Source organism: Glycine max, chromosome 6, assembly GCF_000004515.6.
Source record: "Glycine max cultivar Williams 82 chromosome 6, Glycine_max_v4.0, whole genome shotgun sequence".
In the NCBI taxonomy this organism is placed as follows: domain Eukaryota; kingdom Viridiplantae; phylum Streptophyta; class Magnoliopsida; order Fabales; family Fabaceae; genus Glycine; species Glycine max.
In genome coordinates, this window is record NC_038242.2 from 11842489 (window position 1) to 11983055 (window position 140567).

General features: G+C 32.8%; 18 protein-coding genes, 1 non-coding gene and 1 pseudogene across 33 annotated transcripts in view; 8 read left to right on the forward strand and 12 right to left on the reverse strand.

The window, feature by feature from the left end:
* Positions 1-8660, reverse strand: part of LOC100791330 (protein ACTIVITY OF BC1 COMPLEX KINASE 8, chloroplastic) — a 13956-nt gene extending 5296 nt beyond the window's left edge. The window contains exons 1-9 of the mRNA XM_003526775.5: positions 8012-8660; positions 7805-7940; positions 6488-6654; positions 5681-5801; positions 5433-5533; positions 5241-5339; positions 488-598; positions 308-387; positions 105-174 (exon numbers count right to left, since the gene is read on the reverse strand). Of these exons, the coding sequence (XP_003526823.2) occupies positions 105-174; positions 308-387; positions 488-598; positions 5241-5339; positions 5433-5533; positions 5681-5801; positions 6488-6654; positions 7805-7940; positions 8012-8641 (1515 nt within the window). The 5' untranslated portion in view covers positions 8642-8660. The remainder of the gene's footprint in view (positions 1-104; positions 175-307; positions 388-487; positions 599-5240; positions 5340-5432; positions 5534-5680; positions 5802-6487; positions 6655-7804; positions 7941-8011) is intronic.
* A 309-nt stretch (positions 8661-8969) lies between these two features.
* On the forward strand, positions 8970-12408 carry LOC100791857 (protein CPR-5). 2 transcript variants are annotated; one of them, XM_006581670.4, is made up of 5 exons: positions 8970-9596; positions 9891-9947; positions 10408-10443; positions 10588-11418; positions 11660-12408. In XM_006581670.4, exons 1-5 carry the CDS (start codon positions 9336-9338, stop codon positions 12188-12190), a joined length of 1716 nt encoding a protein of 571 aa, XP_006581733.1. In that variant the 5' UTR covers positions 8970-9335; the 3' UTR covers positions 12191-12408. The 2 variants fall into 2 exon arrangements, with proteins under 2 accessions (XP_006581733.1, XP_006581734.1); XM_006581671.4 differs by lacking the exon at positions 8970-9596 and adding an exon at positions 10070-10307 and having other exon boundaries at positions 9885-9947.
* An 11012-nt stretch (positions 12409-23420) lies between these two features.
* On the forward strand, positions 23421-35387 carry LOC100792381 (E3 ubiquitin-protein ligase RKP). Of its 2 annotated transcripts, XM_014776444.3 has the most exons (12): positions 23421-23632; positions 23839-23940; positions 24467-26047; positions 26630-27445; positions 28672-28832; positions 29835-29973; positions 30329-30412; positions 31222-31503; positions 31599-31730; positions 32009-32208; positions 32327-32531; positions 34629-35387. In XM_014776444.3, exons 3-12 carry the CDS (start codon positions 24545-24547, stop codon positions 34914-34916), a joined length of 3810 nt encoding a protein of 1269 aa, XP_014631930.1. In that variant the 5' UTR covers positions 23421-23632; positions 23839-23940; positions 24467-24544; the 3' UTR covers positions 34917-35387. The 2 variants fall into 2 exon arrangements, with proteins under 2 accessions (XP_014631930.1, XP_025984677.1); XM_026128892.2 differs by lacking the exons at positions 23421-23632; positions 23839-23940 and adding an exon at positions 23989-24140.
* An 815-nt stretch (positions 35388-36202) lies between these two features.
* LOC100792910 (uncharacterized) lies at positions 36203-38168 on the forward strand. Of its 2 annotated transcripts, none has more exons than XM_006581673.4 (5): positions 36203-36500; positions 36598-36648; positions 36732-36865; positions 37508-37599; positions 37711-38168. In XM_006581673.4, the coding sequence occupies exons 1-5, from the start codon at positions 36252-36254 to the stop codon at positions 37734-37736; spliced, it is 552 nt and encodes a 183-aa protein (XP_006581736.1). In that variant the 5' UTR covers positions 36203-36251; the 3' UTR covers positions 37737-38168. The 2 variants fall into 2 exon arrangements, with proteins under 2 accessions (XP_006581736.1, XP_003526826.1); XM_003526778.5 differs by having other exon boundaries at positions 36204-36500; positions 37700-38168.
* A 4044-nt stretch (positions 38169-42212) lies between these two features.
* LOC100793430 (uncharacterized) lies at positions 42213-44631 on the reverse strand. Its single transcript, XM_006581674.4, has 2 exons — positions 44184-44631; positions 42213-42584 (listed from the first exon to the last, which is right to left on the reverse strand). The coding sequence occupies exons 1-2, from the start codon at positions 44463-44465 to the stop codon at positions 42360-42362; spliced, it is 507 nt and encodes a 168-aa protein (XP_006581737.1). The 5' UTR covers positions 44466-44631; the 3' UTR covers positions 42213-42359.
* Positions 44632-44705: 74 nt separating this feature from the next.
* On the forward strand, positions 44706-48741 carry LOC100792025 (toll/interleukin-1 receptor-like protein; annotated as a pseudogene). 7 transcript variants are annotated; one of them, XR_005891996.1, is made up of 6 exons: positions 45695-46383; positions 46527-46723; positions 46872-47483; positions 47567-47777; positions 47877-48347; positions 48465-48741. The product of XR_005891996.1 is annotated as a toll/interleukin-1 receptor-like protein, transcript variant X4 (transcript). The 7 variants fall into 7 exon arrangements; XR_003267368.2 differs by having other exon boundaries at positions 45695-46363; XR_003267370.2 differs by having other exon boundaries at positions 45695-46357.
* A 5115-nt stretch (positions 48742-53856) lies between these two features.
* Positions 53857-55034, reverse strand: LOC100792553 (protein MIZU-KUSSEI 1). Its single transcript, XM_006581675.4, has one exon. It carries the CDS (start codon positions 54993-54995, stop codon positions 54084-54086), a length of 912 nt encoding a protein of 303 aa, XP_006581738.1. The 5' UTR covers positions 54996-55034; the 3' UTR covers positions 53857-54083.
* A 1114-nt stretch (positions 55035-56148) lies between these two features.
* LOC100795007 (4-alpha-glucanotransferase, chloroplastic/amyloplastic) lies at positions 56149-61419 on the forward strand. Of its 2 annotated transcripts, none has more exons than XR_414701.4 (15): positions 56149-56910; positions 56988-57076; positions 57156-57216; positions 57410-57488; positions 58165-58301; positions 58413-58571; positions 58675-58751; positions 59230-59369; positions 59457-59488; positions 59563-59637; positions 59776-59848; positions 59948-60036; positions 60114-60242; positions 60598-60642; positions 60735-60828. XR_414701.4 is itself a non-coding variant. In XM_003526782.5 (15 exons), the coding sequence occupies exons 1-15, from the start codon at positions 56518-56520 to the stop codon at positions 61169-61171; spliced, it is 1707 nt and encodes a 568-aa protein (XP_003526830.1). In that variant the 5' UTR covers positions 56197-56517; the 3' UTR covers positions 61172-61419. The 2 variants fall into 2 exon arrangements, 1 of the variants encoding a protein (XP_003526830.1); XM_003526782.5 differs by lacking the exon at positions 60114-60242 and adding an exon at positions 61067-61419 and having other exon boundaries at positions 56197-56910; positions 60735-60887.
* A 1674-nt stretch (positions 61420-63093) lies between these two features.
* On the forward strand, positions 63094-64756 carry LOC100795539 (F-box/kelch-repeat protein SKIP6). Its single transcript, XM_006581676.4, has 2 exons — positions 63094-64419; positions 64525-64756. The coding sequence occupies exon 1, from the start codon at positions 63318-63320 to the stop codon at positions 64404-64406; it is 1089 nt and encodes a 362-aa protein (XP_006581739.1). The 5' UTR covers positions 63094-63317; the 3' UTR covers positions 64407-64419; positions 64525-64756.
* Positions 64757-65919: 1163 nt separating this feature from the next.
* On the reverse strand, positions 65920-67430 carry LOC100793082 (shikimate kinase 1, chloroplastic). 2 transcript variants are annotated; one of them, XR_005891999.1, is made up of 6 exons: positions 67307-67430; positions 67123-67177; positions 66947-67019; positions 66583-66661; positions 66087-66399; positions 65920-65931 (listed from the first exon to the last, which is right to left on the reverse strand). XR_005891999.1 is itself a non-coding variant. In XM_041016495.1 (6 exons), the coding sequence occupies exons 1-6, from the start codon at positions 67319-67321 to the stop codon at positions 66170-66172; spliced, it is 336 nt and encodes a 111-aa protein (XP_040872429.1). In that variant the 5' UTR covers positions 67322-67430; the 3' UTR covers positions 65944-66169. The 2 variants fall into 2 exon arrangements, 1 of the variants encoding a protein (XP_040872429.1); XM_041016495.1 differs by lacking the exon at positions 65920-65931 and having other exon boundaries at positions 65944-66200; positions 66317-66399.
* A 2883-nt stretch (positions 67431-70313) lies between these two features.
* Positions 70314-71288, reverse strand: LOC102667853 (shikimate kinase 1, chloroplastic-like). 2 transcript variants are annotated; one of them, XM_014776447.3, is made up of 4 exons: positions 71164-71288; positions 70923-71001; positions 70579-70643; positions 70314-70444 (listed from the first exon to the last, which is right to left on the reverse strand). In XM_014776447.3, the coding sequence occupies exons 1-4, from the start codon at positions 71284-71286 to the stop codon at positions 70397-70399; spliced, it is 315 nt and encodes a 104-aa protein (XP_014631933.1). In that variant the 5' UTR covers positions 71287-71288; the 3' UTR covers positions 70314-70396. The 2 variants fall into 2 exon arrangements, with proteins under 2 accessions (XP_014631933.1, XP_006581740.1); XM_006581677.4 differs by having other exon boundaries at positions 70314-70643.
* A 298-nt stretch (positions 71289-71586) lies between these two features.
* On the forward strand, positions 71587-78613 carry LOC100796064 (developmentally-regulated G-protein 3). Its single transcript, XM_003526784.5, has 10 exons — positions 71587-71854; positions 72132-72185; positions 72936-73109; positions 73712-73783; positions 74959-75018; positions 75564-75673; positions 76485-76784; positions 77368-77559; positions 77967-78018; positions 78147-78613. Exons 1-10 carry the CDS (start codon positions 71813-71815, stop codon positions 78195-78197), a joined length of 1107 nt encoding a protein of 368 aa, XP_003526832.1. The 5' UTR covers positions 71587-71812; the 3' UTR covers positions 78198-78613.
* A 932-nt stretch (positions 78614-79545) lies between these two features.
* On the reverse strand, positions 79546-82582 carry LOC100796591 (AvrRpt-cleavage domain-containing protein). The gene is made up of 3 exons (NM_001255654.3): positions 82418-82582; positions 81248-81490; positions 79546-79964 (listed from the first exon to the last, which is right to left on the reverse strand). Exons 1-3 carry the CDS (start codon positions 82433-82435, stop codon positions 79917-79919), a joined length of 309 nt encoding a protein of 102 aa, NP_001242583.2. The 5' UTR covers positions 82436-82582; the 3' UTR covers positions 79546-79916.
* A 6263-nt stretch (positions 82583-88845) lies between these two features.
* LOC100797121 (ABC transporter F family member 5) lies at positions 88846-93790 on the forward strand. Of its 2 annotated transcripts, XM_003526786.5 has the most exons (9): positions 88846-89880; positions 90633-90974; positions 91427-91567; positions 91670-91849; positions 91979-92134; positions 92721-92822; positions 92908-93036; positions 93332-93436; positions 93561-93790. In XM_003526786.5, the coding sequence occupies exons 1-9, from the start codon at positions 89056-89058 to the stop codon at positions 93654-93656; spliced, it is 2076 nt and encodes a 691-aa protein (XP_003526834.1). In that variant the 5' UTR covers positions 88846-89055; the 3' UTR covers positions 93657-93790. The 2 variants fall into 2 exon arrangements, with proteins under 2 accessions (XP_003526834.1, XP_040872430.1); XM_041016496.1 differs by lacking the exons at positions 92908-93036; positions 93332-93436; positions 93561-93790 and having other exon boundaries at positions 88875-89880; positions 92387-92754.
* Positions 93791-94746: 956 nt separating this feature from the next.
* Positions 94747-98119, reverse strand: LOC100793608 (programmed cell death protein 2-like). The gene is made up of 5 exons (XM_014776448.3): positions 97317-98119; positions 96290-96897; positions 95938-96181; positions 95633-95834; positions 94747-95205 (listed from the first exon to the last, which is right to left on the reverse strand). The coding sequence occupies exons 2-5, from the start codon at positions 96528-96530 to the stop codon at positions 95053-95055; spliced, it is 840 nt and encodes a 279-aa protein (XP_014631934.1). The 5' UTR covers positions 96531-96897; positions 97317-98119; the 3' UTR covers positions 94747-95052.
* Positions 98120-100013: 1894 nt separating this feature from the next.
* On the reverse strand, positions 100014-103425 carry WRKY61 (WRKY transcription factor 51). Its single transcript, NM_001361404.1, has 3 exons — positions 103117-103425; positions 102796-102945; positions 100014-100616 (listed from the first exon to the last, which is right to left on the reverse strand). The coding sequence occupies exons 1-3, from the start codon at positions 103359-103361 to the stop codon at positions 100421-100423; spliced, it is 591 nt and encodes a 196-aa protein (NP_001348333.1). The 5' UTR covers positions 103362-103425; the 3' UTR covers positions 100014-100420.
* Positions 103426-113838: 10413 nt separating this feature from the next.
* LOC102668558 (uncharacterized) lies at positions 113839-114606 on the reverse strand. Its single transcript, XM_006581678.4, has one exon. It carries the CDS (start codon positions 114604-114606, stop codon positions 113839-113841), a length of 768 nt encoding a protein of 255 aa, XP_006581741.2.
* Positions 114607-117048: 2442 nt separating this feature from the next.
* Positions 117049-117164, reverse strand: MIR4341 (microRNA MIR4341). The gene has a single exon (NR_048661.1). It is a non-coding gene; the product is annotated as a microRNA MIR4341 (primary transcript).
* A 600-nt stretch (positions 117165-117764) lies between these two features.
* Positions 117765-120666, reverse strand: LOC100794658 (glucan endo-1,3-beta-glucosidase 8). Its single transcript, XM_003527980.5, has 2 exons — positions 119523-120666; positions 117765-119017 (listed from the first exon to the last, which is right to left on the reverse strand). The coding sequence occupies exons 1-2, from the start codon at positions 119885-119887 to the stop codon at positions 117913-117915; spliced, it is 1470 nt and encodes a 489-aa protein (XP_003528028.1). The 5' UTR covers positions 119888-120666; the 3' UTR covers positions 117765-117912.
* Positions 120667-121369: 703 nt separating this feature from the next.
* Positions 121370-125371, reverse strand: LOC100798720 (protein SLOW GREEN 1, chloroplastic). Its single transcript, XM_003526789.5, has 4 exons — positions 124342-125371; positions 123047-123193; positions 122809-122889; positions 121370-121807 (listed from the first exon to the last, which is right to left on the reverse strand). The coding sequence occupies exons 1-4, from the start codon at positions 124996-124998 to the stop codon at positions 121622-121624; spliced, it is 1071 nt and encodes a 356-aa protein (XP_003526837.1). The 5' UTR covers positions 124999-125371; the 3' UTR covers positions 121370-121621.
* Positions 125372-140567: the final 15196 nt, after the last annotated feature.

Sequence of the window (140567 nt, forward strand, 5' to 3'; positions counted from 1 at the left end):
ACATTTTGGCTTTACTATACAATTTACCGGATAGCTAATCCATATATAATGTAACATAATATATAAAGAGATTTCTGATATTGATTCTAAAAATGCAAACTCACAGGGTCAGCATGGAAGAAACCATGTGATAAAATTTGTTCCAAGTATGACTCAACCGCATATCTCCCTAACCTGTAGAACATAACAAATAATAATTTGAATCAAGTTAGATGCCATCCTCAACAGAGATACACAAAAGTAAAAGGTAAGAATCTAACATGTTCATTGTGATTTTGCCCAGAAAATAAATAGAGATTCTACTAACCTTTTGCGGTCAACACCCAGTTGATCTAAAGCTTGTATTTTGTTTATTTTAATCCCTGGAACATACTCCATTGTCAGAATCTGCATTGGAAACATAGATAATAGATAAATAAGTTCAGACATAAAATGGAAAATATGTGCATTACTACATTTGGCATAATAAGAGCCATGAAGGTTAAACCTGTGGTGTGGTATAATCCCAGTAGATTGTAGGAACTTTCACATAATCCATGTTCTTAAAGTTACTTGCAAACAATTCTGCATTAGCAGCCTCCTTGGTGTAATCAATCTCCTGAAAATTATTAATCCATGTTGCAGTAACAGGATCGGAGAATGTTATTTGCTGAGAACACGTGCATACATCATACCAAAACAACAGATTCACAACTCAAGCAGGAACTGAAACAGGAATGACCACTCTTATGTGTGATGATCTTAAGCCCATATTTGTATTGTGTAGATGGTTTTCTTACATCAAGTTTTCCTATACATAAACAATTTATGATAATGCAAAACTGTGATCTAGCTGCTGGTTATGCATGCAAGCATTAAATTCCCTCAAACTTCTTTCTGTCTTCCCCAATCATAGCAACATTGCCATAAGAAAAAGAAACTCTTCAGTTATATATCTACTAGACTCTACCACAGTAAACTTGCAAAAATAATATTGTCGTTTGCAGTTTAAAAAACATTGTTAAAAAGTTTGTGTAGTTTTATATATTGTAGCTGTTGTAGTTCAGCTTTATTGAGGGGACAGCTGTATTGTGTCAATGTAAACAGCTGTCTCCCTCCCTTGTGTACCCTATATATATGTTTAATAGAGAGCAATGAAAAGTGTGGTGAAAGTGTGACATTTCACACAAAATTCAAACTTCAAGTTAGTATCAAAGCGGGTAACCGTTCTGATTGCCATCCGCCGCCGCCATCTCTGGCCACCATATTCTCCGGCGAAGCCAAGGTTGGGTGCGCTTCGAGGAGTGCGACTCACCCCTGCAAGTCACGTGGTTAGAAGATCAGCCACGCGCCGCCACCAACCCACACCAATTCCAGTGCGTGAAGCCCACTCGTCGCCTTCCCGTCACCGGAATCTCACTGGACCAGCTCCAACTGCTTCGTCGGCCTCTTCTAGGTGCATTTCAGCCTGTTTTTCGGTGTTGACAGTTGGAACGTGTCAGCCTCACGTTTCCTCCTTCTACTTTGTTAGGGTTTCGTCTTTTTGATCAGAAATGGCCTCTTCCGGCCCTGTATTCTCCTTCTCTGGAACCCCTACCATCACAACTGCAAAACTTAACTGGAAGAACTACCTGTCTTGATCTGCTTCAGTGGAGTTGTGGTTTCTTGGCCAAGGATATCATGACCACTTGGAAAAAGGAGTTGGTGCTGTCCCAAATGACAAGAAATCTGAGTGGGAAAAACTTGATTTTAGGAAGCTGGACAAGTTTTACATAGTTCTTATTTTGAGAAGCCTACATTCAGATTTTGATCATGTGCGTGATCAAGTTCTTGTTGGTGACCAAGTTCCGTCAATGGACTCTCTAATTACTAGACTTCTTCGTGTGTCCCATGTGTTGAAAGATGAAAACTTAGTTGAAGTCGTGAAAACATCAGCCATGGTTGCACCTCGTGGAAAAGGAGGAGGTCGTAACAATAGAGGAGGCCGCGGTGGAAGGAGTGGACGTCCTCAATGCACCTATTGCAAGAGGATGGGTTATACTCAAGAAAATTGTTACTCCTTACATGGCTTTCCTGACAAAGTAACACATGTATCTAAATCAAAAAAATTAGAGTCTAAGTTCTCTGATGAGAAGTACCAAGAATATTTGAAGCTCAAATCTGAAAAATCCAACAACCAAACACAATCCTCCTCCGTACCATGTGTTTCAACAGCATGTATCTCTCAATCCAGCAACCAAACACATGTTCTCATACACCACAACAAAATGACATAGCAGAAAGGAAGAATTGTCATCTCCTTGAAACTGCACGCTCCCTAATGTTAAACTCCAATGTTCCTACACACCATTGGGGAGATGCAGTTCTTACTGCTTGTTTCTTAATAAACATGATGCCTTCTTCTTCTCTTGAAAACCAAATCCCTTACTCAATTATTTTTCCTCATGATCCATTATTTCATGTCTCTCCTAGAGTGTTTGGTTGTACTTGTTTTGTCCATGATCTTTCTCTTGGTTTAGACAAACTCTCTGCTAAGGCCATTAAATGTGTCTTTTTGGGTTATTCTCGTCTTCAAAAGGGTTACAAGTGTTACTCTCCAACTACAAGACGATACTATATGTCTGCTGATGTAGCTTTTTTTGAGGACACACCTTTCTTCTCACCCTCCATGGACTATCCTTCTTCCCTCTAGCAAGTCCTTCCAGTCCCATCTCCTGGTCCACTTGGTAATTCCAACCAAAGTGTTAGTGGAATCCCATCTCCTCCACCAAGTTCAACAAAAGTTGCTCCTCCACCTCTTATTACATATCAACGTAGGACACGACAAGTTGGTTCTACAGTGCCTGAGTCTTCTCCTCGTGATTCCCATCCTCCTCCAATAGATCCTCAAACCATGGATCCTTCCTCTTCCACTTCTTCTCATCACTCTGATTCAGATTGGCCTATTGCCTTTAGGAAAGGTACTCGATCTACTCGTAATCCTCATCCTATTTATAATTTCTTGAGTTATCATCGTTTGTCTCCTCTTACTGTTCCTACCAATATTTATGAGACACTTGATCATCCTAAATGGCGACAAGCCATGATTGATGAAATGCAGGCTCTTGAAAACAATGGTACTTGGGAACTTGTTCCTTTTCCTCCTGGCAAGAAAAATGTTGGTTGTAGATGGGTCTATACTATTAAGGTCGGGACCAATGGTGAGGTTGATCAGCTTAAGGCTCGATTAGTAGCTAAAGGATACACTCAGATCTATGGCTTTTATTATTGTGATACTTTTTCTCCTGTAGCTAAAATCATCACTGTTCGACCGTTTCTTGTTATGGCTACCATGCGCCATTGGCCCCTCCATCAACTTGACATTAAAAATGTCTTCCTTCATGGTGATCTTGAGGAGGAAATTTATATGGAGCAACCCCCTGGATTTGTTGCTCAGGGGGAGTATGGCCTGGTATGCAAGCTACATCGATCTCTCTATGGGTTGAAGCAATCTCCTCGAGCTTGGTTTGGTAAATTTAGTCATATTGTACAACTTTTTGGGTTGAAACGAAGTGAAGTAGATCATTCTGTTTTTTATTGTCATACATCCCTTGAAAAATGTGTTTAACTAATGGTCTATGTTGATGATATAGTGATTACAGGAAATGATGTTACTAAGATCGTCCAGCTAAAAGAGCACTTATTCAGCCATTTCCAGACCAAAGACTTGGGATATTTGAAGTACTTCCTTGGTATTGAAGTGACTCAATCAGGAAATGGTGTTGTGATCTCACAAAGGAAGTATGCTCTTGATATACTGGAGGAAACAAGCATGCAAAATCGTAGGCCTGTTGATAGTCCTATGGACCCAAATCTGAAGCTCATGGCAGATCAAAGTGAAGTTTATCCTGATCCCGAGAGATATAGGAGACTTGTGGAAAAACTCATTTATCTCACCATTACAAGACCTAATATTTCCTTCGTTGTTGGGGTGGTTAGCCAATTTATGCAAAATCCTCATGTTGATCATTGGAATGCCGTCATGCGTATTCTCAGATATGAAAAGAAAGCTCCAGGACAAGGATTGTTGTATGAAGACAAGGGTAACACTCAAGTATCTGGATATTGTGATGCGGATTGGGCTGGTTGTCCCATGGACAGGAGATCTACCTCAGGATATTGTGTTTTTATTGGGGGAAATATTATCTCTTGGAAAAGCAAGAAACAAACTATTGTTGCTTGATCTAGTGCAGAGGCTGAATATCGATCTATGGCTATGGTTACATGCGAACTTATGTGAATTAAACAATTTCTCCAAGAGTTGAGATTTTGTGAAGTGGTGCAAATGAAGTTATACTGTGATAATCAGGCAGCTCTTCACATTGCCTCAAATCCAGTCTTCCATGAGAGGACTAAACACATAGAGATTGATTGTCATTTCATTCGAGAGAAACTATTGTCCAAAGAGATTATCACTGAGTTCATCAATTCTATTGACCAGCCAGCAGATATTTTAACTAAGTCCTTAAGAGGAACTAGGATTCAGTCTATATGTTCCAAGCTTGGTGCATATGATTTGTATGCTCCAGCTTGAGGGGGAGTGTTAAAAAGTTTGTGTAGTTTTGTATATTGTAGCTATTGTAGTTCAGCTTTATTGAGGGGACAACTGTATTGTGTTAGTGTAAACAGCTGTCTTCCTCCCTTTTGTACCCTATATATATGTTTAATAGAGAGCAATGAAAAGTGTGGTGAAAGTGTGAGATTTCACACAAAATTCAAACTTCAAGTAACATCTAACAACATATGAAATCAGGAACACCCAACAAGCATGTTTGGAAGAATTACAGCTGCAGAACATAAATAATGTTCTGCCAATTTACTCCATTGCCTAGCCAGGTCATAAAGAAGTACCATTGCAAGCCTCCTTATCCCTTCTATCCAAACAACTCAAATATAGTTATCTCCTTTGTCTTTTGAGTAAAAGACCCTCTCAATCAGCCAACACCCTGCAGAATTCTAGGATCTTTGTTATAAAAGTTTCCCATGAACCAGAGGAACTTCTTCAATTTCCTAACATGCAATTCCACAGATACCAATTTAGAAGCCTCTTGCCCACTCCATGCACCCAAACTCCAAAAGGTAGTGTTTTAGTACAATCTTTTTATTTTATTGGACTTCATTTTTAGAAGAACTAAACCAAGATGATGGAGAACTAGACAAATTACTTACTGTTCAGTAATCTCAAGTAACATAACAATGTAGTAACTTCCAGAAATCATCACCTGATATAAGACAGAGGCACATTCATCATAAATAGCAACCCAATCCCTCTTTGCGCCATCTGATTTTGGATCGATTTTTTGAAGATATTCAGCAATAACCTGGGGTTAAAGAAAAGACATTATCAGAAGTTATATCAGATTTGCTCATAGTACCATAAGCATTATAGAAAAGCCTTAATTTATAACACTGACCCTCAGGTTTTTAAGATCAATATCAAAAAGATCCTTGAGACCAGGCCTTTGTACTTTAATAACAACCTCCTGTCCATTTAATCTCGCACGATGAACCTGACCTACATTTGGTAAAATAGAAGAGTTCACTATTCCAGTCTTCTCATCAAATATGATACGTAGAATCATGCTACACTTGATCTTGGCTCCTTCATTAATTTAACATAATTTCTATATTACAAAGATGTGCAAAGTAAAACATCAATTACCAAGACTTGCAGCAGCTATTGGTTCATAGTCAAACTGATCAAAGATATCACCTAAAGGAGCTCCAAGCTCTTCTTCAACAATAGCTACAGAGGTCTCTGAGGGAAATGGAGGAACTTGATCCTGAACCGAAAACAATCAATAACTAAGGCACCAAAGAAATGCAAACTTACTATTTTTTTCTCTTTTAGTTTTATGCTTTTTTTACATGTAGTTTTATGTTGTGATTATCTTGTCATCAGCTTTAGAATTCAAAGGGAAACATTCTCAATAGCTTTTTATCACTTACTGCCTAAGTCGATGAGCAAGATGAAGTCTTAAAACTTGAGAATACAAGGATTACAAATGAATCTATTCAATCTTATATCAAGAAAGTTTGTTTCTCATATAATAATAATAAATTACATCAAAATGCATCTAGAACATTTGTCATTCCGTTTTGAACATAGGTTGAGCAGGTAAAAATTGAGAAGATAAGAAATGAAAATGTATTTTTGCCTAATAAAGAGTAGATGTAACTTTCATCTAGTATTAGTATTGACTAGATTGATAAGATCATTCACAAAATAAAAAAACTTTATAGGGTAATTAAAAGAGATCATAATAGAATATGAAACAGTCAATAGAATGGTAGAATATAATTAGAAAGTCATGTCCCTTAACAAATGGAAAACAAATCTACATGCAAGACTTTTTTTTCTTTTATCTGTTTTTTTTATATGAGACATATGACAAGTAATAGAAACAAGTTCAAAGTATATCAATGCAGGGAAATAATCTTATAAATTATGTTCAAAACTCTAATTTACCTGAAGTTCGGACAACTGGTCAACATATTCTTGAGGAAGAATGTCCACCCTAGTGGAGAACTGCTGGCCAATTTTGATGAATGTTGGACCTAATCTAAGAATGTTTTCCTTCAGCCACTTGGCAAGAACCTTTCGCCTTAAGGTTTGTTTTTCCTCAGTCATTCCTCCTGCAAATAATATCTTCAGATCAAATAAAAACAGAAACTGGCATCCTACAAATCCATCAAATTCAATACAGAAACACTTCATAGATTAAATGGTTTTTTAATTGTAGTTAGGAATAGGCTTTAAAACAGATGATGATCATAAAAGAATATTGTAAAAGACCAATAAGAAAACAAGGCTGTTGGAAAGCCTCCTTAATTGCAGTCACTCCTGGTCAGCCTTATTTGTGGCCTCTTTAAAGCACTTGCATTGTGCAGGGTGAGAGGTGTGTTTATTCCCACATATATTAGAGATATGGCCAATGTAGCTCCTGTAAAGCTTCGACAACCCTCACTTTATAAACCAATTTTATGGGTTGAGTTATGCCCTAAATCCAAACTCTAAAATGGTATCAAAGCCTATTCTAGATCTGTAATTAAGCCACTTGTATTTGTCTATGCTCTATATATCCAGTCCTAGGCATGAGAGGGTGTTGTTATTGGACCACCAACATTTGTCCACACTTTAGATGTCCAATCTTCAACATGAGGAGGTGTGTTGAGATCCCACATCAACTAGAGATATTATGGCTAATGCTAGACCCTAGACCCAAATTCTAAGTTGGTATTAGAGTCTATCGTAGATCCATTATTAGATAGTAGGCACCCATATTGTCATGCTCCAGGATCATAAATGTTGCAACTAGTATCATATTATGCTGGGTGTGACTTGTGAGAGGGGGTGTAAGCTTCCAGCTTTTTAGCTCCCTAACTTATAGCTTATAAGCTACATCTGTGCTTTTAGTTTTTCACATATGACTATAACGTAACATGTTAACATCCCTACAAATTTGGTCTATGGTTGCAATCACTCAAAACCTCACTTGATTAACATAATATTTAAAATTTAACCAGTAAGGAGTCATTCTTGGTGGTATCTGTTTTGAATGGTTCAGTTTCAGTCCATTCGGACAGCAAACACTCCCACACTCCTATTACAGAGACGCATATGAATAAACCACAACCCTTTTTATTGTAATCGAAATTCCTGGACATGACCTCAGCAGATTCGCGAGCACTTCATAGTTCATACACATAATTGTATGAGGAAATTTGTTTTAGAGAAGAACCAATGCTTCTTCAAGCTTACTAAAATCTTCAATGGAGGACGAACCTTTGTAAGAGAACTTCTGGTTGTTCAGCCAAGCCTTAAAGATAAACGTGGCAAAAAATCCCCAAATCTCAAAGGTTCTTTGTATTGTGGAGTAAGTCTTGAACCTGTTCCAACGACCCCCAGGCGCAACCGCCACCTGCGAAAAGCCACACGTTCATACTTCATTCCAGTTACTGAAACGCAATCAAAACAATCAAAACGACGAACCTCAACTTGTTCGTTCCCACTTTGTTTAAACCAGGCGTCTTCTTTCCCAATCTCCTCCAACCTCTTCTTCCTCCCATCCTCGCTCAGCTTATTAGAGGCTTCAACTTCCAACACCTCCGCAGAAACGCCGTTTCCGTTTTCGTAGCCGTACTTCACCAAGCTTCCGTTAGTAGCGCCGTTAACGTATCCACCAACGGAGGCGCCATTTCCGTCAGCAGCAGCGGCGGCGGCGCCGTTTCCGGTCCATTCGACGTCGTTGAGTCGCTCGGCCAACGCGGATTCTTCTCTAGTTGCGCGGATTCGCGAGGTGCGGAGAGAGACGTTGGAGGTGACGTGGCGGGAAACGGAGTAAGGTGAGGAGGGGAGTTTGGAGAAGGAGATACGGCGTTTGGGGGTGGTTTGCGGAGAGAGGAAGTGGAGTTCGGGTAACGGGAGAGGAGAAGACGTAGCCATGAAGAGTGAGAGAGATTGACTAAGGATCACAGTGTGAGCGTGATAGAAAGGAGGGAAAGGGGTGGAGATGAACAGAACACGTGGCTTTAGCCAAGATGAGCCATAAAAATATTCTTTTTTATTTTCATGGATCAAAGTATCTATTATCTTACATGTCCACTCCAGGCCCTCCATCATTGCGCTTCCGTTACCCACTCTTGAATCATTATGTGTATTTCGAATCTTTGATAAATTTGTTATTATTCCATTAGATTAGGATCATATTATATTAAGTTAGAATTCACCAAAAAATATTATATTAACTAAATTAGATTTAACATGAAGAGATTGGAATGTCTAATAATAAATTATTTTAACCTATAAATAGTTAGAGTGATAATCTTTAAACTAGGAATTTGACATGTGATTAATACGTCAAAGTTAATTTAATCATTCATGTATTATTTAAATTTAATTATTTATCTCTTATTCAAAGCATCCACTTAATATCCAATATCAGTTTTGCTGATAGTTGTTCAAACATCCACTCGGTATCAATTTTATAAAATAATAATTCAAAACCAATTTTACAAACATACTTTTTTTTTATAAATATTTTCCATATTGGAAAAAAGAGAAAGAAAAAGTAGGGTTTAAGCAAATACGGGAACTAGGCGGCAAAGTACAATGAAGGTAAGATTAAAATCGAAGACACGCGACGTTTCAGAATATACCAAAAGTGAAAAAAGGAAACACTCTCTCTCCCGCGCGCCCTCGCTTGTCAATGATTGGATCGATTGCAATATTAACGTTGGGCGCTTGAAATTTGAGGGCTTTTCATATTAAATTTCAATTTCAATTTCATGGTCTCTTCACTGAAATTGCGACCCAAATGGCTGAGATTCAGAATTGTTCCTCGGAACCAGAACCAACCGCAATCAACGAATGGGAGGGTCAAGCTTCGATGAAGAGCACAACGCAAAGTTCAGAAGCCTCCGATACGACGTCGTCACGAAAAGAGAATAAAGGTAAAGGTAAGGCTGCGGCGTTCAAACGACGGAACCCTAGAGTTCTTGTTCGCCGCCATAGGGCTAATAATGTGGACACTATTGGCCTTCCTCTTGGCATGTCATTCGCCGCTGTTATGGCTCAGGTATGTGCTGCTATTAAAGTTCGCTTCTAGATGCCGATTTTTGTTTTTCTTGGTTTTAATTTTGCCTTTGATCAATGAATGTTGGTTTTAATTTTGTATTTTTAATTCGATACTGATGTGATATGTCTTATATGAACTGCTATCACGTGTTTCTTTAACGCTAAAACAATCAATTATGTAGTAATAATTTGTGTTTTAATGTTTACAGTTAAATTTATTTTTTCGTTTTCTTTTGTGTTACAATTATTGCTTGATATTGGGCATTACAATTTTCAATTTTTTATTTTATTTAAGGTGATGTATAGAAGAGATGTAGCAGCCGAGAGTATGTCTCCCAGTCATCTTTCGATGGTAATTTTCTTCCCTATTTCTAAAGCAAACTTGAATAATAATATTTGATACCATTGTATCAGTCATTTGTATATTTCGTAAGACAACTCATTGAGTTACTATTTGCTATAATTGTGATGAAGCGCATGTTTGGATTGCCGTTACTGGAATGCCAATCTACATTTCCAGAAGGAAGCATGACCTTCGATGCTTCAGCGTTGAAGTGGCTCTGTGCTTCGTGCTGCCCTAAGTCCACCGCAAAATCAAACATGCGCTAAGGCTTTAAAAAACAGTCAGCAGCCCTGATTTTGGCCACAACGTCAAGGTTTTTGGGGTCTATTGCTGCCACAATTTAAAACCTTGATTGTGATGCTTAGAAAAGTTACGAAATTTAATCAATTACTGATACCATATGCATGCTGATCATTTGACTTGATTTATGTTTGAGCCTTGACCATTCCACTCTTTGCCTTCCTTGCAGATGTGTTCATCGGCTATCAAAGAATCTCTTGCCAGTGTAAGACAGACATCAATTGTCAATTCATCCCTTGATTGCAGTTTTACTACGTTTCTTTAGCAGTTCATGTCAATATTAAGCAAAGTCCATTTTCTGAAGCAATTCTGCGTGCTACTTGTTTGACTTCTTCCTATCCGGCTACAGGTTTTTGGAGACAAGCTAGATGGTTTGACGAGGAACTTTGAACAATCTTTTTGTAGCACCTTGAGTACTCTTCAGTTAATTTATGAATCATCCAAGAGCAATGAAGGAAATAAATTAAATAATACAAAGATGGAAATTATGAGTTCTAAATTGACTCTCAATAAAGAGGAATGCTCAGGTGATATTGTTACAGAGGTCGGTCATTCAAGACATGCTGAAATCCAAGATCAATCAATTAGTCATGATTCTCCTGAAGAGGTCAGGGATAACTTTCATATAGATTCAATTGGTCGCGATTCTCCTGAAGAAGGCAGGGATAACATTCATAATAATTCAGTTAGTCTTGATTCTCCTGAAGAGAGCAGGGATAACTTTCATATGGGTTCAGTTAGTCGCGATCTCACTTTGTATGGGCAATCAAACCAAATGGTTTCCTTTTCTCAAATATCTTTTGGATCTGTAAATAATCCTATGGTTAGTATTTTTGAGAAGTCCATCATGGAGCAGTGTCGTTCTAATGACCTCAAGACACTTGAACTTGGCCTTAAAATGAAGGAATTGAAATTGAAAGAGGATGAATTGGCTCTCAACCTTGATTCGAATAATTTAAACAGATCAAAATTAGTCATGGGAGAATCAAAGCAATCTTTCAAAGAGGAAAAGTTCAAGACCCAGTTAGAAGATACGAGGCATGGTGAACTCAAAAAGAAGTGCATTGACTGTCTTATTACTGGTTTGCTTATCATGTCATCCTCACTTTTGTATGGTGCCTATGTTTATTCCTACGAGCGGATTACTAAAGCTACTGAATCATGTACACCATCAACCCAGGCAAGTATAATCTTTTGTTTAAGATTTCAATGTTTAGTTTTGTTTTTAAAGTCTTTGTCATGATCAAAGATTTCACTTATCATCTTTCCATTATTTGTGCTCTAATTTAAGAATTAAGATAAAACTATGCAAAATAAGATGTAATTATGACAGTACTTTAGTGGTTGTGTCTGCATACTACTCCAGCATTGCCTTTGCTCAATTGGCAGTTGTTAATGATCTGTTTTTTTCTCCATTGTAGGAATCTTCCTCCTGGTGGACTCCCAAGTCAATGGTCTTATTCAATTCAAAGTTGCATATTTTGTGGTGTCAAGTTCAAGTTATGAGCCGAATGGCATTTGGCATCTTGATGATTTTTGCTGTTGCATATTTGCTCTTGCAGCGGTCGACCACAACATCACAGACTATGCCAGTCACTTTCATCCTTTTAATGTTGGGAATTTTTTGTGGCTATTGTGGCAAGCTATGTGTAGAGACATTGGGTGGGAGTGGTATTGTGTGGCTCTTATACTGGGAGATTATGTGCTTGCTGCATTTCTTATCTCTTTGCTGGACATCCGCTTTGTTCCGGATCCTTCATGGACCAGTCACTCCATCACAAACAATGGAGGAGAATACAATTCTTCGGTATTGGATTCGCAGAGTTCTGTTCTATGCTGCTATGCTTGTGTTTCTACCGTTGTTTTGTGGTCTCATGCCATTTGCTAGCCTAGGTCAATGGAAAGAACATTTTACATTGAAGGGGTCAGATTTTAATGGATCCGAATGGTAAAGCACTGCTCGGTCATGGAAGACCTTTATGTATAACAACTCTATGCCATACTATGGGATGCTTAGCTTGTGGTTAGACAACTAGCCAGTAGCCAAGCACCATCGGTTTGTATTTTGCCCACAGCTAGTTCTATTTAGTTCATGTTTTGCTAATTATTTTCTGCTATGATGTGATATTTAAAGTAATGCAATGACTATTGTATTGTATTGTGAGCACCACCTTCCTTTGCATTTGCCGCTGGATTCTTCTTTTATGATTTAAGACTCTGTAGGTGAGTCCTTAAAGAAGGAAATGTAATTTTTAGGGGTATGTATTTAGTTAGAATGATTAGCTGTCTTAATGTATTTTTCATTGGCAGTTAATTATGAATTATATTTTGAAAACTTTATTTTTTTATAATTATTTTTAAAAGTTATACCAACATGGTGTGACATGATTAATAGAGGATCTTGTTCCAGAAGTATACGATCATGAGTTTGATTCCTGACTTGTTTGTATGAAAAAATATCGATTGAGGATATCAACTACTTAAATAGTTTTCAATATCTTGGAAGATCAGTCATCAAATTTCAATTGAGGGATATCATGTTCACCTAAAAAAAATACATAAGATGTTATCTAATAGGTTTGTAGTGTATTAAAATTATTCTCTAAAATATTCCATTTTAAAATTTCATCATGAAGGTCGGATTCAAAATTCTTGGAATTTAGATTGGAAAGTTATCAAAAAGTTAATGAATTCTAATTTGTAAATCTTGTTCAGTATATCTGTCATGTTACTCCATTGAGCATATTATTTCCTTGTTGATTTACTTTTACAAGGATCAATACAATTGATAGATGACTATTTAAGCATGTTGATAGGGGTTTGATTTTCTGGTTGTGCATATGAAAAAGATTTTGTTGGGAGAGATAAAATTCACTTTAGCGATCTATACGCTTCGAGGGTTGACTCTTGGCTAGTTGTCTTTTTTGGAAGCAAGATATTTATACTTTAACGAAAGACTATTTTTTTTAGACTATTTTGGATTTCATTTTCCATGCTTTCATGGAGTCAAGAATGTTCAACCTTTTTCACTCTACCAATTTCATGAGACATTCTAGTGTGGTGAATTTGTGTGATTCATATGAGATATGCACCATTGTCACTAAACCAACAATTACTCAAAGTTTGTTTTTTTTTCATTGTTACAATAATATTGTTATGGAACATCATAACGTGACTTAATTATTAGATAATCTTATTTCCTTAAACATGTAACTAAAGATACAATTTTTTTATCTGTATATATAAAAAAATATTTGTTAAGAAAAATGAGTCTTTTAAATGGATTTGATGCATTCATTCTTAGCTCTCGGCCAAGGGATACTTGGGCTTAAAAAAAATCTAGTTATGAAATTTTTTGGAATATCATATCAATGGTTATGTGAAAGTTGAGAGTTTGGTTTTTATGAAAATAACTCTTTTTTAGGGATGATAGTGACAGCGAAGGGAGTGCCTCGCTTCTTTTGTGTCCCCAATGTTTTTTTTTTGTCATACGCCAGGGAGTGTGATCACCGTCATTATTCCTAAATCTTCTTATGGGGATTTTCCATCATCTTCATTTCCATAGGATAAAAATTTCTAAACACGGGGCTCTAGATGGGACAACTCCTGTAGGAATTTTGAGATGACGAGAAAAATTGTTACGCCTAACTAAATAAGTCTGATACGGTAAAATTTATTTATATTTTGCTGACATGAGCTATAAAAGGAATGCTCCAAGTTGTGGTACTCAGCTTCAAGGGCTTGGGTTCGAGTCTGATTCCTGCGTAAGAAACACGTTACTTTTTTATGCTTGAAGGTATTTTACAATGCTAGACTCTTCAATTAAGTTGGTATGGATGGATTGTTGCATAGGTAGAATATTGACTTGTTTAAATATGTTTTTTAATATAACTTTGATTTTAGTCTTTTAATTTTTCCTGTTTGTTTTAGTGCTCATATATTTCTAATATTATTTATGTAATGGGTTGAAATTGATTGAAAATCATTCATTTTGTTGAGCTTCACTTTTAAAACAAGAGAAAGATCATTAAATAAAAAAGTAAAACTCATCAAAATTGATTATTTGAAATAAATTTTAACCAAGTTGTAAAAAGATAATTTTATTAGCATTTCTCTGTGCAAGAAATGAAGCAAATAATAAGAATTGAAGAACAGCCTGTTCATTAGATCATTAAATAAAGTTCAAAATTATAATTTAGTACTTAGCACTTTTTAACTTTCATTTATTCTCAATTTAATTATCAAACCTCTCTCCAACCAAAACAAACCTCCTAATTTATCGGACCATTAAAATCTCCTTCTTTAACAGCATTTGGTACTGTGGTGACACCATCTGGATTGTTTCTAGCATCATAACCTCCATATCATCACCCACAACCTTTCAGCTCTGGGAAATAGTAGTCTTAAATATATCATTCAAGGAATTCAACAAAATTGTCCTTTCAACAAAAAAATATATTTTTATCCTTCAATGTTATAAGAACAACTAATTTATTTTCATTTAGCTTCTTATTAAAACTCCGCCGTACAACTTAGAATGAACAAAGAATTTGAAAAGTGAAACCAAAACAAGCAAGAGCCACACAAATTGATGCTCCTGAAACTCAGCAATTCTCTACAAATTGGAAATCAGAAAACAGTTCCATATATGCCTCCTATTTTAACATCTTGTTCACTTCTCTGAGATTCCTGAGCTTCATTTTACATGAATGTTCCTTCAGACATCAACACTACTAACGAGGCATCAGGTGTTTGCCTTCTGAACGTCATAGATAACTAAATCCTTAGCTGCAGATGAAGTTGTTATCCTCTTGAATCCAATTATAGAATCTCATGAGCCATTCTGTGATACCTGTTTATGAATGCAGACTGCCAACACAAAGAATGTTGTCATTGTTGTGTACATCAAATGTGCATGAAAAATGGATTGCAAATGTATAAAGTAATCAACTAGATGAAATTAGAGAAACTAGGCTAAAATGAATAGTGTTTTAATTAGAATATATGACAGAAGTAGGGTGGCTAACAATTTTAAGATTTTGCACCTCTGATTTGGACAAGCTAGTTGCATCCGTTACAACAAGTATAATCTTTTACCAATCTCCTTATACTTTGCTTTACCCATCCAAAGATGAAAGAAAAATCAAACATCTCTTTCCATCAGTGTTCTTTAGTTCATACACATGTAAGGGTGTGAACTAAAATTACCTGGCCAATTTTCCTCAACATTCATAAGACTACAGGCTTAAATGGGCAGAAATTGATGCCTTATTTTTGTACCAAGATGTTAGCGTAATTTGAAAACTGAAACTCCTATAATAATTTATAATAATATTATTGTAACAAATAGCAATCGATATTATCTTAAATAGTAATTGATTAGTATTAATTAGTTAATAACAATCATTCTATTTTCTATACTATCATCTTAATTATGTGTTTCCTTATATATTAATTACATATTTTCTTAAATATTACAAAGATTTGTGTCTGTAAAAAAAAAACAAAGATTTGTGGATATTTTATTTATTTGTAGCAACAAAGGTGTTTAACAAAAACTCAACAGAAATAATAGTCATAAATGTATCATTGAAGGAATTCTACAAAATTGTCCTTTCAACAAATATATTTTCGTCCTTGGATGTTAAAAGGACAACTAATTTATTTTCATTTAGCTTTTAATCAAACCTTGCCGTACAACTTAGCAATGGACAAACCAACAAATAATCTGAAAAGTGAAACCAAGACAAGCAAGAGCCACAAATTGAAGCTCCTGAACCTCGGCAATTCTCAACAAATTGGAAATCAGAAACCCGTCCCATATATATGCTAACATCTAATTCACTTCTCTGGGATTTCTGAGCTTCATTTTAAATGGTATGTTCCTTCAGACACCTACACTGCTAACGAGGCACCAAGAGGTTGCCTTCTGAACGTCATAGATAACTAAAAATCCTTAGTGGCAGGTAAAACAAGCCTGCAAACGGAGCTGGTATCGTCTTGAATCCAATGACCGAACCTCATGAGCCTTTCCGTAATACCTGTTTGTGAATGGAGACTGCCAACAACAAAAATGTTGTGTACATTAAATGTACATGAAAAATGTATTGTGGCTATATCTTTCTCATTTTAGACTGTATATGCGTATGGGATTAGTAGTTCTAAACTAGATATCAAGCGTTCATCAAAAAAATAAAAATAGATATCAAGTCTAATTAACAAAGTCTAATACAGACAGTAAATAATTGAATTTTATAAGCATACTATCATGGATTTGGTTCCTGATCATATGAATGAAAAAAAAAATCATTAGAAAGGAAAAACACAACTAGATAATTTTTACGTTAAGAAAAGAATTAATCTCCCTCTATTGGTTAAAAAATATCTTTGATGAACAAAAATTTCAAGCCCGTTTTTCTAATTTCTCTCTTGAATCCTTGGTCCATGACTGAATATGCTGACCATGGCATGAAATTTGATAGTTTTCTTTTTTTTTTTTACAGACATGAAATTTGATAGTTAAGAAGATAAAATCCACGATTAAAAAATCCCATAATTTGGATAACTATCAACCAATTCAATTTCATGCATTTTGAATGTAATAGTCATACATAGGAAACCTTTACTCCATTCCGGAGGGTGTTCTCAGATACTGAAACATTTATAAAATAGTTTTGTGTGATTATTCATTGTATAATTCCTCTCTTTTCTGCTCTCACAATTCCACCAAATTCCTATATTTGACCAATTTACATTCCAGGCTTGATAATATTGTCCAAGCGGTAATTTTTTGGCAAGCAAGATGACGATTTTGACCATGCTTGCCGAGATAATGGTTGTAATTGTATGGATTTTTTGATGCAAATTGAACATCTTGGTGCGGATCAGCACAAACCTTTGGGAACATAACCTTTGATTCTTACATCCTGATATAGTAAGCTGGAGGAAAAGCTTGTGTTTTTACCTCAGAAACTGAAAAAAAAAATGTGACAAACAAAGAAATGGATAAATCATGAATGCTTGTGCGGTTGCAGACTTGCAGGCAATGCTAAGCTGAGTTACAAATTTGTTTAATTAGCTTTTTTTAAGTAAGAATTTTAAGATCATTGAAAAGGAGATTCTAATGGTTTGGACTTTCGACAAATTGTTTTTGGTTCCCGAATGTTGGCAGCAAAGGCAGTTGCTTCCTGCATCCCTCGATTTATTATTTGCACATTTTTCAACCATTTTTTCGACTAAAGTTGAACTTCTTCATCCCCATAATTGTGTACCTCTCACAACAGTGTGCATTCCCCTATGTATCTCCTCCGATGAAGTTATTATTTGAGATACATTTATAGATTTTTTTTCAAATTTGTATATATTTTTGGATTGACAAGTTTAAAATTTTGTGCCCTAACATAATTTTGAATTAACTAATCCAGGATACAACTTGTACTCCAGATTACTTAATCTAAAATTATGTTTGAATAATTCCGGATTAATTATTCCGTAAGAAAGAGTTTGTGTCTATATTCTAGATTGTATATTCAATAGCTCAATTTTGTACTCGGACGATGTCTTTAGCCATGAAGTCGGTGGTGTGTTGTGAGATGGGTGGAACACTGTTCGCTCGCACTTATCTACTATACCACTGCGAATGGTGCCTTTAACGATAAAGAGTAGAACATCGACTATGCTTTTAGTTGTCTTGTTCAGATTTATCATTTTTGTTTTGCTTTGTATGTCTCATTCAGATTTAATTAGCAATCTGGATTAACGTGGTATTGCATTTTTTTTTCTTGTTGCCTTTTTTGTTGTGATATTTTCTTCTTGTTTGTGTGTTTTGAAAAATGTTTCACCTTCAGAAATTGGGTTTTTTCCTATTTGAACCACCATGCCTTATCCCTTCCTTCTCCGAGTTCATTTTTCATCACCAAACGGTCCAAACCTTCTTAGCTAAGCATAAGTTCATTTTTCATAACCACTATGACTGGTTGCGGATGTCTACCCAAAGGGGGCGATGAAGGCTGTGGGTTTTGGAGGAAATAGTTTTATCTTTTCATGGGTTTTGGAGGAGCAATCTCAGAAATGAAGGAGATTAATGTTGTTTCATCTTAATCATTTAATTAATTAATATTAATATTTATTAACTATTTATTAAAAAAACAATACTTTTAAGTGGTCCACTTGTGCTGTAAATAAAAAAAAAAGTAGCCAACTTGTGAGCCACATACTTACTGCCTCACGATAGAATTTGTCGTCTATACATCCTATCTCATTATGCTTTCCTATTGTAATTTCAAATGTTTTGTAAATATTCACGTGTCCTTTTAAATATTATAAATATTCAGCGCACATAAATTATATATTCTCCTTACTCTATGTTTCGAAAGTTTTTTTTTTTTTTTTAGGGAAACTATCTTTCGTAATCGTAAGTTAAATAAACAAAAAGTTGACTTAAAAAAAAAGTTAACGGCTTTTGTGTAGCCGTTGAAAGTGCGCATATGCACTACGAGAGATAAGGAAAGGAGTAAGCCAATCTCAAATGCATTGCTCCATTAGTGATAGAGGATACGGGTCCTAGGATTGTAGGGTACCTCCAATACATGAAGTGTTTCATGTCAAATGTGCTCAAACAGAATTTTTGGCCATTGTAAAGAGCATCTTCCACGAGTGGATCAATCACTTACACTCCAATCCATTCTTCCAAATGCTAGGAAGATTCTTCTTTTTTATACTTTTTCTTTTTTACTCGTATGATTTTTTTTCTTACTCATTAGCTGTTTAAAGTGTAATTAAAATGCATGAATGACTAGTTTTGATTGAATTGACGAGTACATCTAGTTATATACTGAAAGTAGTTGGGTTGAGTCACTAATGTCGAAGAGAGTTATCAGCGAGATAACATTGCTCCCACTAAAATAAAATCATATGATATATTTTACTTGAAAAAGAAGATGTCTATTAGATATGTGGTCATTACAAGGGGATAGACCTCACTTATAAGGAGAAGGTATAACCAATTAAGTTTAATTACTCGAGTTTATGGTTTTCTCATGTGTGACTCCAGCCTAATAGTAAAAATTTTAAATTTCCAATGTTTGGGGAGTTATTTAATTTTTATCTATCTATCTATATATATATATATTATTTTGAAAATTATGGAGTGAAAGAAAATCATTTTATCTCTGTAAAATTATTGACTTTTTATTTATATTGTCATTCTTTGAAAAAGTTGAATAAATATTTTTTAAAATTGATTTAGCTTGTTGTAACAAAATTCTATAGCTACGAACTATGCATACATTTCTTTGTTTCCTTTTTCATTTTTTATTATATGATATAATTCTCACTGAGTTTGTATGCATGGCTCACTCTTTCCTTATTCATTCTTTAAATATTGTATGTTTTTTAGAGTTAAAGTCCTTCCCAATAAAGCATCATCCTGTTAACATGCTTTTCCATTGTTTCGTTTCCTCTGTTTTGCTTTACATTGTACTTTGATGGTCTCCTGTTATTGGAAATTAGTAATATTGTTTTGGGGATATATATATATATATATATTCTGGGCAAACAAATGTATTATATATATAACGTGTGAAAAGGTACCCGTGGTACTGTTTACAAGCCTGGTCTACAATGGCAGTTTTTTTATTTATTAAACTAGATAATTTCATAAAACAATATATGAAACTAGTGTTGTTTTGAAACATATTACGTGTGAGAGATGGGTTTGGTCACTTAAGATTTAAGATTTAGAAGACATCGGTCAAAGTGATATATCTTATTACTTATTTGTATGTTTGTGAAAGATATCACATTAATAGACGAAACATATTCGAGTAGTAAATGAAATATTATTCTACTTGACTTCATCGATAAAATTGACCAATATTTTGCATTAATAATATGATAAAAAAAATTAATAGACAATAATTATTTTGAAACTAATATTATAGGAGTGAATGAGTGATTGTGCCGATATTTTGATAAATCCATAGTGCAACTATTTTTAAAAATACTTTATTAAGAATATATATTGTTCAGAATTAACAAATTAAGTAGTACTAATATATAGGTAGTTAGTTATGTGCTGATCACAACTTGGACTTTATGACACTTGTCTAAGCTGCAATTGCCCCCACACTCACTCAACTTCATGTAACATTGTTCAACATCAGTTCAAGTAGCCGCCAGTAGCTTTCACTTTTTATGGCAATGACAATGATCAGCATATGTTTAGATTTACATCATTTTTTGGGCTGGATGTGTGTTTTTGACTTATCAGTGAATATTTCTAAAATTAATTATGGGTAAAATTAATATTAATTAACATTAATTTGAAATGAACTAAATTTATGTTGAGATTTTAATTTTACGAACAAATTAATAATAAGTTTCAGTATAAAATATTGATATCATAAAAAATTACTTAAAATAACTAAACTCATAATTAATTTTTAAACCTAAAATGAAATGCTTTTAACGAAAATCAACACTTACTACATTTTTATAGCGTTAAATGAGCATACGTCAACGTGTAAGAGTTTCCAAACAAGCACGGTGTTGTTTTACTTTTTTTCTTCTTCTTTCAAGGTTACATTAGATAAATACTAGTAATTAATAACCATAATGAAACTGTCGAAGAGTAGTTGGAAACATGTTGACATTTGTTGATTATTTTTTTCAAACATCACATACATTTTTTGGGTTGCAGTTTGAGTATTTTATTTTTAATCAATCGGATTTATTTTTTTGTATTTTTCAATTGCTTTAAGTTTTTATTTCCAACATTTATTTTTCAATAACTAAAAAAATATGATAAAAGTGTAAAGTATCGTTGATTTGTATATAATAATAAAGAAAAAAATTGTTTAAATAAAATTAGAATATATATATATATATATATATATATATATATATATATATATACATAATATGTAAACTATATATTATTGTTTTGATTTTTAATATTTTATTTTTTCTCTCTCTATCAATCTATATATATCTATTTGTTCTGTTTTTTTTTTATTTTTGTTAATTATTAGAGAGGATCTTAATCTTAAAAATTGGGAAATTATGAAGACTAGATAAAAGTAATAAAAACTAAGACGATAAAACCATACATAAAAAATAAGAGTAAAAATATAATTAAGATTTTTTCAAGTAATTTTATTTTATCCTATTTTAATTTTAACTACTTTTATATTATAAACCTGTAATACATAACTTCGAGAGTGAACTTTCACTTTCTCTATTATTTCAACTAAACATTCTTAATATTTCTTGCATTTTAATTTGGAAGTGTATTTTACACGCTACTTTTGTAATTAGCCCGCAAAAAATTCTTTTCCTACCGTTTTAAACTATTTTTCTTTTATCTTTATTTGCACAACGAGAAAGAGAAACACTTATTGTCTCTTTACTTTTTTTTTTTTTTTAAAAAAGAGAATACAAAATTTTGGCATATAATTTTAAACATGACAATCACAACAAAAAGGTTACGACATGAAGAAAATGAAATCAATTATCACATGCAGTAGTTAACGTTTAAAAATGTTTTCAAAAAGTGAAGGCCAACATTATTTATATTTTATTTTGGCTAAAATACAATTTTAGTTTTCATAATTTAGTCTGCAATTTTAATTTTTTTTATAAAAAATTATAGATATTTAGACATTTAATCCTTTTATTTTTAAAAATGAAGGATTTGGTTCAATCACTAATGCGACACTATACTATTGGTCTTTTTAAATTAAATTATTAGGTGCCTTAAAGAGTTTTTTTGAATAATTAATAATTCTCAATTAAATTCTTATTAAAATAAATATTTTACCAATCAAATCAATAATCAAAAAATTTATTGCCACAGTGTGACGTCAACAGTCTAACTATCAATATTTTATTATTAACGATTTCAATTAACGATTGAACCAGGATTTATTAATTTTAAAAAATAAGAAGAGTGAATGTTTTTGTATTTTTATAAATAGATCAAAATTGTGGATGGATTTAAATATCAGAACCATAATTATTTTTTTATTTTATTTTTTGAATGAGTAATAACTTGTTAACAACTTCATTGAATGCAATTATTTAAAAAATAAAAAGCACTGCAATTCATTTCTAAATTGTTTTTCAGTATTAAATATATATAAATTTAATTAGAATATACCTTTGGATGCGGTGTAAGGTACATTACATGATAGATATATAATTTGAAATTGGAAAATATTTAATATGTTTTTTTAATAATTAAATATTAATTTAAAGTTGTTTTAGGATGATTTACAATAAATTAAAAGAAATTTATAAAATATATCATTTGAAATGGGAAAATATTTAATATGCTTTTTAATAATTAAATATTTCTTTGTCCTGTCTTTTATATAAGAAACACAAAAGTTCATTTTTGGTTCTAACTATAAAAAACATAAATTTAATTTTAGATTATTAATTACTAATTTTATTTCGCATCTTTAATTTATTGTGAAACTTATGAATAAGATACTAACTTGTTTTCCATAAATGTATTACTTTACTTATTAATAATATAAGTCACACTTATTTGTGAAAAAATTAACCTTTGAATTACAACAAATATAACTGCTACTTAAATTACTTAATTTTATTATTATGATTTATTACTTTTTGCTTTCTAATTTTTTTAAAAAATTTATGCTTTTAGTTATTAGTCTAATTTTTGTTTGGTAAAATCATAAACTTTTTGAATTTTTTCTCTATTACCATTTTTAATCCAACTATTGAGTAACAATTTTAAATAATGAAGTAATAATAACCCCATGTATTTTTTTGGTAAGTTATTTTTAAGTTCTCATCTTTTTCAGAATAATTGATAATATTAAACTAGTTGACAATTAATTAAAAACACAAATTTTTAAAAAATATATGCATAATTATCTCATCAAATTTTTTAATGGTATGATAAGTTATTAGACTCTCAACGAAACTGTTATATTATAATAAATTCTTACAAGTATTTCTATGATAAAATTTAAAAAATTTAATGTTAAAAATTAAAATAAACTAATTCAATTAATACTATTGAGAATATTAATTAATAGAAATAAAGGATTTGAATGAGTGGATTAAAATCAAAAGAAAGAAAATGAAATAGGTGGCATCTTTTTTTCTCCAAAACCGAATATGTTGTTCATGAAGCCAAGTGCAGTGAAACGTATAATTGACCCAGCAACAGCACTATAGAGGGAAAACAACGTTGTCCACCACACCACTGCGATTCCTACAACGGGTGGCCCCTATCGTTCCAGTTGCCAGTATCATTACCCGTTAACTCAGCAGCCAAGTCACCAACCCAACCGGTGTTTTCCTTGACACGTGTCAGTTGCAACTCCATTCCTTACAGTTCCAGTCAGCGCGGCACGGGTACGGTACGTGGTTCGTTCGTTCCATTTCAGCTTCTGCTTCCTCACCACTTCGCCTTTACCCCCCAAACTTTTTGGCGATAATAATTATTAGCCAAAAAAACAGAATCATTACTATTATAAATAAATCAACAATTTATTTTATAAAAAAAAGAACGATTTCTCCCTCGGAAAAATTCCACGTTCCCTTTTCTCTCATATCACTATTGCAGTGTGTTACTGTCATCGAATCTCGAAGCAGCAATGGAGCCTGCAAAGCAAAACCCTAGCAACCTTACGCCGCCTTTTTTTTGTCCTCAGCATGAACTTTTTCTGTAAGTTTCCCTTTTTAATTGATTATTTGTTTAATTAATAATACCAAATTTGAAGCCTTTTCATGTTATTGGGGTGGTAACGCTTTTTGGTTCAATTTGAGGGGCGGTGGTATATAATTTTCAACATTTTTTTTAATTCCTCGCTGTCATCAAGTCTTCCACCTGCTGTGCAAAAAAAAATCAAGTCTTCCACCTTCTATGTAAATTTCTCCCCTTCTTTTTTTGGTTTTATTTTATTGGAAAAGTGGTATTTATTTTTGGAATTTTGTGGGCTTGTTGGGATTTGTTGTTATTGTAGGATGTGAACAACAAGTGCAGTTTTTGTTTGTTTGTTTTTGAATTGTTGTTCGTTCATGCTAATTTTGGGGCATATTGCGTTTACTTGTAAGCTACTTTTTAGATTTCTGTTTTGTAATTGTGTTGTGAATTTTGGGGCCAAACTGTTTATAAGAGATGTTGAGGATTTGTTGATTTTGTTTTGGAATGGATCATGAATATTTAGTGAGCTAAATTGAATTTGTGACAGTTGATAGGGATTTGAAATTGGAAAAGCTTTCAGCTGGCTTCGGGCTAGTTGAGGGATAGGGCTTTCTGTGTGTTACAGATGTCTGAAGATAGCCCGCGAGTTGGTGGATTTTCAGCTGGTCTGGCTGTGATATTGAACGGCAAGGATGGTAAGAAAAATTCGCCAAAAACTCGGCTTATTTCTTGCTGTGACGATTTGGGTCAGCAGTCGGTGGAGCGAACCCTGGAGTACGTGTTTGGCCTCCCGAACAGATCACTCAATTCATTGACTGGTCCAGTTGATCGTGATTTCATTCGGTCTGTTATTAGGAATGATTTTTCAAGATATAATGGGAAATCAAATTATTCTTATCGGGAAAGAGACGGGATTTGTGTTAACGGTAAAAATGGCAATGGGCCTGATGTTATAGGCCTAGAAGAATCCAGCATCTGCGGTGATATTAAAGTCATCAAGTCACCTTTTCTTATAGAGAGCATGGCGATGTTCAGTAGTGCCAGGGCTAGTGCTTGTGTTTGGAAAGGAAAATGGATGTATGAAGTTATGTTGGAAACATCTGGCATACAGCAGCTTGGTTGGGCCACTCTTTCTTGCCCTTTCACTGACCATAAAGGTGTTGGCGATGCTGATGATTCATATGCTTATGATGGGAGACGAGTTAGCAAGTGGAACAAGGATGCTGAGACATATGGTCAGTCATGGGTTGTTGGCGATATCATTGGATGCTGTATAGATTTAGATCGAGATGAAATAATATTCTACAGGAATGGTAATTCCCTTGGGGTCGCATTCCAAGGAATTCGAAAATTGGGTCCTGGTTTTGGTTATTATCCAGCAGTTTCTCTCTCCCAGGGTGAAAGATGTGAGTTGAACTTTGGAGCTCGGCCCTTTAAGTATCCAGTTGAAGGCTACCTTCCTCTTCAGGCTCCTCCCTCTAGGAGCTACTTTGTCACCCAATTGCTGCAATGCTGGTCAAGGCTGTTGGACATGCATTCGGTGGAACGAGCTGAGCATTCTTTAGCTCGGAAGTTGAGAAGAGTGAAGAGGTCTGTTTCATTGGAAGAAATTTTCCATCCAGCTTCTTATTCCATATGTGAGGAATTATTCTCTATCCTTGAAGCAGATGTTGGGATCACAGAGTATATGGTCTGGGGTCCAATGTTGTCTTTCATGTTTGAAGTTTTTGGTTTGCATGCACCCCATGATTACTTAAGCTTGGATAAAGTAGTTGAGGTTCTGCTACAATTTCAAGGATCACATGTGCTATTTGAACACATCCTAAATGCCCTTTCCTGTGGTTGTAAAATAGCCTCATTAGTTCTAACTGAGTGTCCTTACTCTGGCTCATATTCTCACCTTGCATTGGCATGTCATCTACTAAGACTAGAGGAACTTATGGTGCTTTGGTGGAAGTCACCAGATTTTGAATTCTTGTTTGAAGGTTTTCTTTCACGAAAGACTCCAAACAAACAGGATCTTGACTCCATGATACCAACTGTTTGGTGGCCTAGTTCATGTGAAGATGCATCTCATGAAGGTAACATGATGTTGACAACCACAGCTTTGTCGGAATCAATCAGCAAGGTAAATTCTTTATCTCCTTGACCTAACTTCATTTTTAGTTATTTTGTCTGAATTGAATGCCTCATCAATTCTATGTGAACTTTGAAGAAGCAAGAAGCAAACTATTAAACTGATAAGTGTCTGTGTGCAATATGTTATATTTCAACAATCAATTCAATTGTTACTTTACCTTTTAAATAAATTTATCTATTGCATTGTTATGATTGATGGAGTAGGATAGTAATAAAAAGGAAGAGGAGAGTTTGTCAGGAGTGACATATGGTTTATTTATGTTGATTATTAAATCATTTTCAATTTGATTTCATAATCTTCTTCTCCATCTTATTTCTATCATACATGGCGTGGGACTAGGGATAAGGGGTTGTGGTTAACTTATGCTATCTGAATTTTCTATAAAATTGAAGAAAAATTTTCATTTACCTACTCATTCTTACCATACAACAGAAAATATAAAGTTGTTTCTATGAATTTTATGGATAATATTTCTTTCTTATTTGAGGGTAAAATTCTGTGAACTATTGTGCTATTGGATACTCCTTTCATAGTTTCCTATATTTCTGATTATACCTCGTTCAAATGTAGATTGAGGAGAAGCATAGGGACCTTTGTCGCTTAGTGATACAATTTATACCACCTACGAATCCTCCCCAGTTACCTGGAGCAGTATTTAGGACATTTTTACAGAGCCTTCTACTGAAGAACAGAGGAGCACAACGAAATATTCCACCCCCTGGAGTTTCTAGCAACTCGGTTCTTGTTTCAATTTACACAGTTGTACTCCATTTTCTATCTGAGGGATTTGCCTTGGGTGACATCTGTGGCTGGTTAAAGACCTGCAAAACAGATGTTGGTTTCCTTCATAGAGGTGGTGAACAAAGTTTTCCTGTACATTTATTTCTGAAAAATGATCCCCATAGAGCTGATATTTCCAGGCTTGGGGGATCCTATAGCCATTTATCAAAGCTACACCCAACAATTGGTCATGAAATGGAAGTGATTCAATGGGATGAAGGTTGCATGGATAGTGAAGAAACCAGGGTCACTCATTCAACCAGGCAGAAGCCATGCTGTTGTTCTAATTATGATTCTGATTTTACAAGGAACTTCAAGGTTCCAGCTAAATACCTGGCCAAAGGTTCTCGTGGTCATTGTAGCTCTATTCCAGAAAGACCTGCTCATGTCGCTGCTGAATGCAGTGATGGGAGTTTGAATGATGAGATAACTGATAAACCAAGCTCCAGTGATCAATCTGAACCTGAGTATGGTTACCGCCAAATGCATCATATGAAATCTGTACCAAAGGATACTAATATGTCTACAGATAGGCTAAGAGAAGAAGAGCTAGTTGATGCTTTGCTATGGTTGTATCATGTTGGTCTTGCTCTGAATTTTAAGCAGGTGAGATAATGTTGGCAAAATTTATTGCAATATTGCAAGTTTTGACAGTGAATGGCTTGATTTCCGCTGAGATGCCTGAGTTTTTTCTAAAGATTGAAAAAGAAAAATGTAAAGTAGTTGTGGGGGCATGCAAGACTCACTGTCCAAAACAAGAATAACTAGTTACACTCAATAATATTCAAAATGGATCTAAAACTAAGTTTCTGACTTGGTATGTGACTGTGTGTCTGTATTATTTTTTTTGAGTTCAAAATAGCTTACAATTAAAATCTTACTGAATGAGCATTTGAAAAAAAAGAAGCAAAATTTCTCCCAAATTAATCAAAACCAAACATGTATTTGAAGTCTTAAACCTAACTTGTGGCTTACCTAAATACCCTCTTCCTTTGTCTTTGATTTTTCTCCTATCTGGAAAGAATTTAAATGCAATACCTGTTTGATGCGAATTCATATTAGAAGTCTGTTAATGATATATCTGAAACAAGAGGAGAGGATAGTGAAAGTCATGAACATGCTGGAATATCTTAATTCTCTTATAACTACCACCTCCATAACTTTATTATGGTAAGTGTGATGAAAAATTATGTTTGGGGCATGTGCTAGAAAAACCATTTTCTTTGAAAAATAAGATGGGAGAGGAAAAGGAAACTAATACTCACACAGTGGAGATCAATTAACACTGGTTTATATTTGACACTCCTACACCATTTAATAATTTTTTATGGATTTTTTTTTATCAATCCAACCATTGAGTCAACTAATCATTGTGTTGATCTTATATATCAGATTTAAAAAAATCAAAATAAGAGTAAGTATTCAATTGGGTTATTGGTATTTTTGTTATTTTTAAACACATTTTCTATGTTATTTTAAGACATATCGCTTGACTAACAATTTTTGGTAAAAGTACAATTTTCAGAGCATGATTTGCATGAAACAAAATTATCATCTAGTATTGAATTTTATGAAAAAAGCATCCTACAGAGTTTTTCGGTAGTATCAATTTGATTTTGCTTTACACTGATGCCACTAAATCCTAACCTAGTAGTAAGATGATCTTCCTATAGTCAGTATAGTGCTCTGCCTGGAATTTGTTATGTTCATCCTCATTTTAGCTGGTTTAATTTTGGAATTTCTAATTGCTTAATTGATTTTGAATATCATTTAAATTTTAGGGAAAAAATGAAGAAGAGATGTGATGAATGTTATTCTTCCTGTTTTTGTAGGCATCATACTACATGACTCATCAGGCACAGTCAATTTCCCTTCTGGAGGAAACTGATAAGCAAATCAGAGAACGAGCTTGCAGTGAGCAATTGAAGCATTTGAAAGAAGCTCGTAATGAATATAGAGAAGAGGTTATTGATTGTGTTAGGCATTGTGCTTGGTAAGATGACCATAAGAAGTAACACTTAAGCTTATTTGTCTCATTTGTCTATTCTTTCCCTCATAGGTTTATGCTTTTCAATTGGCTTTCTACATCTTCCAAATGGTATTAGGTTGAAATTTTCCAGTAGTGTTGACTAGGTTGTATTTCATGTTCACAACTTCTCATTATCTAATTGTTAACCGAATTTGATAACTTCCAATTTGATGACAACAGTGTGATAGTGTTCTTACTTTTTAAAATTTTGGCGGTATTCATTCCTGCTACAGTTAATAAAGAGTGCACTTGTTGATTAAATGTCTGTCCATCCATTCCCTTCCTTACTTTATTTACATTTTTGGTTTATTGGACCCTACTTAGATTACCGAGTTAAACTAATTTCAATTAAGAGAAAGTTGGTGAACATAGTTTGGAAGAGTTGAAGTATAGTTCTTATTTTGTAAACAGTTTGGAAGAATTGAAGTATAGTTCTTATTTTGTAAACAGCAGGAGTACGCTTTAAAAATGTCTGTGTTTCTTTTCTCTGTTTCATATATGCATTCATGTTTCATAAAACACATGCTATGCTGAAGGTTCCAAACTGTGCTTTATGACTTACGATAACTCGCATCAGCCTAAACTGTGCTGTCAGTTTGATGTTTACTTTGTGAAACTCATTATAATATGCATTAAGTTTTAAAATCTGTGTTTTGGGACCTAGATTTTAGGTTTTGTTGTTAATTGTTAATTATTAATTATTAATAAAATTTTGCTTCTGATTGAACTTTTCATGTATCTGTGTTTTATAGATACCTCTTTCATATGAAGTTGAACTGAGAGAAATTTAAAAATTTATATTAGAATATATCATGTTTTGTTTCTGTATAGATTTCTGGATGCTTTTCAAATACTAATATCCTTTTAAAAAAAAAGCCTAGCTTCTAGGTCTTGATAACATTGTGATGCACATCATTGTTTTTTCTCTTATAGCCTTGTTTTTTGGGGTCATTTCTTGCTTTACAGGTACCGCATCTCTCTATTTTCTCGATGGAAGCAGAGAGGAATGTATGCAATGTGCATGTGGGTTGTCCAGTTGCTACTGGTTCTTAGCAATATGGATTCAGTGTTTATCTACATCCCTGAATATTATCTGGAAGCTTTGGTAAATAAGCATTTATCATCAATTTAAATTTAATAGCAGCTTTGATTCATTCAGTTGCAGAATACAAAACATCTTCACTAGTTATCCATTTCAATACTTTTTTTTTTCGGTTTTCCCGTTTCTTATGAGTCAAACATATTAGATTGGGTATCTGACACATTGTGTTAAGACAGAGAGGGAAATGGTCATTTTAGAAAAAAAGCACAAAATTTTATATGAATTTGGGTTGGGGGTCACACATTAACCTTAATTAATTTGCAAAAGTATACGTTAATTCATTTATTAAAATTCATCGTATCATTTCTTATAATTATATAAAAATTCTCTTGGCATTAATATTTTCTCCCCCATACAGGTTGATTGCTTTCATGTGTTGCGGAAAAGTGATCCTCCCTTTGTTCCATCCACAATTTTCATCAAACGAGGACTTTCTTCATTTGTATGCGTCACCCTTTCAATCTCTACTTTTTCGTTTGTCTGATTTGATATTTGACTTGTGCTGGATGTAAATTATACTTGATATTTGTTTCTGGATTCTGAGTGAATGAGATTTGATTTTACAGAGCTCATGGGAATTTTTTTAGAATAAATTTTTTGTCTTATATGCACTCTAGTAACATGGCTAAACAAAAAACATAGGACATCAAGACAGTCATGCATGTATGTGTGTATCAAATAAAGTTAAATATAAGCAACATAAAAAAGATCTAAAATGATAATCAAGATTTGTATATTCACCTTCCTATGATAATGAGTCTTACAAAAACATATTTAAATGCTTGATGCTTGTAAGACTTGCATTTAGTGAGGGACTTAGGGTATTGAGTGACTTGAGAACTTGTGAAGGAAAAAGTGGTAGGAATTTCTGAATGCTCGCTGAAAAAAAATGATGTTAATTTGGGTTGGGAGTCCCACATTAACCTTAATTAATTTGCAAAATTATACATTAATATTTATTTATTAAAATTTCTCTTATCATTTCTTATAATTATATGAAAATTCTCTTATCATTTCTTATAATTATATGAAAATTCTCTTGGCATTAATATTTTCTTCCCCATACAGAAATATAATTAGATTTACAAGAATAAATTGCAACTCCTCAAGTACATGAGATAAAGCACTATGCATGAATCTGAAAAATTCATGAACCTAAGCTTTTAATGCAGCTACTCCCAAATTGATAATTTTCAAACACAGCGTTTCTCCCATTGGTTCTAAATTATGCTTTGATATCTTTTTCACCAGGTCACCTTTGTAGTTACCCATTTCAATGATCCAAGAATATCAAGTGCAGATCTTAGGGATCTTCTTCTTCAGTCTATATCTGTCCTGGTGCAATACAAGGAGTATTTGGCTACCTTTGAGAGCAATGAGGCAGCCACCCAAAGAATGCCGAAAGCTTTATTATCAGCATTTGATAACAGATCTTGGATTCCAGTGATGAACATACTCCTACGATTATGCAAGGGTTCTGGTTTTAGTTTTTCAAAGAATGGAGAATCATCTTCGTCGTCAGTTCTTTTCCAAGTATGTTAACAAACTCTTTTTGTTATAAAGTAGGCTCTGTTGGATCAATTTCTCACCATAAAGGTTTTTCTCCCTTGACTCTTGATTCAATGCAGAGGTTGCTAAGAGAAGCTTGCATAAGTGATGGAGGGTTGTTTTCATCTTTTCTAAACCGTCTGTTCAATACACTCAGCTGGACCATGACTGAATTTTCAGTTTCTGTTCGAGAAATGCAAGAAAAGTACCAGGTATGAATATCTTTTTCCATCCTTGACTAAATTTGAATCTTGCTTTGCTTTCTGTCTTCTTCTGGCTGCTTAAGTTAGAGTTCTGTAGCAGTAGAGTAGATACAATACATGGGTTTTTGGGATTTCAGTTTTTTATGTACCGATCCATTTTCTATTAATTTACTTTATAGGTTCTTTCCAAGACATTGCATGCATAAAATTGAAGTTGTTTCCTATTATTATAATGGTTGCTTGGCTAATTCATCCATTAATTTATCGTCGCAACACTTCTTTCACAGGTAATAGAGTTTCAGCAAAGGAAATGCTGTGTCATATTTGATCTTTCATGTAATCTTACAAGGATTCTAGAGTTCTGCACTCGTGAGATTCCTCAAGCATTCCTCTCTGGACCAGACACAAACCTCCGAAGGTTAACCGAGTTGGTTGTGTTTATCTTAAATCACATTACTTCTGCAGTCGATGCTGAATTCTTTGACTTGTAAGTTCCAAGCCTATGACTTAAAGATAGCCAGAACTGAATGTGCCATCACGGTTAGTTGAAAATAGTTTTATCAGTTGAGTTTTGATAAGAGGCTACCCTTCTAAATCTTTTTCAGGTCCCTTAGACGGCATAGCCAACCTCCAGAAAAAGTAAACCGAGGCATGATATTGGCACCTCTAGTAGGGATCATCCTAAATTTATTGGATGCTACAAGTTCAGCAGAATATCGAGAAAACAATGATCTTTTAGATGTTTTCGCAAGCATGGACTGTCCAGATACTGTTCAGTATGGATTCCAGTATCTTCTGGATTATAACTGGGTTAGTTGTTGTCACCCTTAATCTATGTTCCTGATTAAGTATCTGGAATGCCTTTTGTTTCTAATCCACTTTTTATCTAATTTTTTGAAAATTCCAATTGATTTATCTCATTATTTGTTTATTTCTATAAAATGAGAGAAAATATAGAGGGATAATAGTGGATGCTCTATTATATAGTGTTCATTACAATAAATACTGATAATGAGAGGATATTCAATTTCCTCTAAATCTATAAATCAAATCCTAATAAATCTATATACATTAAATATTTCTGATTCTCAACACTCCCCCTCAAGCTGAAGCTTAAGCTTGAGCTTGTTACAAGAAAATTTATTCCCAACAAAAAACATAGAACTTGAGCTCCACTAAAAAGGACAATAGTTTGAATGAGAACTCAGGGATGTTGGTGAAGTCAGGGATATTGCTAGAAAGAGAGAGCTGGAATATTCATCAGCCTAAGATAAGCAAGTTCCGACTTTCTTAAAACCATCATTTGGAAGCTTCAAACCAATATTTGAAGACGACTCAGGGATCTTGGTGAAATCGGGGAATATTGCTAGGAAGAGAGAGCTGGAATATCCATAAGCTTAAGAAAATTCAAAGCAAGTTCTGATCTTCTTAAAACCAAGATTTGGAAGCTTCAAACAAATAGTGGAGACCCAAAATTATTCAAACTTGAAAAAAAGAGGAAATAGTGGCAGAAACGCACAACCAACAAAGCACATAAGTCATTGAGAAACACACTGGAAAACTACAACGACAAAGAAGCAATCGGAAAGTTTTTCGCTGAAAAATGAGTGGCAAGCTGAAGGCAGTTGATGGAAAACACACTGAAAAAGGACGGCGGCAGGACTGGTGACCAGAAATTTCTCCGCAACAACGTAAAAAACGTAAAAATGTCTTGCACATTGCCCAAAATCACAAACCAAATAATACCTAAGAACAGGCACAAAACAGAACCAAACATGGTGCTAAAGGGTTTTTGCCCAAAACAAGTCCGATGGGGATGAAACTTCAGGGATAGGGTCAAGTTGGGTAGATGACCTTGTCACCGGAATCATGGTCAGAAAGAACACCACACACGCCAGCAAAGGAAGCTGTTTGGCGTATCAAAGCAGTTGCGCATGAGGGTGTGTGGGAGCTCTTATGATGATCTTGTGGACTGATCTGTGTAGATTAGCAAAAGGCATGCCAGAAAAAATGGTGTTCATCTAGAAAAGTTACCGGAATGGTGGCGGTGGCGGCAGCTGGCCGGAAAAAAGTGTCGGAAAATGAAGCAGAGTTTGCCAGAAAAGTGCAGCGAGTAGAAGGGCTCACCAGAAGAAGGGTGGCGGGCAAAAGGGAGCATTCAGGGATAGTGTGTTGCTGGAAAAGTGATTGTGGCTGGCAGTGGCCAGGAAAGGAGAAACGGTCATTGATAAGCAGAATCAGGTCATCGGAATAAGTGCGACGACTAGAAAGGTCCACCAAGGACAGTAGGTCCCCGGGTCTCTGATGGGGGACGATTTTTGTTATTTCCTCAACTTGGTTCTAGATACCATGTAAAATGAGAGAAAATATAGAGGGATAATAGACTGAAATCGTGTGTTAGAGTACAGTGGATGCTCTATTATATAGTGGTGATTACAATAAATACTGATGATGAGAGGATATTTGGTTTCCTCTGAATCAGATATGTTTCCTATAAATCAAATCCTAATAAATCTATACATTAAATATTTCTGATTCTCAACAATTTATGCTAAATTAGTAACAAAGTCAACTTGGAAAGTTCAACTTTCATACTAAAATGCTCGAGGAGATAACAATCTAGAATATAGGGATATACTATTACTGTATGATTCTTAATGATCTATCATTGATACAAATCCCTCACAGTTTTGCAGACGTGCATTATAATATTAAAAATTGATATCTTGTTCCTACAATAATTTCACTCGATCAATTTCAATTTAGCTTTGAACATTTTATGAATAATTTCAAATTAAAAGTGAGCTGTCTAAAAGTTGGCAGTTCTTATACACAACGTCAGATTCCAGTTTTCCCTTGATCTTTGACACTAATGTTTACCATTTTTCTGCTCTTTCCTTTTCCCAGGATGGATCTTTTCGGGGGGAAGCTTATGTGGCAAAATATGAGCAGCTAGAGAATTTTCTGAGTCTCCTTAGTTGTCGCACTGTGTTACAAGATGATAAAGTGGATAGTGTGGGAGATACAGATCTTGATGACAGCTTGTGCTGCATATGTTATGCATGTGAAGCAGATGCTCAAATTGCACCATGTTCACACAGGTCTTGTTATGGCTGCATTACCAGGCACCTTTTGAACTGCCAAAGATGTTTCTTTTGCAACGCAACAGTGACAGATGTTAGCAAAATTGGTTAGAAGACTGGCTAAGGAGGGAGGAGCTTCTGTTTTATGGTTGCTTGGTTCCTGGTTGAAGTCGGCCAGTCAGTAACTGATTATTTGCTTTCAAGAACTCCATATATAAAATGGGACAAGAAACGTAAAGGAAAGCAAAAAAAGGAAAAGATGGGGAGAACAAAAAAAGAGGGGGTGAGGTAATCGGGTCGGAGTTAATACTGTTTGAGATAGTAAAGTGTTTCTTGATATGGGCAGGGGGGTAGTGGCCATCGGCGAATTAAGAATTTTGTAGGCTGTTAGAGGGTATTATGCTGTAAATATGCGATGTAAATGGCAGGCAAAATCGTTGGAGTTTCTTTCTCAGCTTGACAACTTTCATTATTCACTAGATTAGCTTTGAAGGCCGTAATGTCAAAGTCTGTAGTAGAGCAAACTGGATAGACACACGGGGATTAATTTTTAAAAAAGCTGCTAAAGTTAATATGGTGAAAACAAAATTCCTTCACAAAGGTGATATGAGTGAGTGTACATGGATAAATTATAAAAATTAATACCGTATGACATGGCTTTGTTTATAAGAAAAAAATTAATTGTTTAAAATACACTATATTGATACTCACTGTTACTATAAAAACTATATACTGTGTTAAAAAGAAGTACAGATATCGCATACAATCTCCATAACATTGAAATTCAACTAAGAGTTATAAGATCCACTTGGTGATTGAAGGAAAAAAGAAGGAAGAGAAATATTGTGAGTTTGATTCTCAGGTTAACAAAAAAATTAACAATTAACATTTGTTGATAAAAACACATAAGAATTGAATTTTGTCGAGATTATTATATTTGTTATGAAAATACACCTTTTTTTTTTTACATGTTGCGGTTTCTTGTTTTGGAATTTTAAGGGTATAACTTTTATGGCTGTACATAAAAATGATAATGATTGATATATGTGTAAGTTTTTTAAAATATAAGTATAGTATTAATGTGTAAGAATGATGGATAAAGTAAATACGGTAAATGTATGTCTTCAATCGTGAACATACATGGTACATCTTGTACTAGTTGGTTTCTTCTTTCAATATTTGCTTTTTCGCTTGTTAAAAAAAAGTATGGAGGGAGAGGGTGATGGAGGAAGAAGAAAGATCAGAAGAGGATAGGATAATTTTGGAATATTAGAAATTAGAGAGGTGCAAGAAGTAATTTATTAGGTGCGGGAAGTAATTGATATTTCCTCCTTTCCGGGGCCCATGATGTACAGAAACCCAGGCCCAACTCTGTGTTTCCTCAGTTAGATTCAGTGCTTGTGCTGTGCGCCATGATTGTATCGCTCTCTGCGTCTCGCACACAGAAATGCAGAGTGCCCTGCGATTCCATTTCCAAGCTTCAAACCCAGGCATCGTTGTTCCGCACACGAACCACGCTTTCGCCACCAACCTTAACTCACACCGTACCCTCTCCTGCACAAAACGCCGTTCCCTTCCCCTGTGCTCCTTCACCGCACAACCTTCGAACCAAACCTCCGCCGTTGGATCTCCATCGCTTCAACACTGGAACCTCACCAATCGCCACGTCACCGTTCTCAACGTCTTTGCCTGCGCGGTACTACTCTTCACTCAATAAAAAATTAATCTCTTATTAGTATCATTCTTCAATTAATTAATTAAACCCGCGCGCGCGCGTTTGTTGTCTCCTGTAGACGGCGATATGTGCAACGTGGCTGTTTTGCTCCGCGATTCCGACGCTCCTGGTTTGTTTCTGTTCTCGATTTGGTGTTTGATTTTGTGAGGTCTTAGATTCTGATTGTGAGAATATGCGTGCCGTGATGTGAAGGCTTTCAAGAAAGCAGCGGAGTCGATGGAGAAGCTCATGGATGCCACGAGGGAGGAACTTCCCAACACCATGGCCGCAATTCGATTATCCGGCATGGAAATAAGTGACTTAACCACCGAGCTCAGTGATATAGGGTAATTTACTTATTTATTGTTGTTCCATTTTGATTTTTAGCCCCTGTCGAGAACTGTGAGTTTTATGATTTTATCCCTTGCACGTGCAGACACATAAAAGTTAACTTATTCCCTAGATGTATAAAATCGTCACGAAATTTATGACTGGTGTAAAACTACTAGAAAATGAGGACATGAAAAACTTTTTGTAGGAATATTACATTGCCAGAAAGCTTTTTGTAGCGGTTTTGTTAGCCTCATCTTTAACGGTGACTTTTATGCATGTGTATGAACTAAAACTCAGAATATCAATAAACCAGTATTTTAGTCCGTGAGAGTGCAATCTATTAATTACATTAGTTAAAAATTTAAAAAAAGTGATAATATTAACATATGTTTAGGAACCAAAACCAAAATGACAATAAGTGATGAACTTCAAGGACTTAGATAAAACAATTAAAAATTACAGGAACTTATTTGAAATTGTCTTCGTTTCAAAAACTAATGTGACAGAGCAATATATTTTCAGGGACCAAATTTGTGGATTACTATAAAACATAAAATGAAGACTAAGTGAATAGTTTAACCTTTATTTATTTTGTTGCTCTTGTTTTGCGTTGTTTCTATACCGTTGATTTCACGTTCACTTGTGTGGTGGTGTAGCCAAGAGATTACTCAAGGTGTTAGAAGCTCCACTCGTGCAGTTCGCTTGGCAGAGGAGAGGCTTCGCCGCTTGACTACTGTGCCTTCTTCAGGTTATGCACCAATCATGTGTCTAAGTTAGGTTCCTGTGATTTGAGTTTTTAGGTGGGTCAGGCAAAACAATTTTACTTCATGTTCTTCACTTTGTTATAGCTTCGTTGCAGGGGATGACGATCAACCCGAAAGCTGAGTATGATGATGATGAGCCTGCGGTGGCCAGAACAGCGAGGGGCGTGAGAGAGGGTATTGTCAAGGGTCGTGCTACGTTGCAGATGTTTTTCACCCTCACCCGATTTTCAAGGTTTGCTCTAAACTTTATCACTGGTCGTAGAAAATTGTCAAGCTAGCATCTCGGTTTGGAATCCAACATCATTGTTCTCTTCTATGTTGTTTAGAGTCTGTGTTAGGTTTTAGCTGTTGGGTTATGTAATACAAAATATGAACACCACTATTTTCCCGTCTCAACTTTCTACTTGTGCTTTGATCTTCTACTTGTTCATTAATGGTTTGGTTTTGCACTTTTGCTATTTTCTCTTATTACACATTGCAATTTGCAATAGAGACGTTTCCCTGTACATGACCCAACGGGGTCTAATAATGTGACCAACAATGTGTTTACCGATGTCTATTGACTTCATCCTTGCTCTTATTTGTTAGTAATTGTTAAATCACTACTTTCATGAGTTCATGAGTTCTTGTTGGTAACCTAAATAAAAGATATAATTGATGGTAACCTAAAATAAACTAACGACAGATTAGAGTGCATGAGTTCTAAAATAAAACTATTTGTTTTTCTTGTTCCCAACTCCAATACAAGTAATAATGTCTTGAAAAATATTAGATGGAACAATTATTTTGCGAAATTATGATTCAGTAAACAGTTTACCCTCCCCCTACTATCATGTATTTAATCTGGACCTTTCTAGGTTGTGCTTTCGGCTAGTCGTTGATAAAGTGAAGTTGTGTATCTAAGCTCAAGACGATGAAATATACCAAATTATAAAACTATAATCAAGTCAGATGAAAGATGTATTTCCGTTACGTGCTTTGAAATGATCTAGATGCACTACAAACAATTGATACAGGAGGTGTTGTGCTTGTTCTTGTAGACTGTAGAGCACTAAATTGGTTGTGTATTGGACGAACAGAATCCATCGGTGCTGGGGTTTCATCTCTAAACAACATCAATCCCTTTGTGTTGCGTTTAACTTTTTTTAATAATGTATGGAAATGACCTCATCACCTTATTAAGTGATTTACAAAGATAATATACCAAATAAAAGCGACCAGATACAAAGAAGTAAAGAACTAAGACCTTTGTTTGATCTAACGAAACTAAGTGGCAATGTACAAATCAAAGTAAAGAAACCTCAAATGTTGTTTTGTCTCATCTCTCAAACCTTAAACCTGCTCAGCCAAGGTAATACGTACAAGTCGGTTTAACGACAATTCCCGTATTCAATGCAACTGAAAACGACTCCAAAGTGTATTATATGCAAAATTAAAATTAATGTTGTCTAAGGCGTATTCCTTTAATTTCTAAGACGAAAAATGGTTGATTTGGGCACGTCCTGCGCTTAACGGTGGTCTTGGTGGCCTCCTCATTGCTCGTGATGTTGTGGATGTGACTCATCCATCTTTGGCAGAAGTTGGATCAAGACCCAGGCAATTAGAGAAAGCTTTCACAACTTGTTCCATTAAGTGGCATGGTTTGTATGAATTCCATGCTGATACTCTCTCTCTCTCTCTCTTGCTCCATATTTCTGCTCTCGCTTTGATTTCACTAGTTTAGTAGTGTGTAGCTATCTAACATAGTTACATGTCCCTTTGGGTTTCAAATATGTCACAACAAAGACACAAAAGCATGTAAAGCTGTACATTAGTTGATTAGCATCAGGTGTATTCTAGTATCACCTTGAATTTATATTCTATAAACCGACAAGTAACAAAAATTGGGTTTGAAACTTAGACACCTGCGCGAAGAGGCAGTCTCATAGACATGTACACCATGCACAGTGACAGTATAGAGTATAGACAGACGTTGTGATACGTGTACACAGGAACGTTCCAGTGGGGCTTCTCAAATTTTCCTTTAAAAGATTATCTATAGATTATAAGTTTTCGTATATCTAAATTCTAATCTAATGTGATAAGATTAAGAGTGTGTTTGCGAGCGTTCCTCACGTTGCTTTTACCTTTTTGCCTTGGAAAACTCAATTTTTCTATTAAATGCGGATTGAACGTGTTTTCAAACAGACGCTAAATTGTATTATATGTCAAACTATATATGTTGAAATTTGTTTATTTTCAACGCATCCCATAATACTTTCTGAACGCAGCGATATATTATCAGTTTGGGCTGTTTGGCACATGATATATAAAAATCAATTCCACAGTATATTAAGTTTGTATAAATAATATCATATGAATATATTTTGACTTTATTTGTACTTATATCTTTTAATTTTATGCAATTAAATGAAATATATATATATATATATATATATATATATATATATATATATATATATATATATATATATATATATATAACATAGAAATAGGTTATAAAAAATAAAAAATTACTTGTTACTGTAGTAAATTAGTACTTGATGAATTATTCAGCACTTGTTGGGTAGAGAGTAGAGACTAGAGAGGTGCATGATGAGTTGCCATGCCCATGAGTACACCTACAAGAAATGAATATCCCCTGCACTTCAGGGAATCTGTGTCGGGTCAGGGAGATCCACTTATTGCTTCTAATGATTCAAACCACTATAAAAATTTTAATTGGCTTACTTTAATTTATTAACTCATCAAATTAATCCGATGAAAACATATTTTCGGAAAGATATTTCCTTTTAGGGCGGAATCAAAACTTGTGTTATTCAGAATGTTATTTAGAATGTGAGTATGAAGCTTGTACGTCAGATTTCTAAATAGACAATACCTGTTATGGCACTTTTTTTTCCCGATAAAAATTATGAAAACTAAAAGTTAGTTTTGCAAGTTTGTCACGCAACACATTGACATGATTGAGATTAGCTAACAATTAGACGGTGAGATTCTAAAAGTTTTATCAAGCATATTTGATATTTGATAAAGTCTCAAACGTTAGTTGACACAATTGATTAAAGATTTAGAATTTATTCTTATTTTTTTTATGAATGATAAGTTTGATTCTTCTTGATGCCACTAAAATCTTGCTTGATAAATAATCCCGATGAAAATCCTTTGACACCCAAGGATTAATTGAGTAGTCATTGTTGGATAAAACTTTTTGCAACTTAAGTTTGTAAGACAATTTTTTAAGTGAGTGTCTTCTAGTAGCTTGAATATGTCATTGAAGTTTTTTTATTTTATTTTATTTTATTTTTTTACGGATATGTCATTGAAGCCTTGTCTAGTAGTATTTGGGTGTTTTCTCGTTCTAACTTGTTTTTAAAAAAAAAGAAAAAGAAGCATAGTTGTCAAGTTAAACACATTTATTTATTTATTGTGTGAATATTTTAAAATTTAAATTATATATAAATATGTGTAACTGTTTCAAACTAATAACAAAATTATGTAGTTTAACTATTTAAGAAATAATAGAATATAATAACAGATATGGTTATTCTCAAGAATCAAAATTTCTTTTATTGTGTAAGAATAAATCAAAAAAATAAAACTTTTGAAATTAAAGAGTAAATTATATAAATTAACTACAAGTTTACAGATATAAATGCTTTAGTATTTATAATATGATAAGTTGAGATTAACTAAATATAAATAAGGTTTAAATGTTCCCCTACAATTTAACACTTTTTTTTATCTTCATCTTTATAAATTTATTTACTTTTTGTTTTATTCCTTACAAAATATTTTTTTTCGTTCTTAAAATGCTTTAAATAATACTTTGAACATTGAAAAAAATGTTATATAAAGTTTTTTTATGAATGAAAAATAAAATAAATTTATTTTATAATGACTAAATGAAAAAAAAATTACAAGAACCCAAACAAAAAAAATGTTAAATTATAAAAACAAAAAAGTATTTGATCCTATAAATAATTATAATCAAAAAAGGAGAAAATTATATAGCATATTAATGGAGAGTAGGTTGAGAAAAAAAAAACTTATTTTCGTAACTGAGTTCTCAAATTTAATGTATAAGAATTAATAAAATATAAGTATGAATACCGGAGATTTATAATAATTTGCATTTCCATGTTTTATTTTCCTCAGTAAGTGGTAGGGTCCATTGAAGGCCATGTCAGTCCAAACTTCATTAACTTTTTTGGTGCTCCAAACATCATTAATCAAAATAAAAGTCTATACCAATAAATTATGTCAACATCTTATATTTAATTTTTTAAAAATAAGAAGAAACAGCCAGAGTCTAAATCATATTCAATTGAAACCAAATTATACATATTTAGGAATGGAAAAGTTTATTTTGTAAGCATTTTCCTTCACATCAAGAGTAAGGTCTATTGAACGGCTACCACATCCTAAACTTCATAAAAAATCAACATGTTAGAAGGGAACAAAACCAACTCTATCACCAACTTATGCTGAGCATGTGTAAAAAAATAAATAAATAAGATCAAAGTGCGGTGTCTAAATCAGATCGCGCATAAGACAACTTGGTGATTTTGCTTCTCTAATCTCTACCCAATTGCCGTGGGGTTAATTTGTTAAATTAAGCAAGCGTTATTATGCTACAAGAACAGAATTTCTTCTGTCCCACCAAGTTGCGTAGAACATCGGGCTACAAGAGAATTGATAAAGAAACTGTTCATAATGGCTGACAATTACATAATTTTCATAATCAGCTTTCTTTTCTTTTCCTATGTCTTCGTGTTGAAGGGCTATCAGATGTAGAATCCAAGCCGAAACATTTGAGAAATGCTACCGTGGCTAACTGAAAATAATGACAAGGGTGAAAATACAATGATGAAGCTTCCTCCTCCTCCTCCATAATCTCTTCTTCCCTTCTCATGCTTGAACTTGGACCCTTTGCTATTTCGCCTTTTATTAATAGGTTCTGGCCACCCTGCTAACATACTTTAAAGTCAGTGAAAATGCATAGTTAATTCACCCATTTCGAATTATATTGCATAAACTTTTAATATATCAATTACCCTTGTACTAGTACAAACTCGTTGATGACAAGTTTCAATCAAAAAAGAAAAGAGTTGATGAAAAGTCATAGATTTCTTTGGAATTAAGTATTCCTATTTAAGGTATTGATCAACAATATCCTCTTTCGACCATATATCAAAGTAGGAAAGAATAGAACTTGTAAATTAAGATCAATCAATGAAAACAAACAAGAAAATAATACAATATTTTCATATTTTTCGCTTCACACACTGCACTTCAACCATCACCCCACCTTCGAAGCGAGTAAGACAAAGAGAGAGGGAACAAGAAACAATGAATCTTTTCATAAAAGTTATAGAAAAGAATATCTATCCCTCATAATAGACATTCAATAATAAGATTTAATATACAATCTTATCTCACTAAATTTTTAATATGAAATGATTCATTCCATCTTGTTATGTCAAAATTGCGTATCACTTTTTTGATAAATTTTCATAAATTATAATTGAACCCTACTTATATAATGTCCTTCGAGAAAAAGAGTAACACTAACACAAATTTTCAGTGACAAAAATCAAATATGAAGCTATTCGTTCCTCAGCCATAATATCAATATATCAGTCAACCCCCACAAGGCACATGACTTGCTAATTTTAGATTCAATATTTGTCAAACAGAAGCAACCAACATTGATTTTCATTCCCAATATTTGAAACAATAAGTACAACTCACCATAATCTAAATGTAATTCCTTAGATGTCTTTTCATGTTCACACATCAAAATTAGAATTTCATCTCTGCATCCCATTTAATATTAGTGAAAAAAACTAACTATATTCTAGTCTAAAAGTATAGATCAGTGTCGTGTAATATGAAGTGTGTGAGAAAAGATAATTTGAGGAGTTAGTTACTACAAAACAGTTAGCAATTCTCCCACCCTTGTTTCTTCTTCTTATGATTAGAAAAAAATTCTTCCGTACTGGCAACAACTTTGTCTCACAATATACAAGTCCCAAAATCAAACCCACATACCAAAATAAGCAAAACATAAATGCAGGACAGAATGGCCATATCCAATTTTATAATTCTGACGCCACCAACCTAGCTTAGGAAAAGGTAAAATGAGTAAAATCCAATCTAAAAAAAGGTGGAACGAACAAGGATCTAATTTAATCCACTTATATCCACCGTATCACATAAGATGAGCACAAGTTTGTGCAGCAAAGCAATTTTGTCATTTGTTTTTTCTCCCACACGGTCCAATCTAGGGTGAAAAAAACAATTCTACGTTTTACCTTTGGCTACAAGATTCTCAAAAGCGACTGAAATTTTCAGAAAACGAGCAAAAAGATAAGAGTTTGATTTTTAAAATATTCCGTGATGTTTTGAATTGTGTTAAGCAATTTAATCAAGCAGAGATATATACATGATGGAAATTAACAAACGAAGACAAATGCATGGATTTCTTTCTAGGAGTAAAAGTGATAATTAAAATAGTAAAATAGCAAAAAGATTTGATTTTTGTGAGAGAGAAAAAGTGGGTGACCTGCAGGGTGGTTGTTGGATGAGTGGGCGACGAATCGTGATTAGTAAGCGGTGAGTCAATCTGGTGAATTTGAATATCGTCGAAAAAGAAGAGAGTGGAAGAGGTTGTCGTCGTCGGAGGGGGAATGTCGGCGGTGACAAGGTTGTTGTGGTGGTCGTGGTCGGGATCAAAAGGGAGGAGGGTGAAGAAAAAGAGGAGTGCGAAGAGGAGAAAGAGGACTATTAGTTGAGTCAAAATCAGCCATGGGATTCTCGTGAGTTCTTCCTCACCTCTACCCAACATGAGTTCAATATGCAGAGATCATGGGTTATTTGAAGAAATTAAGAATCAACTTAATTTTACCATTGGATTGGATTTCTTTAAGAAAACTATACATTTCTTCTATAGCTGAAACCACTACAGTGATGACACACTACAGTGATGCAATTAATGCTTAGATTTTGTAATACAGTATTATTATTATGATTTAGATAAAATATTTACTCTTAAAAAAAAGATAAAATATTTAAAAATGAATATAATGACAGCGTCATCGCAAATCACGGTGGAAAATTAGAAAGGATAGTACTGTAATAATAAGTAGGGCAAGAGAAAATAGACATGGGAAGCTTCTCGTCGAAAATTCAATCAGATTTAATACTCCATCCATAATCATAGCAGCTTTTGTTCTCAGTTCTCATGGCTTTGAGATCTGGTTTCTCTTCCTTCACCTACGACGTGTTCCTCAGCTTCAGAGGCTCAGACACACGCCATGGTTTCACCGGCAATCTCTACAAAGCTCTTGCCGACAGGGGAATCTACACTTTCATCGACGATGAGGAGCTTCAGAGCGGAAAGGAAATAACACCAACGCTTCTGAAGGCAATTCAAGAGTCCAGGATTGCCATCAACGCGCTCTCTATAAACTACGCTTCTTCCTCTTTTTGTTTAGATGAACTTGCAACCATCCTTGGCTGCGCCGAGAGGAAAACACTCTTGGTTTTGCCGGTTTTTTCTCACGTGCGACACCGGGAAGATAGTTATGGAGAAGCGTTGGTTAAGCACGAAGAAAGGTTCGAGCATAACACGGAGAAGTTGCAGAAATGGAAAATGACTTTGTATCAAGTAGCTCTCTTGTCTGGCTATCATTTCAAATATGGGTACCCACCTTACCGATCTTCCTTACACTGTAATTTTTGTTCGATTAAAGTTTCACTTGTCTAATTGAAAAATTATTAGGTCGTTCTAAACAACAATTTGTTCATGTTTCTTACCAATTCGTTCTAAACAACAACTTCATTAAAACTTTTTTGTTTGAAACAGAGATGGATATGAGTATGAGTTCATTGGGAGGATTGTTGAGCGGGTCTGCATCAAGATTAATCTTACTCATTTACATGTTGCGGGTTATTTGGTTGGACTAGAGTCACAAGTGCCAAGAGCCATGAAGCTTTTGGATGTTGGATCTGATGATGGTGTGCACATGATAGAGATCCACTGTATAGGTGGAATAGGGAAAACAACATTTTAGAATTTGATTGCTAACTGTTTTTGTGGTTCATGTTTTCTTTAAGATGTGAGAGAAAAATCAAACAAACATGGATTACAACATTTCCAGAGCATCCTTCTTTCAGAAATAATTAAACTCATAAGTTTAAAAGAACATATGAGCTGAAAGAATTGAGTAAGGATGATGCTCTTCAATTGCTTACTCAAAAAAAGCTTTTAAAATGAAACAAGTTGATCCAATACATGTGGAGGTCTTAATGGTGTTGAAACATATGCATGAGGCCTTCCATTGACTTTGGAAGTAATAGGTTCCAACTTGTTTTGAAAAAGTAAGAAGAAGGGAATATGCTATCAAACAATATCAAGAAATTCCTAATAATCAAATCCTAGAGATACTTAAAGTAAGCTTTGATGCATTGGAAGAAGAAGAAAAAAGTGTTTTTCTTGACATTGCTTGTTGCTTCAAAGGATATGCATTCATAGAGGTTAAAGATATACTTGTGCTCATCATGGTGATAACATGAAATATCATGTTGGCATGTTAGTTGAGAAATCTCTCATAAAAGTTAAGACTGTTACATTGCATGACTTGACTGAGGACATGGGTAAAAAATTTGTCACTCAAGGATCAGCAAGAGAGCTGGGAAGCAAAGGAAGCTATAATCCAAGTTTTGGAAGACAACAGAGTGAGAGTGAGTGAGACTCATGAATGGTTTGGTTTCTTACCTTTATGTATCTTTTTTTACTATCATATGTTAACATCATAATTGTTTTTTTTATAATATGTAAATTTCTCTAAACATGTGTATTGAAGAAGTTTTACACTGTGGTTGATTTCTGCCTTTGTATTGACAGGGAATTGGTGAACTTGAAATCATATGTCTTGATTTCTCCATATTTACCAAAGAAATAGTAGAATGGAGTAGAGGACATGGGTAAAAAAATTGTCACTCAAGAATCACCAAGAGAGCTGGGGAAGCAAGTAGATTACAGTTAGTGGAAGCTATAATCCAAGTTTTGGAAGACAACACCGCGAGTGAGACTCATGAATGGTTTGGTTTCTTATCTTTATATATCTTTTTTGACTATCATATGTTCACATCATAATTGTTTTTTCTTTATAATATGCAAATTTCTCTAAACATGTGTATTGAAGTCTTACATTGTGGTTGATTTTGATTTCTGGCTTTGTATTGACAGGGAACTAGTGAAATTGAAATCATATGCCTTGATTTCTCCATATTTACCAAAGAAATAATAGAATGGAATAGAAAGGCCTTCAAGAGGATGTAAAACCTCAAACACTTAATATTAGAAATGGCAAATTTTCCAAAGGTCCCAGATACCTTCCAAATAGTTTGAGAATATTGGAATGGTGGAGATATCCTTCGAATTGTTTACCATCTGATTTTAATCCGAAAAAACTTGTCATATGCAAGTCACCCAATAGTTGCTTTACGTCATCTGAGTTGGATGGCTTATCCAAGGCAAGTTTAAAGAGTACATTTTCCTCACCACGGAATATTTTCCTCATGGATCTACTCGACATTCCGTAATGAGTGAGCTTTTGTATCCGTATCGAAGAATCCGGTTATCTACTCGGCAGCTATTGAATCAGCAACCGCTGGTACAGTAAGCGGTGTTCAAATAGCCGTTGTTGGGATCTTCTCCGCTGCTAGCTCTTCTTCTTACTAGGTTTTGCTTAGCAAGCATCTTCAGAAAATTAGAGGGATTCCGCCAAATTTAAGGTTTTTCTTTGCAATAAACTGTAAATCCTTGACTTCCTTGGGTACAAGCATGTTCCTAAATCAGGTTTGTTTTGTTTTTAATGTATTTGATTTAATAATCTATAGTGTGCTTAATGTTGGTACATATTAATTCTTTATGACTAACAGGAACTGCATGAGGCTGCTGGAACCACTGTGTTTCATTTCCCGGAAGCAAGGATTCTAGAGTGGTTTGATCACCAAAGCAGGGCACCTTCAAGTTCTTTCTCTTGTTATTGCACCTGTGGGTAATAACAGTTCTGGATTGTTTAGTCCCAAACCCATGGTGTTCATCAATGTCAAAGCTCATGAATCTGTCATTAGTTGGGGTGATGAAATGGTGAGGATGGAAATGGATCATATACATCTTTTTGATTAATGACTGAGATGTGGTAATCTGTATGAAGTGCCTAAAGAAAATGAATGGAACCATGTGCAGGTTACATATGTGGGTGTGATAAAGACTTCAATCCTTAAAGCAAGCGGAGTCCATGTAATCAAACAGGAAAGAAGCACGGAGGATATTCAATTTGCTGGACTAGAGTGTTCATTTGGGGTGCATGTAGGAGTTCAAATTGTTGTTTCAGTGGTGACAAAAAAAACAAATTTGCTTGTGTTCGAGAAACTGAATGCTATAGGATTGTGAATTAGTAGTAAATTATTTTCACTTCATACTTTGAAATAGCATATTCAGCTTAATAGTAATCCTAATAGGCTGTGAAATTGTTTGAAGAAATGGGAAAATGGGTATTAGTAATATTGGATAGTGAAGACAATCGTTTTGTTTATAAAGTGTTTTGAGAGACAGGAACTTGTTGGTTGTTTGGAAGATTCATAATTTCTTTTCCCTTCTTTAAAATGGGAGAAATGAGAAACTATTATCAGTAGACGTGGCAGCATCTGGAGCAGTGTAAGCATATTTTTCGTGGGCATGTTGCTTTGAAGTTCCATTAGTTATGGGAAAAGCATTTTTAATGTCTCAGTCAATACATATTTACATCATCTGAAACTTTTTTTTCTTTTGCAGGTTCAAGTTTTTCCTTCTAATTGCTAGTATGATCAGACTGCTGGCTATGATAAATAATTTGATCAGGAAGGAGGAAGACTTAAACCAGTTAAACTTTGTAAATATAATGCTTAGGTTTTATCATACTACTACATCAACTGCTTACGACACTTAGGTAGAAAATTATTACATTTGTGTTGTTGTTCTTGCTTTTCTGCCTTTTCTTTTGTAATTTTGTTATTTTCCAAACATAAGATAAAAGACTCAATAAGCAATTGCCCGAACATTATGGTAGGTAGATAACCGTGCTACCCTTTCAAAGTCAGTTTGAATTTTTTTTTTCTTTTTCTGTGTTTTTCATATTGTTTCCTTAGTTCCTTTAAATTTCTAGGCTTTAAGAAAGCATGTTGTTCAATGTCAGGCCTGATTTTTACTAAATGCTCTGTCAGTGCTTTATAATGTGCATTTTGTTTGCTTTTATCTGCATTTGGCCGTAGTGCCAAAGGAAGGCGATGGTTTTGTCGGGTGCAGCGAGGACTAATGATAAATGGTTATTACAGATAAACTGTACTGTTTTTATATCATACATTAGTGAGGTTACTAACAAAAATTGAGAGCAGTGATAAGTGACCCGCTCATAGATAGGAGTTAAGTTCAAACTCTGTAAATAACGAATGAACTTAGAGGGGCCTCTTGATTAAAAAAGTACTCAAAAGTTTAATCTCATAAGTTGAGGGATATATGTGTGTCATTTTGCACTCTTAAAAAAGGACTTAATGGAGTACATGCATTATATTTTAAATTTATATGAAGCATGGTAAAATATTTCACACAAAACAACTGTTCTGATATTTATTTGAATGAAGTTTACAAACACAGAAATTACAAGCTAACAAGAGGTATTTATTACAAATTTGAAATCTCAAGACAATATGCTAACGAGATGACAAGTGCTACCAAGCACTAAACTTTTCATCCCATGTGAATATCTGTTTATGAAGTAGGAAAATGTCCTGTTTGAACCGCTATTTCATTTTTATTTGAATAGGTTAATATGCATGATTCCATGTAATACATGTGAGAAGATATCTTAATAACCAGCATTTTCCCTTTTTTATTCATGCTAGAATCTTCCAATAGAATTGTTTACAAGAACCTTGAGTTTGCCAAATAATGATTTATTGGAGTATTGTAAAGGAGATGCAGTAATTCTACTACAGCCCTGAGAGTTAGTTAAGAGTCAGTTTCTAAGCCAGTTATTTTAGTCTATAAATACAGTGTTGTAATCCTTGATTAGGTGGGTTAATAAAACTGTTTCTTCTCTCATTTTATCCCGTCCATTATCTTTTATATTATGGTATTCAATGTTGTAGTAGAAGTATGAGGTGAAGTCTCACATTAAGTAGAAGTGAAAAAGTTAAACACTATATAAGTGAGCAGAAAATCTATAAATCTGAAACTTAAGATTGAGTTAAAGTGTGGTATTAAGTTGTCTTGTGTGATTGTTCCACCATAAAAATGGGGTGGAAAAATAGAAAGGAGAATTTATATAAATTAGGCAAATGGTACTTGGTAGCTGTAGATGAATAACTTTTTTAAAGTGAAAGCCCAATTAGGTGGTTGGGTAGTGAAGTCAGGAGTGGGTAAATTTCTCATATCGGTTTTACAGACTCTTTTTTTTTTTTTTTTTAATTTAAGTTGTATGTATGCATGTCATGTATTAAAACACGCGACTCGATGATACTAGTTTATATTTTTCCTTTTTGAGTTTTACTTTTTATCGTATGAAAGTGGTCGTGTTACTGTAGGATTACCATATAAAGTTATGCAACTGACTAAGAAGAATGACACATTTCGTTCTCAGAAAAAAGTAAAAGATTTGACATAGAGATAAAACGATTCTGAATAGCCTAGGGAAAGAATCTTCCTCAATTATCATTCATTCAGATCCACGGGTGAAACGACTATTAGCGGGATATACTTATTCAAATCAAAGTGAAAGTTATAAATTGAATCAAATGTGAAAGTTATTTGACCAAACTCAAATTTTAAAAAAGTTAAAAGAACAAAAAGAAATTAACAGTTTTTTTTATGTATATAAGGTGTTATTCCATAAGGATGTATATAATAAAAGGTCTCCTCTAGTGTAATTAATTATGAAAGTCTCCTCCACAATTACACCTACCTAATCGTATTTCATTTATAATATCACTTTCACTTAGAGTGTGTTTGGATGAGATAATTTAAAATTCTAAATAATTTTAAATTCTGAGAATTTCAAATGCTCCAATTTAAATTCCTTTACCTTGTGTTTGGATTAAGAATTTCAAAATTTCAAGGAATTTGAAATGCTTAGAATTTAAATTATTTTGATCTTAATTTCCTTCATTTTTCAAATGTTTTGTTTGGATAAATCAATTCAAATTTCTTCAATTTTAAATTCTTTATTTGGATAGGACAATTCAATTTCTTCCATATGCAAAATTTTAATTTTATATTTTAAATAGATGAAATTTTAATACTAAACTTTATAGAAAACAAACACAATCTAATTTTGAAATATAAATTAAAAAATATTTTTCAATTTTTAATAATTTAAAAATACAAAATATTAATAATTTTAACTAGAGTTGTTTTGTCTGACCACAACTAGTTATGTTTTTAAACCGACATTAACCAAGGCTATTTTTCAGTCGACATCAAATAGGATTTTTTTTGTCAAAGTATGTCGGAAATATTTGTCAGCTGATGTTGGCTAGGTTTTTTTTACCAACGTCGGTTAGGGTTTGTTTGGTCGATATCGGCTAGGGTCTTTTCGAACGACATTGATCAATGTTATTTTTAGCCAACGTCGGCCTAAAAAATCCTAGCAGGCGTTGACAAAAAAATTTATTCAATATCGGCTAAAAAATAGCTTGGTCGATGTCAACCAATAGAACCTACTCGAAAAATCTATAGTCGAAGTTGGCTAAAAAATAGCTCTGACCAATGCCGGACAACAAACCCTACCCATCATTAGCTATAAAATAACCTTAGCTGATGTTGGCTAAAAAATAGTTTTGACCGATGTCGACTGAAAAAACTCTAGTGGATGTCAACCGTAAGAACCTAGTCGATGTCAATTAAAAATAGTCATACCCGATGTCAGTAAAAAATACCTAGTTGGTGTTAACAGAAAAAACCCTAACTAACATCAACAAAAAAAACCTAGCTAATGTGGTTAAAAAATAGCTCTGGCTGATGTCAGCCAGAAAACCCTAGTTGATGTCGGCAAAAAAATCCTAACCGATGTTGACTAAGAAAATTTAGTTAACATAAGCCAAAACACCATAACTAACATCGGCTGAAAAATAACCCTAGCCGATATTGGCTAAAAAATAGCTTTGACTGATGTTGGTTGGAAAAACTTAGTTGACGTCGACTGAAAAACCCTAACAGGTGTCTACTCAAACGTTAGTCATGACCGATGTTAATAGAAAAAATCTAGCCAACGTCGGCCAAAAACATCATTGATCAACATCAATTGAAAAAACCTAGATGACAACGGCCAAAAGAAATATTTGACCGACGTCAGCAAAAAATTTCCATGACTAACGTCAATGAGAAAATAACCTTTACCAACATCATCTAAAAAAAATCTTACTCGATATTGATAAAAAATAACTTTGGTTGACAACATACAAAAATTCTGACCGAAAAAAGCTCAGCCAATGTCATTGAAAAACAACTTATGTTGATGTCAGCTATAAAAACTTTGGTCACCCGTAATTGCGAGTGTTGAGCAAGGAAGAGTCACGAGCAAGAACGTAAGTTAGAGTAAGCACCTCTAAAAAAAAGAATTTCAAATTCTATATATTTTGAGAGAATTTGAAATCTCACTGTTTTAGTCAATCAAAATAATTCATAAAAATATCAAAAATTAAATCTTCTTTCAAATATTTTATCCAAACAAGCTATTTTATCATGAATCATTTTAAATTCCTTAAAAAAATGAATTCTCCTATTGAATTGCTCCATCCAAACACACTATTATTTTTAAAATTGTGTGTTTGGATTCCTTTATTAAAAGTGAAAGCAAACTTCTCTAGTATGGTGCATCATGCTCTACTTCTACCATCACATGCTCAAGAAGTTCGTGATCTTACTCTTATCACAACACACCCATCCTTCCACGCAGGGAACTTTAGCCCTATGCTCCTCTCATAGGTATTACTATAACTGCTATTCTTCTTTCTCTCTGCGATGGTCTTTGTGCCACTCTTCTTATTTCTTTGGATGCTTCTCTTCTCTTTCTCTCTCGGGTTTCAAGCTCCCTCTCTTTCTTTGTTCTCTAAAGACCGAACCAAATGACCTTCAGAGGAAGAAGATTCACCTTTCTGTCTTCACATTTTGCCATACCCAAATGCCCCCCTCTCTATGCGGTGAGTTCCAATTCGCAATGCGTTCGTTTCTTCTTGCTTACGTGTTGCTGCAGTCTCCTCTGCTTCAGATACCTCCTCGCATGCCGCCGTCGTCGATGGCGAGAATACATATCTTGCCGCGTTGGTTCTTGATTGTGGAGACGTAGTCCACAGCAGTGGTAGCCGCCGGAGTCTAAGATTCCGGCTTGGGAGGACTGAGCTTCCGTTGAAGAGAAACTTGCTTTCCAAACTTTAAAATTCACTCTCTTGAAGATAGAATTTGAAATTCTATTCTTTCAACTAATTAAAATTCATTTTAAAATTCTAAAATTTTAAATTTCTTTTACTAAAATATCCAAATAGTTACTTTTTTATAAAAAAGAATTTAATTCCTTATAAAAAATATATTATCTAATTAAATTACCCTATCCAAACACACTCTCAAGAAAATATCATACGTTAGCAAAATAGTATCAAATATTATGAAAAGTCTTATTAATTTAAATTTCATTATTAATTTTTTAATCATTTAACAAAGATTAAACTATATATTAATATATACATTGTATGATGTACTATATTAATACTGTAAAATTTTCTATCCTGTCATTCAATAATTCATTATCATATAATTAAAAATTATTAATTTTATATCTAAAATGATTTATAACTATAAGTATAATTAGCCTATATACTGATCATCACAGTTTCAACGATGGCTGAAAGTTATTTCCTCAAGTGATGATTATGAGTTACTTCACGCCATGATGATCTTATAATTTCCAATTACCACCTCCCTCTTTAATTCATTTATCTCTTATACATATAGCAACACTAAGGTAAATTTTCAAGTCATCAAATTTACCTCATACATATCATTATTGTCATAGTTACCACCATCAAGTGCAAGGTGATTTTCAAGCCAAATTTAAAACTTTCTCAAGTTTCACGTGCAGGTACCAACCAAAAAGGCTTCTTCCCAACATTAATTTCATGACGAAGCAAATCAAACCTAACAAAATTAAACAAACCTAAACATTATTCAGGCACGACGTACGTATTACGTATGTAACAACGCTTGGCCAAAAGAAAGGAAAAAAAAAGAAAAGAAAATATACATATAACATGAAAGCATAATTAAGTACAGAGAATAATAAATGTTGACTACCTAATTATTAATCATTAATCCTGGATGGCATCAATCCTAACTCACCCACCTCACACGTTATTAATTGTCTGATCAAATCCTGACAAAAAATATAGTAACATCGGGCCCACTGTTCCCCTGGTCTGGACTCAACATATACAGAGTCTCAGAATCCCTGGACCCCACTACGTGCTCGAACGGTGCCCGCATGTACGCCAACTCTCCCCCGCCATCGGCGTCGTCCACGTCAGCCCTAACCGGAAGAACGCCGGCACCCATCGACACCGCCTTTAGAAGCTCCATCACGTGCAAGTCCTCCTCCGTCGCCTCTCTCCTCACGCCGTAACCACTCTTCTTTCCATTGCAATACATCGTCCATAGAGGCTCCTCGATGATCTTCGTTTTGTCTTTTTCCGAACGCTTCTCACATTCGAGCGCGATTCTCACCATTCCCGCGGCCATTTCCTTTTGAAGAGTGGTTGTTTGCATGGAGAGTTCGACGACTAGGGAGGGGAGGCAGCGGGGGTTTTCTTGGATGGAGAGGCTGACGCGGCCATTTCGGTGGCCGAATAGGGTGCCGGAGATTTTTGCGGCGTTGTTGACGGCGGCGACGGTTTTTTGGTGGTGGTGGTGGGTGGGGTCGATGGGGAACTTGCAGGAGGGGGTTATGATGGGGAGGGAACGGAAGACGGAGCGGAAGACGCGGATGACTTTGGGTTTGTGGCGTTTTTTGTGGGAGGGTTGGACGAGGGAGATTGGTGGTGGTTGAGGTGGTGGCGGAGGTGGTGATGATGTTGCAGAAGATCTTGGCTCTCCCATTGGTTGGCTTTCACGAACCTGCATGAAGACAAGATCAGTGCCATCTGCAGAGAGAAGAAAGGAGGGATGGGTTTGTTTTGTTTTGTTTTGTTTTGGGAAAGTCGAGGTTTTTCTTTTGTTCGACTTTTGCGGCTTAAGATGGATCTTCGGAACTTTAATTGTCTTTAATCCTATTTCTATGCCCATGGATATTCTCCATGCCTTAAATAGATCATGAGTTGTTCTTGTATCATATATTCACTGTCTTTCTTAATTAGTTTTTAAAAACACTCAGCTCATCTATCCAAAAAAAAAGAAGAAAAACACTCAACTCTCCTAGATATTTAATAAAGGAAAAGATCAATAGATACCCAAATGTTATTACACACTGGAGATAAAAAAAATAGAAGAGACAAATATATATATAAAAGATAGGTATTATGATGTGATAAATAAAGAAAAATAGAGAGAAAAATAAATATTTATTGGGTGTTGAGATTTTAAAAATGTGTAAATATTGAGATTCTTTAGTAAAAGGACGCATATTATAATATTAAATACTCTTATCATCTCAAAATAAATATCATCTTATTACTGTGACCCATAAATTAATTTCTATCATTGAAAATCAATTGAGAATACTCTCTTTCTATATAAAAAAAATTAATTTCTATAATTGAGAATCAATTTTCATTTCGAATTTCAATTATGAGCTTGTGTGTGGAGTAGTTCAGTCTTATTATCTATAATCTCATTTGGCTCCTCTCTTACATAGTGCACCCTCTCAGGTCGATTTTTGAGTTGACTCATTGCTTGAGATTCTTTTCATTCTACGTGCTCAAAGCTGAGGGGTCACATACCATCTGAGGTTGATTTCCAAGCTAACCTCGTTACCCCTTTGGAGGTCGAGATTTAGGGGACCTCCACTAACATCTAATCTCTTACCACGGTAATCTATATACGACTCGTGCTCAACTGTTTACAAAAACAGCCGTAGTAATTAGTTATAGAATTAATTAATTTGTTTCATTTTATAAAAAGGACTTGGAGTGCTAAATGAACTCATTAGATAATTGTATTTGAATGAATTGGGTGAACTTGATTTATTTGAAAAGTTTTTCAACAAATACCACATCACACAATGTGTTTGACGAAATGCTTGAATCACTTTTGCGTCTCCATTTTTTTTATTACAACTTTAATATGAATTAATCTAGTTGTTTCATAATCACGTGATTCACATCAAAAACCACCGTCCCTTTTTATTTCTCACTCTCTTGGTTTCTACCATCAATCGCCATTTCCATCTTTCCAAGAATCGATCATAATGACGCTGAATATAGAAACCCAATCTCCAACATCGTCCGTCCACTGCTCCTTCGTGAAGATGACCCCTTCCCGTGTTTCATTCTTCTCTCGATTGGCATGGCCTATCTTAAGAATATCTTAAATACCTTAAATATCATTAAAATGATGAAATAGAGCCGTTTATTTTATAAAGTCAATTATTTAGTGGCAAAGAATTTATTTTATTAAGAAAACAGTAATTGAATTTCGCTTATAAAAGAAAACGGGAAGATGGTGAGCACTTTGAGACATCGATTGTTGGGTTTGGCTCGGATCAAACAGTAAAGACAGACTGGTTCTGTCTAGTTCAAGGTTCACGAGTTACTTCTGACTCCTGAAATTTTCCAAACAAACACATCTCATTCACTGGAAGAGATAAAACATGGCTCTGCTGGCATTGAACATCTCAGTGTGTTGTTTCCAACAGCAGCGTTCCCCCACTCTCTTCAAACCCACCATTACCAAACAAACCCTCTCCCTCCCCACCGCTTCCGCTTTCTCTTCCTCTTCCTTAACTCAACTCAGCGTGGGCCAATATTTACCCGCCAACTACGGCGATTGGGTTCCCAACCCCGACCCGGAGCTTCGCAGAAGATGCGGCATTCTGCTCCATCCGACGTCGTTTCGCGGCCCCTACGGAATTGGCGATCTTGGCGACGAGGCCTTCCGTTTCATCGACTGGCTCCACCACTCGGGTTGCTCCGTTTGGCAGGTTCTTCCCCTCGTGCCACCTGGCAGAAAGGCCAACGAAGAAGGATCCCCTTACTCTGGCCAGGTTCGGTTCGGTTATCCATTTTGTTTTCGCTTAACTCTTGAAACGCAAAGCATTCTCTTTGACGTTTTGCTTTCCAGGATGCGAATTGTGGCAACACGCTCTTGATCTCTCTTCAAGGCCTCGTCGAGGATGGGTTGTTGGAAAAACACGAGCTTCCTCAACCAATGTGAGTGTGCCACGTGGTTTTCACCTCTGTTTCTTCTCGTGTTCCCTGTTTCCCCTGTCTTATTGTAAAATCAATGCAGTGATGCAGAGCGCGTGAATTTTTCACTTGTTGCTGATGTTAAGGATCCTTTGATAACTAAGGTACGCTGTTTACACTTGCAGCACTGTTACTGCTTGTAATTGTATGTATGCATCTAAACTACTTTTTTTTTCCCGGTTTTGTGACTCTTTCTTCGTGGGAATTGTGGCATAGGCGTTATTCTATTCGGATTCTTTTGAGTCTCTTGTATTTTATTTCATGTTAATTTTCCTCTTGTTGAAATCCTATTTGTAGGCTGCAGAGAGGCTCATTTCAAGTGAAGGGGAACTCAAAACACAGCTTGAGAATTTTCGTCGGGACCCTGACATATCAAGTGAGACACTCGTTTAGTTAGAATTATAATTTAATATGTATGGACGACTGTTAGCTTCAGTGATTTGTCTTTGAAATGATAATTTGTTTATACAATTGCTTTATATTATTTACGTGTAAGTGTGCAGGAGGCTTGTGTGCATTTTTTCTTCCCACGGCTTTGGGGGTTTTGATCCTCCTGTTTTGTGCTATTTCCACTCTTAATACACTTTTCTTTTATTAAAAAGATATTCAACTGGGAAAATAAATAAAATCTAGAAGCTTGTTGTGCTCGGAAATTGCAACACAAAATTCCTGTTCCATGATTGTGCCAAGATAATCAATTCAAGCTAGAAACAAGTAAATATATGAATACTTATGTATGTTTCTTATTGATGCTTGCAGTGGAGACAGCTTAGGGATTTTAGGATTACGTGTTATAGAAGTTGGAAGGAAAGAAATACTAGCATATGTGGAAGTAATAAGTAAAATACTGAGGGGACAGAGGACTTGGACATTGAGAACTTTCTTATGTGTTTCTTGTCTCAAAAGGGTATACGTGAGGATACATGCATCTGTCTGAACATTACCTACATTATTTGTTTCTAAGACTTTCCATACAAAATTTGTCAAAGATCATTAGAGTAATTTCTTTCTTTTGTAAGGTTGTAACTTGTAATATCTTTTCAATGTGGTAGGCTGGCTTGAAGATGCAGCCTATTTTGCTGCTATTGACGACAGTTTAAACACAATCAGCTGGTACAATTGGCCTGAACCTTTAAGAAATCGCCATCTTGTAGCTCTAGAAGATATTTACCAACAAAAGCGAGATTTTGTAAGAACATAAATAATCCTCATAGCTCAGAGTATCATTAACATTTTTTCATTGTATGCCTACTTATAACCAGAAGGGATCTTGATGAGTCATTTATACCTTCGCATGCAGATAAATGTATTTATTGCCCAACAGTTCTTGTTTCAAAGGCAGTGGCAGAAAGTTCACAGCTATGCACAGAGTAAGGGAATCAGCATAATGGGAGACATGCCAATATATGTTGGTTATCATAGCGCAGATGTTTGGGCAAATAAGAAACAGTTTTTACTGGTTAGCAGTTCCTAAAGAATGTCTCAGAAGTGTGATCTAACCTGTTCTTTTTTGGAGCATATTGTACCTTTTGATCATAAAATAATCTCTATTTATCTGGCAGAACAGGAAGGGCTTTCCTCTTTTAGTTAGTGGTGTTCCTCCTGACGCATTCAGTGAAACCGGCCAGCTCTGGGGCAGGTTGGAAGTTAATCCTATGATAAATCTTAATTTTTCATGCTCTTTATTCAATTCTTGTCCTGATTCCAACATATAATGTTCTTTCTTTTTTCTTAAAGATATTTGCTTATTCTGTGATTATGGTCAGCAAGACATCTCCCTTGACTTGTATTAGTTTAGTTCTTTTCATCTTTCCATGCTTTAACCATCTGTGCCTGTATACAACAATATACCGAACCTGATTAGAAAGGGATAGGACCTAACTCAAACCCAAAGCCAGCTCAAGAGAAGATGATTGCCTAGGTCTTACATCGAGTATTTTGACCATATCTCTTGTTGATGCTGGACATTTTAACAATTTCTAGACCCTTATTCAGCATTTTTTTCCTTGTCATGGTAATTGCTAGCATATTTTACCACAATACATTGTAGTAGGCTTCCTGTCCTATTTAGATTACTGATTTCTCTTATTTAATATTTTCAAATTTTAATGAAAAAGCCCCCTGTATGATTGGAAAGCCATGGAGAAAGATGGATACTCGTGGTGGGTACGTCGCATACGACGTGCACAAAATTTATTTGATGAATTTAGGATTGACCACTTTAGAGGATTTGCAGGATATTGGGCTGTTCCCTCTGGTAAGTCTACACTCAACACAAAGCTTATTTAACCCTTTTGCTCGATGTGCTGTTTTTGTAACATGTGTGTGCTCTACAAATGTGCAGAAGCAAAAGTAGCTATGCTTGGAAAGTGGAAGGTTAGATCCCATCTTGTTATTCTTTTGATCTATGTGGTCAAACTATAATCTGTTTTGTATCATTTAAATGATAGGTAGGACCTGGAATATCCTTATTTGATACCATTTTCAGAGCTGTTGGAAGGATTAATATTATAGCAGAAGACTTGGTACGCATATTAAAACAAATTAAAAAGCTGTTTTAACATTATCGCATAATTGGTTTCATGAGGGCTGTTGCTTTTCATTCATTCCTGACTATTACTAGGCAAGCCCTTGTAAATTTTTGGGTTTGTGATTTATGGCAGGGAGTTATCACTGAGGATGTAGTCCAACTAAGAAGATCCATTGGAGCACCTGGAATGGCTGTTCTCCAATTTGGTAATGATTAATTGCTAATTTTGTTTACCATCCTTCAGTCTCTAGGTAATTTGAAGTCAGAGTGCCGGAATATTTTCATATCTATTTCACTTTGTCCAGGGTTTGGAGGTGATGCTAATAACCCTCATTTGCCTCATAATCATGAGTGCAATCAAGTTGTCTATACAGGGACTCATGACAATGACACAGTAAGAATTTCTTCTGCCATACATCTACAAATGTTGCATATCTATCTTCTTACAAAGGACCTGGGTATGCTCTGCAGAAATCAGTCAAAGATTGTGATAGGAAACTGGTATCTTTATTCGAAAGTGCGGGGAAGAATTTTCCAATTTACAAAATAGAGTACACACACTATAGAACTTAGAGGGTCAGCACCTGCCAACGCCCAAAGGTTCCTATTACTTCACAATTTGACAAGATGCCCATCCTTCTCATCCCCCTTTCTTATTTATATGCAACATGCCTTATTTTTTCAATTCTCAGCCCCCAACTAGCTCACTAATTATTCCACTAACTTTGGGCCGTCTAACATATTGCCAATGCTATAAGATAAGATTTGCTATATGGAGCACCCACACTTTCTTTTTTGTGAAATGATTTACCTGCTGAAATAGATGCATGCGTCTGACATGTATAGCTTATGACATCTTAGTTGTTTACTTGTTTTGTTTCTATACTTTTGTCATGTCTAAAAAAGTATTACCCGTCAACATTAAATCTTGACAAGAATTGTCTTTCTGCTACAGATTGGAGGTTGGTGGGAAGTTTTGAACCAAGAAGAGAAATCCAATGTGGGTTCTGTAGTCTATACGTAGCAATCAAATGTATTTTTTTTAACCAAGTTGGATGATAGTTCATCTCCCTCTTCATTTTCATATTTCAGGTACTACGTTATCTTTCATTAAATGAGGGAGATGACATTCCATGGGCGCTAATCCAGAGAGTATTGGCTTCTGTTGCTCAAACAGCAATAATACCTATGCAAGATGTTCTTGGATTGGGTAATTCTGCCAGGATGAATATTCCCGCAACTCAGGTAAAATGTTATGCATGGTGTTCATAGTTTGTTCTGGCAACATTTTGGTTTATTCAACCAGAACAAGGAAAATAAAAATATTTTAGATGACTTATAATAACCTCTGGACAAATTTGGACCCCCCTCTCACAAAATAAATAATAAAATCATGACATATGTTGATCCCCTGATCTATGCAGTTTGGAAACTGGGGTTGGAGAATTGCAAGTTCGGTGAGCTTTGATGGCTTGGAGAGAGAGGCAGACAGACTCAGAGAAATGCTTTCAATGTATGGCCGACTTTGAATATGGAATTCCTTTTTGAGTGTAAAGTAGAAGAGTTTGCTTTGCAACGACAGCTTAAGTGGAAAATGCTATAGTATGCATGATGTTGATAAATCAAAGCTGGGTGCTTGTGTTGGTCAAGTAATTTGAGAATGTTAGATGCTTCAATGGAAATTTGTAAAAATGATAATGCCTAGCTCTTACATCTTGTGATGCCATATAACATATGATCGTTTAAATAAGGAAAAAAAAATGGCATGTTATATCAATTACTATTTCATAGAAATATTTATTAACAAAAAAATCGCAAAGAAGATGTGAGTGTCACAATGTGAATGTAACGCTGGAGTACAATTACTCACTCGAATATTTTTGCATGTGGCAATAGCAGCCAAAGTGCATGATTAGATTTAGAGTTTGCCACAACAGCCAATCAGAGAAAAGGCGATTTACAACTTGCAGCGGGTATTGCATTCATCCTGGTCAAGCCACTTTTGATCCAAATTTGGGATGTTTGGTTGCTATAAAGCAAGATCGATTTAGCTGACACAAAATCCAAGTTGGGTATGAAGTAACCTCGGGTAGCTTTTGCTTCATCCAGAATTTATTTGTCCTTTAGCATCTATTTTTTGCTTGTTGCATTTACTATTCATGCTTCCTTGCTCTGCTACTATTGGATGTGTTCTTCTTCTCTTACTTTTCATGCTCTTGAATCTTGATTATATCAGAGTTTTCAAGCTTGGATAAACTGAGTTCCTCAAACCATCTGCTACTAGGGGTACTTGTTAAGGGAAAGAAGATTCCGTTCCATAGTCTAGCAGTTTAGAGTTTTTTTACATCAGTCTTGACATAAATTAAGAGAACAATGGCCATATTAATGAAGCCATCAACTATTGTTTCCATGCATTCATTAATTAGCAATTCAATGTTCAAACAGCTTACATTTGTTTTTCCTAGTGGCCATTATGAGTAGTGAATACTGAATACTGCAAATAGTAAATGAAAAGATTGACCACCTGAGCAATCCATGGAACTGGGAATATTTCAACAGGTACCTTTTTTTTTTCATCCATGGATCAGTGCTTGGCCGACCAAAAACAAAATTAAGAGGAATAACAATTTGGGGGATGAGAATAGCAACAATCACGATGTCACCCCTAAGGCCCCAACCCCAACTTCCTGAAGATGATACATTTCGACCAATTTAAAACTAATAACAGATAAACTAAGATAAATAAATGAGTAATTCTCGGTTATACGAGTTTGGTTGTGTGCTCCTCGTGGGTTGCCTTTAATTCTTGAGTCTGGACAAAGTGCATGTGCTGATGATGTGCATGTTTATTTCTGTGAAAGATTTATAAGAAAAATGTTTTATTCACTTTTCTTGTTATTTTTTTACTTTCGATGGAAATAAAAACATATTTATTTTTTACTTTCGGTGAGAAAAATATTTTTAAAATTTCTTTCTTCTGATAGAGTCTTCAAAACTCATCAATGATCAATTTCATGATTAGAATATAAGTATTCTATCAAAGAGTATGAATAATAAAATTAGGAATGAATAATCTCTTTTTTCACTTAATGAAAAAAGTCTTTAATTATATTTTATAAGATCTTCTGGGACTTCTTACAAAAATATTTTTAGAATTTCTTTATATGTGTCTTCAAGACACATTTCACATTAACATAAACAATATAACAATACACATATTGATCCAACTTAAACTATATGAATAATATTGATTAGAAAGAAAAGGAAAACTAACTTTGAAACCTGAATTTGAAAAATATTACATTCTTCTATCAAATTGAAGGTTTTTTTCTTATGGATTGAGATGTTAATAAGAAATAGGCTCAACGGGGGATAGACAATTATGCTGATACGTATTAAATGCAATATGACTGGTGAGGAGAACAATAGAGAAAAAGTAGAAAAAATGATAATAATGTGTGTTCATTCCAAGAGGAATGACTTATTTATAAATAAAAAATAGCTAAAAAGTTACAAAACATAAATACATATAAAAATAAAGATAATGACATCTACAAATATCATTCTATTCTTTATTCTCACAATAATGGTTATTTGACAAGTAATAAATAGAAAGCAAAAGATGTGCACTAGTGCATATGCTGGAGTTAGTTGTATTGTATCGGTGGGCAAGGCATGTCGTGGTCCTCTGGTTCAGAATCAGAAGAGTCAGCGAGCCCCAACAACCTAATCCCGTCCCTCCCAGACGACGTCGCATTGAACTGCCTAGGACGCATCCCTCGGTCCCAGCACCCAACCCTCTCCCTGGTCTCCAAACCCATCCGCACCCTCCTCTCTTCCCCAATCCTCTTCACCACGCGAACCCTCCTCCAATGCACCCAACCCCTCCTCTACCTCACTCTCCGCTCACGCCACTCCTCTCTCCTCCAATTCTTCACGCTCCACCGCACAAACCCTAATAACCCCCTCCTCGCTCCCCTTCCCCCGATCCCCTCCCCCGCCGTCGGCTCCGCCTACGCCGTCCTCGGCCCCACCATCTACGTCCTCGGCGGCTCCATCCACGACGTCCCCTCCCCCAACGTCTGGCTCCTCGACTGCCGCTTCAACCGCTGGCTCCGCGGTCCCTCCATGCGCGTCGGCCGCGAATTCGCCGCCGCGGGAGTCCTCCACGGCAAGATCTACGTCCTCGGCGGCTGCGTCGCTGACACCTGGTCCCGCTCCGCCAATTGGGCGGAGGTCCTCGACCCCGCCACTGGCCAATGGGAGAGGGTCGCCAGTCCGACGGAGGTCCGTGAGAAGTGGATGCACGCCAGCGCCGTCGTCGGGGAGCGGATCTACGCGATGGCAGATCGCGGTGGCATCGCCTACGAGCCTAGCAGCGGCGCGTGGGAGAGCGTGGGGGTAGAATTGGACCACGGGTGGAGGGGGAGGGCGTGCGTGGTGGAAGGGATTTTGTACTGCTACGATTATTTGGGGAAAATCAAAGGGTTCGATGTGGGGCGCGGGGTGTGGGAGGAGTTGAAGGGGTTGGAGAAGGGTTTGCCCAGGTTTCTGTGTGGGGCTACCATGGCTGATTTGGGTGGGAAATTGTGTGTGGTTTGGGAGTGCCAGGGGAATGAGAATGAAATGGAGATTTGGTGCGCTGAGATTGGAGTGAAGAAGAATTCGGATGGGGAATTGTGGGGTCAACTTGTTTGGTTCGGGAAGGTTCTTTCTGTTCCCAAAGGCTCTTCCATTGTCAACTGTTCTTCTGTTTCCTTGTGACCATACATTACATGTAAGCATTCTTTGATTTTACTACATTGAATTGCTGCCACTTGCTCTTAGGCGCCATTTCCTGCTCCGATGTTTGTATGTCAAATCGTGAATGATAAATAAACAGGAGCTCCTCAACTAGTACTGCGCTTTGAAGTGAATCAAGTCATGTGTTAATGGAATGAAAGTTTGTGTATGAGTGTCTCTGCGACCTTGAATTTCAGTTACTGGATGATCTGAGTAAGCAATACTCTTGTTCTTGCATAACATGACATTTGTTTGTCAGTATTCGGATAATCATAGGAAATGTGTATTTATACCGGTTTATATCTGAATAAAATATATTCCTATTCATACTAGTATTTGTATCTGCATTTGCGTATTGCATATATCATATACTCTAACTCATAATTGGGGAAATAGATTTGGCAAGTGAATGATGTTACTTAAATTTACAAGATGTTATGTGCAAGTATAAAAGCGGATTTAAACCCACGAGGTCCAAGAATACCTAATTCCTTCTGTCTAGCCGCATTTCTTTAGGGACATTTGCATTCTGGTTGGAGCCCAATTCATATATTCGGAATTTTTGGTTCAAAAAGTTCAATATTCTTCCGAGTAGTTTTAGCATCATTTTTGCCCATAGTACTGAATTAAAAGACAATGTACTGGGTTAACCTATTGTGTTAAACTCATTGTGCAAACCCTGGGAAAAAGGAATGCATAAACTGATCTTATCCAGTTCGGATTACAACAAACATAACATCTACGACTACCCGTAAATATACAAAGAACAAACAAAAATAAATATAAATTGTGCATCTTGATCATGCATTTATCATTCCTTTTCCAAACAAAAAAAAAAAAAGATACGCCACATTGTCATGCTAAAACATGTGTGTTAAAGATTGTGCCAGCGCGTGCTTAACAACCATCTTCACCCATAAGAAAGTCTTTGATTTGTTCTAGTGCCTGAGAAATACATAGGCACAAGTAAGTATCGGTGATGCAAAGTGTAGATACGATTTTAGCTCTCGGAAATGTTAGTTAGTCAGAGAAAACTAAAATGAAGTTCAGAGGGGGAAGAAGCAGGAAGTGGCTCACCTCCATTGCAATAGCAGTTGGAGATAAATCTGACACATCTCTTCGACCCAATTTTGCTGCTATATTTGTAAAAGAACATAACACAACAATAAATGGATGTTATCTAGAATGCAGATGATGAATGAAGAGTACTACCCTTTAAGAGCTTCACAGAAATCTAAAAAATTTAGCTATCTGAATTTTCATTGGACAATCTTTAACTACTAATTACCCAAAACTCAAGACCAAAAACATTAAGCTGCAGAAGTCACTACTAGAGTCCAATCCCTTCCCTGTTGGATTCCCAAAGATTCTGGACAGAACCACAATTGTTATTTAAAAAAAAAAGGAAATAACATTTGCAGGCATACTTTCCAAGGAGACCTTGACAATGGCGTTAGCATATGCTTCACTTCTTTCTTCAAAAAGGGCAGACAAACGCAAGACTAGTCTGCAGGTCAATTTCAAAGGGTAAAACTATTTACTTGAGAAAAAAATGTTTTGAAGCTAAAAAGATCAGTTCCTCCAAATTTCCAAGATTCTTAATAGTTACTGTCTTATATTTTGCAAAAAAAAAACTTGTGTCATGGAAGAAAAATCATTTACCTTTGTGTATGCATCACCTTCTTCATAATGTAGAAGTGGGCGAGAATCAGTTCCTACAGCTGTTATTCTCTGACCTAAGGCTTTTAGAGGTACATCCAACCAAACACTAATTTCCTGGTGCATATATTTCATGGCAATTCATATATATGTTTGTGTGAAGACTCAAGTGAGAAGAGTTAATGGCAAAAGTGGTGGTAAAACTTTTCTCATTAACATGTTAATTGTTATACCAATTGATGGGCCTCACAACAGCTCCTCCACCAGTAGAAATAATATGTCTATGCATCATTGACAGCCTTCGCAATACCTCAGTCTGCAACAGTAAAATAAGCATAAGGAACAGTAAAAGCAATGAGCTGTTGGGAATGTAAATTACAAATTAAATTTGGATAGAAGAAATTGGAAAACCTAACAATTCAAAAATCTTAACAAAAACTTTCCATATACTGAGGAGTGAGGAACACTTAAACTGGAAACGTTGTGTTTTAAAACTGACCTTATTACCAAAAAACGGCTCTCCGATGTGCTTGAATATATCAGCTACAGATGTTCCATCAACCTCCACCAATGCATCACTGCTCCTCATAAATGCAAAAATGAAAAGGCGAAAAATTTTCAGCCGAAACTTTAATGCATGAAATAGAATATTTCTATTGTGATACGCAAACACATACAAAGGTTTTATCCTATTGATTCAATACATTCGTTGCATCTCAGTCAGATGATATCAATTTGCTATAATCATCAATTGAAATCCTTTGTCTATTGTGTATTCAAATGTTGCATGCTAGTTAGTAGTTTACCCTCAATACTCTATTTCACTTTGAAAAGAAGACAGGTAGGGCAATTAACATACTAACCTATCGAAAAATAAATAAGAAAGCACTTGTGACAATATCTTCCCCACAGTTGTCTTCCCAGAGCCCATCATTCCTGCATTTCTAATCCAAAATATTATATTTGCAATGAATGCAAGCATAAGTACTTCTACTAGAGAAATCTATTAAAGTCCTTCTACCAATACCAAGAGACTGACCAACAAGATATATACAGCCTCCATTTAAATATGGCTCGATCTCTTGTGATTTACTCTGCAATTTTATTAGTTAAGCAAAACTGAGCTCAGATTACCATGTCTAGATGGTTGTACTGTAACTATAGCATCACTACACTGAAATGGCTTAAATTAATTAAAAGTGACAAAGGGCACGACACTATACCCTCAAAATCAACATTTCATCATCAGGAGCATGAAAAAGCTTCCAGATTGCAGTGTCGAAGCTACAAGTGACATTTGAAAAAACAATTATGTTAACACTCAAAATAGGCAGCACTTATTATTACAATCAATCACAGGCTACATCTAAACGAAGCATATTTATATAGTACATTTGGTCAAACACATGCCTTGCCGTAAAAGATATATCAAATTTTCCAATTAATCAACTGTGGGAATTGTGACTGAAACTGCAGATAATGAAAGGTAGCTTAAAATTAAGTGATGAAGCCACGTTTAGTTGACCTTGATAAAAAAAGGCCTCAAGGATTCAGTTGGTAAGATCATTACCTTTTTTAGTAAGCCACGTAATGATTTCCAATATAGATAATAGATAATTCACAATATTTAATATCGAATAACTGTGGCCGATTATCTTAAAGACTAAAATTAAAAATATGAAAATTTATCGGAATAAAAGAACTTATTTAATCCTCAGAGTAATTACACCTTCTTTTCCCGTAACCAGTAGTAACACAATTTTTAGTTTGCAAAACAACTAGTTCAAATTATAGTACTATCACTTTAGTAAACAACCACTCTAAAATCGAGAAGAAAAAGAGTGCAATCCAGCATTGTTTCTTAGAAACTATGGATAATATTCATTTGAATAAATTGACTCAGTGACAAATCAAATTCTTTATTATATTAGTACATTGTTACTATGTTATTATGATAAAGACATATACATAACACAAATAACATGTATAACTAATAAGTCGTTCATTCGAGAGTGGTATTGAATCTATAATTTTAACTCAGGTCTTGAGTTTAAAACTTGTGGAGAGAGAAAAAACATGATTAAAAATGAAAAATTCCACTAAAAGAAATGAGTCAGGTTTTTTTAATCATTGACAACAATATTGTAACAAAAAAAAAAACATGTATAACATATACATAGGTACGTCTGAAAGCTAAAGGGGAGAAAAAATGAAAAAAAGGAAAAAAGAAAAATCACAGTTGGCAAATTGTCGAAGTATGAACAGTTTTTACAGCAACCTGGAGCATTGTTATGCAAACATGTAACCTCTATAGGTGCCGTCCCTCGCCGTATACTCGTTGACGGTCTTGCGGGGCGCAACTTAGACGAAACAAAAACCTGTTCCTTAAATCCACTAGACATTCTCAGAGAACCATTTGGTTCTGTTCTCCCAAGCGTCTTGGAATGCACCATACCTGAAAATTTGCAAACCTTGAACCGCTTTAGCTTTCGTGGCGCTTCATCTTGAAACTGCGGAATTCACCAACAAACAAATCAATACTACAATTAAGTTGATGAGTAATGGACAAATTAATAGAGTAAGAGAATCAGAATGAAAGGTAAACAATTACAGTATATACACAAAAATGATTACGACATTCCAAAACATACTGTTACAAGACTTTGACTTGAATTAAGTGTGTTGGATTTATATTTTCAAAAACTGTTTTTAGATTTTGAAATCTTAAATAACTCTTTTGTAAAACTAGCACAGGTCATACACTCATGTCTCACTCCATGCAACACGTTTTCATGTGACTCATACAGTGGGGCTACCAGGATCACAAAAACAAGAAGAGAATGAGAGAACATCTACTTGTTTTTGTATTTTAATTTTTAAAACCCTACTATTAAAAATCATTTTTAAAACTAAATAGATTTTGAATGAGGTATTGATTGTGAGTGGTATGAAATTATTTTAGAAAATAGTTTTTTTAATAAGAAAATGATAAAGAAATCAAAGATACCTAAAATCTCACTTACCATTCATTACAGGGAGAAAGGTTTCCATTTCAGGCTGGCAGGCACACAAAAACCGAACCTGCTCCAGCGTCTTAACAAAAATTGGAACCAACGACGAAAAAATGTAATTAAAATGAGTAGTGCAAATTCATACTACCAAAAAAAAAAAACTTTCAAAAAGAATTTGCACGAACAAAATGATATCCAATAAAATAACAGCATTAACCAATCAATTTGGTTTCCTCCTGGTATTATCATTTCTGAATCAATCACAAACCTTTGAGCTTACAACTTAATTACAAGTGTAACTGGTTCATACCAAGAAAGAAATGTAATACGGTCCAGGTAGATTTGACATATGCGTATCTTGCGTATCTTTGTTGCCTACATATACAGTACTTATTTTAAAATTGTCCCACGTGAGAAAGATACTTTTAAGTTTTATCATACGTAATCATGTTTTTTTTTTAATGTGTTGTCCTCTTATAATATTATGAAATTAATAGAGTTATTGTAAAGTATAAAAATTTAATGAAAAAATTATCTTTTATACAGATTTTTTTTTCAAAGGACCTTTTATTCATATTATACTCATTAAATCACAGAGTTATAAAAGATTAATTTAGTGATTAAAAAAATAAAAAAGGAAGAGGTTTTGGGTTTGATTTTAATTTCTCTCATTAACAAATATTTTTGTTAGATACAAAAACTCATTAAATTTATCTATTTGATAATATTATACTCCCGATAAATTAATGATATATTTTTTCAGAAGTACTTTTAAAAAATAAATTTATTTAAATTAAAAATATTCACGAGATATTGAACTTAATTCTCCTTATAAATTGGTAGATTAAACAAAATCACACCTATCCCTGTTTGGTAGTCTTAGGTATCTTTTCAGTTTTACCTCTTTACTTTCCTAAGAAGAAAGCATCACATCCATTCAAAATATACATGAACGAACAAAAAAGTATACAAATTAAACACTGCATGCTGTTAATTTATATATGATCACACAAATTAGTGAAATTGCGCATAAAACACTAAATAGGTGGATCTTGAACTTCTTGATGATGCATGCATCATTCCTTTTCCTAACAAAAAGATATTACACGAAAGTTATAAAGTTGGTTGGATGTTAAAAGGAGAAAAAAGGAAGAAAAAAATCACAGGTTCAATTCTTCAGTCAGAAAAAATTAATAATTAACGATAAAAAAACAGAACATTGTCATTCTATAATTATTATTAGAGAGAAAAATATACACAATTAAAAGCATGTTTGTGTCTCAAGATTGTGCTAGCACATGCTTAAAAGCCATCTTCACTTATGAGAAAGCATTTGATCTGTTCTAGTGCCTGAGAAATACATTGGCACAAATAAGTGTCAGTGATGCAAAATGTAGATACGATTTTAGCTCTCGGGAAAGTTAGCTTGGTCAAGAGAAAGCTAAAATGAAGTTCAAAAGGGGATGGACCAGGAAGTGACACGCCTCCATAGCAATAGCAGTTGGAGAAAATTCTGACACATCTCTTTGGCCTAGTTTTGCTGCCATATCTGGACAAAAGAACATAACACAGTAATAGATGGATGTTATCTAGAATGGAGGATGATGAAAGAATAATAGCCTTTAGAGCTTCACAAAAATCTAAAAATTAAAGAAATCTGAATTTTCATGCTTTAACATGGGACAATCTTTAAGCTGCAAGCTGCAGAAGTCATAATAGTTTATGATAGCAATTTCCTTTCCTGTTGTGTTTCCAAGGATTCTGGATAGAACCACAATTCTTTTTTCTTTCTTTTTTTTTAAAGAAAAATTAACATTTGTATACATACTTTCCAAGGAGACTCTGGCATTGGCATTTGCATATGCTTCACTTCTTTCTTCACGAATGATAGACAAACGCTTGACAGTCTGCAGGTGTTTCAAAGTGTAAAATTATTTCGTGGAAAAAATAATTTTGATGCTAATTCCCTATCTAGGATGGTTCCTCCAAATTTATAAGATTTTTAATAGTTACTTATATTTTGCATAAAAAAGTAAAAAAACTCTTATCATGGAAGAGAAATCATTTACCTCCATGTATGCATTTCCTGCTTCAGAATGTAGGAGTGGGCGAGAATCAGTTCCTACAGCCGTTATTCTCTGAGCCAAGGCTTCTACAGGTACATCCAACCAAACACTAATCCCCCGGCGCATAAATTTCCTGGCAATCCATATATAAGTATGTGTGACGATTGAAGTCTGCGTTAACTTGGTGAATCTCCCAAACCCAACTCATCTAAAGTTTAATTTAGAAAAAAAAGAGTGGTGAATAGAAAATCTAAAAATTCTTGTAGGGGGTGAGATCGAAGGGTTGGATTCACCAATTTTTGTCCACACGCAGCTGGCGTGAATTTGGTTCAAAAAGAAACTCAGGCCCAAATAAATTGGAAGTTAATTATTTTGGGCTTATGCAGCCCATTTAAGAATAGCCCATTTTTGTTGTAATTTCAATTTGGATTCGAGAACCGAATACTCTACCCTAGGTCCCACCGTAAGCATTTCTGCATGTGTTCCAGCACCTTCTTCTTCGTTCACCTCCTCCCCGTCGCAACACAAAGCTACGCTGCAGCAATCCACCACTGCAGGGTTTTCCAAGTCCAATCTCAGTTCACTTCTCGCCAGGGTTTAATCTGAATTTCTTTTGTGTTGCCACTGAGGTTATTATTATTTTTCTTCCAAAATGGCGACGGTGATGCAAAAAATCAAAGACATCGAAGATGAGGTACTTGTTCTGAGTGGAATACAGGGAAATGAGTGATTGTATGCATTCGGTTTATTCAAGCGGAACGATAGCCTTTTCGGCAGTGTTCATTTAGCACTTCAAAATAATTTAGAAAAAAAAAGTTGATATATATGTTTCTCTACTACAGTAGGGTTTTCCCTTTATATATATATAGTTCTCAATTAGCTTCAATTTTATTACGAATCGTGATTTTTTCAAAAGAACTGTTCCCTAACCAACTTAGCTTCATTGGTCAATTGTATTTTGCAATTTGCAGATGGCAAGGACCCAAAAAAACAAGGCTACTGCTCATCATTTGGGCTTGCTGAAGGTAAGCACATAAGTGTAATTTGTTTGATTATTAAATGGCATATGAAAAAGAAAAAGAGATCAAGTATGTTAATAACGTGTGTGCTGTTCTGATTTTTTGTTTTTTTGGTTGTTGATTGCATGCGCTTTGGCTCTAGTTGTGGTTAGCTATCGAAGACAGTGGGATATCTTGTTTTTGTTTCAAGTTTGGAAATATTGTCCTGATCTTGTATGAGTTGGTTGAAGTGGATACTGGATAGTTGTTACAGGGATTGCATTTGAAAGTGTATCTGGTTCATGATGATATTGTTTGCTCTACATTTTATATTAGAAATTGTAGGCATAAGCCTCATAGCACATTCTGCACTGCACATACAATTGACTTATCTATATTGATTTTTAAAGTGATTTATTTATAATTTTGGCGGCATGCTGCTTATATATTTATGCCCCTAAAGGAATGCTAACATATAAGTAATAAGTAAATAACTCTAAATGTATGGAATCTTATCCTTCTTATCTTTGTTTTTTCTTGTTTCTATGGTCCACATGGATCTTTCACATCAATTTCTTCTGATATGTAACATTGAAGGCGAGATGGGTGTTTCTGTATTCTGCTTCTATGTGGAATCAACCTTCCATAAGTATCATTAGGATTTTATTCCTCATTGTCCCCTTCTTTGAGCTTTTCAAGTTCCTCTTCTGTTTTCCTGTATTCTGTTGCTGTTTTTGTTGAGGGGTTGATTCATTATTGGTAAATGTCTGGTGCCAGGCTAAACTAGCAAAGCTGCGGAGGGAACTCCTTACACCTTCATCAAAAGGAGCTGGAGGTGCTGGTGAAGGTTTTGATGTTACTAAAAGTGGGGATTCAAGAGTTGGTCTTGTGGGCTTCCCTTCAGTCGGCAAATCTACTCTACTGAATAAGTTGACCGGGACATTTTCTGAGGTATGGAGGTATTCCAGGTGTTATAAATTTCCTTCTAATGTTAGTATATTATTGACCTATCATCTATTTCTTTTCTGTGTTTGGGTCCTTTTGGAAAGTGAATTTAATTTAATGTAGACAAAGGAAGTGCAACCTTTTGACAAGAAAAAGAAAGTGAAAACCTAAAGAGAGAAGTATAAAAATATGGCCATAGTGGGAAAGAAGCTCTTGAAAAATTAAAAAGGGCCATTGGACACATGGCTAAAATAAGGGTTTTAAAATATTATAATGCTAAAACTTTCTTTCTAAACCTAGTGAGCAATGTAGGCATAGAACTCTCAATCCCATAAAGTTCCACTTCTCAAAACAATTTCCATTGTCCAGAGTCCATAGCACTAAGGGGAAACTATAAACAGAAGTTCAAGTGCTCTGCTTTTTCTTTCGAATAATGCAACAGTGGTTATGCATTGTGTTCATTAAGTAATCAATCATAACATGCATGCATGGTGATTTTATCTTTGTATTAGGTTTGAGTGGTAGGCAGCATAATTATTTTCCAAATTATCTAAAGTTTAGTTTGCATGAAAGAATTTTCTGAAGATTTTATTTGTTTTTGTTTATAGGTTGCTTCCTATGAGTTTACTACCTTAACTTGCATCCCAGGTGTGATCACATATCGTGGAGCTAAAATCCAGGTATCTCTACATTAACACATTATATTTTGATAAATTTATCACCTTACTGTGCACAAGATATTCTGCTTGTGGGTTGAAAAGCTTGGGATACCTAAAGCTGAATTTAGTTGTGCCTTTTTCTGATAATAGTTGAGAGAAGATTAAATGATATGTGAATGCTGCCACTCTATATCAGTAGCCTCTGACAATTAGCTGCATATGTGCTCAGGTTTTTAAGGAACATCAGCATATAGGTTTAGGCAAATTTTGTATCTCATCCTCTCACTGTTCATATGTCCTGTATTAGTGTAAGTTGAGTTGCTTGTGTTGGTTGTTGGACCATAATAAAGTGACACCTAGAGAATCTAGGGCTACACTTGGTTAATCTAAGACTAGTTAATAAAAGGTAAATACTTCATTTATTTCATAACCTTCTTACAACTGAAAAGGCTCCCTTTATAAGGACAAAGGGCCCAACAGACTAAAAAGCAGCACCATATAGGTGTATGTTACAGATAACAGATAAAAGGATTGTATTTTAATTGAAAATTCTAATAATTGGCAAAGTCAATCATCCAGGATGGTTTGTGGGCTTCTTGCTTGGCCTTGTTGCAGAGTAGGCTGAAGTGCCAGCTATCCCTAGATGACTTAAGTGATAAACACCTAAAATTGATTAAAGCTTTGTTTTGTGTCATTTGATTGTTTGTGTTGATATTTTTATCCATATTATAAATTAATATATTTGGAGTTTTATTTTGATTGGGCTGTAGATTTTCTTAAATTAAAAATTTGAGAATATCTTTTTAAGGTTCCTATTAACTAATGCTTGTACGACTACAATCTAGTCCGTCTGTTTCTATTGTCAAATTAGGCATCAAAAGATTTTGAAGATGAAATTTATGCAACTATGCAGAGGTGTTAGTTTTGCAGTTTTTTTTTTAAAAATAATTTAGGCATTAAAGGGTTAATGTTAACTGTGTTTTCTAAATCTATCTCTTAAGAACCAAAAAGTCCCATTAATATTGTTTACTTCAAAATAAAATTTTCAACCATGAAATTTTTTCCTCAATTAGTTTGGACTTAGGCTCAGTTGCATATTAGTCATTGTACAATTTATTAATATGATTGTGATGTATATTTAAGTTATTTTAATATGTTCAATTTTTAACTGGTAGTTCTTCAATTTTCTGTGACAGTTGTTGGATCTCCCCGGAATTATCGAGGGTGCTAAGGATGGAAAGGGTAGAGGAAGGCAGGTAAAAAAAGACCATAGTTTACTTTCATTATGGTTTAACTACATTTGATATCATTTTTAACAAGATAGTTACTTAATTTCAATCAAAGTAACTGAAGTGTATCTTTTGTAAGAAATGTCTGCAATGTAGTCAAAGTTCCATCAGAGTATCTTTAATCAATTTTTTTTCAGAGGAGGGAAAAGTTCCTCATGAATTTTAAGAAAGTTTTTTCTCTTGATTTTTTTGCTGAATGTTGAGGTGAGATCCATGGCATATTTAAAGAAGTTAAGGGTTTTATGTTGTCATAATATGAAGTGGGCAGGGGATTCCTGGAATCTGTTTTGTTAGTTTAATACCCTGGTCCTACTTGTGCTATCAAGTTTGTTAGCATTGAATGCTGTCTTCCTTGTAATATATTTTGCATTTACTTATTCCATGAACCTTACCTGTAAATGTTATAGCTCTCAAGTTCACAATGCACCTTTCATTTTTTCACACCTCATTCACACACCAACAAACACTGATATATTTTCATAATTCATTTATATATTGTTTTGCAAACACAGGTTATTAGTACTGCAAGGACATGCAATTGCATTTTGATTGTCCTTGATGCAATAAAGCCAATAACTCACAAGCGTCTTATAGAAAAAGAGCTAGAGGGATTTGGTATAAGGTAAGGTAACATGTAAATTGATTATTTGCTATTTTTATGTTACGTCACCAATATTCTGATTTCTAAACAAGGCAGGGGTCTCTTATAATTGTTTACCACTGTGCAGCAGCGTATACTTGCATGAATACTTAACTATTTTTGCTCTTGTTTTAAAATATATTTCTCAATGTAGCATGAATATGATGAATGAAGACTATAGTGGTTAGGCATTTTACTCTAAAAGCAAGCATTTCTGGCTTCATTGATGGCAGCAGTTGCACCCATAGGGCAGAAGTAACTCTGATATGATGTTTTGGTGATCATGTGGTGAAGTATGATTCTGAGAGAATAGAGATAATAGTTGAATCTTGTGGAGGCTTGCTTCCTATTGGGTCTAAGTGGAAGCAGCCACTATGAATTGGCTTTGTTATTTCAAATTTCCAGCTTTTCAGCAATCTTTTCTGTTTAATTTACATATTTACGAAAAATCTACAGTTGTATGTACTGGTAGTAGTCTCAGATTTCTATTTGGCCTCCAACTTTGACTTTGATCCAAAGAAGGAGGGATGGAAGTGCAGCAGGGGGTCTTACATCTGAATAGGCAACAAGGGAAGTGTTACTGGTCTGCTGGAAGAGTTGTTCAACTTCAGTTAAAATAGATAACTTGTTTTGTATTATATGTTATGAACTACATTGTCTTTGGCTATTATGTCTTTCAGATGACCAAAATCATATGTATATATTTTGATATATTTCAACTAAATTTTTTATTTTCTCCTCTTCATAACAATTTGTTCCACTTAAATCATCTTAATTCATTTTCTAACTGTAGGTTAAACAAAGAGCCACCAAATCTGACTTTTAGGAAGAAAGACAAAGGTGGACTTAATCTCACCTCAACTGTCACCACAACACATCTGGATCTCGAGACTGTGAAGGCTATATGTAGTGAGTACAGAATTCACAATGCTGATATCACTCTCAGGTATGATGCCACTGCTGATGACCTTATAGATGTCATTGAGGGAAGTAGAGTATATATACCTTGTATCTATGTTGTGAACAAGATTGATCAGATCACACTTGAGGAACTGGAGATCTTGGATAAGCTACCTCATTACTGCCCAATCAGGTAATACTTCAAATCATTGGTCTTATTATTACCTCAGACCTTTTTTCCATTTTGAACAAAAGAAAATCATAAGACTTCTGTACATCCTTGGGTTATTATTTCTTGTTTATCAGCAGTTTTTTGGGAGTATTTGCATGATACTCTCACACTCAACAAAAAACACTGGAGATTTTTGCTGTATAATTTTTTATTTTTGTTAGGATCTCTTGTATTGTCTTTGATTTGGTTCCATTGACTAGTTGCTTGGCCAGTTTAATGCTTTGTATTCATGCCCAGAAACTCCTTGGATTGTCTAACTTGTTGTTTTCTTCATTTTTATGTCTTTGCTTGATATTAGGTAATCTCCCTCTTGCTTTGCATCTATAATATTTTAGTCCAAAATTATCAGAGATTATTATATTATTATATAAAGTATCTATGTTTGAGACCAAGTTTTTTTAGGAATGCAAAAAAAGAGGGGAAAGAGCACTGTATGATTGGCAACTGTCATGTTTCCCCCATTTCTGTTGTGATTTTTGCAATAATTGATTCACAAAGTTGTTTTCTTAATAAATATGTGTGTAACTTTCTATCTATTCTTCAGTGCACACCTTGAGTGGAACCTTGATGGTCTTCTGGAGAAAATTTGGGAATATCTCGACTTAACTCGTATTTATACTAAACCTAAAGGGATGAATCCTGATTATGAAGACCCTGTAATATTATCATCTAAGAAGAGGACAGTTGAGGACTTCTGCGATCGCATTCACAAGGACATGCTTAAACAGTTTAAGTAGTGAGTACTTCTTTCAAAACATATCTTTAGCTTTATTCCTTGACAATGTTGAGTGGTTCCTCCATTGTGTGTTAATGAGGAGCAATGTATATGAAGATTAATTAACTTGGCTTTTCAACTATAAAGTCTGAATTCTAGTTAGTTTTATTAGGAAGCCTTTCGTTAATATATATGAAGCACTCGTTTAGGCTATTATCTCTTGTTTCTATGACCCGTACTCACCTGAATGAACTTTATAAATTTATAAAATGGATTGTTAGTTTGATGGATGAACTAGTTTGAAGGGAGTGGCATTTTGTTCTTTGAGAAAAAAGTTTGAGTCAATAAATCTCTCTCCCCTTAGCCCTTCAAAAAAAATGTTTTTCTTTCCTGACATTCATTTAATTCACATTTACCAAATGATGCAGTGCTTTGGTCTGGGGTTCAAGTGCGAAACACAAGCCTCAAAGAGTTGGCAAGGTTGATACTGTACTTAATTTACATTATTTTTTGCTTCATCCTCTTTTCGTATTGTATTTCTACTTTTATTCTTCTCCCTCGTAGTTGAACATGTCACCTACTAAGTGGAATATGTTGTTGCGTACCAGGAGCATGAACTTGAAGATGAGGATGTGGTTCAGATTATCAAGAAAGTATAATTTGTTATAATCAGAAGAATCCAAGATGACGTTTTCTGCGAATCAATCAGAATGCCTGCACTCTCGTTAGATTATTAGAGGATGTTCTGAGCAGAATCAAAGATTCCTTCGTGAGACTTTCCCCAGGATCGTTAGATTACACTCCAATTATTTGGTCATTTTTAAGTTAGGGGTGAGGTAGAGTATATTAAAGTTTGATGCGTTGTTAAACCATTAGTTATTTCAGGGGACGCCGTTTGTCGCGTAAGTTTTGGAAATTATGTATCTTGTGGTGGGATTATCCGTATCTAAAACAATTAATGTGTAGGAATAATTTGGGGTGTACTAGTAAACATTGATATGGTTTGCTGGATGGATATATATTATTCAGGTGGATATGCCAGTCTTGTCCATCCTGCTGGACGTTTTTCACAAAATGATGGCCTGAGCTTGATACAGCATTTACTTTGTTTTTAAAAATTAATTAAAAAGTATCGACAGTGTAAAGCTTTTTACCTTGTCTATGCTGCTGGACATTTTTCACAAAATGATGGCATGAGCTTGATACAGAGCATTTACACAATTTATTTTTAAAATTTAATTAAAATGCATCGACAATTAAAGATTTTTTTGTTTTGTTATCTATCTATTTTTATGTATAAAATGATTAACTTTTGTAATAATTGTTTAAAACCTTATTTTTAACGTAATTTGTAATTAGTTAATGATGCAAATTTTTAAAGATTGTTAGTAATTCAGTTCTTATGGAGAGAATCCAAACCAGAATGAGAACTCCTAATGGATTGCCCTTTGTGGTCGTCCAACTCGTTCCAACCACAGGTTCTGAATCATTCTCCACTTAGTGGGGACTCGAGGCTCAATCCATTTGGAGTTCTGGTTCTGCTTAAACCTCAATAAACTATAAAGGGTGGGGGAAATGTCAAGGTCAACAGGGTGTGGAAAAATTGAGGAATGACTTTGGAGTTTGGAATATATAATTATAAGGCTTTTTTTATGTTTTTAAATTTTTAAATTAACTTAAATGCAAAAATAATGTTAAAGTATCTAAATGTTCAACCAATTAAAACGTATATAATAAGTTCACTTTTATAATATTTTTTCTGAAAATTTTAGTTAACACCAAATATGAGTTCTAAATTAATTAACAAGATAAAAACCTTCAACTACTACTTTTGTTTATATGGTTTGCAGGGTAGCAGACAAGCAATGTGATACTGATCTATTGAACCACTGAATGTCAGTACCGGCCCCCTATAGTGGTGGAGCTGAAATGCACGTGATCCAACATGTGGATACAAGCCTAATATATGAAGGTCAGATAAACGAAACCAACCGAGGAGAATAACTATATATTGCAGGTTACTCTTGGAGCCCACTAAATAAATTGCTACTAAAACTGAGAAGGAAACCAATGAAGATCGTTACTGTGCTGGATTAATTCATCATCATATTTTGGAGCTGGTGGTACAGGTTCAAAGAGTCCTAAGCGCCATTTACATGCTTACCATCTTCTTTATACCTCTAAATTAAATACACAAATTTCAAACTAAAACGCAAGTGTAATATAGAATCACTGTTTAAGATTAGGGCTTAAATGAAACATTTGTTTTCCTAAATCAGAAACAAGTGCCAAGTAAATGATCACCAAGCTCAAAACCACAATTATTGTCCGTCCACGGCGTTAGGGAGACACGAAAAGGTTCTACATTCCATTGAGAATTAAGCTTTTATGCAACAGTTGAAGTAGCTCAGGAAGCTCCTCCTTGTCTGTCAAGACAAAAAATCAAACAAAGATGCAATATTTAGATACCACATAGTATATCCTAGTCAAATATTTTATGACTTCAAAGTTCCACTAATCAATAACCAAACACCATATTTTATATATTGCCCTCTTACCAATGAAATGAATGTAACTGCCCAAAACATTCATTGCATGTGCTGCAACTAGAATTGCGTATTTCCTAGTCAAATAGAATATGTCTACATATAAATAAATATTAATATTTACATCCTTCAACCTAACCACCGCCCCGGCTCAATTTTCTGCCAACATTAGTTTAAAAAAGGGGAGAAGTTTATCATGGGTCTCACATTATAATTCCCTGTGATGTATAGTTCAATATATCCTTTCTCTTTTTGGGTTGAAAAAGAATTAGTATTGGTTAAAGAAGCAGATGGACGTGAATTTGTCATTCACCGGCAGGCCTAGGCGACCTTAGTGAGCTTTGTTGTTTTTTTATGCTACTAGAACCTCCTTGGCAAGAAGCTGTGTCATGTCGTGTTGTATTTGTCTTTGTCTTCCACTTTTCTTAGATAAAAAGTTTCTGCCTCAAATTCTTCTCACTCTATCTCTATTCTCTTCGGATCATATTCATCATTATATAAATATATGGTACGGTTGCAAGAAATGTTGAAAACTATAGATATGCGTGATTTACTTGCTTAAAATATCATTTAGTTATTCAATTTTTTTTGTTTAGCCTCCTTTTTTTTTTAAAATATTTTTTTGGTATTGAAGAAAGCAGACTGCAGACAGAAGATTATGTCAAGTTAGTAGTACTTATTTGTGTTTAATCCAACCCGATGAAGATTTGAGGCTAGGCTCCTTGACAATTAAAGAAGAAAAATGAACTCATGTCTAAATTAACTAGAAGAGGGGTAAATGAAAAAAATAAAGAGATTAATATAGAAGATTTTAATGAAAGAGTAATAAAAAAATTGATTTGGAGTTCTCACTATCAACCCTTGATGATTAAAAGTTATTTTAATTCAAAGCCTTTGCTTGGTGGACAAAAACAGGTGATTAGTGCTGTTTGAAATAATCAGTTATTGCAAAAATGCATATTGCACCAATTAAGTAAAAGATGCATGACATAGTCATTTTCTCATCCAGTTAATTATTGTAGGAATTAATTTGAATTACTATTCCCATAAAGCCCCTCTCCTCTGTTAATTATTGTAGGAATCAATTTGAATTACTATTCCCGATTTTCCATAATACCACCAACAAATAGTAGCTAATAAAATAAGAATGATAGGGATCTTACAGTTGGAGAGTTGGTTTGGTGGTAGTGGGGGTGCTGGTGGTCATCACTGTGGACAGTGCTTGTATTGTTAGTGGCAGAAGAAGCCATGAGCTCCTCTTCATTACCAAGACTTGCCCTTGAAATATTTGTCTTGTTTTGCTTCCTCATTTCCCGAATTTTAGAGAAATCTAGAGAGTAGTCTGGCACTTGTCCCTTCTGATCCCAGTCCCCAAACTGTGGCACTGATAACCAAGGAGCATTTTTCTACAGTGAAAACATTTATAGGTTAGACGACTATTATTCACCATAACAAAACTATCATTTCTCATATAGTACTTACAATAATAATGTAAATGATAAGATAAGTTGTTTGTTCCCATAATGTAATGAATAGAAAGTATTAGTTAGACTGCATAATAAAATTTCAGAAACCTAATAACTAATTACTGAAAAGGTTTTACTCCAATCAAGAAGAACTATTACAAGCATCTGCTAATGTCAATGTGCAGGCAAAGTTTATGAACTTCACCATACCCTCTAGTTAATAAAATCTTCAATAATAATTTCTTTACAGTTCATTTGAAGAAATTACAAGATAGAAAAAAACTTCATTATATTCATACAAGAGAAAAATAAAGCGAAACAGATAACAGGTAAACTATTCATGGCTGCCATAGAATTTTTTTTTTTTAAAAAAAAGAAACTCCTAGTCCTCTACCATCTGATCATCCGTTAGCTCCAGAAAGGAATTCACGATTACCTGTTCTACTGCAACACTGATATCATCATATCAAACTTAAAGCACAAAACAAATCGATTAATTAAATGAAAGACAAACAACACGACATGCAGTACAACAAAACAGAGCTTGAAATGAAAGAGCCTTAGACGCTTCTAGTCATGAAGTACAACAAAAATTCCAACAGCACGAGCAACAAAAGCGACGAATACAACTAAATTCAAAGTACGCATATGCTTTCAACGACGGAACCTATGCGCGATACTCTCGGAGCGGAATTGAAACCAAACCAAAACACACAGATACATGGATTCCGCGCAAACACTAGAATCGCTCGTTCGATTCCAATCGATTATTATTATTATTTCCTTGTCTTTCTTAGCCGCCAAACAAACAACAAGGTCTCAGGGGAAAACAAGCGAGTTTAGAAAGACAGAGAAATCAGAACTAACCTCCTTACTTTGCTCCATCAGAGTGGTTTCAGATCTTGAGAGAAAGTTTGAGAAATTTGCTAACGAAATGATGATAGATAGGCATGTATCTTCTCAATATATACACGATAATAAACAAGAGATTTCCTTTACATTTTTATTTCTTTTTTCTATAAAAAAAAATACGTTTACCTTTCGTAGGGTTTACCAATTGTGATGAAATGAAATAAGAAATACTAATATATATTTTTCCTTTATTATTAAAAAAATATGTAGCATGCTAGGCGGTTGGTTTATCTTTAATTACCAAAATGGCACTCTTTTATTTAATTTTTGAAGATAAGTTGTGCTTAGTTACTTACCTAGTTAGAGTTTTATTGAAAGTATATAGTATGTAGCAAGGATATCTTAATTTAATTTATTATGACTTTAATTTAATGTAGCTTCAATCCGTGTTGTGGCACCCGCCTCTTGCTTTCGGTTTTCTAGCTGTCTTCCTACCCCTCACAAAATATTCTCCCCATTTGCGACCCACACAACCACCCTTTTTAATACTAGAATTTTCATTTTTATTTTAACACTACTGTTATTCATTTAAAATCCTTCATTTCTCTTTTAAATAATTCCACATTTTACTATAATGTTATTTTTTCTAATATTTCTACTGGTTAAAAATATTTATAGAATAAATTGGAAGAAATATACCGTCGTTATTATTATATTTTGTTACATATAATAAAATTTATTAAAAAAATATTTAAAATACTTTTTAAGTAATTAATAATATATAAATTTAAACTCTTATATATATATATATATATATATATATATAAGACAATAATATAATGTAATTTCTCATTTTCTCAAAGTTGATCGAATAAGATTATGGCGTAGAATTTATTAGTCGATGACATTGACATACTTATCTTTCATCTTATATTATTTTTTGTTTTTTTATTATTAATTATATACTTTTTTATAAAATAAACATTTTTATTAAAAGAATTAAAAAAGAACAACTTATTTAGGTATTTAGGCATTTAGGCAAAATATTAATAAATATAAGTAATAGGAGTAGAAAAATTAATATTTTTAATTTCTGAAACTGAAAAGTACTTTTAAGACAAATTAAAAGATATAAAAGGACATATAACATCAAACAAAAGAAATATATTTAATCGGGACCATATAATTTATTTCTTTTGCTTAGAAATTAAATGAACAATAAAGTCGTGCCTTGACAATGACAGATAATGAAGGGTGCACTATTTTTTCATAAGAAAAAAAAAAACGTAAAAGGTAACAATCATTGCCGAAGCAAGCAGGTAACGGAAAGATCGTGTTATGAACATTAATTATTACGTAGATTTTTTCTTTCGACGTCTTTAGTTTCAATTATTTAAAGTCGTCAATTATTATACCAATTATGGAAATGGTTAAACAATTTCGGTACTGATAATTGTGCAGGGAAAGATAATTATGCATGGAAAACTATACTAAGAATATATTATTTTTATTCGTAGTTTTCAAAGAAAATTTTGTTTTTATTTATCCGATTTTAAAAAAAATTAAATGAAATTAATTATTAATTATAATAAAAAATATATAAAATTAGAAAAATGTGCGAAACATCGAAATAATAAATAAGAGCAATAAAAAAAATGTACTACAGAATTACAGATATTTGAATGAAAGTTAGAAAAAACATATCTTCAATTTAATGGGTATACATTGTGAGTGTAAACAAATTTAAACTATCAGCTAATAAAAAAATCATTATTGGTAATTATTATATAAATTAAAAAATGTATCATACTTAATAATTTATGATTAAAAAATAATATAAAATCATTTTATACTATGATTAATTTTTTCAATTATTTTTTAGTTTATATGTAACAACTTTAAACATCAAATAAAAACAATGGAAGTTGGAATTAAGGAATGAAAGTAGGAAATATATTATATATAATGTGAGATTTAATTAAAAATTTAAAAGTAAAATAAAAGCATAATAAGTGATTAAGTTAAAAATCAAAGTTAATAAGTTATAAAGTTCTAAAATTAAAATAATAATAAATTATTAAGTTTAAATAATAAATTAAAAAGCTAAATCTCATAATGTGACGGCCACATGCCAAACGATCAATTGACACTTATTATCTACGTATCAATTGACACTTATTATTTACGTATACACAAAACATGTTACTAAATAAAAACATTAAGAATAGCGAATAAGATTAAGTTTGCATATTTTTACACTCTGGAAGACTATTTCATATTTTTTTTTTATCTTTTAGTCTTAGAAACTAAAAGTATCAACGCATCACACCTATGAGATCAAAATAATAATTTACTACTTTTTTAAATGTATACAATCTGCATTTGTCAATTTAAATTGATGTAAATTTATAAAAATATTTCTTAACGTGATATCGAATGACCTTATTTTCACATTAACAATAAACATAAATTTATTTTGTCAATGTATCTAAACTATTTATAAAATAATTAAAATAACATTATCTGAAATAGTTGTAACTTGTATCAACCACGTTATTTTTATCTAATTATTTTGATGCTTTTTAAGTCCAACTGCTTTTGGGAACTTCTATTCTCGCTTGTGTAACAGCGGTGCATCAAATGTTTACAGTTAACTTGTGTTGAAAGTTATAATTATCAGTTAAACTATAATTATCTTTAATTAAGTTTACGTCGAATTTTGTGGCATTGACTACTTTTAGTCAGACTTTGACCTTGCTTCCAGACTTTAAGCATAAAAAAATGTCTAAATTTAGTGAACTAAAATCTTACAATTTTTTTTATCAATTCAATCCAATTTAATATCTTTATTCCAAAAAATATTCTAAAATTAATTTAAATGTGATCACTATCTTCAATAAATATAATTATAAGTAATTTAGAAAATATATTTATTTTTTATATGAAATAAATAAAATTAAATAAATTAAACTAAAATCTTTAATCAGTGCAAAATTAAGTATTTTTTTATATTTAAGTTCATAAGAGATATTTTGTTTGTTAGTGTTTATTTTTGGACCCAAAACTATACAATTTAGTTAAAACAATTATCAATGTATTTTCTTTTTTCAATCATTTAATTTAAATATTTTTTCTTTTTCTCCTCTTGTCATCCATTCAAATATTTTTCACTTCTTCTCATTGTTTCTCTCTTATTTCATTCCCTATTATTTGAGGACATTCTTCATCTCCCGTTTGTCTTCTTTAATTGTTTGGTTTTTTCTTCTCCAACGACATTCTTTATCTGTGAGATTCTCTAATGAGCCAATTGGAGGGAGAGTCTCTCTTCTCATGTTGGAGAATAACATCAGAGGAAGAACAACGTTGCTAAATAAGAGAGTTAAACAAACAAAGAAAAAAAAAAGAAAAATAGTGAGAAGTAAATGGAAGATGAAAGATAACAGTAGCACCGTCAAAGAATAAGAAATATGGGATAATAGCGAGAAGTAAATGAAAGATGGAAGATAACAATATTTAAATGATTGAAAAGAAGTACCAAGGGTATTTGAGTAAATTTTTTTATTTATTTAAAAAAGAGAGAGAGAGAGATTGGGGACAAACTATTCTTACACCTGATTAATTAAAGGGGTAGTTTAGCGATTGCCTTAATTAAAGCATAATTTTTCTATCCAGATATATAATTTAATTGGGGACAAACTACTCTTACACCTTATAAATTATTTTTTTTAATGATGGGCTTGGTTATACTATTAATTGCTTTAATTTTTTTTGGTATTAACTTTAATTTAAATTGTGTGCTTCTTTAGCTAATCAACATTTTATTATTAAAATTATGTAAAACTAATATCTATGTCGATTTTATTTTATTTAAAATTTTCATTTTCCATCGGAATATTTTGGAGTTTATGATAGATTTGAGATATCAAAGTTATTCTAAAATTTTAGAAGTAAGATTGGTGAATTTTTTTTTATAAGATGTGATATTAAGGTTTAAAGTCTGGAAATTCTAAAACTTCAGGAGTACGATTAGTGAAATTTTGAATAATTTTATAAGATGCTATATTGAGGTTTAAAATTGGGGAAATAAATTTTGATGGTTTAGTTGGTAAATTTTAAGTAGGGGGAGGTTTTGTTATAAATAATATTTTTATTATCATCATAGTAGTTTCTACTAAAAATGATGATGATTGATTAATTTTTTTATTAGAGATTATGAGCACACACTAGGTGAAAACACAAGTCACTACTAATGTAAATCAATCTTTGATAGTGGTTATAAACAATGTAATAATTAAATTTGGAGGGTTTTAAGCAAAAAAAATAAATAAAGGGTAATAAATAGACAAAAATCAATGAAGACTTAAAGAGAAAAATATCACTTAACCTATTATTGAGTTTATAAATCAACTAATACAATACTATTTTAACATAATCAGTAATTTTGAGTCTAAATCACGACCATATGATTGTGTTAAAATTTTGAAAAGAAAACTTTGTTATTTATAAGGATTTTATTTTGTTGGATGCAAATTATCTCCCATAAAGAATATATACTGTGTATAAAAAATCTAACTATAATTTATTGGAAAACAAAGCATCTAGTAGAATAAAAATATTTTATAGCAATTAGTTCGCTCTAAGTATACAGACATAAAAAATGTAACAACTAATCTGATAGAATGATATATAATCTCATAATAATCGTCCTAAACTTATATGTGACAACGATCTAAACACTCCATTATTTTATGATCATTTAAGTTCTAGCCTATCTGTTTATCTCTTTCTATGCATAGCTGTCAGTTCTACTCGCTCAACCCCAATTCCTCAACAAAACTCTCAAGCTCACCCACCCCTTGACATGTTAGAAGATGCAGTGCATCACCTACCATATTGCCATGTTCCTTGTTAATTGGTAGTATAGATTATGTCTGAAGGGTGCTACAAGGTTCCTGATGTTCCTTACACTCGATGTCATTCCTTGGTAGGTTGATATGTGGATGTCTTTCCTCCAGTATGGATGAGTGGGGGACTATGTAATTGAAATGTTTATCCATTGGTCAATTGAGGGTTGATGTTGATGTTGGTTACATATTCATTCGATCTTGTGGGTTGATTTATTGGTCGGAAAATCCACGGTCCTCCAAACATTAAGCATGTAAGACATAAGTGTTTTATATTATTGACAACTCAATTTTGCAAGTCCACAACCCTTTAAGCATCGAGCGAGCCTGTGAGGCGTAAGTGTTTTGTGCTGCTGACAAGTTAGTTTTGTAGGTCTATTTTTGGGTTGAACGGTCCATAATCTTTTAGAGACTAAGCATGTAGGACATAACATAACTGCTTCGTGCTGCTAACAACTCAATTTCGTGGGTTGGCCTCTTAGTTGGACAGTCCACAAGCCAATAATTTATTCACTTTGTTTTTGGAGACAATGGTTTGGTTTCCAAAGACAAGGTCATACGACACAGCTATACAAGGAGCAAAAGAAAACACGAAGACAGTAGCCCAGCATTTTCAATGGGCAGTTCAATTAGCACATAGTGTTGGGCCAAAACAAAAAACTGGTCAAAGCAAAAACCCATCATGATGGGTTCAAAGAAAACAAAGAAAGAAGTGAGAATTTTTGGTTTTTTGCGGTGGTGCGACGTGGACTGAAGAGAACGATGCGAATCACACACCGAGACACGCGTGTCACAAAAAGAGAGGGCCCTATTCTGCTTCTCTGCACCACACAAAACCCATATTCTACCAGGATCGTTATCTATCTGTTGGCTGATTTTTCATAACTGTGTCTTTTGTTGTGGCCACAATAATTCCAAATGCATTGTTGAATACTTTACCAAAAAAAAAAAAAAAAAAACTCCAAATGGAACAACTTGTTATATTTTGTTATGTTATTTCCTATTCTTAAATTCAGATTTTTCCTTATAGAAAATGCACTATAAATAAAATTAAGCGTATGCTACAATATTAATCTGACATTAGAAGAGTACACAACACATGGCATACATACGTCATAATATAAAAAAACGCTATCATATTAATTTAGCATTTATTTAGATTAACTTATTTCAATTTCAATCTTCTTCATACTCAAGATTTTACTGATTTTTAAATATTAATAAAAAAATAAAAGATAATTAAGCTAGAATTCATTTATTTATTACAGTAATAAAAAGAGACGCCCGAGAGTTTTTGTAAAGAAATTTAAATTTAAAATAATTAAATAAACCTATTTAATACACTAGAAATGAAAAACTTAAATTTCATAAATAAATAATTAAAGCAAGTAGTGAATTCTACTTTTTATTCCAGAAAATCCGCAAGATTTTAAATATTATGTTTTTTTTGTATTTTATAAATTAAACATAAATTAATTTATTTTAAAAAAATATAGTTATTTATGTTATAATTCCTAAAAGAAATTAAAAAAAATGATTATTATTATTATTATTATCTCTTAAAAGATACACTACACATAATAAGAGTTTTTTTCTGATCCTAGTATGCACAAAACCCAGTGAAGGATCGCGAACCTGGTTTATGGGTTGAAGTTTGGTTCAGCATTCGTGGGGGAAGATAAGAGAACTCACACCATATCCGTTCTCGCTCCTCTACGAATTTTCATATCCATTCATATTTTTCTCATCATGGACTTGGCCGCGAAGCTTCACCGTTTAGACCTCACCGGCGTGGTCATTTTGGACGCACGAAAGCCCTCCGTACTCCGCCACCTTCCGCCACGCATCCTCACCAAAACAAACACCAATTTAATCTACACGAACCGGTTCTCGGGCCCATCGAGGCCCAATTCCGCTTCCTCTTCCACGATAACCGTTGAGGACGACATCGAGTCTCTCTTCTCCGAGACGAATTCGGAGGAGGAGAGGCGCTCGAGGAAGCAACCGAGCAGTGGCGCGTCGGGGATTTCCTCTGGAGTGAAGCTCGAGAACGTGGGGAAAGCCTACAAGGGCGTGACGGTGCTGAAGGACGTGAGTTGGGAGGTGAAGAAAGGGGAGAAGGTGGGTTTAGTCGGCGTGAACGGTGCGGGGAAGACGACGCAGATGAGGATAATCGCGGGGCTCGAGGAGCCGGATTTCGGGAACGTGGTGAAGGCAAAGGAGAACATGAGAATCGCGTTTCTGAACCAGGAGTTCGAGGTAGCGCTGAGCAGGACTGTGAGGGAGGAGTTCACCAGCGCATTCAAGGAGGAGATGGAGGTGGCAGGGAAGCTGGAGAAGGTGCAGAAGGCGCTCGAGGGTGCTGTTAATGATTTGGAGCTCATGGGGAGGCTTTTGGATGAGTTCGATTTGCTTCAGAGGAGGGCGCAGAATGTGAACCTTGATGAGGTTGATGCCAAGATTAGTAAGTTGATGCCTGAGCTTGGTTTTGCTCCGGAGGATTCTGATAGATTGGTCGCGTCTTTCAGTGGAGGGTGGCAGATGAGGATGTGTCTCGGCAAGATTCTACTTCAGGTATGTCAATGCATGTTTGAAATATCAGCCAATGTGATTTTAAGTAAATGTTCACATGTTTGTTTTCCCGTTGAGGAATTAATTCGAGTTCAGAATTGATTTTGAGTTTGAAGCAACTTTGTAGCTTTTGTGTTGGATGGTCTGTTTGGATACAAAGGCACAAGTGCTTTTGAGAGCTTTTCAAAGCTTCTCTACTGGAAAAAAAAACTCCATATTCTCATTAGAGAAGCTCTCAAACGCACTTATGACTTGTATCCAAACAGGCACAGGGTTGGGTACTGTTAATTAATATTTTATACTGAACTCTACTAGTAACTTCTTTTAGAATAAAGACATCTCAATATAATTCACATTGCTTGAAAATCAAATTTAACCAAAATCAATTCTACAAACATTTATCCAAACACACACACTTAGTTGTAGTTCATGTTTGGTTCGATGTCTCTAAACATTGGATTCATGTCAAGCTGATTGCGTTGTTCTTTGGTTTGTCCTGAAAAGTTGAGAATAAGTACGATAAAATGCCAATCCAAATACATTAATACTTCACTGTTCACAATATGATGCTATTTTGTATAGGGTATTGTGTGTATTATTTTCATTTTGACAAACACTTTATTGCTTTGCTTTGTCTACAAAGGAATTATTCAATTTCCTAGGTGATAAAATGTCTCGTTGGCTACACTGTTTCGTGGCGTGTTTGAGTGTTACAAGTGTTGTTGATGAGAATGGGAACTTGTGTTTGTTTGCAGGAGCCCGATTTGTTGCTGTTAGATGAGCCTACAAATCACCTTGATCTTGACACCATTGAGTGGCTTGAGGACTATCTTAACCAGCAGGATGTGCCAATGGTTATCATTTCCCATGATCGAGCTTTTCTTGATCAGCTGTGTACAAAAATTGTGGAAACTGACATGGGTGTGTCCAGGACGTTTGAGGGAAATTATTCTCAGTATGTAATTTCAAAAGCAGCTTGGATTGAAGCACAGTATGCTGCATGGGAGAAGCAGCAGAAAGAAATTGAGCATACAAGAGACTTGATAAGTAGATTAGGTGCTGGAGCAAATTCTGGCCGTGCTTCTTCTGCTGAGAAGGTATATGTCAAGAATATATTTTCTCACAAGTTTAAAGGGTTGTTCATGAATGGTTTTATATCTAACATGTCCTTTATGCTAGAGCTCTTTGAGCTTGAAGTGTACAAGTCCACCATAGCTTGTGCTGAAATTCAATTTTTATTTAGAAGAATAAGATTGGAAGGATCAAGCTCCTAATTACTTGGTTATAATTTAAGAAGGCTCTAATACCATGTCAGGAATCAACACTCCCAAAAGCTTAATTGAATGGGTTATAGGAGTTCATAGATGCTTTATTTTAACAAGGTATAAGCAACCTTAAAGAATAGGCACTTAAGATGACTTAAAAACATGGTGCTTGTGTTAATTATTCAGATTAGTTGCATTGCATTCTGTCACATTGAATATTTTAATGATTTGTTGTTCTATGTTATTTGCTTAAAAGAATTTCCTTTCTTTATACATGACAACAGAAGCTGGAGAGACTTCAGGAAGAGGAACTAGTGGAGAAGCCATTTGAACGGAAACAAATGAAAATCAGGTTCCCTGAGCGTGGAAGGAGTGGAAGATCTGTTGTAGCAATTCAGAACTTGGAATTTGGCTTTGAGGATAAGGTGAGCTAGCATGATCTTATTATTGAAACCTGAGCATTAAAATATCTTACTGTCTGTATGTCATTGTTATATGGTATAACTGATCATGTTTTTCTGTGCCAGACACTTTTCAAAAAGGCAAATCTTACAATTGAAAGGGGAGAAAAAATTGCCATTATTGGTCCAAATGGATGTGGCAAGAGTACTTTACTGAAATTGATTATGGGTTTGGAAAAGCCAACTGGGGGTGAAGTTTTGCTCGGGGAGCATAATGTGTTACCTAACTATTTTGAGCAGAATCAGGTGTGCTACTTTAACCAAGGAAATGCTAATTGTAATTAAATTGATAAATTTGTTATCAGTTCCAGTTCTGTATGTCAAAAATTTTGTGTGGTTAATAATTTTTTAGTGCTGACTTCATTTATTTAACAGGCTGAGGCACTTGATCTGGAAAAAACCGTGCTTGAGACAGTAGAGGAAGCTGCAGAGGACTGGAGGATTGATGATATTAAAGGGCTCCTTGGGCGTTGTAATTTTAAAGCTGATATGCTTGACCGAAAAGTTTCACTATTGAGTGGCGGTGAGAAGGTAAATTCAAGATTTGTGTCTTCTTTTTCAGTTGACGTTTATTTAGCATTTGTGATGTAACATTCTAATTCCAACTTAATTCTATGACTAAATGGTTCACTTTTTGAAATTAAGTTTCTTATTCATATTAGTTAACCGATAGCCTTTTGGTGTAAGTTAGCTTTATTAGTTTACTGAGAATTACCTCATTACTTGCAGATTTGTGTGAATTTTCTGTTAAATGTAATAGACATTTTGAAAATCTTGTACTAGATGTTCGAGTGGTTATTGCTTGAGTAAAAGCTTTGAGATGATTGTCTTCAATGAAATATAGGAATCAAGAAGAATTGTAATTGCTAAATGATATTAAGACATACTCCAACCTCAAACATTAAGAGGTGATGTTTTTCCACCCACAAATGTATTCAATAATCTCAGGATGTATGCATTCCTTTAGTCACTGTCATGAACTGTGGCATCAAGAATAGTATATACATGAATGGCTTTGCTTGTTTTTATTGCAATGTTCCACTCTTTCCCACTTTTTGCATATGATGGATAACAGCATAAATATTTGGATTTATCTTGTTTATTGTTTTATTACTAGGCACGGCTGGCTTTTTGCAAATTCATGGTAAAACCATCAACTCTGCTTGTGTTGGATGAACCAACCAATCACTTGGATATACCTTCTAAAGAAATGCTCGAGGTTTGTCTCACTTTTGCCGTGTGCTTTTCCATATAAAAAACTTACTGTCACCTTTCAGCCTACTGATTTCTAATTCTTCTCCCAGGAGGCAATAAATGAATACGAGGGCACTGTTATCACAGTATCTCATGACCGATACTTTATAAAGCAAATAGTTAATAGAGTGATAGAAATTAAAGATGGCACTATACAGGATTATGCAGGTGATTACGATGTAAGTTAATCAATCCCTTGGTCTCTTCTCTTACCCTACCCTTTCTGTGACTCATTGAGTGTGATAGTATACAATTTATTGTTTTATATTTCAGGACTAGAGTTAGTTAAAAAGGGTTAAGTGAACTTTATTCATGATGCGATTGGTCCTAGGAATTCACTGATCATTAGTACAATGTGTTTTTTAGTTGTATTATTTTCTTAAAAACTTTTTTTTATGTTTGAATCATTGGCAGTATTTTGGTGTTTAATGTCATTATAGTTTGTTGACATGTTTAAATCTAAAAAATTTGCAGTATTATTTAGAGAAGAATCTTGATGCTAGGGAAAGAGAACTTGAACGCGAGGCAGAGCTTGATAGCAAAGCTCCTAAAGTGAAAGCCAAATCTAAGATGTCCAAGGTAAACTTTTGTTAGTTGAACCCATGAGATGGGGTGGTTAATAACACTTAACAGTATTGCATAACTTCCAGGGAGGGTGCTTATAAATTCGTTTCTTTCTAATTTTTTTTTTTTGTAATAACAGGCTGAGAAAGAAGCACGGAAGAAACAAAAGATGCAGGCCTTTCAGGCAGCAAAACAGAAGTCTAAAGGCGTGAAAAATGCGAAGAGATGGAATTGAGTGAGCCATTTCATTGTTACACTAATTTACCGCCAGAAGGTGATATAGCATATTGGGTTAGCTATACAGCCTTTGTATAATCATGTATCTATTCACTAACTCATTTACGGCAATATAAAAGGATGATTACAGCATTTGTAATTCTCAACTACGACTTGCTAACCCCCTCTCCCTTCCCCTTCCCCCGGCGAATTATTTTCATCTATTTTGCTAATTTACTCATGAAGTCGCCAATAAATTGAAGAAAGCAGCTGGCCCAGACATACCATGATATCAGTTTTTTTTTTTTTTTTTTTATCAGTAGGAATAGAAGAGGTTTATAATTTTTACACACTTTTGTTTAACTAATTGAATAAAATTCCCTTGATATATCAGATTTGGGTCCAAATAGAAATAACTTTTGTGTTGAGAAAGCTTTTTTTAGGCTTAATGGCTTAATATCTATAGTAAACAATTAAATTGGTAATTAAAGTATTATCCTCTCTTCTAAGTAGTCTTTAAAGTAATGAAATTTTATGAAGTTTTTAAAACGTTAAAAATCTTGCCACATAATTTTTGAAGTACTGGAAGTTTTTCCAAACGAGTCCTTCAATATTAATAAATTATGTAGCATAATTTTTATTAATTAAGAACTACTCACAATTTTATTATTTTAAGAACTATTTGATAGATAATAATACTTTATGGACAAGGAAAATTATTGGAAGAGGCAAATACCTCGGGCTCCCTTTCATTGTTTGCAGAAAAAAGAAGCATGTGTTTGTTTTTATCAGAGAAAGATTTTGGAGAAGAATTAATCATTGATCCACTCATAATTTATCTATAGCAAAGCTGGTAAGAAAGTTCTTGTAAAATCTGTAGCTCAATTAATTCTTACTTACTGCATGAGTGTCTTCTTGCTTCCTACCACTCTTGAAGATGAGTTTCAGAAAATGATGAATTCTGTTTTGTGGGGATCAAACTCAAGTTCTGGCCAGGGAATTAACCGGTTACAATGGGACAAACTTTTTTGAAGAAAGAATTTGGAGGTATGAGATTCAGACAATGTCACGCTTTTAATCTTGCTATGTTAGAGAAGCAAGATTGTAGATTAATGACTAACTAAGATATTATAGTTTCAAAAGTTTTCAAAGTAAAATATTATTCAGGAGGGAATTTTCTAGAGGCAAGCTTGGCAACAATCTTAGTTTTATCTGACGTAATATCTATGCATCACGAGTAATAATAAGTGAAGGGATGAGTTGAAAAATTGGCAACAGATATTCTATCTATGTTTGGTCCCAAACATGCTCAAGTCAAAGGAAATTCCTTTTGTTTCCACCCACACCATGCATCATCACGAACATCTATTAGTGGGTGATCTCATTGACCAGCACTCTCACAATTGGAAGGTAGATCAAATAACCTCCCTCTTTAATAATGTTGATTCTGCTGCAATTTTTTCAATTCCACTTCTTAATCCTATTGATGAAGACAAAATGTTGTGGAAATTCTCAACAAATGGAGCCTTATTATTGGACTTTGCTTGTTCAATCCCTTCACAGCAACTCTGAGAAAATCAAAAGACATAAGTACATAATACGTACAAAAAAACAAGTTCACAAGATATATATTGTTCTCTAATCCACAAAATAAAGAACAAATTTCTAAATAAAAACCTAGTTGTCTACAGCCATACCTTGTTCAGACAAAACACAGACAACTTATACTCCCATCAATGAAATAAAATAATGTTTAAAGGAGGAAATATAGCAACTAAGGCTAATATGAAGAGGGGTTAAAAGGTTGGACAATTAACCAGGTTTCAAGGGATGGCTGCATTTTTTAATGAGTAAGCATTTGGCTGATATAACTAGCATGGTACATACTATAGATACAATTGCCATCTAACAGCTTTATCACCGCAAAGCCTTTTTTATATAGTGAAATTTGTAAATGAGTGAGGAGTATCGAGTTGGCAATGGAAGAATACCCACCTCTGAACAAGTATATATAATAAGGGTCATCCAATCCCACTTTCCCACAATCTTTCTTTGGTCACCAAGTGCTTCCTGAAGAAAGTATAGTAATGGAAGCATCAGTTGCATCTCAAATTGCCTCGGTCTGCCACAGAGATCGCAGCTGCCGGGGTTCATTTTGTCAGCTGCAGCTAAAATTGGCCTCCCACCATATGAATATCTACACAGAAATTACAAGAAAAACTATGTTAGTAAGCCACAAAAATAGGAACAATACACATTTAACACCATAGTCCATCTTCAAATAATCATTTGTCACACACCTATAACATTGCTCGGGATACGCATCCAATCGTTTCTTGAACTTGAGGTACGTTCTATCAGCATTCAAAGCTTTATCGTATTCATATTGTTCCTTTTCCAAGGTTTCTTCAGCTTGTGAAGGATCAGCATTGTCAACGTCACTTCCATTCCCCTTAATAGAAAGGGAGGAGTAGCTAGAACATACAGAACTAAGATCCCCCGAAGACTGCTCTTCCTGTGCATATATATAAAAGCATGGCACCACTGAAAACAGCCAACAAACACAATAACCAATTACATCAATTTTTATCACAAAACATTAGCATTGCGCTAATTAGTAACTAATTAATTAATAATTACAGAAACAGTTACCAGGCACATCATTTTGAACCATGGTTGTTGTTTTTGGATTTGGAGAAGACGAAGGGAGCTTGTTCTGGCATTTTTTTCGCGGTTTCTTGCACTTAGTGTTGGAAGCCAGGGTCCCAGCTTCAAAGAGTGCCTTACCGAGTTGTTCGAGATCCATGTCGCTTCCGTCGTCGTCATCGTCCGACACGGTGGCAATTGGAAGTTCACCAACCGATGCGGGTTGTTTTTGCCGAGAGGTGTCCATGTCAGCAATGTTCTGAAGTCAGAGAACGCGCCAAGCAGTTCCACAATTGGGTGAGATGCAACCGAGAACGAAGAGAGTGCAGTGGTGAGAAAGGGGGGGTGTAAACCTGCGCCACAAGGCAGAGGTGGCCGGCACATGCGGCGCAGCGTAGCAAATTGGCGTTTATGGGAAGGGGCCAGTCCTCTAATCAAATGTAGACTAATCTTAAAGCCAATTTCACGAAAAGAGAAGAGTTAGTAGTGTAGAGGGAGTCCTCCAATTTTAGTTGTATAGGGATCAGATGGCTCGCAATAATCTTCAGCCCATGGCCCTGGCATGCCAAGCACAGTTGCAGTTGAAAAACCAACATGTCATCATGCTCATCCATCTAGTTGTTAGAAAAACCAGCAAGATTAGAAACATCAAAAGTGCAATAAGGAATGAGGATGCTGAATGACAGTGGCAGATCAAAAGTTCAGAATAAAATGAAAAACCTAAAATAACTAAATAATTATCCAACTGAAAATCAGAAGATAGAAATTATCCATAAGTAAAAAACTAGAATTATCTCTCTAAACTATTTTTATATAAAAATGTGGTAAACATACTCTAAATAAAACAAGATTCACATGCGAATACGACTCAGCAAAGATTAAGAGTTTATATGCTCCAATTTGTTGATTAAACAGTAGGAAAACAATTGAGGTTCCCTTGTCCAAACACATGTCCTTGCGTGTATAATAACACTAGCAAGCATGTCCAAATAAAGAAGCTAGCTAGTTAGAAGGAGCGAAGGAATTGAAGCACCTTCTCTGACAGCACTAGCTAGGTTCCTGAAATGTGTTGGAGCTCTAGTAACTCAGAGGTGGTTGCTTCAAACAAAACCACGTTAGAACTTAGAAGAGGTTTTGGAACCAAATGGCTCAGTGGGTGCTCAATGCTCCAGAACCAACCCTTTTCCAACATGAAACTGAAGTGGAACAATGAAGAGCCCTTGAATTCAAATTAAACTTCACCAAAAAAATAACACAGCTATGCAAAAAATTCAAGCAGAATTATAAAGGAGAATCAAAGATATCAATATTTAGAACACATAAACACAGATAACTTAGCCTTGGGCACTAAATCAGAAAAAGGGTCAATCTCGTTGGAGGCTTTCTCCTGGCATCAGCTATTCTTTTTTTCTTACATCCAACATATTTTTTATAATTCCAACATTATTCTTACTTATTACTTATAATGTATACTGACTAACATAAAATCAAAAACCTAGATAAGCAACTAACATAAAATTTAGATATTCTTCTTAAATGATAGACAACTTGATTTGCTTGTTGATAAGCAAACTATGTAAAACAATTTGGAATGTTGAAAAGCTTATTTGAACAAACTTGAATGATGACTTCAAATTCATTGTTATTGAAGTTCTGAGAGTTCACATATAGTCTACAAGTTTTAATATTTTGAAAACATTGATTTTCTTTTTTCATTTGTAATAGTATCAAAATTTTCTTAAAGTATATATGTAACCAAATATTAATTTAACTATCTTGTATACAGTTTCTCATCAAATTGTCGATGATATTCATAGAAAACAAATCATAAAGATGTTGAACAACACAAGTGAAAAATAGGCCATGTAGTTTCATAATTATATTTTCATGATACTTTTTAATTATTAACTTTTTATGTGGTCCAATTATTTTACTTATTATTTATTACATTTAAAGATATATTCAATAAAAATTATAACTTAGATATTATACATGTTGTGTAACAATTAACTTGATAAAATTGTAACTAAAATATAGCATAAAATTGAAAGAAATTCACGAACGATTACAACAAAAAGCTAAAAAGAAATCAAAAGCCAAAATAAAAACTCAAAAACAACTTCTTTTAATAAATAAATTATACTTTCTTTAAAGAGAATAGAAGTAATGATTTTTTAGTAAAAAATAATGCAGTATATTATAATAGAAAAATAGAAGGTATTTTTGTCAAAAGTAGTAGTAATTGTTAAATAAAATATGAGTGTAAATAAAAATACTAATATACAATATGTTGAATATAACAAGAACAAGTAAAATATAATACTATATTAATAATGGAAGGTAAAATCTTAGTGGGGGAACTGCCATGGAAGTAGATCCGTCCCTGTGTGGAGGCAGGGGTTATGATAGCAGAGCCTGCTCAATAATTGTTGCTGATTATGAAGTCCTTATCTGTTTCTTTTGTCCTCTTTATGTGACATATTATTGTATCAGATTTTGTAATATGCTTAGCTGGCTCTGTTTCTTAGGGGCATTGCTTATCCATTCTGCTTTTGCAGTGTGCTTTGTAAAGGGGTTTGCGGGTTCATATTGCTGCTGTCTCGTTTGGTTTATCTGTTTCCTAATTGTATCAAAATTTTCTGACTTGAGCATTTCTTGTACTCAACTGAATATATTTATTTTTTCTCGTAAAAAGAATTTGGAAATCTTTTACGCGTTGAGTTGTGTATGACAAAGCCTAGTTATTTAGTTAGCATGATTTATAATAATATTTACTGAGGATGACCATGGATGGTTATATTATTCGTTTAGGATGTTGGCGTCCTTTGATGGCTCCACAGTACTAACCACTTTGATGGAGTTGGATTTTTTCATCGTGGAGAAATAGTCGTGTCGACCTTTTGACAAATTAACATCAGTAAATTAAACTACTTTACATTTTTAATATATATCATTATGACACAAAAACTTATATAATTATTAAATATAAAATGATACAATATGCATTTATCGATCGGTTTATACCTTGGAAGAACTTATCACATGTGTTTGATTTCTGTATCACGGTTTCGTTCATAAAATATCAATGATGGAAAAAACATAAATAGGTGGTTGTTGGAATGTTTGGCTATATCTTGACAAATCCCTTAATCCGTTTGAAACAACATAATTATTATGTCCAATGATCATTTTATCATGTTGAGTTTAATTAATAAAGACAAACTCGTGTTTTTTGTTTCCATTACTATCTGTTGTTTATATATGTCTAGTGATTTTGATAATTTGACTTTATTTTGGCATGCAGATCATTTGACTATGTCTCCATACACTTTGCTTGCCTTAAATTGATTGCATTTCATTTAATCTAGATTTATCTACTTAAAGTTATTATACACATTTTTACATTCACTCGATCGAGCTTTACGTTTCTACATAAACAATATTTAAGATCTAAAAAAGATTTCCTAGAGTGAATTGCAGTGTTAGAGAATGTGTAATTAGAAGTATGATAAATATTGTATTGGTAGCAGCTCTGTACGTCAATCACAATCATCATCAAGTACGTATGTTCTCCCATTTTTTCGAAGTCATTAATTAATATTCCATCATATACTTAACAGTTACAAATGTTCGTGTTGCCGCCAGTTTATCTGGATACATCGAAGCATATATAATAAATTAGAAAAGGAAGGCTTGAATGGACAATGAGATGATTAATTACACACACTACATACAGTATATATAGAAATAATTATGATTAATTAGACAAAGCGATAATAGCCAATAGCTAATTACCAACTACGACCTCTTGGCTTTTGCTGCGCACGAGGAGCTATATATAGAGAGATGCAAGGGACTGGGATGGGTGTTATTCAGCGTGGACTGGAATATGCATAATAATCAATATACATGTAATAATGGTTATTGACAGGCAATATACTAAATGAGTCAATAACTATATATATATACAGAGTAGAGATTAACTTACATCAACAATATTTCTTTTAAAATTATTCTCTATTCTCATTATTTATTTTTTAAAATCTCTTATAAAAAATAAATAATAAAGATAAAAAGTAATCCTAAAAGTATAAGTTGATTCTCCTATCTCTGGATATTACTATATTAAGGAGGATATTATGAGTTTGCAGAAGGGTGGAGGGCCCAATCATGATTAGAATGCAGCAAGGGCATTTGGCTGTAGTAGGCAGTAGACGGGGTCTGATGATTGTGGACACCGTCGTACGTTGTTAACACATAGTTGGAGTCATCCCTATCCCTTTCCACCCTTTTCTTCACATCGCATCCTTCACCTGAACACTTGTAGTAGTTCCTGCATCATCATCATCAATTAATTGTTAATTTGAAAACCAGAATTTAGTATCTGTTAAACTCAACAATTAGTTAGGCTGAAAGATTACCCCACACTCACACTCAATATAATTACACTCTTATAAATTATGTTAACTATTACAATATTAATTATTTAATGAATTTTTATCCGATAATTTTATTTCAAAATTTAATGTTAAATTAAACATTGCTATCACATGGGTTATATTTATAAAGTTTTATATTAATTTAAAATTATTTAATATTGCACTAATATACATAAAATTTAACACAATATATAGAAACATATATGAGTGCTAATTAACATATATGTCGTTTAAATTTTTTTGAAGAATTATATACACATACAAGGAATATATGTTAGCTACATTATACACGCACACAATTATCTCAAACTGGCATAGGCATAGCTTGAGTTGTGACGACGCCAGATCTACTCTTGTTTCGCCAATACTTAATAAATTTAAGGTTTAACTATTGTTTTAGTTATTGAATTTAGAGGATATATTTTTTTAGTCTTTGAATTTTGATAATTTATTTTTTTAGTCTCTAATACAATAAATTGACATTTTATGATGATTTTTAGTATTTTATGACAATTTTTTAACATTATAATAGTTTTAAAATATAAATTCAAACAATTAAAAAATAAAAATTAATTTATGATCATTAAAAATTATCACAAAGTATCAATGTATTATACTAGAGAACAATTTGTCAACATTCAAGAAAAAATAGTTTTTAATTTTGGAGATTATAAAAAACACACCCCAAATTTAAAGACTAAACTAATAATTAAATCTTTTTTAAAACTAATTTTGATATTAAAGACTAATTTTTATACTTATTTTAAAAGTTGTTAAAATCAGTTTCACAAAAAATTAAATGGATTGATTTTTCAAATTAAATCATAATGTTAGTCATTTTGAATTTATAAAACTGTCACAAAATGTTTAAAACTGACATAAATGTTAATTTATTAGGTTAGAGATTAAAAAAATATTTTTAAATTTGAGAGAATAAAAAAACATACCCCTAAATTCAGGCACTAAAGCCTAAATTTAAACAGGATTTTACATTTCATTGCCTTCAACTTCATGTTGCTAATATAACTTCTAATTATATAAAGGCAGTCTAAAATATTAGTTGCCGTATATTAAATTACAACTAGTAAATATTTTTTGTTTTTAACTATCTTTTTAAATTTTTCTTATATTCTTTTTATAGGCTACATTAACTGGCAGACAAGGGACAAAGGGAGCTAAGCCAGCAAAAGTGCCAATAATTTACCGGGGACTACTCATCGGAGTAGTGGTGAGTGACTACATACGTCACAGTCTCACACAGTTCATTAAGAGAGGATACTTACCTAATTGTCTTATAACCGCAAATTCAAACCAGTTTGCTACTTTTATTAATCAAAACAAACGAGAAACGAAACCCACATACACTGAGCACTTAGAGCTAATTAATCCTTGACCACTTGCTTCTTAAGCAGCCAAAATTGCATACATCTAAGCTTCAATATGGGTCCATTGATAACACTCCAATCGTGGAGGAGGATTAAAGCCAAGGAGTCCTTGTCCCTCTCTTATAATTAGTATATATAAATATTAGCCGCCACCATGCACATTATTCATGTTTATCTAATTAACTAGCTATATATATCGGGCCCAATATCTTATCCATGTCTACACGTTGATTTGTTTAATTTAATCGATCTAATCTAAATTCACCAACCTAAATCCTTACATAATCCTTAAAAGGTATGTAATTAGTAAATTCGATCATTTCCTGAAACAGGAAGAAAGTTGAAATAAAACAATAGATCGATCGAGCATGAGTTAACTATATATCACATCACGTTCATTTTGTTTGCTTGTACTTTTCCTTCAATTTCATAGCACACTTGTCTCTGAACTTTTTGATGTCTCAAAATACATATTACTTGAAAAATAAAAAAATATTAATTATTTTTCAGAACAAACCTTGTTTATTAGTATTTAATTTTTTTATACCTAAATACTGAAATGAATTCATAACAATATTATAATTCTTTTAATAAAAAACATTTTTGATATAAAAAATGTGCATTATTATTTAAAAAGAAGATAATTAATGAGATATATATAGATTATAGAGAATATATTTATTATTACCGTGGGTTGGGACTGCTCTTCACTGTTTTCTTCCCGTATTTCCTCCATTTATATCCATCATCCATAACCTCAAGTTGCGATCTGGTTCTAAACGTTATCCTTTGACTCACTTCTGCATTCTTTCCCTTAATCCCACTATTTTGGCACTTTCTGTCAAAGGAATCCATAATTTACTCTATATCAACAAATTAAAATCCCAAGAAGATTAATGAACATTTATGCGTACTTGCGCACACATAAAATAGCATAGAATACACGATATACCATTTTCTTGTTTAATGAAAAAAATAAAATAAATCGAGATAATTAAGAAGCACTTGCATATGCATGTTGGTGTTGGAGGTTGCATCACCGAACCCATGACTTGCATCGCTGGAGGTTGCTTTCTCCGACGATTCAGTTTCAGTGCTTTGTGACCAAGACTCTTGATGATGATCAACAACAAGAGCATCTTCCAACACGAGATAATCAGATAACATGAACTCGGAGGAGGGAGATGCCATGTTCACTACGGCAGAGTGATGGTAATAAGGGTTAGGATTAAGGTTTCCAAAATAGTAATCCATTGAGGTGATAGCTAGGTATGTGTCACTCAAAGATTCTGCAAAGAGCCAAAAACCTAAGAGTCTTTGGCCTTTTATCACGCCTAGGACTAAAGCATGCTGCCACTTATATACAATAAATAACTAATAAATATCCTATAATAAAATAAAATTGTGTTTTATTTTTTTCTATTTTTTTTAATTAATATGCTTGCTTTTGGCATGGGGTGGGAAGGATCCTTCCAAACACCTTCTTGGAGGATGCAGCGAAATAGCCTCACTGAGCTACGTGTCAACACGAGAGACGTTAAGGTGACGTCATTGTGATGATGTAGTAGCTATAGTAGGGGTTCCCTACTACTTTCAATTTGCACAATGGGGTGAAAATGGGACCGTCAAGACAATGATATATACCTTGTTGTATTGTTGTTCTTTTTTAAGACGATGCCGATCAATGCATATATATGGTGTGGTGGTGCTATTCCTATTTCCTAGTAGTTTCATCATTTTTTTAACTTCATATATATATATATATATGCAATGAAGTGGCTATCCATCGACAGTGGGCCATCCCTGCTTATCTACAAATGGGTACGTATTGCAACTAGCAAGGCAACTTCAGCCACTGATAATTATCTCTGAATTTCGTGTTCACACTCACATTATCTATATATAGTTGTATATATAGATAATTGATATCTTTTTATGCTGAAATTTCAAAACATGCATTGAAAACACCCTAAAAACATTTTACATATTAGTATGCTTTTATGTGGACTACATTTTTTTTAATAAAGGTGAGGCGAGCGGAAGGCTCCAGTGAATGGAACCAAACCCTAAAAACTCCTTTATTTCATGTTAGGTTTTTATTTAGTTCAAATTTGATATATTGTTTCATTCATGGTATGCACTTAGCATGATACAGAGGATACGGAGGTATTAGGTATATATGGGTGGACTCTCAGCTCAAGTCCTGTGTGAACATTCACTTCCCTGATCATGTCCTGATTCCTTCGTGAAGTCAATCATGCGTTGGACTATTTAGCTCAATATGTCCATCACGCAAATCAAATCCTCACTGTTACTCGATCTGTTAGATGATAGAACACTTGATTTTTTTATGTACCAGGAAAAAAAAAACACTTGCCTGATGCAACTTGGACCATGTTTCCTCGTAGCTTTATTCTTGTGGGGGCGTCAGTTCCTTTTACTAATTAAAAAAAAGTAAATATAAATTATCAAATATTTCAACCTGAAATATGTGTATAAATAAAAAAAATATGCATATAGATTGACTCACTTCTCACCACAAGTTCATCGTTAATCGATGCATTTAACTTTGGTCTTGTTATTATATATTTATTCGTTCAAAATAAAAATTTTAAAATTCATTAGAATTGAATAATCAGTAACATGAAATTTGAGTAGTTTAGTTATTTCAACTTTAAAAGTGATTTTAGAATTTATATTTTGAAAATAGTTATTTTAACTTCTTTTGTTGAAGGAAAGTTATTTCAACAAATTAGTTTGACGCATTTATCCAAATTTGTAAAAAAAAAATATGAATTTTATCCTTTATTATTTTACTTTTAACATAATTTTATTTTTTATCCCAACTTTTAATTTTATTTGACAAATTTTATACTCATTTTTTTTTATTTTTATGGCAAATTTTACTCCAATTTTTATGCTTATTAATGGAAAAATAATTTGGGATAAACTTCACAAGTTTCTTAAAAATTAAGGATAAAATACGTTAAATTAAAAAATTGAAGTAAAATTAGCTAAAAATTAAAAAATTAAAGTAAAAAATATAATTATATCTTTCCGTGTAAATTAATAATTTTTTTTCTGCATAAATGTTTAAATGAAAGTCTTGTGATGCCAATGCCGATGGTTATAGTGTGACTTCAATTACATAAATAAATTATATGTAAAATATAATACATCGGGTACACGGTACAATTTACAGTCCTGATAAATAAATTATATTTAAAAATAAATAATTAGAGAGTTATATTATAAATGGAAACATATTTTGTAAAAATATTTTTTATTAATATAATAAATTGTGTACTCTAGAAAATTCTTTTCTTTATTAGAATCAACAATATATAAGTACATTAACTATGGAAGAAGGGATATCGATAACGATATTCGTCAAACAACTTAATTATATTTTTTTAGTATTTTATGATTACCATTTTATGATTTTTCTATAAAAGATATGTATTTTATCTCTTTTTCTGAATATTTAAATTTCATTTATAAAACTTTAAAAATTATCCTTTAAAAAATATTTAATTAATAAATAATACATATATTATTTTGTTTTTTTTTTGTCTTAGAGAGTATGAATGTTTTTTTCACTATCGTTATGACTCATGTAAATAAAACAGAAACTTATATTATGACATTAATCCTTTGGTTAGATATGTTATTTTGTTAATGTTACTATAACAAAAACGATAATTAGATTCGCTGAGGACTGGAAGTCAAGACTCCAAAAGGACAAATCTAAATGTGGAAAAATTCAATGTATCGTACTATCTAGAATGAATTCAGGGCGATGTGGAATGTGACCATGTAATGACAACAAGATCATGCAAAAGCGTAAAAGCATTGCTCTAAAAAATCTTAATTTTGGTGGTGACATGATTAAAAAAAAAAGAAGTTTAGCTATGTGCCAAATGTCTTATGTTACATCAGTGCACATGTAAACAGCTGAGAAACTTCCGCTTGCGTGATATAAATGAAAGTAGAAGAAAAAAAAAACCTTAGAATGAAAAGGACCTTGGCTTAAAAATAGGGGTAATTTTTTATGCACATACATATTAATTACGCCAAAGATTGTAAAACAGAATTCTTTTTTTTGGTAACTGAATGCAGTGAGAATTTATACGCAATTACAATATTTTGTCATGATCTTAGGCTCTTAGTAGCAACCAGCATGCTCTCCCTATCTGTTTAGCTTGATTGTATAATTTATACTTATTTATGCATTATTAATTGAATTTTAAATGCATAGTATTAATTACTTTTTTGTTGCATAACATACAGTTCAAGAACTTGGTATATTTTGTTTATTATTTCTTTTCACATATTGTATATTTTATTTCTTATTATCTTCTAAAGAATTTTTTTATATGGCATTAACCCTCTATTTATTATGAATTTTTTTACACGGCTTAACCTTTTTAAGAAAAAATAAATTACCTACCATTCTCCTGCCAATTTTCGATGTAAAATATAATTTCCAATTCTTCTCTCAAAATCAATAATCCAATATTTATAATTTTAAGAGAAGTTATATTTTTTTATCCAAAATCCATGGTTGAAGTTATCTTTTTAATAAATTTTTTATCCTTCATACATGATTCATTATGACTGATAAAAAGAAATTTATGATTTTAATTTTTATAAAATATTAACATACAAGTAATAAAATTCAGTGATTGTGTATCATAAGTAATAATTTACGAAACACACACTAATTTTTACTGGACCATCTATATAAAGAGGGATATTTTTCACCACAGCAATGGTTTTTATTTTACTAAATTTCATTATGCTTCGATGTTTTTTTTAAGGCAAAAGAATTATATCATATATAAAAAGCAGGTCTGTATAAGGGGTATAGCTGCAATAATACATCCAAAAAGAGTGTGTCTATCCACTGTGCATAGAATTATATTAAAGCAGAGCAAGGGATTGATACATCAAGAAGAGAAAAAGATCAGTGATTTGCTTCTCTTCTATAAGAATTACTGCCATGGATTGATCTTATATCTTCCAAGAGTTTTACCCCATCAAAATGTTGATCCCGAAAAGCTTTTTCTTTCCCCATTATGTTTTGATGTTCACTCAAAATCTTTTGTAATCTCTTCTCTTCATTGAAGAGTTATAACAATTAATTATCGGCTTAAATTGGATCAGCACAGAAAAACATGGATAATTGCACATCATGTAGTTATTTATTTGAGTGCTAAATAACATTAACCAAATGTTCTAATTGTTATTATATGTATTTGCAGGTAGATTTTTGGAAGGACTAAACGAAGATGATGAAGGTTTTTGGAAGAATGAATAGTTTAATTTTATGGGGTAAAGAATTTAAAATGAAAAACACACAGCGATATTTAACTTTTTTGCACATATACGCTGTACACTTGAGTAGTCACACAGTTGATATTTATGCACCACCTTTTTAAAAAACTTGAAATCAATAAACTAGATAATTTTGTATTTTCCTTTTCTAAATGTTATGCTTTGTTGGGCTGACATCACAACAAAAACAACTAATACTTAACGCATTAATTTAAAAGAAAAATTCATATAAATTTATTTTTATATGTAAATTCATTCTTAAATATTAAATATCAAAAGATAATTTGTGCATTGTACTGGTCCAAAAACTAGTTTATATAATAAAATACTAACTTAATGTGATAATAAAAATTAGAAGAATAAATTGAATATGAAAAGGCTAGAGTATAAAATCAAAATTATTTTTAAATATCTAAAGATCGACCCTTTTCTTGAATATTAATATTCAAGGAGTGAATTATCAAATATACATTACTTATTGATTATGGTAAAGTTTCAACCATTTATAGTAATATATACTAACCTTTAACAAATGTTGGACGACGACTTACAATGACACTTACACCTAAAAGCAATGATGACTCTGAACACAATCAAGATGGGCAATTGCTCAGGATCTCATCTTTTGACGAACATCAAATTCTTTTATTCAATTTATATAATTACTAAAATAAAAATTACATATAATTTTACAATTATTTTTAAAAATTATTATAAAAAATTAAGTAATTACCAATAATTTATTTGGGAAAATGATTACTAGTCATTAGTACTCAACTAATGGATAATGCTTTCACTTCTCAACAAAAAGTCTACCCATAATTTTGAGAAAATGAATAAGCAATTTATGCACAATGTTAAACGTAAACAGAAAAATATGATATATTATTTCTTTCTATTTCTATCAACATTAATGTAATTACGTAAATAAAAGTCTTGAATTTTCTCAATTTTTCAAATTGCCCAGACAAGGGCGGAGCTACTAAGGGATGGGGGGAGCATGGCCACCCAAACTTAGCATCAACGATGTAATTCTTTTCAGCATTATGTTTAGTTTATAGATATTAATAATAAAATAGCTAATAGAATGTAGAAGAATGACAAATAAAAGCCCATAGTATAGATAGCCTTGTATCAGATTTCAAAATCAAGGAGAATTAGTTTGACTATTGTTATTTCCACTCCCCTTTATTATGAATACACTTTCCTATTTATTTTATTTTCCTAAAATACACTCCCTTTTATTTAGGTTAAGTTTTCTCTTCCAGATTTCAGAATCTCTCGATGTCCCCTTCTCTTGTTTAAACTTCAATCTCCCCCATCTTTTTGTTCTACAACACTCATCACCTCAATAATACTGTCACTTGTTGTAGCCTATATCGATGGTCATGACCAATTTTTCATTGTACCCCAAGTTCTTATTTTTTGCGAAGTCTCTATTTCAAATAACTGCTGAGGTATTGGACATCTCCAATGGAATCCCAAGAACTATTTTTATCATAAAATTAGATAATTCAAGAAAATTCTACAAGATCATTTTTTTGCACAATGTTATTGCTTTATTGATGTTTCAACTAGCCAATTGGTTTGCATGGTGAAGATATAAACAAAAAAAAATAGTTACATGGCTTTAGGGGTTCAGGTTCCTTCATCTCCCATTAGTGTTATCCTTTTTCTGTTTTGTCAAAGTTACATAGAATATACCTGGAGATGTTCACAAATGATTTGTTATCATGAGCATGCACCCTATTACACATGCATCACCATGATATTATAATTTTATGCTATCTGCTATATATGATTGAGGCCTGGAGAACGGTTTTAATTTTAACTTTCTTTCACCTCCCTCTTTTTGACAGGCAAAGCAATCAAAGGAGCCGCTCCTATTTATTATAATGTTTTTGCTTAGATGACATGGTTTATGTAAAATGAGGTTTAATTTACATGGTGATGATGCTTGGTGCCAAGAAGTTTTGCAAGAGCTATGCATATATAGCACGATGAGCAAATGTCCTTTCCGTCCTCTTTGTTCTTCTTAAAAAAAAAATATAAAGCCAAATAGCCAATTAAAATAAATGCATCATCCAGCATAATATTTTGAATTTATGGAATGCAACTCTGAGATGTGGACTGGGAACAATTTTTTAAATGCAAGACTTATGGATGTATGCAAAGGAGAGTGTATTTTCTGAGTATTTTGGGGGGAAAAAATGAAAAGAGGAGCGTACTAATAACAAGGGGAGTGGAAATAGCAAAAGTCAATAGTTTTCATTCTCTCTCTCTTTTTTTAAAGGAAGATAGTTTTCATTCTCTTAAATACAATAGTTCTCTACTTGCCCATTATTCAATAGATTCTTTGATTTTCCTGTGCTATCCTTTACTGAATAGATCAAACCTCTTCATATATATTCTTTTTCTTTGGTTTTTGGTACAACTTTACTACAAGATTCTTTAACTTTTTCTCAATTTTTTTTGTCTAGTTTTAGTATGATAGGCTGATGATTTTGGTAAAAAAAGTTATTGAATGATAATTAAATTATTTTAATATTTTTTCTTTTCTTTTTTTTCAAACTAGAAAAAAAGTTAGAAAATTTAAATGAAATTATTAAATAAAAAAATTAGGAGTATTTTTTTTATTCAAATCTTATTTTTGACCCCTTCCCCCAATATTTTTATTCAAGCCCCGTCACACTATGACACCAAAAAGCTTAAGACCGGTCCTGCTGTTAAGGTATCAATGTATCATAGTTACTCCCTTAAATATATTTTTTCGAGTAAATATAACGATTTTTTACATTAAAAAATACAAATAAAATAAATATTTATTCAAATAATACAACCAAAAAAATATTTATCTCAATGATATAAAAGACTGTAACAAATGAAAAATCGATTCCCTAAAACTGATTTTTCACTTGTTTTTTTACAATACTTTAGAAATTGGTTCTCCGGAAACAAATTTCTAAAGTACTGTTTTTTTTTTATTCAAAATCAAGTTATGAAATCGGTTTCTTAGGTATCAATCTCAATGTGGGTTTTTTTTGTTATTTTTTTATTTCTTTTTATTTTTTAATTGTTTTTATTTTTTTCCTTTTTAATTATCTGTATTTATGTTTAAATTATTTAAACTGAAAATAATTTTATTTTGCATATGTTGTTGTTATTTTTTTCATATGTTTTGTTTTATCATTTTTTGAAGAGTTGAAATCTTTTTTAAAAGTGAGTAATGAAATATGGTTGATTTGAAAAATAAAAATACAAAATAAACATATTTTTATTTTTTATATATTTATTTTGCAGTAATTTTACCAAAAATATAATAGTAATTAATAATAGTGACTAAAAATTGATAAAAAATTATAGAATATTTTGATATCGAAACTAAAAAAAAGAAATATAGAGTCAAAAGATTAAATAAACCAAAAACAAATCATAATCAATAAATAAGTATTTTTAAAAAAATTAACTGGTTTTTTTATTTGTTTTAATTGGTGTTAATTTTTTTATTTTTCTAATTTATACATATTAATTTATGAAAAAATATAATTTATCTAGAATAGTATTAAAAAAAACAGTTAATCCTTAAATGAAACTCTTGAAAAAGAAAGTGAGAAATCCGTTTGAAAAAACCAATTTTTTACTTGCTACAATATTTTGTATAATTGAAATAAATATTTTATGGTTGTATTATTTGGATAAATAATTATTTTTTTATATTTTTTGGGTAAAAAACTTTTGAAAGATTACGTTTTTTAAGGATGATTGAATAGGTTGGTTTAGGTTTGGGGAGTTTTCAAGTCCAAACCAATTAAGTTCAATTGACTTCAACGTTTTGATAATCGAACCGGATCAAGGGTCAATGATTGAAGTGAACCGAGCATGTTTTAATAATTTTTTAATATTTTAATATAAAATCCCAATAATATTGGAAAAAATAGTATGTGCATAATTGATAATAATAAAAAGCAAAGTTCATTTAAAAGTGTCATAAGTTATAATATTTCTTTAAAAAAAACCCAACAAAATGACGTTGTTTTGAAAGCTTTATTTTAAAATTGAGCGAAACCCTTTAACCCATTAGTTTTTGACCGGTTTAGTGGTTTGAACTTGTTTAAGGACACATCGATTTTTAGGATCATTGGACTCAATACGTGACTGATTCTCGGTCGAACCAGCCAGTCCGATATGGGTTTCAAAATATTTTTTTTTCTTTTTTTAGTTTCAATATCCAAATATTCCATAGTTTTTTATGTGAGTATTTTTTATGGGTTTTAGCCATTATTGTTAGTTACTATTGTGTTTTTGGTAAAATTAATACAAAATAAAGATAGAAGGAATGAAAACATGTTTATTTTCATATTCTTATTTTTTCAAATCAATGATATTTCATTATTCACTTTTAAAAAAGATTTTAACTCTTCAAAAAATGATAAAAGAAAAATTATGAAAAAGATAACAACATATACAACAAAAAATGATAAAAGAAAAATTATAAAAAAGATAACAACAACATATACAACAGAAATTATTTTTATTTTAAATAATTTAAACATAAATATAGATTATTAAAAAGGAAAAAAATAAAAACAATCAATTTAAAAAAAATAAAAAAAATATTAAAAGAAAACAAAAAGACTCACGTTATGAAATTGGTTCTTCAAAATCAATTTCATATCATGATTTAAAAAAGAAAAAAATAGTACTTTAAAAATCAGTTTTTCATGAACCGATTTCTAAAGTATTGTAAAAAAAAATGAGAAATCGATATGAGATATGAGGGAATCGATTTCTCACTTGTTACATTATTTTATATTATTTGGATAAATATTTTTTGAATTATATTATTTGAGTAAATATTTATTTATTTTTATTTTATATGTAAAAAACTCTAAATATAACTCTGAAATCTTGATTGGTTTAACATTGAATGTTCAATAATTGAACTATGCTCCGGATGGTTTTATTTTATGGTAAACTCCATAACCAAGTACGAAAAATGAATTACATATTGCGTCAGTAAAAAAAGTAAAATGAATTACACATATGATAAATTGTATCAGTGTGTAAATTGATTTCTCTTTTGAAACAACTCTTTTTTTCTTATGAACAGCGCGGCACAACAATACAACAAAAAACAACAAAATTAAAGGTATCCAATAACTGATAGATTTTTAAATCTTTGAGAGCATGCAGCTTAAAAAGCAAAGAATACATAAAACAAGAAGCAAAAAAACAAAAAGCACCCACATGTAATTATTAATAAAAATGCAAAAGATAAAAAAAAAAGGTAAGAAACAGCAAGGAAGAGCCCACGAGAGAAGGAGGATGCATTGTTTATTTGTCCCCTTTGCCCTAAACATGGCGATAAGAATGATTTGATCTTCTCCATTTCATTCCTTCACCCGTAGCTTTTCATTGTCTAGAATTACACTGACACCCCCATTCTCCATGCAATATTTCCAAATACAAGCCTTTGTTATTCTAACAATAATACATGTAAGCACCGAGAGGCTAAAGATTTTTTTATACTATGATTTAATTAATTAATAATAAACCATTTTATATTATAAAATTTTCTATTTTTATAAGTAATAATTACTTTTAATAACTTATTTCTGGTTAATAAATAATGTTAATTTTTTTTATCATGACTAATTTAACTAATGATTAATCTTCATAAAAAAAATAAGATTGACCATTTTTTTAAAACTTTCTCTTTGCAACATGGTTTTTTTTTGTATAATGCTTTTATAAACTTTACTTTAAGAGATCAAACTCGATTTTACTTGAACCATAAACTTGTTAGTATATGATTAAATTGTCATTTTGGTCTTTCTAATTTTATAAATTAATGACTTTAATCCCTTAGGTAAATATTAACAAATAATTATGAGTTAATTATAAATTAATTAAAAATTATTAACTATTAAAAAATTAATAAAAATTATTAACTCTCTGCAAATAATTTTACTACCTGCACCACGAGATGTGACTTATCTGACATGAGCATTACGTTAGAATTAATAATTTCTTATTAAATTTTTTTAATGATTAATATTTTTATTTAATTATAATTATTAATTAATAATATATCAGATGATCAAAGTTGTCAATTCATAAAATTAAAACCAATGTTACAATTAAAAATCAGATTAAAAAACAGAAGCATCATTGGATTTGAAATTGCAATTTAGCGCAGTATATAATGTTAGTTAATACCGATTAAACTTTTTTTTTCTTCCCTCGTTCTTTTTCTTTATGATATTCAAGAATTTACAATGGTGCAGGAACCAAAAATATATAAACATACACAGCAGAACCAGAAGTAGTCTGAGCTTTGATTTGGGCATTAAAAAATATACATAAAAAAAGAAGAATCTATTATTACCTGTTTCTATTTCTTCTTCCTCTTAATCTTGCCATTACAGAAGAGTGAACCAAATCCGAAAATGCTCCTAGTGGCCTTGTGATGCGGCAGATTCAAGATTGGACTAATTCGAACTCCATTATTACCGGAAAAATTCTTCTTCAAGGAAGGGTTCTTTTGGCAGGAATCATAGAAATAATAAGCACCTGAACTGGTGGAGGACGAGGATGACAAGGAAAAGGAGGAAGCAGAGGACTGTTTCGCCAGCTTATGCCTGGGAATAACGTTAACGGCGTGGTGTTTTGGCGTGTTTGGTGCTGACCCTGTTGAATAACTTCGCGACAGAAACTGCAGAGAAGAACGAAGCATGCTCTTCCCACGCGTGGCGCCGTCACAGTTCACGCTGCTGCTACGCCAGAAAAGCTTAACTGAATTGCTGGGCCTCATCTCTTCTTCTTCTTCGATGATGATGTCGATGATGTCGTCCTCATCTGGTTCCGACAAGAACTCTTTTAGCATCTTCTTGCGTTGTTGTTGTTGGGGGTGGTGGTGTCGTGGGGCATAATTGGAATTGGGAATGGAAACTAGTCTGCTGTTGATTTGAGTGGGAAGGATCTTGCCGTTGGAGAAAAGCTCGTCGGCTGAAGAGAGTTTCTGTGCGTTTGTGATGCAGAAAACAAAGTCTGAGCTTGTGTCTTGGTCAGGGCCTTCTTCAAGTGGGACTGTGTTTTTCGGATCATGTGAGAATGAAATGCGAGGGCTCATTCCTGGGCCTGATTTATCGGAAGAACACATATTTATTGCCATGGGTTGGTGGGAAAGAGAAAGAAAATGCAGGACTATGAGAAGCTTCGAGACAATTGGGCTGGGGAAGGAGGAGGAGTAAGCATTATTAAGATCCCTTTTCTTACTATTATCACTTACTATCAAAGAGAAACCAGAATAAACAGATAAACTGAAAAACAGTAGATACCAATCATGTACCACATGTTATAAAAGGATATCCTTTTCGGGGTTCCCAAAAAAGCTTTAGCATTTGGGGTTCATTTGGAGAGAAAAAAATGAGAATAAACAGTAAAAAAATGTGAAATTCTCAGTTTTAAACTCTATTTTAATTTTATTTTTTTCATTATACCGAATGAACCCTTGAACATGGGATCACTCAGATAGTTGAATTTTTGAAACATGTTAAATAGAAGTTCAATTCTTTAGCTTTTTCATATGAAAAATATTTTTTCGGAAGAGATAAAATCTACTTTTTGATGATTTCTGTATTTTTTGAGAAGGATTAATCATAAAGTTACAGTTGACTGTGAGACTATTTTGCTTTCAGGAAAAAAGAAACATTAATTTGAAAACAGGAGAAAGTGTCCTTTGAATGAGAGAGAGAGAGAGAGAGAGTTTAAATTGGGTCCCGATTGCTATACATAATATTGCAGGGAATTGCTGATAAACATGATCGATGTGGTCGCAGTAGTATTTTTAGAGATCCCAAAAATCTTGAGGTTGCGATTGAATTCGCAATCGTAGAATGTTTTTTTAAAATATTGGGATAACGTGGCTTGCTATTATGCTAAATGGTACAGGCAGTATCTAAAATAATTTAAATACATAAAAGAATAACTTAATAAAGTGGTTGTTAATGTAAGAAACAATAGCTGATGATAATAAAAGGTTATGCTGAAGTGATTTAGTTTATGAATCCATCACCTAAAGTTTATGAATTGTTTGGTTTCTGTCTCGAAAATAATTCTCCAATCACTGTAGAATATATAAAAATCTGATAATTCAAAATTATCTTAATTAGTTTAACATTGCACCAAATTACCAATGTTTTAAATTATGCACTTTATTATTATGAGATCGATGTGGCAGTAACATGTCGGACACCAGATCGTGATTACAGATTGTCGTGCAACCTAGGGGTGAATAGACAATATCAATTGAAACTGTCTCACGTTAATTCACAACAGACACAATGAGATTACAGTTGTTATATATAATTGCAAATGCAATTTAAAACACCTTAATTTTTTTAGACTGTAGAACAATGGTTGTAATTAAAGTAAAAGGTGTGTGTGTGCAGATAACAGTGACACTAGTAATTAACACAGATAATTTTAATCTCAATTGTTTACGCAATGAGTAAAAGCTAGACGGACTGCATGAGCTGCACATGTCAATGGTAGATCCGATTACCATTAAACTCAATTTTAGATCTGGTATCGTGAAGGTACTCTTCTATATTATATTCGTTTTTGCTTTTATTCCCCTATTTTTTTAAAAATAATTCCAACATTTTGATGTAAAACTTAGAGCATTGATCGATATTCTCCTCAGAGGTGGAAGAATAAGGTTGATAGTTGATGAAGTGATGATAACCTTACCATAACGTGGCATGCAATGTAGGGTCCATCGGAGACAAATAGAAAGCAAATGGTATTTATTCACAACTAATTGGTTAGCCAAGACATGCATGGTTGTGAATGAGATTGTACTAATTGGTTGGAAGGATATCAGAAAATACTGTCCACCAGAAAATTTTAATCTCTGGTACGTTTAGCTTCCAAAATAAGTTTCACCATTTGCTGCCTCTTTGATTTTGGTTTCTCCATATCACAGAAAAGGATACCTTTAGCTAGGATTAAAATGCCTTCGGCCTGGTAGTATTACATATAGGCATGCCAAGAATTAACTCGTTCACTATCATAGAGGAAAAAATATGTCAACCCATTAAATTAATTTCTATAAAATTAGGAGATACCCAACACTCAAAAAATGAATATGGATAAAGATTATTAACAACCCATTATTTATTATACTCTTTCAACAAACTTTTATTTTATTTCTACGAATTTAATGTAACTTATTAGATTTTCAATTTTGTAACACTAGACATCTAGTTCACTCGATAATAGACTATGTATTTATATATAAAAAGACAAAATTATTTGTATTATTAATACCATTATCCAACTAAATTTGATAACTTAAGTATATAGCAATTATCCAGATAAAATGTTGATTTGAATTAAAAAATGATACTAACAATATTCATAATATAATATCTAAATCTTATTCTTATTAAAAAATTATGTGAATTGGTGGTGATTGTTAGGAAATGAAGGGATTAAAAATCAGCTTATAAGGTGAGGATTGTTCTCTAGTTATATAGTTTATCTCGACATTATCTTTATTTGATGTAAGACTTTAACATATCTCATTTTTCTCATAGTTACCCGTCATGTTAAACTTTCAACACATCTCTTTATCTATATAAGAATCTATTGAGTGTGAGGGAAGGTGTGGTTACACCTAAATAGAGAAATATGTTGAAAGTTTCACATGAGGGTAGTCACGAGAAAAATGAAAAATGTTGAAGTCCCATGTCAAATAAAGATAATGTCAAGATAAACTATATAAGTGAAAAGGTATGATCACATGCTATTTCTCTTTTTTGGTAGATAATGTGGACTTTTATAAAGGAAAAAAAAGAGTGAATAAAGTTGATTATTTCACATTATTAATTTTTACACCGACCATTATACTAATTAAAATGATTCTTTTTCGTGTGCTTTTGCTCATCTCTCTTTGTAACAAGTGATTTGATGTTCTCAACCACCCTTCTTTTTTTTTTTTTTGAGTATTCTCAACTAGCCTAATACATCATATTGCATTTGAAGGGAGAAGGATTTAAGAAGAAAAAAATGGAGGAGCGAACAGATCGTAAGTTTGAGTTTTTCTCACAAATAAATTAACAATTAATATTTAAGTATAAAAAAATTAAATCTTGCATCTGAACCGTATAAAATAAAATATTGCATATGAACTAGAGAGTATCTCAACCTTTTACTTATTTTCTGATAATAAACACAATGAAACCGAAAATTGTAATCATTAGATTATAACAGAACTGCGTGCTGTTAAAATTTGACTATAGACGATTTATTTCCATAATCATCCTAGAGAGATCTACTTCCTAAATCATTTCTACAAACCGCAAGAGGAAATAAAAACTAATGGCATAACATCAATAACATTACATCAATCGTGCCCCTACCCATGGTAAACATTAGTATACCAGTACCATCCATATGGTCTCTACGTAAATGTTACGAAAAACAATGCCAATCCAATCAAAATGCTTCCAATCGCACGCATTGCTCTAACCATGTCACCACTGCTCTCAATTTCTATAGGGAACAAGCAACTTCCCTTTGATGGATCCTGTTTCACAATAGTTCCCATTCCATTGAAATCACACGCCTCAACACTTTGGTCCCTTGTTTGAAAATATTGGTTGAAAGCAAATGAAGCATTGCCAGCAAGGTCTAACTTATCACAAGAACAACCAAATCCTAAGCTTGTGCAATCAGCACCAGCACAAGCATAGTCCAATGCACTTGGCACCAAACTCAAGTTCTTAACATCACTACTTAGGACACACCATTGACGTTCTTGGTAAACAACACCTTTGGCTGCCACTGGCCATTTGTCCTGTCCCTGACCAGAAAAATCAATGGGAAACTTAGGCCTTCCGTCGTAGCCAAAAATTCCCCAATGACGCTCAAAGTTGCCAGGCTCAATGCTCTTCAAGTTCTCATCAGTAAGAGAAAACAGATACATCTCCATGGCTCCGGGGCGAAGAGGAGTTCCTTTCTTGTGTACCATTTTCTTGAGTAGTCCTTGGTAGAACCTTTTTGCATTGTAGTTATTAGCATTTTTGTTGCCATCAGTTGGCCATCCAATTTCACCAACCACAATTCTCAAGTCAGGGTAGCCAGCTTTTCTCAATGACCAAACAAGGGTGTCCAAATTTGCATCATAGACATTGCTGTATTGTGCATCTTTGTCTTGAATTGTTCTGCCTTGACCATCAAAGAATGCAAATTCTTCAGGAAAATTGTCGTTCTGGTAGAGACTGAGGAAAGGGTATATGTTGACAAGAAATGGTGAGTTCCTTTCGTGAAGCAAACTTAGTATTTGTTTTATGGCATCGTAAATGTCACTCCGAAAATCTCCATCTGATGGCTTGTCTGAAGCAGACTCGTAAACATCGGCATTCAAAGCCGTTGTCACCTTCACTGTGTCTCCAAGACCAGCCTTGTCGATGGCCTTTTGAATATTTTGCATTGCTGGGAATGTGGTCTTCACATATGCACCCTTGTAACCTTTCATGAATGGCTCATTTCCAACAGATACGTGTCTGCAATAACATAATTGTGAGTAATCAAGGAAAGGAAAGAAAAAAAATTGAATTTTCACCGACTTAAATTCATGATGTTCATGATACAGAATTGAAATCACCTATCCCTGCTTAATTTCCCATCTCATTCCAAAGAAATTACTAAATAGTCCGAGATTATGTGGTTCTGATCAATTTTCATATACTGTTTTTAATTTACAAAATAATTAATAATGTGTAACAACACCTAATTAAAAATTTTAATAACGTGTCATAAAAATTGACTGAGATCAAATGATCCTAAATCATGTAATAATTTTTCATCTTCTAATTAAAGAGTTATCCACAGTTAAAAGGCAACGTTTTCTCATAGTTAAGATTCTTTTTTTGGATAAAGTATAATTTTTGAATTGAGGGGACAGAGAAAAGGACATTTTGTTTTTTGGAAAAGGTTATTTGGTTTACCATGATACTCTGATGCATGTAACTATTGAGTCCTATGTGAAGGAACTTAATGCCACCATACCTGATGTTGACGCTCCCATGATGATTATGAATATGTTTGGTGAGATTTTCTCTAACCCAAGCTTCAGCATCTCCGCTACTTCCAGCAAATTTACTCAATTGATCATTAGGAATTCCTACCATGACTTCAATGTCTGTACCAGACAAAGCACTCAGGGTCCAAGAATCTGCATCAAAAAGTTTCACCTTCTTGATCCCGTTGTCCTTCAACATATTCACCACTACGTTAGGATTCAAAGTGTGGGATGCTAATGCACCCCAATTGATACCAAGACCTGGTATAGACTCTTCCCCTTGGGCACCTTGGTAATGAGCAAAGACCAATATCAAACATAGCCCCCACATGAAGAACTCGGTTGGAGCCATGATGATTTGAGTCGTTGCAATTGGTAAATTGGTTGATATTGGAAAGATTGGAGTGAAACATATGCAGATGTTTATAGACAAATATTGAGTATTGGAAACGAAAATAGTTTGTTACGAGTGCAAGTACAACAAATAACATTTGAACCAAATATGAGTTTTGCTGAGATGTTTATAGTTATAATGTCTAAATAAAGTGTTCAAAACGCTGGTTGTTTAACTATATGCAACTCACTAAATAATAGTCTGATGGTTGTTTTCATACCCATACATAATAATTAGCAGGGGTAATTGTTTAAATAAAGAAACGGAACCGAAATAAGTTTTGTCCATGATGTTTATTGAATATCTTAACAAGTATTAAAGACGTTTATAGGTAAACCAACGAGGGTATATTTAGTTTGTACTCCATCTTGAATCTTCTCTTCCTTTTTGGCACGTTCTATTTTGCTCCTAATTTGTAATTGAGCCTCTTATTCTATGGACGAAGTTTTCTGATTCTCAATAATGTCTACAGCTGTTAAAATTGCCCAGCCTTCATAGCCCTTCCTTAAAGATTATAAATAATATATAATATAATAATAGAATTTTCATTTAATTACTCATTTAGTCTTTTTTTTTAAGTAACTCATTTAATCATTATAGTTACACAAATTTTACCTTTTAATCTTTATCTTATTCATTTTGGTCCACACATACTATTTTCAATCCTTTTTAGTCCCTATAAATATAATACATTGTTAATCCATTTTTAGTCATAAGGATTGAGATTTGTTTCGAAATAGGATTCCTCCCTCAGACGTCTCCTACGAGCATAAAAGTGTATTATATCACTACTCATGAGTGAGATGCTGATTATATAGGATTTTCTAGTATGATAAGATTTAATCATATCTTATCTCTGTTATAATCCTAAGAAGATTGGTTGAAAATGGCCAATGGCTTGATTCATTGGATTCGACCAATGGTTTGATCAATTGGGTTCAGTCCAATGAAGATTGAAGGATACATAATATTTCAAGCTTGAGTTCGAAATACAAAAAATCTGAACTCTGAAGTATGAAATTCATAATCCTTTGGCTCGGCCAATGGCTTAATCGATTGGAATCGGTCCTATGGAGACCAGAGAATTCACAGTCTCTCATACTCGAATACAAAGTACAAAGTCTAAAAGTTCATAATCCATTGGGTTCAGTCCAATGAAAATCGGAGGGTACAAGATTTAAAAAGAGATAATTTTTTAAATATAAAGAATAAAGTTTATATAACTATAGAGACCAAATAAGTGATTAAATCTATGGATTTTTTTTATTATGATAGGAAGGTCACTGGCTTACGAAGTGTATTGAAAAAAATATATCAAAGAGTATGATGTTAAGACTTCTATCATCAGATCGGATAGGAAGATTAAACATTTGATAGGTGTCGATCCACAATGAACTTACCCTGCAAGTCCCTAACACACTAAAAAGAGAACAAAAAAGGTTATTCCAAAATAAAGGACCATATTTAAGGATTGAAATACATGATCTAACCAAAGTAAAACAAGAAAATCCTATCCAAACCATGTGCTATAAGCCCAGGGGAAAAAAAATACAAAAAACAAAACTGTGGTATACATTACATTGTAGTTCATCATGAAAGTTGTCTAGCTTTTTGCTTCTACAAGAGCCTGCTACTGAATTGCACTGATGATTATTGCCAAGACAGCAAATAAGAAAACGTCCTATATTATCTCTATTTCCGATAAGAAAATTGATCTCTGAATTCCTTCTTAAACTGTTCCAGGGATGATCTTTTTGCTGCTATGGCAACATCATCGAGGAATCGTCTCTGAGGAAATTCTTCAGGCACAAGAGTTTGATATGTTTCAAACTGCTGTGCCGCTTCCTCATTTTTACCCAGGAGACTGTATATTATTCCCTGCAACAATGCACACACAGAAAAACCGGAATTGGAAGGCCAAAAAAGCTGATGACTGATTCTAAAATGAAGTTTATTGAAGAAAAAGCTACAAGATGCAGAAGGGGGACCCCTCTTCTAAACAAGAGCAACCAGAAAAGAGAGAAAAAGATGAGCTAAAGGAGAAATCCAATGTTTAGGTTATCTATTCTCCAAGGATTTCTTACTCTTCAGTTCACACCCTAGAACTTTTGTTACATACAATCAAATCATAATGACACAGGATAATTTGCAGTCTCTTGAAAACCTCTGCTCTCCCATGTATGCTCTGAAGTTTTTCAAATAAAAATACTGTTAAATTAAAAACTCAGTCCCTACACCTGACAGTTTTTTGTTTTAATCCTTATGAAATAAAATAACTCTACATTTGGGTCTCTACATGAAAAATTGTTTACAAACCAGTCTATTGTTTATCAAAGTTACGACAGTGTTAGATTTTTGCAAAGCTGTCCATTGTCTTTGTTGAGATGGCAAGATATATCAAGTTATAACAGTAGTTTTTGCTAAGTTGTCCCCATAAACTATTTAATGCGTACAATATTAATAGAAAATGTCAAATATTTCCAATTTGTCAACCTTTTGTTCTTGTTTTTTATTTTATTTTTACCCCTTTCTCTTATTATTTTACCCAATTCACTAAGTTTTGACCGAGATCAAAGGATTTGACTGAACCAACTTTGGGACCAAGTTAATGATTTTTCAGTCCAGCTGGCAGAGCTAACACTATGATCCAAGTCATTTATTTTTTATTTAATGGATTAATAAGTGTGTGAGCTCATAAAATGTATTCCAATTTTTAGTTATAAAACCATATGAACATAAATTTTGGCAATATTATGATAAACAACAGTTTTATCCATAGAAAGCCTTGGTGCTATCCTACTTTTTCAGAATGAGTCTCATAGATTAACCAATGTACCCATTGTATGCACAACTCATAATTGACTAGCTGACAAATTCACCTGGCAAATATAAGGCCTAAAATCTCGACGATTTTGATCAATCAATTCTTGAAATCTTTTCAAGCCCTCCTCCAAATTACCCTGCAAAGTACAAACTACTTAAGTAATTAATGGCTAAAAGATATTGCTCATGGTTTATCCTGAATTGGTAGCAGATAAGCAGAGAAAGAGGAAACTTGTTTGGTACTAGAACAATTTTAAAACAGACCCACCCCAAGCTGATGGATCAACAATTCACCTGGACAACATGCATTTGCGCAATTAAGATTCTTATATTTCTCTCCTCGGTAACTCTGTTTTCGCGAGAAGCTAACTCTTGAGCATTATTTAGCATTTCAAATACAGCAGGACCTTCATGGATTTTGTGCATTGCCATAGCCAAACCCTGTAAATGAGAGTATCACTCATCTCAGTCATAAATGAAAAAACATGGTAACTTGATTACATGATTGGGAATTGTAATACAGTATGAATATGGTAACCATATTTCTTTTAATATACCAGCCACAAAAAGTTGTCAAAGAAACATCTAACATGCTACCTCCAAAGCTAAATCTAAGGTATGCAACATATCTGTTGGAATGAAGAATTCAACTAATCTGATCAAATCCTACCAAAAGAAAGCATACAGCGAATGAAAAGGCCATAATTAGGGGGGAAATCAATATTATTTATGATGCAGAAATAATGGCAGGATGCTTGTTACAAGAACTCTTTGAAATTCAAACCAAACAAATACTAATACCAGGCACCAGCACACTTAACTGTTACAAGATGTTGAAGCAAGGTTCACAGGAAAATGATTAATATAAAAATTATCATGACTAACTGCCAGACTGAAACAAGTTTATGTAACACTTATCTCTTAATTTGAATTAGTCCCAAAACCAATCCTTCCAAAGTGTTGCATTACAATGCAATTGGCTAAAAATTATCATAACTAACTGCCACTAATATTCATCATATAAACCTACAACCAGAGAAATCCTCTTCCCAATTTATCTATCAATGCTTTTCAGTATTGAAATGACTCCATTACCAAAGCACAGCTTCAATTGCTAATAAAAACATCAGAGCATAATAGCAACGCTTTTAAAACATCAGCTCTGAAAACAATACTAAAAACTCTGACAGCAATGTCCTACACTTCTGGTGAATGGACATCACGAAATAAAAACTAAAGAATTTAGGGAAGGTAATAAAATGCCAACATGCAATCATCATTATCACATTTACATACAGAAAAACAAATGATTTATCTTCTCCGAAGCAGAGCAATTTTATGATGTGCACTCTTAACAAGCATGATGACTAGCAACTAGCAATAGAATAATTATCAACATTCAAATTTCAAATAACAAAAACTGGACCACATTACCAAAAATTTATAATCCCTCACTGACAACACACAACTAACCAAAAACAAATCATTCCTATCTCTATCCACCCACCTTTCCGATCATAACCAAAATTCAAACTTTCCAGTAAACATTTAAAATTCCACCAGAAAAAAGAGATAGAGAGAAACATTACATGAAGAGCTCTGACTAGAAGAGGCCTCTTCTTCAAGATTTCCCTGAACAATCTTTTAGCCTTACTCAACTGCCCCATAGTCTCATAACAAAGTGCAAGCAAGAGCCTCCACTCCACCTCATTCGGCTCCGCAGCAATCAAATCCTCCACAACCTTCACAGCCTCCTTCGATTTCCCTCTCCTAATCTTCCCATACAAAACCACCTTCAGAGCCTCAACGTTTTTCGGATCCTTCTCCAAAATGCCCTCCCACATTTCCTCCACCTCTTCCTCACTTTTCTCTTCCTCGTTTTTCTCTTCAGTGGGATTCATTTTCTCCTCCAACACTGCTCCAGAACCCACGGAAGGAGCTGTTTCTGCGAATGCAGGCCTTTTGCTGAAGCAACCCGATAAGAGAAACGACCCAATGAGGAAAAATGCTACCTTTTCTGAGAGGAACTTGGTTAAAGCCCTTCCCGGTGGTAAATTTGAAGAGGGTGTGGAAGGGGTGTGAGAACAAGTGAGTGTAGAGAAAAGGGTGGCGCGAACTATCGCTGGCTTAAACGTAATTGATGTGCTTTTGTTGCGGGTGTGAATGAGGGGGTGTTGAAGCAGATTGAGGAACTTTGGTTGGGAGTGAGAGTAGATGGACAAGGTAGTGATTGAAGTCGAAGCCATGTTGATGTCGTCGATGTTCTAGCCGGGAAAATACTCGCCGGTGGTCGTCGGCGTTTGTGACCAAGGAGGCAAGGACACCCCGTTTTCCTTTATCCCCACTCCCCTCCTTCCCAAAAATAAAAAACTATTGGGTAGAAATCTAAAACCTCTAGATTATTTTTTTTTCCAGTTTAAATAAATGTTCCATTATTGTTGAAGGAAGCTAACGGAGCAAAGAAGAAGTGAAGTATCCCCTTCAAAATAGGCAACAAGACTTAAGAAGTGCGTTCAGCCTCACTTTACACTTTCTAAATTGGAACCCTAATTTTCAGAAATGGTAAGATCTTTGAGGCAAGAGGAGGGATTGATTGTATCATCTTGACTTGTTCTGATTTTTCTATTTTTTAAGAAAATCGAGTTAGGTTTATAAAGATTCCTTTTTTAATGGAAAATCTAATAAATTAAAATTAAAACTATTATAAATAAAGTAAAATCTATTAAAGTATTATACTACAAAAAAGAATGAGACGAATTTTATCAATATCCCAACTTTATTCTATTGTATAGAAAAAAAAAGTAAATTCTTTTCTTGATTTGTTCCAAAACAATTGAACTCTCACAATTTCTATTGCTTTCGTCTACTTCTCTCTTGATTTCTTCTCCAAACTTAATATTATTTACATTTCTGTATTTTTACTTCTCCCTCAATTTCTTTCCCATACTTCGACCTCATTTACTTTTCCTGTAATCTCTAATTCTCCCTCAATCTCTTTACATTTTTTTCTTGCTGAATACTTAATCTCTTTACATTCATGCAACTTCATATCATCTTAATTTATTCTCCATAATTGAACACTTTTAAATTGTTTTTTATTTACATTTTAACGCGTTAATATATATTTTTATTATTTGTTGTTCGAATCCATTGAACATTTCTTGTCTTGTAAATCTTGAAAGATTATTGATCGAATTGTAAAGCTTATGATGGTGTTTACAAATTACTGGAGTAATAATAATATTTAACTAAAATCACACTAAATGTGAATACACATTATACTAGTTAAAATTGGCCTAATAAAGGTTATAATTCAATGTTCCCTTCATAAATCTCACTTAATATTGTATACATTAATTAAGGTCTTCATCATATACAAATTACGATTTTAACTTTTTGTGTACTTTCGTGTTGAAGACATAATGTCGCTGGTTAAGATTAAAAGAACTCATTACCAATTTCAATTTTAAGTCCCACAAATAAATAAATAAAAAGCACTATTAATTGTTTAGAAAGGTTTTTTTTTTTAGAATTAACTTCAGTTCTCGAAACCAATTTTCACCATCAACACTACTACTATAAATAAATAAATAAAATCTTATTCAACTTCACTAGTCACTACTATGTGATATAATTACTTTAAGCAATAACAATAGGTCTTTCATGCAATGACTACAATACATGAATCCAAAATTAAAGAACAAAATTGAGATATAAGTGTTTTTGGTGTTATATATATATATATATATATATCAAAATTAGAGTTTTATCTCCATAATATATGTTGATATTTAATGCAAATTTTTACTAATTAAATTACTTAAATGAAATTTTAATTCTAATTGAATATCAACACCAAAATCACCTAATAACTATATCTATATTTTCTCTAAAACTAAATTCTCGTAACCCCATTTATTGAAGTTGAAAAACATAGGCTAGCTTGTACCAAAAATCATTCCAAAGATAACTTAAGAGTTTGGTTGATGTCGCTGACAATAGCCTCCACATTTTGACTCCAAATAGAAGAAAATTAATAAATTGTAAAACCTTTTATTAGAAACGTGAACACATTACTTGAGTACAAGAGAGACATGGGAGAAATATACAGCATAGTGTACAAAGATTCTGTATAGTGGAATTAATTGTCAATTAATTGCAGATTAACAGATTTTAAATATAGACTAAATTTCCTAAAATTGTTAAGTTAGAATATGCTTTATTTGCTAGATTGATTTGCGCCATTTATTTGTTAGATTGATTTACGCCCCTTAAAAAAAATTAATCCTCCAACTGTTATCCATTATTGGTGGCACCATCAGAGGGATTTGTTTTTTCAACAGCTCTTTATTTGTTTCTTTTTTCTATATAATTAACATAATTGTCATCCATGACAACTAATTACTGTTAATACAAATAAGCCTCTCTTTAATAGTCTTGCACAATATAAACCATGATTGCCCTTCCAATGGTTTGGAAATTTATTTTTTGGCATCCCATCATCATAGAGCATATTTTATATATATATAGAGAGAGAGAGAGCATATTTGTAATCCTACAATAGACATCAATCAATTTAGTGACTTCAAATTGTGCTTAATTATGCTTTTTTTCTTTGAAGAAATGGACATATATCCTTTGTTTTGGCAACATAATAAGGAGTAGAAGATTAAAACTAATTTGAGACATTTGGAAAAAGAAAAAAAATGCACAAAAGTATTAATTTTTCCTCATTATTACGCAGGACAGCAGGACTATAATTTTAAAAAAATGCTAAAAGTTATATTCATACCTTATAACCTTAAGCCACATATTAGCTACGCTTTTATAACCGGTAGCAAACACGACCAAATCAAATTCTTTTTTCTCATTATTTCCAAAGATGACCTTCTTGTTCTCAATTCATTATATGATAAGGAATTACCTGCTGCGGGCATAAATTAATAAGAACAAATTTATATAGTTCATCCCCTTATTATAGTGATTTTTAGTATAGAGTTTTTTTCATTCTCAACTAAATTACTAATCTCGAAATAACATTTTCAAAAAAAAAATATTTCTAAAAATTTATAAAAAAAAAAATTTGACGTAATTTATATTTCATAAAAATAATGTATTTAGTGTCAACTAATATGAGAAAAATTGATTTTCACTTATTCATAAAGTAACATTAAATCTTGTATATTTTTTAAAATATATGTATTCTCTTTTACTAAATAAGAAAAAAATATTCGCGGAAGTGAACCTGCAAAACATCATAAGGTATCAGACCCATGCATTCTTTCTAATGCCCCCGATTCTTATCATTTCGGTGGCACTAACGGGAAAAATAGCTTGTTTTTGTGCTAAAATGTTATATATATATATATATATATATATATATATATATATATATATATATATATATATATATATATATATATATATATAAGTGTTAAAATGTTATTTATAACATGGTTGTAAGTAGCTTAATTGATCCTTCCTTAATCTTTCTAATGGTTCCGACATAGAGAACTGAAGACCTTCCAGTAGCCAGCTCAATATCAAATGGTCCCTTTTTGGGCCGATGAATTCCATACTTTGATAAGTCACCATATTCCTTGTTTGCCAAAGAGGTAATGATAGTGTCTACAACATGAATCGGCAAATGTTCTACCTCTATCATATGCATGCCTTGATGGTGATATCATGAACTTTTTTTTTTAATTTTATCGGCAATATATACTTAAAGGATTGAGAGGCAGCCAACATGGTTGTAACAGAAAGCATAAAATAGTTGTCTCCTATATCAATTTGTTTCCAGAACATGAAAAAAATCACCACTATTTAGAAAACGAATCTTTAACTATACAACTCAGGATTTGCATATGCAAAAATACGTTTTCTGATAAAACAATTATCACACCTCCTAATGAGTATAACACCTCAACAAATAGTCAAACAAATATCTGGATCCACTTGTTATTGTTGGAAAGAGACAATAAAATACTCTAATATGTCTTTAAGTGGGTTTGGGTTAGGTTGGTCTATGGATTTGGATTCGTTTTTTCAAGTATAACAATGATGATTCAAAATCCAATAAGATGCAAACATAACACTAATGATTGAATAAGATCCAATTAAGTCTAACTATAATTCTAATGATTGACTACAATCCAATAAGACTAAAGTGTAATATTAATGATTGGTTAAATCTCAATATGGCACAAGAGTAATACTAATGGTTGACCAGTGACCAATAAAACTCAAGTATAACAGTAGTGATTATTCAAGACTTAATAAGACACAAATAAAACACTAATGATTAATCAATACTTAATTGGTCTCAATTATAATAGTAATGGTTGACTAAGATTCAAGTGTGACACTGATGATTGACCATTGCCCAATGATGCACAATTGTGATATTAGTGATTGACCACGACACAATAACACATAATTATAACATTAATGATCAACTAAGGCCCAGTAAGGCCTAACTATAAAATTAACGATTGAGTTAGGCACAATTAGGTCAAAGTGTACCACTAATAATTGTCCAATAAGACCTATATGTGATGCTAATGATTAAACAAAACCTAATTAGGTCCAACTATAATATTAATGATGGATCAAGGCCGAATTATAATACTTATAAGTGTTCTTTGTCCTAAAAGGGAACACATATGAAGCTCACTATAATGAATCTTTTAAATGTTTTATTGCTCTTATATTGCCTCTCTTTTGTATTTTCCTTAACATTTGAATGCTAAAGATTTGTTATAAGGTAGAACAAACACCACTACAAATCAAAATATGGTTTGAGTTATACAAGTACAGGAGACAATGGAAGAAAATTCCCAAAAAAATGAGAGTACCTAATGTATGATTAGTTTTTCTTTCCTAACCAGAAATGGACATGTCACAGGAAGTACAAGTCATGTTTGTAACGTAAAGAAATGACGGGCTCTCACTCACAATGGAAACATTTCTAAATCTCACATAAAAATGGAAGAAAATACCTGAAAACAAGAAGAATATCAAGAACATATACGATTTATAATAACACTATGAATTCAATTTGGAACGAAACAATCTTATGAGTTGACAAGTGCTCTAACACTATCGTTTGCTTTGTAAAGTTTTGCATTTGTATATCCTCAATTAATAAGTAGATTCTTTGTAATCTTTTCAAACAAGTATCTGTTTGTAAAAATTATGAGTGACTTAGTGTTAAAGAATATTTGAATTATCAATCTCAGAAATGATAATGACAATACTTGTTGCAATTAGTTTGATTAGAAAACTCTTCCTAGGTTGAAGGAGAACTAGATGTAATTTAGTTTGAGTGAACCAACACAAAAATAAGTGTTTTTGAGTTATGCTTTTCTTTTTTCCTTGCGTTTTTCTTCGAACAAAACTTGTTTCAAACTTGTTTTTAAAAGGTTGTTGCTATGAAAGGTTTTCAAAAGTTTCCCAAAAATTTGCACACAATATTCAGTTTCCCTTCCTTGTGTGTTTCTTTTATTTCATCTATATGACATAATGACTAAAATGTAATTACTATTGCTGGATATTTCTAATATATGTCTCATTTATGAGTTTATAATATACACACTAAAACTATTTTTTTAATTAAAATTGATAAGGATAAATGAGCACATTTGTCCTTCAATGTAAGAGATTGATAATTTAGTCCTTGAAAGTAATAAAATCACAAAAAGATCTCTAAAAATTCATGTTATCCTTTTTGTCCTTAAACTTAACTACCTATTGTCATTTTAGTTTTTGAAAATATATTAATATTGCTGCTTAAGCGATGGCTTTTTTGAATTTTAGACTAAAATGAGTAACAAATTATGTTTTTATCGACTTTTTTTTATCATTTTATTACTTTCAGAGACTAATTTGACAATGTCTCACACTTTTAGAGATGAAATTGATTATTTATCCTTAATTTAATGATAATAATATTAAAAAATTTAAAATTATAATCTTAAAATATAATTACAATTATTTATAGTATTAGAAATTTTAAAAACTAAACCTAATACAAAATGGAAACGCAATTTTGTTTTGCATTCGGACCAAAAATAAAAATGCATTTCCATTTTGCTTATGGTCCAAATACAAAAAAAAAAAAAGTGTTTTTGTGGCATCTATCAAAAACGAGAATGTGTTTCCATTTTGGATAGGTTTAACCGAAATGCATATTTGTTTTTATCACATGAGGGTTTTGGGGAGCGAAAGAGATAGGGTATGAAATTACAAAGTCATCCTCTTTTTAAGGCTAGGGGTGCAAACAATAGTGAATTGGTGCCAAAAACAAAAACCTGCTTTTAGTTGCTCTCTTCTTGTCATTTTGGGCTGTCCATTTTTTTCTTAATCCATTAAGTAACTCACATTTCTTATCTTCTTTATTGCATAAACATATAAAAACATCAAAATATAAGAAAATATTAATTAAATTTCAAAAAAAAAAAACAAATAATTTGTCTCACTCCTATATTTTAAAATTCATTTTCTTGAGAGCAAGCTAAGTTAAAATTTAAAGAAGTAACTTAAATTCCTTAAAAATAAGAAGAAAAATTAGATAATTCATAAAATTACCATTATGTCGTAAGTGTGATATGTTTTTTTTTGCACTGCAAAAAGATTGATAAATATTAAGGGGTAAACAATTGTCACAAGTAGCGCAATTGCCACCATAACCGTTAGAGAAGAAAGACAAAAAAATCCCAGCAACTACCAAAAAGTTGCCGTACAAAATATCAATCCCCTACTAAATGAATATAATATGTGTATCAGTACACTTTAAACGTAAAACCAGAATACTACCCCGACTGGAATTTGATGAACCCCTGTGCCATTCAAAATGATGCTAGTGTAATTACCTTAGCTGCAATAAACATTCTAGTTCAAATCCAATAATATTAGCCTTGCACCATGACCATGCTCTATACCTAATTGCTTCCATCACAGCCTCTGCATCTTTACACTTGTCATAAGTGTGATCTTATACCAGAGTTGCAACTCACCCACACTTAAACCCCATAAAAACTATAACTAAAATAACCATAAAAGAATTTCACTTACATCACCAAATAAAATCTTATTCTATATATTGTTATTTTACCGATTACATACTGACTTATGTGGTGTTTTTTTTTGTTGTTGTTGATTTACTGACTTATGTGTTAAAAGTATATCATTACAAATACCTCCTCACCTGTGCTTACTTGTCGGCCGAATAACACTTTTTTGTCTACCTCTTTCATTAACAGAAACAATATAATCATGTGGGCTTTTAGATATAACTAAATACTCGGTTAAATCATTCGATAATTTCTACCATGAGTTAAAATATCTTTTATACTCCTTTTAATAATCTTTCTTTTAATTATATAAGAATCATTTATGAGTTAATGATGTTCTATTATTGGTTGGACTTACAGAATTTTATAAATAAAAGAACATCCTTAACTCAAAAGTTTTTACAAACGCGCCATGATACATCAGATCAATTAATAAATTGCTGGTGCAAGACTGAGATTTAAAAATAACCATTTTTTATTTAGTATTTATTAATTTAATAGATTGTGTTTTTTGCTTCATGTGTTAGTGAATAGTGATAGAGTACGTACTCTCACGTTCCGACACAAGTCCCACCCATTATATAAATTGACTTGCTGCATCTTTCTAGTAACTTGGGTTTGAAGCATGATAATTGATAAACCAAAATTTTATTCTAACATGTTATAATAGGAATTTGAAGATTTACAATAGTATTAAATGTGTGCCAATTAAAGCTGGAAAAAACATATCAACCAAGCAGACACATTCATTCCGTTCCTTAAAAGCCCCCGATAAAATAATTTTTTCAACACATTTTTATTTTTAATTAAAATTATTAAAAAGTATGAATAATAAATAATTAAGACTTATTAAATAAAAACATTGATATAATTTGGTATATTTTAATAATTTCAATTAAAAATAATCATTTTGTTTTTAAATATTAAAAAGTGCATTGCTAATATTTCTTTTTATAATGTAAAAAAAAATATTTTTATAAAGTCGCGTTAAGATATGGCTTTACTTTTCAAAATGAGGAAAGTTGGAGAAAGATATGTAGTTTTTTTTTTTTTTTACAGAAAGAAAGAAAGATATGTAGTTATAATAACTATAACTAATCAACAAATTGACGAAATTTGGAAACATATGTTATATATATGTAGTGTTTATTCTGATAGGGAAAAAAATTAAGCCCTGTCTGATTGTCATTTGTTCACGATATAATATTATTCTGTTTGTGTACAATGTCAAACCTTATTATGCCAAATATAATTGCTTAGTCAGAAAATTTAAAACCCGATAGCTTGCAATGACAAATAAAAGGTAATAATAACAAAGACTTTAAGGGATAATAATCCTCCCTTATGGTAGGGACCTTTTATCATAACATTTAAATACCCCAAAAGAGGACGAATAGAAGGATTCACATTTGTCAGGATAGCTATTTTATATACAGAGACATAAAAAGCATTATAAAGGGATAAACTACTATAGAAAAGCATTGTTTCATTAGGATGCCACTTTATAGGGCAACGAATCCCGTCAAAAAAAGGAAAAAATAACGTTAAAGACTTAAAGCAAAAAGAAGTAATTATGATTCCTATTGCGTTTAATAAAATAATATTTTATTTTCAAAGTATAATTTTGTCCCACAAGTGAAAGACCACCAAACTCCCAAAATACAGTCAGGCCTTAAACTGGAAACTCAACTTTGTGTGTGTATATAATATTTATGTGGATAATTTTTTATATAAGGTTTTAACCTTTTAGGTGAGCTTGTACATAAGAAAAACATTATTATATGAAAAAAATCTCATTAAAAATAATCAGTGTTTTATCAATAAATTTTTTATCAGCAAGATTTTGTATAAATAGGATATAAATCATATCCATAGACATGGTTGTGAAATTTGGGTCAGTGAGCTAGTAGATCAGTAATTAGTCTGATTTAATTTGATATATATTAAAAATTTAAAATTATATATACATCTATTATATATAAATATATAACTAATATTATTTGAGTAAGAAAAATTAATCTATATTTCAAAATCTAAAATAATAATGAATAATAATGAGACATCAAAATGGTGTTCTAAAAGTGGTTTTTTTTTTTTTGTAAAATCAACCGATCAGAACAATCTAACCAAGATCTGAAGACCTAATCGACTGAGTTTGACCAGATCATCCCAAATCAAATGCGTAATCAATTTAATAGTAAAATCGACCTAATTAGATCATCGAATCCTAATTAGACCGATCTGATCGGTCGCAGCAAACCGAGTTTCACAACTATACCCATAGCTATTACAACTTTTGTAAATAATAACATCATCGGAGACATCCGTTTAAAAAAAAAACATCGTCAAAGGGCAATGGTTATCCCATGTTTAAGATTAATCAATGAATATTTTGTAACTATCAAATGGTAAGTAAAAAAATATCAAATTATTTTAATGTTTCTATTTTTTTTTGTGAAATATCTTTCTAATATTGTTGATACTAAAATTTTGTAATCTTAATCAATAATTAATATTTTAGATTAGATCTCAATTCGAGGAAGAGAATCACTTACGAAACTTCATGTGTTTGTTTTTATATTTTCACATTTTGCGCGCGCGCACGTTTATTAGAACTTAGAAGGAAGAAGCTACAACTTATATGTAATTGACCCAATTTAATGTGATTTTTTTTCAATATACGCGCATATTGAACATATGTCCAAATACCGAAATACATTTAAATTAGATTAGACAATAGGTAACTGTGGTTAAAAAGAACAAACTATTAAGTGAAACTAATATGTTTGATAATGTATTTCAGATAGCTTTTACCTTTTTGTAACTAGTTGGAAAAAAAAATTAATAGCTTCTAGTATATTTTAAACCCTACTTAATATTAATGATGTTCGGTAAAATTAACTGAAAAACTAGTTAAAGAGATGAAAAATTATCAAAAAGCTAAAAGATAAAATTTAACTTATTAGATTATAAGGTGAAATCTATAGTTGAAGTAACTGAAAAGTATAAAATAACTAAAAATAATAAAATTATGATTTATTTTAAAATGATAAGTATGAAATTTAATAAATATATTAAGGATAAAAAGAAAAAAATATATAAAAAATCAAAAGTTAGCATTTTAAAAATATTACTTACAAAAAATGTTATAAAATATTGAAAATATACTAAAAAAAATTTGTTTCCTGAACAACCAAATGAGTTTTTTAGTAAGTAAAAATAAAAACTATAAGTTAGTTGAAATATATTGTCAAACATTGTTATAGTATTTTTTTAAATGTTAACTTTTAGCTTCTAGCTTTTTTATATTCATTCCCTTTTTGTCCTTGAATATTTATTAGATTTCTTTTTTAATCTTTTCTATTTAAAATATTTCTTTTTTAATCTTTTCTATTTAAAGTAAAATTTTATTATTTTTATCTTTTTTTTACACATGATAGGATTTTCTCATTTTTATCTTTGTTTATTTTTAGCTAGTTTTGAGCTTCGGACTAGTTTTTTTTATCTAATTTTATCAAACATAACTTAAAAAAAGCTTAAATATATTTTTGATCCCTAATATATATATCCGACTTTTGCTTTTGATTCTTGATAAAAAAATTCTTTGAATCAAGTTCTTAATCTTTTAAAAGTTTTGTTCGAGGTCCTTACCATTAATTGGGTCCCTATGTATAATCTCACTCAAACAAAGATTACATATGGCACCACACACGTTGCATACTTACGTGTCGAGTTAACGGTTACATAAGTAGTTAACGGGACCCGACTTAGGACAACTTTTAAAATATTAGAAACTCGATTTGAAGGAAAAATTTATCCGAGATCAAATACAAAAGTCGAGTATATATCAGTGACCAAAAACATATTTAAGCCTAAAAAGAAAGTGGCAAACTTAGAGTTTTTGCATCAAAATGGAGCAATTTTTAACAAAATATGAAAATGAGTATATTTTAAAAAAATTATGGAAATGGGTAAATTGTCTTTTGGAAGACGATTTTAATATTAAGAAATCGTGCTTCATAACGATTTCACTTTTCCAGTTTTTTTTTTTGAAAAATATTGTGACAGTTCCACAAATTGTGTCTAAAGCTGCTCCAAATTGTTTCATTACATAAGAAGAGATAAAATGCTCATTTTGTGGATGTTAAAGAAGCAATTTGTGACGGGTTTTTAACCGCCACAATTGTACACAAAATAAAATTATCTTTCGAAGCACTATTTCTTTATGTTGAAATTGTATTTCGAAAGATGATATACTCATTTCCGTATTTTTTTTAAATCTAAAAATTTTAATAATTTATGAAATATTGCTCCATTTTGATAAAAGAAAAAGCCGCAAACTTAGTGATTGGTCAAGATAGTGAATCATAAACAAAAAAAGGAAAAAATTGAAAAAATGACAAAATTAATGTGAATAAAATAAAATTTAAATGATTAAAAGAGAATGAAATTAAATTTGAATTAACTTCAAATTTTGATTCATTCATAATATAAAATTAAGTTTTTACATTCATAGTATGTAACTGTTAAACTCATATAAAAACAATAATAATAAATGAAGCAAAGAATCATTTTGATCGATGAAATAGTAATGGAAATTAAAATAGTAGTTGAAACGTGATAAAAACCTACTATATATAGTATCGTTTAATCCTTTGATAAGTAGTAAATAAGTAGGATTTAGTAAAATTTTAAATGACACAAATTTTCAACCCATATTACATTGTACAAATTGATATTTATGGACAAAAAATTTTAACTACTAGTCACTTTTATAAACTTATCCTTTAATAACTTTATGCAATAATCACGTTTGTTAATTTTTATCTTCACTTCTATTGTCTTGATTTTTCAATAATGATTTTTATGATGTTGATACTCCAAATTTTGATTTTGATTATGGTCTTATCAAATTGAAATATATTTGACACTCAATCGAAATAAATTGTAAAAAAAAATTATATTTTCACACTTAATCTAATTAATGCTATTAACTTCAACAAATTTTTTATCGACATTTAATCGAAATAATGTTCACATCAACAAATATTTAACAGTGTTAATTCTAAAATTTAAAAGCAAAAATTGATTTTAATATAAATAAGTATAAGGTTACTGACCTGGATTGACATGATACATAAAGAATTAATTAAGGGTGTATTTTGGATACATGTTTGGGTACCTCAAATATACTTTTAAAGTCTCAACTCGGTTTGACATCATATTTTGATTTTTTGAAAATTAATTTTGCAACATAAGTTTGGAGCAAACTCGATTTAAATAGAAAAACAATAAATTTGATGCTTTTAAAGTACAAATACTATTGTTTTTTATATTTACAATAGAAACTTGAAGTAAAAGTATTTTTTTATTGATATTGGACTGGTTTGTTTAAATTAAAAAAAAATGTTTTTCTAAAAAATCATTTTTTTAATAAGTAGATAGAATTTGTTTTTTAAAACGAGCCTAAATATTTTTTAAAACAAAAACAATTTAGACAAACAAAATAAGAAACCAGAAAATTACTTATTTTATTAAAATAAGTTTTTTTTAAGGAATAAATTTAAACAAACTTATCCATTATCTAAAATCAAATTCTATTTTATCAATATACTTTTTTAATAAAAAATATTTAAACATAAATCATATTATAATAAACTCATTTTTATAAAACTTAAATTTACAGCATATCTGATTCAAATTTATGTTTACAAACTTTAATCTAAATATTTCCTAAAGTGGAGAGAATGATTTTGGATATGATATAATTGTTATTCGCGATTCTTTTATTAAGTAATGACTCATCTTAACACATCATTACTATATAAGTTCGTGAAATGCCCAGACAAACAAGCCAAAGGGTGGTAGAAAGTTGAAACATAACATATAACATATATACCTAGCCAGAACCGAACGGTGGTGTCAGCAAGCAAACAATGATTGCATCTCGATATGACTATGGGAGCAGTGGAATAAGTTGCAAGGACAGAGCTGCATGATGAAGTAGGCCCATGTTTATTGAAATTGAGAACGAATTGAATCCAACAGAGATAAAAATAGCTATCTAGGCAAAACATTTGTATCAATTTTGATATAATATTATTAGAGTTATGAGTTATCTCATCTTGATCGTAAGATAAAATAATTATTTAGTCCTCCAAACTAACTTCAGATTCCAAATATCTAACCCTAAGTATAACTATAATTAAATTGATGAGTATGCCAAGATCTTAAATCAATTAGAAATATATATGACTAAATTAAGTTTCCTTTTATAATAATGACTTGGGACTTGGAGTGACAGATATGTCATATACTGTATTAAGTAGTATATCAGATTCAGATTACATCATTTAGGTTAATTATAAGTTTTGGCTCAAATAACAGAGCAACATGGTGTAGATTATAGAGCGTGCACGCATGTCAGGCTAGGTAGCGCTTCACTCAATTGACGACGCAGCAACCATAACCCCACCTGCAGCTGCAGCAGCACTACCTCCCTAATTGGTCTACCTGAACAGTCATTTTCAGACAACTAGACGACCCTGATTCGGTGATGTGATACTTTATTCTTTTGCAGAAGGGAACGCTGAATCTGCTTGTGATTCTCAACTTGAGTACATAAGCAAGATAGCTACACCCTAACTAATTATATATACTAACACTTGAACTTTTAGGGGAAAAAATGCTAGAGATATACTAGTATATTTTAGGGAAAAAATGTGTTTTTTCTTTCTTTCTTGAACTTTTAGTTAAATTTAGTTTGGTTTTTTTTATTTATAAATTGATAAATTTAGTCTTTAAATTTTTAAAAACATACGAAAATTCAATCATGTTCTGAAGGTATTTTGAGTCTTATCAGGTGACTGAGGACCCACAATAACTACTTAACTGCCTTTTTCATTGCCACTGTATAAGGCCTTTCATGCCACTATATATACATCTAAGCTCAATTTACATATTTTTTACACTATCTAACTTTGACATTGAAGTGTTTGTGCAAGTATACGCAAGTCTTGTTCACTGAAAATTGTTGTTGCCGCTCATAAGAGTCGTCATCACCACCTGACATTCGAAAGTCCTTTCAAACAAGTTCCTTTTCATGTTTAAACTTAACATTTGGTGATGAGTTTTTATCACCACAAAGTTAAAAGAGGGACTAAGTACATATATTTCCAAAGTTTAATGATAATTATTTTATTGAGTGACAATGTAAAGTTTTTTACACCATTAAAATTATATATATAAAAAAACTTATTTATACTTAATTATAAAAGCAATCTATTCTGCCATGAATAATCCAAATACATGTTCATGGTTCTGAAATTTCCAACTTCCAAGTTCGGCACTCACAGGGTATTTGAAGAAGGGAATTGGAAAAAAACAAGCAACACAAATGATCTTCACTATTAACTGCAGACTTTATGGATAAAAGTTCAGAAAACGACGAGAATTCTCAGTTGTATCTTTCTTTCGAAATGTGAAGAAAGCAGCGGGAGCAGTGTCTTGTCACAACAGCATGTTATGTTACTGTAGGGCATGGCATGGGTTGTCTCTGTAGAGAGAGAGAGAAGAACGCGGAGAGACAAGATACGGACAAGAATTGCAAACCCACGCACACAGACACTAGAGCGGAAGGGGCGTGCTGTAATCATTCTATACAGTTGTTGGAGATGATTGACATTCCAATTCACCTTGCTCCACCACAATTCTTTACTGCCAAAATTAATATCACTATTTTGGAATTCAGATGAATAAAAATAGACACCAGCAATTATAATATAGGTTGAATCTGTATAATTTGAACGAAGGACAGATTCAAATTTAGAACTTATAATAATCTAGTTTATTTAAGTGACTTATCATACATATATAGAGAACCCGTTTCCTCTAACCATTATGAAAATATTACATTTTAATATCAGTTTAAGTTATTAATCTATTTAATGAGCTGAGGTTTAAATGTTATTTTTTAATAATTGAAGGAAGAGTTTTATCATCCAAAATCATCTTATCTAACTCAAATATAATTACTTCTAAAAATACAAATAATCTAATAAAAAAATTACGATATCATTTTTACACAGTTACACTTGTAATTTTTAAACATATATGATAAATGATATAGGACAAAGTTAAACACAAAAAATATTGCTATACAAATTATTGTACAAATACCATTCCTCACTCAGTGGCATATGTTGATGTTTTTAACAGATCAAGGGCTGGTTGAACCTCTGTTGTTCATGACAAAAGTTAAACAAGTTGTAATCACTATTGCACATGTTACCTTTAATAACATTTTTTATCTGATATTTATTAAAAATCTTATTAAATTTTTTTGGTAACATTTAAAAAATATTATCTAATATGAATAAATGTTATTAATTTATTTTTACAATAATTTATGAAATGTTATATATACTCCACGTCATTAAAATCTTTAGCAACATCGATTATACACAACATTTGATAAAATATTACAAAAATATATCAGTAACATCTATTCATATTTGGTGACAATATTTTTAAATGTTGTCAAAAGTTTTTAGCGATATTTTTAATAAGTGTTAGATAAAAAAATTTGTAATCTTAAACTTATTTTAATAATATCTTAAAAAATAATAATGACTTTTAAATTTTCATATATGAGAAAATAATGTACGTACTATCAATATATATTTTTTTTATACGGTTAGTCTATCAAAAATTAACATTAACATGTATGAACCATCAAATGC

Coding starts and splice junctions, on each gene's coding strand:
- LOC100793608 (XM_014776448.3), bottom strand. CDS start 96,530: ATGGACACCTCTCGGCAAAAACAACCCGCATCGGTTGGTGAACTTCCA. Junction 96,182..96,289: donor GGTTCAAAATGATGTGCCTG/GTAACTGTTTCT, acceptor GGCTGTTTTCAG/TGGTGCCATGCTTTTATATA. Junction 95,835..95,937: donor TATCCCGAGCAATGTTATAG/GTGTGTGACAAA, acceptor ATTTCTGTGTAG/ATATTCATATGGTGGGAGGC.
- LOC100796064 (XM_003526784.5), top strand. CDS start 71,813: ATGGCGACGGTGATGCAAAAAATCAAAGACATCGAAGATGAG. Junction 73,110..73,711: donor TGACCGGGACATTTTCTGAG/GTATGGAGGTAT, acceptor TTTTGTTTATAG/GTTGCTTCCTATGAGTTTAC. Junction 75,674..76,484: donor CTAGAGGGATTTGGTATAAG/GTAAGGTAACAT, acceptor TTCTAACTGTAG/GTTAAACAAAGAGCCACCAA.
- LOC100797121 (XM_003526786.5), top strand. CDS start 89,056: ATGGACTTGGCCGCGAAGCTTCACCGTTTAGACCTCACCGGCGTGGTC. Junction 89,881..90,632: donor TCGGCAAGATTCTACTTCAG/GTATGTCAATGC, acceptor GTTTGTTTGCAG/GAGCCCGATTTGTTGCTGTT. Junction 93,037..93,331: donor ATTATGCAGGTGATTACGAT/GTAAGTTAATCA, acceptor AAAAATTTGCAG/TATTATTTAGAGAAGAATCT.
- LOC100794658 (XM_003527980.5), bottom strand. CDS start 119,887: ATGGCTCCAACCGAGTTCTTCATGTGGGGGCTATGTTTGATATTGGTC. Junction 119,018..119,522: donor CATGGGAGCGTCAACATCAG/GTATGGTGGCAT, acceptor ATGTTATTGCAG/ACACGTATCTGTTGGAAATG.
- LOC100795539 (XM_006581676.4), top strand. CDS start 63,318: ATGTCGTGGTCCTCTGGTTCAGAATCAGAAGAGTCAGCGAGCCCCAAC.
- LOC100793082 (XM_041016495.1), bottom strand. Junction 67,020..67,122: donor AGGCTGTATATATCTTGTTG/GTCAGTCTCTTG, acceptor TTAGAAATGCAG/GAATGATGGGCTCTGGGAAG. Junction 66,201..66,316: donor GTTGTGAGGCCCATCAATTG/GTATAACAATTA, acceptor TATATGCACCAG/GAAATTAGTGTTTGGTTGGA.
- LOC100795007 (XM_003526782.5), top strand. CDS start 56,518: ATGGCTCTGCTGGCATTGAACATCTCAGTGTGTTGTTTCCAACAGCAG. Junction 58,302..58,412: donor ACCAACAAAAGCGAGATTTT/GTAAGAACATAA, acceptor CTTCGCATGCAG/ATAAATGTATTTATTGCCCA. Junction 58,572..58,674: donor ATAAGAAACAGTTTTTACTG/GTTAGCAGTTCC, acceptor TTTATCTGGCAG/AACAGGAAGGGCTTTCCTCT.
- LOC100793430 (XM_006581674.4), bottom strand. CDS start 44,465: ATGTTGGGTAGAGGTGAGGAAGAACTCACGAGAATCCCATGGCTGATT. Junction 42,585..44,183: donor ATCCAACAACCACCCTGCAG/GTCACCCACTTT, acceptor GTATGTTAGCAG/GGTGGCCAGAACCTATTAAT.
- LOC100792553 (XM_006581675.4), bottom strand. CDS start 54,995: ATGGGCATAGAAATAGGATTAAAGACAATTAAAGTTCCGAAGATCCAT.
- LOC102668558 (XM_006581678.4), bottom strand. CDS start 114,606: ATGTGTTCTTCCGATAAATCAGGCCCAGGAATGAGCCCTCGCATTTCA.
- LOC102667853 (XM_006581677.4), bottom strand. CDS start 71,286: ATGCGCCGGGGGATTAGTGTTTGGTTGGATGTACCTGTAGAAGCCTTG. Junction 71,002..71,163: donor CAGGAAATGCATACATGGAG/GTAAATGATTTC, acceptor AAACACCTGCAG/ACTGTCAAGCGTTTGTCTAT. Junction 70,644..70,922: donor TGCCAGAGTCTCCTTGGAAA/GTATGTATACAA, acceptor TCTTTTGTCCAG/ATATGGCAGCAAAACTAGGC.
- LOC100791857 (XM_006581670.4), top strand. CDS start 9,336: ATGGCTGAGATTCAGAATTGTTCCTCGGAACCAGAACCAACCGCAATC. Junction 9,948..10,407: donor CTCCCAGTCATCTTTCGATG/GTAATTTTCTTC, acceptor CCTTCCTTGCAG/ATGTGTTCATCGGCTATCAA. Junction 10,444..10,587: donor TCAAAGAATCTCTTGCCAGT/GTAAGACAGACA, acceptor ATCCGGCTACAG/GTTTTTGGAGACAAGCTAGA.
- WRKY61 (NM_001361404.1), bottom strand. CDS start 103,361: ATGGATTACTATTTTGGAAACCTTAATCCTAACCCTTATTACCATCAC. Junction 102,946..103,116: donor TCCAACACCAACATGCATAT/GCAAGTGCTTCT, acceptor TTCCTTTGACAG/AAAGTGCCAAAATAGTGGGA. Junction 100,617..102,795: donor AAGAGCAGTCCCAACCCACG/GTAATAATAAAT, acceptor ATGATGATGCAG/GAACTACTACAAGTGTTCAG.
- LOC100798720 (XM_003526789.5), bottom strand. CDS start 124,998: ATGGCTTCGACTTCAATCACTACCTTGTCCATCTACTCTCACTCCCAA. Junction 123,194..124,341: donor TTCTAGTCAGAGCTCTTCAT/GTAATGTTTCTC, acceptor TCTCATTTACAG/GGTTTGGCTATGGCAATGCA. Junction 121,808..122,808: donor TTAGGCCTTATATTTGCCAG/GTGAATTTGTCA, acceptor GCATTGTTGCAG/GGAATAATATACAGTCTCCT.
- LOC100792381 (XM_014776444.3), top strand. CDS start 24,545: ATGTCTGAAGATAGCCCGCGAGTTGGTGGATTTTCAGCTGGTCTGGCT. Junction 31,731..32,008: donor AAATGCAAGAAAAGTACCAG/GTATGAATATCT, acceptor CTTCTTTCACAG/GTAATAGAGTTTCAGCAAAG. Junction 32,532..34,628: donor ATCTTCTGGATTATAACTGG/GTTAGTTGTTGT, acceptor TCCTTTTCCCAG/GATGGATCTTTTCGGGGGGA.
- LOC100796591 (NM_001255654.3), bottom strand. Junction 79,965..81,247: donor ACCAAACCAACTCTCCAACT/GTAAGATCCCTA, acceptor TTGTCTTGACAG/ACAAGGAGGAGCTTCCTGAG.
- LOC100792910 (XM_003526778.5), top strand. CDS start 36,252: ATGCAGAGTGCCCTGCGATTCCATTTCCAAGCTTCAAACCCAGGCATC. Junction 36,649..36,731: donor CCGCGATTCCGACGCTCCTG/GTTTGTTTCTGT, acceptor CGTGATGTGAAG/GCTTTCAAGAAAGCAGCGGA. Junction 36,866..37,507: donor ACCGAGCTCAGTGATATAGG/GTAATTTACTTA, acceptor GTGGTGGTGTAG/CCAAGAGATTACTCAAGGTG.